This window comes from Sardina pilchardus, chromosome 5 (assembly GCF_963854185.1).
Source record: "Sardina pilchardus chromosome 5, fSarPil1.1, whole genome shotgun sequence".
Lineage (NCBI taxonomy): Eukaryota > Metazoa > Chordata > Actinopteri > Clupeiformes > Clupeidae > Sardina > Sardina pilchardus.
In genome coordinates, this window is record NC_084998.1 from 11940738 (window position 1) to 12057753 (window position 117016).

The following is a 117016-nucleotide window of genomic DNA, read 5'->3' on the forward strand; positions in this document are numbered from 1 at the left end:
GCAACTCTCCTCGGTAACCCCCAGCGCTCATGGTTCAGTCCAACCCCGAGCGCAAAAACACAAAGTTAAAATATTGAGTCAATGTTTGACTTTCGAACTTCTGAGGAGAAAATCCCAATGCAAAAAATAAAACACGCAACAGTCATCAATTTACCGAGTAGTCTGAAAAATGAATAATTGAAATAAAAAAATAAAAAAATAAAAAAATCATTATTTTCATGTGAAATCTGCAAATAGAACAAAGCACTGCAAAGCGTTACACGGACCTCATTTGTATTTTGGAACATATATGCTTTCATTCTGTAGAGGTACTACTACTACTGTGCCAGTGTTGGATAGCCTGAACACACACTCTCAGCGCTGTATGACAGTCCTTCTCATTTTCATTTGGACAACATCCTTTTAAAACTGTGTTCATCGCAAGGCTCCTCCCCTGTGGAGATGTATTGCTACCCAGGCACTATTTGGAAAATTCAACATTTTGGGGGGAATGTCATACAGGGTTTGGCCAGACGGTAAACTTTGGCTTGATGGCGTTTCTACAAACACCTCTCCAACATCATTACAACTTAATCTCTCTGTTGAAGGGAGGCCAACTGGCTCACCTCCTGATCGCTGCATGGTATCCTCAGTTGACTTATACAACATGACAGGAGTGGCAAGCAACCAAGTCATCTGACACCGTCCACTTTAAACTGGCCAGTGAAAAAGCTTGTTGATTTGTCGGGTAGGCAATACAGAAAAGAAGGCCGGTTTTATGGTTTTGTGTGAGTATCCTATTTCTCAAAAGGGCTATACAAATGTATGGCAAATGCACACTAAGAATACCAAAATGTAGAGACTGGACACAGACGGACATTGGCAAGGGGATCAAAGAGTAAGCGATCATATTAAACATTCAACCTGAACTGTTTACCATCATAGCAATCCATGCATCTGGTGCAATCCATCACACCACCTACTGAGCACTGTTGACTGATAACCTCTCTGCTACATTCTTTTGGTTGCTGGGTCACACAGCATCCCCCACTTTTCTTCTCTCAATCTCGGCAAACACAGCTTAAAAATTGAGGGAACCCGATGCTGTGCGATTTCTGACATTTAACACTTTTCTAACATTCGGTGAATAATATCACGATCACGACACTGTAATAAAAAATAGCCGTCTTACACAGCTCTAATCCCATAAAATGGACAAAAACAAAGTAGGGGCAGCCTTTTCCAACTTGGTTATTCTAGTTTTTAATTTTGTATTAATTTTCAGAACAGCACAATTTGAATTGTGTCTGCAAGATACTCTGGCCACGATCAGTGATACACATTACGTTTTGCACCAATATAGGAGCTAACCAATCAAATCGGCGTAGGCGGGACAAAGGTGAGCTGAACTGATGACGACAGCGCTACAACTTTCGTTTTTTGTCGTAGTTATCCAATTGCGTCAAAGTCTAGAATCAGTCAGAGTAAACATTGATCGTAATGTTATCCAGTTGCGTGCAGTGAGATTTTCAAACGCATGCTTGGTGCCGCCCCTCGAGTTGGGCCATTTTCATTATTCGTGGCCAGACCCTTAATCTGAAAGATTTCAGGGTCTGGTTTCCTTCCAGGCTAGGATGGCCCGGAGAGCTACGGAAAATGGCTCTCTCATCTGAAAGATTCTACGGCTGCTGAGGCTGGCCTGGCTTCGGGCACAACTTCAAAATACCGCACAGAGCTCCTGACTGCTGGGGGAGGGGCGGTGGACAATTCTTACAAACAAACATGGCAGCGCCCATAACGCCGCGACCCCATTGAAAACACCCAAGTATGTGGGTAAGTCAGATTGGGTGCACAGTTTGAGTCATTGGCACATGCAGGGGCTTGGACATTGGAAGAGAAAGCTCTGCAGCTAGCGATGTGCTTAACAGATGATGCATTGAAATGCCTCCTTTTGCTTCTCAAGACTGCGGGAAACAGCGCGGTGTTCATATAGGCAAAGCTGTGCGGACCCCGTGCGGATCATCCTCCTTTTTGCCGTCTGCAGGAGGGGCCCAGCATCATGGACAGGGGAGTTGGTAGCTACGTTTACATGGACACTTCTATTCCGATTAGAAACGGAAAAACAGCTCAATCGGAATAAAAATCGTCATATAAACACCTCAATCGGAATGAAAATTCCTGATCCGATCAAAATTGTAATCGGAATGGAAGAGGTGGTGTAGTCCGTTCCTATTCTGAATGAACAACCATGTATACGGTCATTCGAATTGACTGCTATAACTTCCCAATGAAAAGTATCGAACAACGGCTATTCCGATCAAAGATTCTGAAGCGTTTACAAGCACCTGATCGGAATAGAAAGTAGCCCATGTAAACAGACGGCGCAAAAATTTCAATAGGAATAGTTTCATCGGAATTACCAAAAAAAGCTGTCCATGTAAACGTGGCTAGTCACCACTTCTCCCTGAAGCAGACGACAGCATCCCCTCCGAGCTTGTGGTGGTGTTTGGGCCAGACATGTGTAGGGGACTTTTGCCATATCCATATGACCGTGGAGGGGGTCCCCTGCTCTGCCCTCGTGGACACTGGATCAACAGTGACACTGGTGAGACCGGATGTGGTGCCAGGCTGGACTCAGTTAGAGCCCACCACTGTGCAGCTGCGCACAGTCACGGGCAGGCTAGCACTCATGACGGGTAAAGGGATGCTGACTGTGGGGGGCAAAGCCATTCGCCACCTCGTATGGGTGGCAGGGGTGCAGGACCCATATATATTGGGGCTGGATTTCCTGAAGGCCACAGGCTGTCAGCTGGACCTCGGAGGAGGCACGTTGAGATTCCAGAGCGGGCCTGACATCATGTTGGTGGCCATGACACCTCCGGCGGTGGCACTCACCACTCAAGTCTTTACTGCAGAGCCACCTACTGTCCTCAATTAGCCCCTGACCTTCAGAACGCCTATTCTATCGGCCAGCCTACCTCCCCCCTTCCATAGTGCCACCTTTCCATTATGTCCCTCTCAACTCATATTCACCCCCAATGGCAACGGCGGCGTCCAACAGCATGAACTACTCTTCCCCAGCTCTGCTCTCTCAGACGGAGAGGTGGCATCGCAGGCTGCCATAAGAAAGATTTGGAGGGAGAACTGTGATGGCCTGGATCCACAACAGCAGGAGCTGTTGTGGCTGCTTTTGTTTCAAGGACAGTTTTGCGCTGAATGAGGATGAGGTCGGACGAATGCAGCTGGTGGAGCATGTCATAGATACTGGAGATGCCCACCTGATAAAGTGTCGCCCACGTCGGCTTCCGCTGGCACGGCAGGAGGTATGTGACAAAGCTGTCTTGAGAATGCTGCAGGCAGGTGCCATCAGACAGCCCCTGGGCAGCCGCGGTGGTCATGATCCCCAAAAAGAATGGTGAGTGGCGGCTATGCTCTGATTACAGGCCACTGAGTGCCAAAGAAAGACTCATACCCATTACCCCATGTGGATAAGTCTCTGGACTTAGTCTCTGGGTTAGCCTGGTTTACCTCACTCGATCTCCGGTCTGGCCATTACCAAGTGCCACTATCGTCAAGCGCCAGACCTAAAACTGCTTTTTGTACTGGACGTGGACTCTGGCAGTTCAAAGTACTTAGCTTTGGTTTGTGCAACGCTCCAGCCACATTCGCCAGACTAATGGACCGTGTGCTAGCTGGAATCCCACGCCAGGAGTGCCTGGTGTATCTTGATGATATCCTGGCGCACGGAGCCTCTTTTGAAGCTGCTCTGGAGGTCATTGCGCCGTGCACTGGAGAGGATTCAGGCTGCCGGCCTGAAACTCCACGCAGACAAGTGCCATTTTATGCGGTGAGAAGTGACTTTTCTAGGACACAGGGTGGGAGAACAGGGCATTAGCACGGTGGAGGACAAAGTGAAGTCTGTGGTAGACTGGCCCCTCCCCTCCAAGCAGGGGGATTTGAAAAGCTTTTTGGGCCTCGCCTCGTTTTATAGGAGGTTTGTACGGGGATTCGCATGCATCGCAGCTTCTCTGTTTCAGCTGTTGCAAAAAGACAGGGACTTTGTCTGGACAGAGAAATGTCAGGAGGCGTTTGACCAGCTGCGCCAGGTCCTATCTGATGCTCCAGTGCTCGCGCCAGCTGACCCCTCTCTGCCATTTACTCTGGACACAGATGCCAGTGGGTTGGGCGTCGGTGGAGTGCTGTCTCTGGTGGGTGCAGATGGGGAGAGAGTAGTTCAGAGCAGAGGCCACGTTTGGAGGAGGTGGCCGCAGGTTCAGGTCACTTTGGTGTGACTAAGACGCTGTGTCGCCCCTGCCAAGGGTTTTACTGGGGTCACTTCCAGAGGGACGTGGAAGATTTCTGCCGGCGGGGTGACCTGTGCACGGCACGGAAAGGGCCAACAGGTCAGTCACACCCACCTACAACAGCACACAGTGGGGACTCCCATGGAGAGAGTGGGGGTCGATGTGATGGACCCCCTAACCCGGTCAGATCAAGGTAATCTCTACATTCTCTCCGCCATTGATTATTTCACGAAGTGGCCAGAAGCCTACGCTCTTCCAGACCAGGGGGCGGACACTGTAGCGGATGCTTTATTGGGAGGCATGTTTAGCCCCTTTGGGCTGCCAGAAACTCTGCACAGTGACCAGGGGAGGAATTTTGAGTCCCGTGTTTTCTACGCCATATGCAGTCGCCATGGCATACAGAAGACCCGTAATCTCCCCTTTTAGTCCCCAAAGCGATGGTCTGGTGGAGAGACTCCACCGCATGCTTGATCAACAGCTGGCTATACTGACATCGCAGCATCAGCTGGACTGGGGTGAGCATCTGCCCCTGGTGCTCATGTCGTGTCAGAGCTGGCTTTTGGGCGTTCCCCCAGACTCTCCTGCTGTTCCCCCAGGCCCTGAGTTGAGTATGCAAGAGGGATTCAAGACCGGCTGGAGTCCGCTCATGCATTTGCCCGAGTGCAACAGCAAAGTGCTGGTGCACGACAAAAGCGCAATTATGATGTGAGAGCCTGTGGCACTGACTCTTTAGCGCCTTGTTCTCAGGCACCTACCCCAGGTTTAAGCTCATTGTTCCATGCCCCACGGCCACAAAGGGCAAGAAGACGACCCCAGCAGTTTTAAGATTTTGGCTGTTCCCTCGGGGACAAGGAACTTTGTGGTGGGGGGGTAGTAACGACCTGTGTGTTATTGTTGTGCATTGTTTGTGTGTTCTGTGTGTGGTGCCTATTACCTTGCCCTATCAGGTTGGGAGAGTAGCGAGGGGCGGGGGACAATGGGTTATAAGAATGGTTACATTTACAGTAATTTCCCGCATATAAGCCGCATTGTGTATAAGCCGCAGGACAGTGTTTTAGCAAGTTAAAAGAAACAAAACCATATAAACACCATATTAACTGCCCCCCTGTATAAACCTCATAGCTGAAGAAAATGTGCAAAATCAATGTATAAGCCGCGGCTAATAGTCGGGAAATTACGGTAAGTGGTCATGCTCTAGTTTTCGGTTTTGTGCCTGTGAATGAGCAGCAGTTTTCATGGCGTGGTCTGTAGCCATTTGTGTTCATTAATAAACCTTATGAAGAGAATCTCGGGCTTCTGTTTATGCAGCTAATGCAAGAGTGGCATCACTACAATATGAACAAACATGATATCATCCAGCATCACTTACCTCTCACAGGGAAGCTACATCAGGCACGTAACTGAAGCGTTCCGTTTGCATTGCGTCTGCTGCAACAATGGATTATACGCACGGAGCAGTTAAACATGAACGATTTGGTATTAACATTCCATTCTAACAGTAATTGCATTGTTGCTTTCGTCAAACTCACATCCAGTTCCACTGATAGGCCTTTTCCACCGACAGAGAACTGGCTCCATTCCCGTTCGCGAACCAACATTTGAACCGTTCGTCGCATTTCCACCAAGCAAAAGTCGGTTCGGAACATGGCACCTTGGTTCGGAAGTCAAACCGGAGAGGGCATCCCAGATAGCAATTTCCTTTGGGCCGGATCCGCATGAAAGCCTTTAGATCCGTATGTAGCGGACCTACGGTATCTGACTGTGGGCCAGATGTGGCCCACACACAATAAACGGAACCATATTGCAGATCCGTCCCACACACAAGAAGTGGACCCGTACCACACACAAGAGGCGGACCCGTATTGCAGATCCGTACAACACAGAATAAGAGGACCCGTGCCACACACACACACAATAAAAGGACCCGTATTGCAGATCCGTACCACACACAAGAAGCAGACCCGTACCACACACAAGAGGCAGACCCGTATTCATGGGTTTCATCAGGTCCCTTTGCACAGGTGTATCAATCACCATGCAGTCTGAATTGATAATCAAGGTGCTTCACTTTATACACCTGTGGAAAGGGACCTGATGAAACCCATGAATTGCAGATCCGTATACCACACAACAGAGCGGTAGATAAAACAGAGTGGCGACACTCCCATAGACCTCCGTAGGAAAAAATGGCAGTGCTTTTTCCAGGCTATTTCCTCGTTATAGGACTTTTGGAACTATTTACAGCCAATCTCTTGGTCAGTAGTTAATGAGTTAATTTATTACACCTTCCAGCATCTAGAAGTACATCCCACCCTCCTGGAATTCAGCCATTCAGCGCAGGTTTTTTGGAACTTTTGATCGCGTGGCGGCGACATCAAAGCGTGTCGCAACTCTCTCTGCTCTCTCTATGGCTCTGCCACACACAAGAAGCAGACCCGTACCACACACAATAAGCGGACCCGTATTGCAGATCCGTACAACACACAAGAAGCGGACCTGTACGGGTTCGCTTACTGTGTGTGGTACGGATCTGCAATACAGTTCCGCCTCTTATGTGTGGTACGGGTCCGCTTATAGGGCTCGGGATCATGACGTGAAAACTTTGCGGGCACAGCACAGCTAATACTATATTTCTGCTTCTTGTCTTCTGCATCTGAATGAATGGACATCACGTTCAGTGCGCTACCAACATGGCGGCAATATTCCTAGAATGCAAGTCGTGTGCCCGAGCCCTATTGTGTGTGGTACGGATCTGCAATGCGGTTCCGCCTCTTATGTGTGGTACGGGTCCGCTTCTTGTGTGTGGTACGGATCTGCAATGCAGGTCCCATATCACATATGACTTTAAGCAGACATTCACAACATCCCCAACTGGTCACCACTATAAAAAACTTTGCAGAAGAATTAAGGATGCTTATCACAATTTTATGACTTTATAAACCTCATGGTTTAGATATAAAATATAACCTAGACATTCTCTGATAACTTTAATTATATTTTGTGTAGGCCTACTTTGTTTGCTTGTTTGTTTGCTTTGTCTGCTTCCCAGCATGCATTGCAAATATTAGTTTTGAATTTTGAAACAATGTGGTTGGGATATTCTAGCTTATAGGCTAACCTACTCCACTGATGTTTTGAACAACAACATTACCAGATATGACCATTGACTTAGTAATTTATTAGGGGGGAAATACACCGTAGTCGTGAAAGTATTAGACCTAACCGGGTATAAATATCCAGCTAACTAATCAGCTGAATATTCATCTGGGCGTGATCATCAATCTCCAAGCCGCACCCTCAGGTAAGATAAATAAGTGCGTGAAATGAAATAATAGACGGTAGGCTTAACTGTATATCATTACTGCATGCCGATTACTGCTTAACAACGTTGATAGCTGTTTCACTCACATAAATAGTATCCTAATGCCACACGCTTCGTGACAGATTGACTTGGGTAGTCTCCATGACGCAAATGCTAAACGGTGAACAGGTAGTTGGGTGAAATTCGATTTTTCCTCTTTTTACGTCGCAGTGACAAAATACGTTTTTTAAAAAGCTCTGAATCATCGCCGGGACGTTATCTTGTTTGTTGGGAGCAGTCTCAGCCCTTATTGCCACCAGATCAGTTAAACGGATCCAAAACAATTTTGGACCGATGTGCGTTTGGACGTCGGATCAGGTCCACTATTCAGATCCGTGCCGGATGGCGTGGTAGGTGTGTTTTGCTATCTGGGACGGACCTGGACGAGTGCAAGTTCATATCTGCCGCAAATCCGTCAAACAGATCCAAAACAATTTTGGACCGATGTGCGTTTGGACGCCGGATCAGGTCCATTATAAAGATCCGTGCCGAATGTTGTGGTACATGTGGCCCAGTTCCGTCCCTGTGCAGTTTTGCTATCTGGGATGTCATTGCGCCATTCAGTGGGAAGAAGGCAAAAAGCAGAAAGAGTTGCGCCATTCAGAGGGAAGAAGGCAAAAAGCATGAGTTTTCCATTCATATCAACTGTTGTTAGCCTGACTCTCGCCAGACCCTTGTAGTTCCGCCATGCTCCACCAGAGGCGTTTCGGTGAGCTCCACACAAGGGTCTGGGCTCGAGGGCAATCCAAACTCCTTCCGGGGAGCAAAAAATTATGAACCAATCAGGAGCGCCGAAGCGAGTGTTTTATTCAAACAACAATGGCGGCACGCAGCGAGGAGTCTTGTGCTGACATTGATTCTGCTATTTCAACCGTTTTGTCGAATCTATCGAGTATTCATTCTTTAAAAGATGAACAGAGAATTGTTTTGAAGACATTTGTTGGTGGCAAGGATGTTTTCACTCTTCTTCCGACTGGGTTTGGCAAGAGCTAGCACGTCATTCAAGGTAACGGACAAGTGGTTTATCAAATCACATGCAAGGATGTTTTACAAGGCCCCGCCCTCAGAAATACATCTCCTATCGAGAAGTCCCAGATCCTTGTGTGAGCAGCAAACTACAAGGATCTGGCGAGAGTCAGGTTAAACTGTTGTTGCCACGAGTAAACAAAACAATTCAACTAGCATTACACTGCAGACGTTGACTAGCTTTTTAAACAGCTAATTCCTGCTGTTTTTATGGGTCAACTGATCATATCATTCTCCCGTTTACGCATTAACTTTTGCATGCAACACCCCTTGTTGATGACGCATCCTTGGCTCAATTCAAGACTGGAGGAAATGCAGGCTGGTTCAGTAGATAGCACCATGGTTCAAAGACTTTCAAACGGCACCAGTTCAACACAGGATCGCTGTCGATGGAAAACCGCCTTGTATATTCGTGGAGAACTGCCTCCCCAGACTCTTTGCGGTTGTTCTTGCGCTTCAAGCGTTCATATGCTTTGCCGTCAGAAAGAATGTGTGGAAAACATGGCTGCCACGGCAAAGACTAAAGCATACACTCACTAATCTTAAATAAACCTCTGTTTTTGCTTAAAGGGATAATCCGGAGTGAAATGCACTTTAGATCAATTTTCCGGACTATTGGGAGTACATACGTTGAGTTGACACCAAAATCATGTCATTCGGATGTATTTTGAGAATGTTCGAGTTCACCGTTTTTAGCCAAAACTCGTTAGCCTGGAAGTGACCGGGGCAAGTCCTTTCGCCGCTACAAAACGCTATTTTTTACCTCTTCTACTGTTCCAACCAACACTACATACGTCGGGATCCGTATTTCTCCCATCTCAAGACAAACTGAGGGAATGATGCACGACCATTCAAAAACATGACTGGTTTTCTAAAGATACAAAGCTTAATGCTAATCGGTGAAGTGTCCCTTTAAGCTATTGACCTTAAGAAACATTTTCTACTATTACATTACAACACAAACACAAAACACACATCATAACAAACCAACATTCTGTGTGAGCCTTCTGACCAGAATCGCAGGAGTTGCTGTAACCCTATTTAAATATTTAACCATTCACTGCTCTTACACACCTAACTCTGAATGCAGTGTAGCACCAAAAGACTGTATGACCATCTTGCATTGCAATACTCTGAAGTTCGCCCACAAAAAGGAACCAAAGTTGCCATCTTTGCCCATATAAGGAGATCCGGGTGCTAATTACAGCTAACTACTGTATGACAAGTTGCATTGTAAGTTAGCTCTAAGGTAGCAAAGATCAAAGTGTACCGCCTTCACCTACTGAAAATCACAGTATCCATGAAGGCAGAGGACAAAACTGTGTAGCGCAAAATGTCTGCATTTCCCATTTCTTCTACTGTATGTGTGTTTAGTGATAATGAGGTATGGTTCTAGAGTGTGTCACCAGTGGCGGAACAACTGCACACAGGGCCCTGGGGCAGAGATGGTTGATGGGCCCCCCCCCCCCCCCCCCCGCTCCGCCCCCCAACACGCATCATAACATTTGAATGATAACAAAAATGTGACACAAGCAACTAAAGTAATGCAAATTGCTTACGTATTATTTGATATTTTGATCAATTGTGATATTGATATTGATAAATGGTGCAGTCACTTTAAGAAGAGTCTGAACGGTTCTCATAATGCCGTTTTGCAGGTCATGCTCAAGGCTGAAGGCTCTACCAGCTGTAGCTCGTTTGATTGCACCATATTGATATCACAATACTTGTATTACAGTATTACAAGCAGCCTTCATTTGTTGCTTTGGAAATGGAGGGTCCCAAGCTTATATTTCTGTTTGCAAGTAAACGTGCATTTTTAACCTGGTAGCCACTTAGCTATCTGAGTGGAATGCATTCACAAGAATAGTCTAATTTGTGACGCATTCTTCAGATGGTAAATATTAGGCTAGCTAATAAATAAATTGGCTAAGTTACTCACAGTGAGTGCAGCCAATGTAAAATAGTCTTCTTACCAACCTGAGCTTACAAATGGTGAATCACTGGAAACCTGATCTGCCACCTCCTTTAGCCTCCCCTCGTTTTTGCTGCCATCATCCTAGCCACCTTTCTTAAAACGATTCTTATGGCAGAAGATGTCAACAATGACAAGCTAGGTGGAACCTGCCTAATAGCTGTTTTAAAATGTTCTGCACATTGTGCGATAATTCCTTGCCGAATTTCGGACGGTAACGGACATCACGTGAAGCGGCCACTTGCTGTTCACATCTTATTTCGAATTTCCGTCGTTAGCTGGGCAGGTAATGACACCTAAATATAGGCTATGCGGTCTGACAGCGGAAGAGTGAAGCTGGAACCTGCCTCTCTGTCTCTACTGCATGCTCATAATTTTGTTTCAAATTATGCTTTAGTTTGTAGAAGTCACGAGCATGGAGAGAGCCCACAAAGTATAATGATCTTTCTCGTTTGATCGATTATTGGAATTGTCATTCATAAAAACGATACATTCTGCGTTAATTGTGTGAGAATGATCCGGGGCTGATGCTTGGCATAAGATTAGAACAAGTTAAACCAGGTATTACCAACTTCCCGCAGCCTAGCCTATTATATACGTGTTCACTACAATGGAATTTTGATGATGACGTTCAACAAGTCTTCAGATATCATACCCATCATGCACTGCAGTTGTTAAAAAATTACACAAACGTGATTAAAAAAAAATACAAGCCATAACAACATAGCTTATCTTATAAGAACATGACTAACTATTACATTACAAGACAGCTTTAGGGATTTCACTGGTATTTTTTGAGTCATGACTCCCACCATGATAAAATAGTAGATCAAAAATGATAGATATATAAATAGGCTAGCCACCTCTGTTGAGCAACAATGAGTGCTGTGCGCTACAACACCTTCGGTGAGAGAAAATTTCCGGTTCGCGGACAATGAAATCGTGTTTTCGACGAAGTGCAAAGGGCCCTTTGAGCCCTCGGTAAGGGCCCGGCCCCAGGGGCAGCTGCCCCGCCTATAGCTCCCCCCCTGTGTGTCACTGTTCACCTACTGAAAATCACAGTATCCACTTGAAGGCAGAGGACAAAACTGTGTAGCGCAAAATGTCTGCATTTCCCATTTCTTCTACTGTATGTGTGTTTAGTGATAATGAGGTATGGTTCTAGAGTGTGTCACTGTTCTGCATGTTGGTCCCTAACTCTGGTTGGCAATAATCCGGGTCTAATTTCGCGTAATATATATATATATATATTCAAGGGATAAAATGGGATGACCAACACCATCTCCCATCAGCCTGGATTGGAAGGACACTTAAACCCATATTTTCCTGTTCGGTTAAAGCAGCCGGTGGAGATTTATTAATCCCTTGATCTGTAAGTACATTTGTTCCTGATATTTCCTACCATATCCTGACTGAGTCATCTGTAGTATCGAAATTACCATCGATATTTAATTGGGATTAAGTCTGAAGGTGATTGACTGGGCAATTCTGTGGTTGCCTCTCATATGTCTTGATCTCCAGATTGTTCTTCAAATGTTCAATTGGGTTCAAGTCTGCTGATCGACTGGACCTTTCCAACAACTTTATGATGCTCCTCTGGAGTCTCCTTTGCAGTGTACTTTGGATTGTTGCCCTTCTGGAAGTTTCATGTCTCATCCTCATCGTTCTCATGGCAACAGATTAATCTGAAGAATTCCCTGGTTCATGACTATTTATCCTCCCTTCAGTGATATGCATTCTGTCAGTGTCATGAGGGTCAGTTATTATTGCCAGTAGAATATAGTATAACATCTTATGTGTAGATGTGTAGTATGTAGGCAATACCTCTGCATAACAAACCAGAACGGCTTTGTTTTATAGTAGTACAGTATCATCCCAGTGGATAGCTGGGCCAGAATACAGCAGCCAGGAAAAGTTGAGGGTTTGATTCCTGGCTGCTACCACCGTGCCTTTGGGCAAAGCACTTTTCCCTGAGTTGCTCAGCTAGAGCCTTTGGATAAAAAGTCAAATTAAAGCAAGCAAGTATCAGTGCGCAATCAAATTGTCAAAGGCACAGTGTGGCACATGATGGCTTATGACAAATGCATGTGAATGCGCGCCAAGGTACACAAACATGCCATTGTGTTTGTCTCCTTGCACTCTTCCTTTAAATTTCTCTTCTTATGCTCAATTTTTTTTGTCCTCCTTCGTTCTCATCGCTCCCTCACTCGTCTTTGGCTTGATTTTGTTATCTGATGTTATTCCTTCATATAATTCCTGGTCTGACATAATATCAAAAGATCATAAGATTACACGATGTCTGTAGTCTGTAGTCATGTTATGAGTAATACCTTAACTCCACTGAGATCAAGATCTTGTCTTTTGTGATATTATGACTAATATTGAAATATTAAAGTCATCTGAACACACACAACGTCAAATGAATTCTCACAGAATACACTCCATAAATCTTATGCGTGCCATATGGTTATTGCTGAACAAGAGTGTTATCCTTTGAAAATTGCACAGGCATTTTGATGTTCTTGTACTCCCACTGTGTATTAATATCTAGGTGTGTTTAGAGATAATGAGGTATGTCATGGTTTTAGAGTGTGTTGCTGCTCTGCATATAGGTGTATCCCTGTCAGTATCTCTGGTTGGCAATAATCCGGGTCTGTTCCCGCATGGCCCGCATCAAATTTGATGTCCCTGTCTGCATGTGCAGTGTGTAGCCGTAGATGACCCAGCATGTGGTCAGCCAATAAAAACACATGTGCTGTGACTCCTCTGCTAGCCGTCCTTCATTGGCTGCCTGTAGTTTCTAAAATTACATCTAAATCTCTCACTCTTGCTTATGACTAGCATTGGATTTACGCAAGAGTATTTGAAGACTATGATTCAGCTCTATTGCAAAATACTGTTACTCTAGTCTCAATCTTTTTGCTTTGATGAGCATCTATTGGCTTTGCCTAAATTATTTGCCTTAAAATCATCAAGCCCCGTTAATCTAATTTCACAAAGCTTATTATTCCCTCAAGCTCACTGCATGCTCTCGTTGTTAATCTCTTATAAAACACTTTGGTCAATAATATGTTACCCTTAACCTTAACTTTAACCTTAAATATTCCATAACATTGACCACCCACTTTAATGCCTTCTCCCATTACATGAAGTTTGAACTCTCTTGAATCTTCCAGTCAGGTGTTTTCTTTCATTGGGAACATTTTGGCCTCTTCACAGCTCTACCTCCTTCTGAGATTGTATCGGCAGAACAATCCCCGCGGTCAGTAACTTCACTGACCTATTCTATTACATTAATCTATTTGGCCGTGATGCACTTCCCCCATCTTATGTAGCCATGGGGGCACTTCAGGACAGTTGGCAAGGGGAACTTTGAAAAACCCTAGCTGCCCTCGGAGCATTTCAATGTTCCTCGCTGGCTCGGAAGCGGCTCCGGACAGTGTTTCTTGGAACACCTTGGCCGTTATGTGAGCTGTGGCGCACGTGTGAGACCGTTCACGGATGTCCCGCTGTGAGGAAAGAGATTGGATGTCTTTCCCTTCCTCCTGGTTCCCACCCGGCCCAGTGATTTTTTCTACACTGAGAAGCTCTCTCTTTGGGAGAAGTGCTGTGTGTGCCCTGTGTGTGGAAATGTTATTGATGGGCCCTCGCCACTATTCCTCTCTGCTTCATCCCAACCTGGGTCATTTTACAAGCTGTATGTGACTTACATACTACTTGTATTTAATCCACATTTTGGCTAATGTGAATTAGGCTACACACACACACACAATGTACTGTATCTTTAGCTAGACATTGCCATGCAATGATGCTCACTATAAACACTTGATGCAACTTGATACCTGAGGATCAATAAGTAAGCAGCGTAAAATAAGGCTAATGAATTCATCTGGCAGTCAGTACACACTGACCTACGTTACATCAACTGTTTTTACTGCATGTGGTCAACATTTCATTTGGACGTGCTTTTGCGAACAGTGGCACCTACTGGTCAGCATCGCTTTAATCAATAAATTCCTATATGGCACCATACCCGCCGCACAACTTTCGATATGGATTCAATTCCTATTTGCTTGAAGAGGAAAAGTAATTTTTTCCCCCAACATTCTGACAATAATCTGGCAAAGTGCAAAGTTTCTAATATCTTGAGCAAGATCCAAAGTGCAAACTTCAATAATGTGCTCAATGCTCCCCCATCAGACAGCTTTCATGCCCAAGAAACTTTGCCCAAGATGCCCCTAGGCTACAATTCAATAACTCACAAAGCAGATGCCAACCATAATTGCAAAGCAAAGTATGAATGTATAATTATGCATTTCATTCATTCATTTATATATGTATGTATGTATGTATGTATGTATGTGTGTGTGTATATATATATATATATATATATATATATATATATATATATATATGTAACAATATATAAGCTTTTCAAGAGAGAGAGAGAGAGAGAGAGAGAGAGAGGCAAATGTCCCGTGGATGCGTATTCCCTGTTGCTTTGTACAGTACATTAGCTGGTCAGCGTAAGTTCACTGCCTATATTGCAACGCAGAGGGTGGCTAATAAAATAACAGTCCATGTTAGTTCAGTCTGTCCACATAACAATACTCTGCTGTGTGAGTACGTGTCTGTCAGTGTGTGTGTGTGTGTGTGTGTGTGTGTGTACAGTATGTATGCACCGTGCAGCAGTCTACAATTTCAATCTTCCAGGCATCTCTCATTCAGTGGGTGACAGAGAACATCTTCTCCTGAACTCTTGACCTCTCATCCGAACCCATTTGTTTGCCACTGTAGTCATACAAACAAAACGAACAAACAAAATTCAATCAATTAATGACCTCCATTTCACATTCTCTCTTATTTTACATTTAAAATGTGGGTTAAATCCAACGTGTATACAAAGCCATTAATCAATATTTGCATACTGTATATGTAATTTAATTGTGAGAATAGACAGGTTAACCCTTATGTTACCCTCAAATCTCACCGATATTCGTTATCCTTGGGGTCAATTTGACCCCAGCTAAATAAACCCTCAGAAAATGATTATAATTACAGTGCATGAAAATGCACTGTACTGTTCTTCCTAGGCTTCTTCAACTTTTTATTATTACAGTGCATGAAAATGCACTGTACTGTTCTTCCTAGGCTTCTTCTTATTACAGTGCATGAAAATGCACTGTACTGTTCTTCCAAGGCTTCTTCTTATTATTATTATTCCGCTGATCAAATTCATTTTTTCTATTCAGCTTGAACCGTTTAACTTAGAAACTTCATTCAAACGTCGCAACGTAGGTCTTAAATAGGGGAAGGCTGCTAAGTATTTTTCAACTTTGTAACTTTTATACTTTTTAAACTATAAATTAAAAACTATTACAAATTTCCCCATAGACTTAACATTGGCCTCTATGACATCACAATCGGATCATTAAGCAATTAGAATCTTATGCCAGGTGGCCAGCCCCACCTGCAGCAGCCCTCTCTCTCTCTCAGGCTTTAAGCATACAATCTCTCTGTGAAGACTACATATCCTGTTAACTGTTTCCTCTTTCCACAACTGTTTCAAAATAAAAGTCCTCACTGCAATAATACACTATTAAATCATTTAACCATTGAAACTACTCAACTATTTAACTGTTCAACCATTCCAACTGTCAGTTATCATCAACTATGCCTCCAGTCAACTACATGAGACCTCCATGCACCTAGCAACCAACATAGCAACCATCAACATTAAGCGTTTATGACCGTTTCCATAGCAACCAACCTGATTTTACTACAGTAACTTCTTTATTCCTGATAGTGGCAGCCATGGATACCCCATCAACAAATGCTTCAAAATAAAAGTCCTCAGTACCAAGTTAGCTAGTTAGCATGGTTAGCATAGTTAACATTGTTAGCATAGTTAGCATTTTTAGCATAACTGCTAAAAATGATTAGCTAAGTTAGCAAATCAACCTGGTTAGCATTGTTAGCACAGTTAACATTGTTAGCATTGTTAGCATTTTTAGCATAACTGCTAAAAATTATTAGCTAAGTTAGCTAATCAACGTGGTTAGCATTGTTAGCATTGTTAGCATTTTTAGCATTACTGCTAGAAATCATTAGCCAAGTAAACCAATCAACCTGGTTATCATTGTTAGCATAGTTAACATTTTAGAATACCTGTTAGAAATCATTAGTTAAGTTAGAACAGGAATGTTTAAGCTTTAAAATGTCTACCTAAACACTATCAACTCTCTTTAAACTATGCAACCACCATGTTTACCCTAGCTACACCTTAGTAGCCATATCTACATTATCTATCTATAATTTATTTTTGCATTTTCATGCACTGGTAATTCCTTGGAATTGCATTTCTAGTTCTTCTTCTTCTAACGCTTTTAATGCAGCTTCAACCGTTTGACGTAGAAACATCATTCAAACTTTGACGCGTAGGTCTTGCTTAGGACACCCGTGCTATGTATTTTTCAACTTTGTAACTTTTATACTTTTTAAACTAGAAATTAAAAACTATTAAAAATGTCCCCATAGACTTAACATTGTGATTATGACATCATAATAGGGCAATTAGAATCTTCTGCCAGGTGGCCAGGCCAGCTGCAGCAGCTCTCTCTCTCTCTCAGGCTTTAAGCATACATTCCCTGTGAAGACTACATATACCTGTTAAACTGTTTCCTCTGTCCACAACTGTTTCAAAATAAAAGTCCTCACTGCAATAATACACTATTAAATCATTTAACCATTGAAACTACTCATCTATTTAACTGTTCAACCATTCCCACTGTCAGTTATCATCAACTATGCCTCCAGTCAACTACATGAGACCTCCATGTACCTAGCAACCAACATAGCAACCATTAAAATTAGGCGTTTATGACCGTTTCCATAGCAACCAACATGATTTTACTACAGTAACTTCTTTATTCCTGATAGTGGCAGCCATGGATACCCTATTAACAAATGTTTCAAAATAAAAGTCCTCAGTAGCAAGTTAGCTAGTTAGCATAGTTAGCATTGTTAGCATTTTTAGCATTTTAAACATTTCTGTTAGAAATCATTATTTAAGTTAGCTGATCAACCTGGTTAGCATTGTTAACATAGTTAGCATTGTTAGCATTTTTACCATAACTGTTAGAAATCATTAGCTAAGTAAACCAATCAACCTGGTTATCATTGTTAACATAGTTAACATTTTAACATACCTTTTAGAAATCATTAGTTAAGTTACATCTGGAATGTTTAAGCTTTAAACTGTCTACCTTCACACATCAACTCTCTTTAAACTATGCAATCACCATTTTTACCCTAGCTACACCTTAGTAGCCATATCTACATCATCTATCTATATTTTTTTTCATTTTCATGCACTGGTAATTCCTTGGAATTGCATTTCTAGTTCTTCTTCTAACGCACGCAATTCAGCTTGAACCGTTTAACGTATAAACTTCATTCAAACTTTGTTGCGTAGGTCTTGCTTACGCCATGTGTGCTTTGTATTTTTCAACTTTGTAACTTTTATACTTTTTAAACTATTAGTTAAAAACTATTACAATTTCCCCCATAGACTTAACATTGCTCATTATGACATCATGGCAGCAATTAGAATCTTACGCCAGGTGGCCGGCCACCTGGGCACCAACTGTCAGTTTCTCTGGGTTTAAGCATACAGTCTCTCAGAAGACTACATATCCTGTTAACTGTTTCCTCTGTCCACAACTGTTTCAAAATAAAAGTCCTCACTGCAATAATACACTATTAAATCATTTAACCATTGAAACTACTCAACTATTGAACTGTTCAACCATTCCAACTGTCAGTTATCATCCACTATGCCTCCAGTCAACTACATGAAACCTCCATGTACCTACAGTAGCAACCAACATAGCAACCATTAAAATTAAGTGTTTATGACCGTTTCCATAGCAACCAACATGATTATACTGCAGTAACTTCTTGTTTCCTGATAGTGCCCACCATGGATACCCTAGCAACAAATGTTTCAAAATAAAAGTCCTCACTAGCAAGTTAGCTAGTTAGCATGGTTAGCATTGTTAGCATTTTTAGCATAACTGCAAAAAATCATCAACTAAGTTAGCTAATCAACCTGGTTAGCATTGTTAGCAAATTTAGCATTGTTAGCATAGTTAGCATTTTTAGCATTACTGCTAGAAATCATCGGTTAAGTTAGCTAATCAACCTGGTTAGCATTGTTAATAAAGTTAACATTGCTAACATTATTAGCATTTTTAGCGTAACTGCTAGAAATCATTAGCTAAGTTAACTATTCAACATTTTAACATGAATAGAAATCATTAGTTAAGTTAGAACTGGAATCATTCATCTTTAAACTGTCTACCTTCACACTATCAACTCTCTGTAAACTATGCAACCACCATGTTTACCCTAGCTACACCTTAGTAACCATATCTACATTATCTATCTATTTTTGCATTTTCATGCACTGGTAATTCCTTGGAATTGCATTTCTAGTTAATATTGTTACCCATTTTTATTGTGGCAGGTACTTAAAAAGAGTGTAATAACCACCATCAAAAGCCCTACAAAACAATCCCACCCCCCCACACCCCTCCATGAGCCCTGGAACCCTGACTGGCAATATTGCCCATCCAGTGTCAGCAGCCCACAAGCTTGCTGTTGCTTCACCTTTTGACTTACACAGTCCTGCCACAAAAGAAGTGAATCATACATGTTATGACGTTAAACATTGCTTGGGGTCAAACTGATCCCGAGGATAACATGGGAGCTAAAGGCACCTCAAAGTCCGTCTAGTCTTATGTAGGTGTTCTCACCCCATTTGCTCCCTAGGAAAACAGGGCAGGCGGCATGTAAGGTGCGGTCGTCCTCCAGGCCATTCCGTAGAATGTTATACCACAGCACCGCAGAGCCCTACACAGCGGGAGATGAGGCAATGGAGAATCTCACAGCGGTCTGTAAATCATGTAGTCTAGCATGTGTGTGTGTGTGTGTGTGTGTGTGTGTGTGTATACGTGTGTGTGTGTATGTGTGTGTGTGTGTGTATACGTGTGTGTGTGTGTGTGTGTGTGTGTGTGTGTGTGTGTGTGTGTACGTGCGTGTGATCTTTTCACCTTTTGTGGTAGTATTTCTGCACCTATATCAGGAAACACTGTAGAACCACCCAATTTGACATCACTCATCTAAGACAAATAAACAATGTGTTTCAAAATGTTGGCCCTACAAAACTGTGAGAATAACTTAACAGTGAGATAAATAACATTAAAAACCTTACATATATTAAGATGGTTGCTATTCTTCCACCTTTAAGTGCATGGTCAGGGTCATTCCCGAGCTGTGAAGTGAATAACTGGTATTATATGACATGAATAAAAGCTGTCAGGCACAGTGTCTGAATTCAGGTATGCATGTTTAAGATTGGATGGATATGGGATAATTATATTTAATCACGTCGATTTCTCTGAGAAGCTCAGGCACAGATATTTCCATGCGATATCATGTCCTTATTGATCTTCTGCCAAGATTAAGATTTCCTCTTCTGCATACCTTAGAGTCGAAATGTGGTTCATACTGTCCACCAATTCCATAGTTGGCCACCTAAAAAGGAAATATACAGTAAACATTGATAATAAAGAAATAATAAAAAAAACATTTAATTCATAGTGCCCCATACATGTCACCCCAGAGCACTGCCAAAGAGAGAAATCAATGTGTTAAAGTCTAGCATTAAGAATCAAGAGATGGCAAAAAAATCATCCCGCTACTGTAAATAAAGTACATGCATGTGACATTTTTATGAGCTTACATATAAATGATCAAACGGAGCTTCGCATTATGTAAGGGATAACGGCCGACGAGGTGACCGGTTCGATAGAAATAATGGCTAGGTGGAGGTCTAGAACTCCGGCGACGTGCGGAGCATCCGAACTCGCGCCCTCAACCTCACATCCGGTTGGTGCATATACAAACGTGATGATGTAAGCAGTACGTACAAACTTAGACATGTAGACATTAATACAGATTCAGTCTACTGGCGTGATCTGAATACTACAATGCACAAAATCACAGGATCCTCTTTCCATGAGGGAAACATGCCATTGAGCAGCAGAGCTCCTGGCCAGAGATTACCTGCAGGCTCTCAGCCGTGGTCATGTCTAGACCGGTGATGTCACTTATCCTCTGGCTCAGTTTACGGATGACAGGGTCCTCCTCGTCTTTCAGCCAGGTACTGACATTAACACAGACTGTATGTCAGTGATCATCTTATCATTACCAAAAGCTAATATGGACATAGTAAACTGACATGGGATAAAACAAAAATCATGATCATAACAAAAATGACAGTTTTTACAAACACAGTTTTTTTTTTGCCTGAGGGAAACAATAACAAAAATAAACAAAAGGTATAACCATATGAACTAAAGCACTGTCACTCTATACCATGAATACAGTTAACAAAATAGAGGGAATGGGGATTCTCTAACCTTTTTGACACACGTGATTCTGTAGAGTACTTGTGTCCAGTTGTGTGATCGATGACCATAGCCCTTTCAAGCTTTGAAATGGAAATACCGTAATTTCCCAACTATTAGCCATGGCTTATACATTGATTTAGCACAATTTCTTCAACTATGAGGTTTTAATACACACGGACAGTTAATATGGTATTAATATGGTTTTGTCCATATTAGTGTCCTGCGACTGATACACAATGTGGCTAATACACAGGAAATTACTGTAGACAGCTGAATACATAATACCACCAAAGACATGAGACAAATGCTCCAAAATACTTCACTAGTACACAGTAACCTGTGTGACTCATAGTGTGTGTCTCTCTCTCTCTCTGTCTGTGTGTGTGTGTGTGTGCGCGTGTGTGTCTATACAGTCTATGGTGTGTCTCTTAAATCACCTTGGGGCGGGACAGCCTCTTAACGGCGTCTATTTCCTGGTCTGATATGATTTCAAGGTATCTGACGATAGGTGGGCTGTCCCACTCCTCCTGCAGTTTAATGGGAGCGTAGAGCCATGGTGCGCTGCCCTCTCCATGGCTATATCTGCAGAACAGCTTCTTCTGTCTCCCTGGTGCCTGTGGGTCACACACACAACATGCACTGAGCATCCTCCTGGCTGATGCCATTCACTCTTGTGATAGAGGACCAGTTTCGGAGGAGTTTGGCTCCAAAACGCTACAGTATATCCTCCATTTTAATGAATCTTCAGTTTTCCAGGTCATTTCAGTGGATATGTATTTGGACAGTCTCATTTCATTTCTCTTTACTCAATCAAAACAACTGAACTGCAATTTTATTGATATTACCTGACATATACAATTACATAACATGTCTTAAAAATGTTTTCTAAAAAATGGAGATATACTGTAGCTTTCTGGAATTCATGTATGCATGTTGAGTGTGATGGGGCAGTGCAACTGTGGTAACTTGCCATTCTGAGGCCTTTGCCTCGACATAAGGCTTCGTACGGGTTACTGTATAAGCTTCTGGGTATTAGTGAGTCTATGTTGAAGTTGAGTGGCCGGGTCCCAAGCGCCTGAAGGACGCTTCGCAGAGTGCTGGAGTACATCTGCTGAACCATACCCTGTATGTTGGTGGGGTCTTAGAAGACAGGAAGTAGTCTGTTACACCAGGGAACATCAGTAACAACAGTACACACTATATGTGGTAGTTATACAGTTAAGTAGACATTATCCATTTGTACCCTTCATAGTGTCCTACTCTTATTTATTTGAGCTTCCTGATGCCCTAGATCAGTGGTTCTCAAACTTTTCACAATGAGTACCACCTCAGAGAACAATTGACTCTACAAGTACCACCATTATGACCAGCATTAAAATACAGTAGCGTAGGCCAATAATATATTTTACATTGTACATACTGTTTTGCATTGTTTTGTTTAGTTATTTTCAAGAAAGATAAAAACTAGTTGATTTTTTTTTAAAACTGTTTTTCATTAGATATGTTTTTATATAATTTCAAGTGATGATTTATTAAATAAAAGTAAAACATCTTGGAGACTCCCTGAGTACCACAACAGACAGTCCGCGTACCACCAGTGGTACCCGTACCACAGTTTGAGAACCACTGCCCTAGATTACAGGATTAATGGTCAGGTAGAATAGTCAGGCATATCTCAGATTCACACTTCACAAAGATAAAACTACAAAGAGTATGGGCTGAAGTATAGCTTGAAATGGCCTACCATGGCTCACAAGTTGCTTTATAAAGCTGAGTTCCGTAGGCAGGTTATCCGTTTGGAGGAAGGATGTGAGAGAGTGAAGACTGCCCACTCCCAAGTTCAGTAGCCTCATCGTTTCAGCCAGCCAGCTGATGTAAAGTGGGTACTTCAGGTTTTTATATGCGACCATGGCTATATGGAAGGTTTCATCTGGGCCCAAGGAGGTTGCAGCAACCATACCTGTCAGAACTAACAACAAAGTATTTGTTTAACAAAGTAAATGGCATCTATGAACTTGCCCAAAGAAAAAGGAATGATAGCTTTTTAAAAAAATACAATATACACGTATTTGGTTTAGGTAAAAATGTCTTTTATCGATGTTTGCGTCACTGCTCATTACCCAACAATAGTTCTGCTGAGATCAGGTATAATATTATCATAATATCATAATATATCATAATATTATCAATACAAATGTCACCTTAAAATGGGAAATACAGACAACAATCTCTTACCTGATTGTTCTCTACCCATGATGCTTGTTGGCTCTAGCTGGTATGTATCTTGTAGTCTGATGAGAGCCAGAGCTATCCCATTCACATCTCTGTCTGTTGGCAGAGCCTGAGATTTAAGCTTTACCATTTTGAGGAACTCTGGTCAGAAATAAAAAGGGATTGGAAAAACAAAAAAAAGGTTGTAATGGTCATGAAGGGCATCAGACAGAGCTGTTCTCAACCTCTTCAGGTCAGATTGAGGTGAGGCAGGGGCGCTGCTAGACAATTTGGGCGCCATGACAAACGATGAGGCCCCCTTGTTGTTGAGAAACATCCTATAGCTTTCTTTCAGGGGGCACAGTGTGGTGGGCAACAGATCAAACCAAAACAAAGGTTCCGTGTCATCCTTGTGGGGCTACATGCCCACGAGTTTCGTGTGACTGTAAGTAGAGCCTGGAATTTAACCTTTACCACCCTCAGGAGTTAGTTCTGTTCATAAATAACAAAGAATAGGCCTAGGAGGACACACGTATGGTGGGCAGGTCAAATTAAATGTAATTTATCACTTCAACGCTACAGGGTTGACTTCAACCGTCTCAAGTCAGACTCAGATGAGAAAGGATGTGTTTCTCGAGGTGGAAAAGGTCGCATTTTTCAAATGGTTGAAAATAACCCCGTGATGGTGGTGAAAATCCACACTGAGAGACCAAAGACATGCAGGTCTTCATTGTTGAGATATCAATTCCATCGATAGAACCTTCTTGCCTTGTGAGCTTAAGTTGTGGCACTTAACAGTTGCAACATTTGAATATTGTTGGGGCAGGTGCAGAGTGGAAGAGCTCGGTTTTGGTGCTAATTAGAAGGCATGGGACAAGGGCAAGGCTATACAGCCAGTGAGAAGAGAGAAAGGAGAGAACAAGAGGAGGCTAGATGATCAACAGTGGGGTTTCAAGCAAAACAAGGGTAATGGATGGAAGATCAGCTGGAGAGAACTATGGCCTATTAGCCTAGAAATCTAGACGCCCCTAGCGGCAGCAAATGTAATTTGGCTGGCGGGGCAGTCTAGGCACGATCCATAGAGCCAGGGAGCTGAGAAGTCGAAAAACCAGCGGGCCAATCACAGCGTGTATAGAGTCGGTGGGTGGGCTTAACATAATGGTGACTGACATGCGACCAGAAGTTGCGACGGTAACGCATCCTGTTATTTGAAAACAAGAAGATGATTCGTTTAGCGTTATCCTATGGCTATGGCTATGGCTATGGCTATGGCTATGGCTATGGTTATTTAGCAGACGCCTTTGTCCAAAGCGACATACAAATAAATAACAATACAAATTAAATTAACAGTGAACAATTACAAACTAGGGAGAATAGTAATATTATCAGTAAAACAATAATTTTAAGCACTAACCTAATGAGAAATAAAACAGTGAAATGAGAATAGCAATCAAATAAGTCACTCAGTTAATTATATATAATAATAATAACTAAAGCATGGTATGGCTAAATTTAAGGACAATAGCAAAATAAATTTCAAATTCTATCAATAGACAAATTATAACAAAACAATACTATTATACAAACCATAACACATCACAAATTCAAAGGACTAAGTGCATATTAAATAAATATGCCTTAAGACCCCTCTTAAAAGATCCAAAGCTGTTGCTGGAACGGAGAGCATTTTATCCTATTGCGTGGAGAGGGAAGGTTACGCATCCTGCTACTTGAAAACAAGAAGATGATTCGTTTAGCGTTATCCTATTGCGGGGAGGGAATTCGAAAGACAACTGATTATCCCACCCCTCCGATTGAGCCCTGTCTACGGTGAGTGTCCGGACCCTACATCTTGATGTGGGTCTGGCTCGTCAGGCTAATGGCCTATAGATGCTAACCACATTCATTTAATTGTTGGAGCCACTTAGGATATTCTTCCTATACTCCACAGAACCTCAGTCAATGGATTGGTGAAGACAGAAGCCTGTATGTATGGTCCACGGCTCTTTAAAGCATATTCTGTTCAGTTGTAAAACTAGTTTGACCCAGGGTCGTTACACCTGGAGATATAATTAGGTTTTAAAATCACTGGAATGTAAGGTCAACTCTTTGTTGATTGGTCACTGGGAAAGTAGAATTTGTTTAGTGTGAGAAGGACAGAAAAGTGGCCATTGGACAAATATAGGAAGACAGGGGGGCAAAGGATAGCCTGACGACGTCATACTCAATTCTTATCAGAATATGAGTCTGAAACTGCTCCATTCAGCTGCGATTAAGGGGCGTGATTCAACCGATACAGTGCGGGGGGGATAGCTCTGCACTCATTGGATAGACCAAACCAAACAGAACAAGTTATTGGCTGTCAGTATCTGCGAAATCTAAGACAGAAATATGTAGCAGGGTAGGCTATGGAAAACATCCTCCTTCGTTTTTAAAAATAATTCCTTCAAACTGTATGCAATGAACAGCTGGGGAAGTGTGTCGTTAACCCAACGAGCAAACAGACATTTTTAAACAAACGGGAACAACATCACCCAAACATGCTGTTTTAACTGGGTGAAAGTGAAACTGAAGTTTTCCCACATATCCTCGTTGGTCTAAGTGTTCAGAAATAGTTGTGCGAATCCGTGATAAAACCTCCGTTTCAATAGCTAAGATAAACGAAAGGCCAAACTGCATGAACAAATTATGCATTCATAGCCATAGCGTTTCTGTTGCAATCAAAATCAACCTAAGCGAACATGGTCTCACACCCAACTCGTTGAACGAGGACGCATGCAGCCGTGAACGTCACTGCTGTTCATATGTCAATCATCACGTAAAGCCCGCCCTGTGAAATGTGATTGGTCCGGGCTGAAGTGTATCTCGAATAGTAGCAGCTGAACGGAGCAATGCCAGACCGAAGTTCCCTGCAGAAAAAGAATGGAGGCGGGGCTAAACTTCGGTCTGGCATCCAGGCTAGGCAAAGGATAGAATTGGAAACTCCTGGTGGATATCAGAAGGCAACGGCAAGTTCCACAGAGTATTCAGAGAGGGTCATTCCTTCATGCTTCTGCGGACCCCTGGTGCGTCTACGGGAAGGGACTGTCTCAATACTTGTGAAGGAGGATCACCGGAGCAACACAGATGTTTACTATAGGTGCACAGCAAAGAAAGACTAATGTTTCAATGTTCACAACATCTTCGTCAGAGTCCATTGCAGAGTATTGCTTGCTTTTGAGACCACACAGAGTGTTGAATTCTGAGTGTGAGCACATTGTCTATTTAATTGTGCTAATTATTCCCTTTAAAGATGCAATGAAGGAAACCTTTGAAAGGAAGAAGTTAAAGGAGAATTCCGGTGTGAAATTGAGCTTAACTGTACCGAAACATGTTAAGGTGTACTCACACACGCACTTTCACTCACCCCCAGCATTCCGAACTCCTCCGTTTTCAGCCTAGCTTACAGTAGGCTTGAATCTATTAGATTGGGCATTACGTAGCCTATGCAGCTAAATCGCTATTTTTAAACCATTAAAAAGGTTCCAAGTAACTCCACACTGCATTGGTTGACTTCTGAGGGTCCTGACATTTAAAACGAGATACTTAGAACTTTGGAAGTGCACAGGAAGTTTATTAAAAAAGACTGTTTATTCAAGCAGTACCTTCATAGAATCTCTCCGCTGGGCGCCATCTTGTGGTGAAGTCGCGATAAGTCGACTGACGAGCACAAACGAACAGGAAAGACGGGGACATATTGCAAACATTTTGAGCTTTGTTACTCATCATGCTCATGTAGACAGTATAACTATATTTCCTATGGAATTACTTTAGCAATATGTTCCCCTGTCCTTCCTGTTCGTTCGTGCTCGTCAGTCGGCTTATCGCGACTTGATTCCAAGATGGCGCCCAGCGGAGAGATTCTATGAAGGCACTGCTTGTAAACAGTCTTTTTTAAATAAACTTCCTGTGCATTTCCAAAGTTCTCAGTGTCTCGTTTTAAATGTCAGGACCCTCAGAAGTCTACCAATGCAGTGTGGAGTTACTTGGAACCTTTTTAATGGTTTAAAAATAGCGATTTAGCTGCATAGGCTACGTAATGCCCAATCTAATAGATTCAAGCCTACTGTAAGCTAGGCTGAAAACGGAGGAGTTCGGAATGCTGGGGGTGTGTGAAAGTGCGTCTAAAACACGTGTGAGTACACCTTAACATGTTTCGGTACAGTTAAGCTCAATTTCACACCGGAATTCTCCTTTAAGGCAGAACTGGTAGCAGGAGCAAAAGAACAATGCTGGCAAGCACACATAAGACCAGTGGAGACAGGACTTAGAGGCTTTGTAGCAAATCCAGCTACAACAAATAGGCCTATGTCAGATTTTGGCTTTCATGGACGATCACTGAAAAGAACTGCAAAATTGTCTGAAGCTTCTGAAGAGACAAGTCAATGGTTATGACTGAGACTTTCTCGAAGCAAAGAAACCAATACCATAACACATATTTGTAAATGTGAAGATGTCATCACACACACAAGGGTTTATCTTTTTAGGGTTTATCCCATGCTGCATCAGTTCTGCACTAAATAAATGTTGTGCTATGAAGGCCTGAAACACTTGGAAACACAATGAATATACATAAGGGTATAATAAAGGTTTTATTAACAATACCCTTATATAATTAACAACAAAAACAATTAAACAATAAAACTAAAAAGATATTGACATCAGTTTTCGGCTTTTTATACATCGTATAGGTATCAGCCCAGAATTATTCCTCAATCGATGCATCCCTACAATTTATATTCCATAAAAATGCAACACACCTCTTTGAGAAGGATAGCCTTTTCAGTTGATAAACACTGTAACCTCACACTAGCCTCCACATAGAATCCATAATTGAGGTAATTGTTTTTTTATAATAAGAGTTCTGCCACACTAGGCTATGTATTTTTCTTCACATACACACACACACTCTCGATTGTGCACGCATTCATTCCACTGCATACCAGATAAAGGGCTCTTCTCCACGGTTTCCTCTATCACCGTCCATTTGGTCCTCAGATTTCTTACCAGCCTGTACGCAGTGAGTGGATTACTCACGTGCTCTTCCAACTCATCCAGAGAATCCACACAGGCTGTGAGCTCAGAGAGGTCCACTAGAACCCTGGAAGAAAGAATCAAGTCAAGTCAAGTCAAGTCTTTTTTATTTGTATAGCGCATTTAACGTGCACAGAGCAGAGAGGGTTAAAGCGGAGTGAGAGGCACAAACGTTCGATCATTTCCGCGTTCTGTCTTTGCAAAGGGGAGGGGCCTAAATCCCCCTTTAACCCTTTATAGGGCACTCATTGAAATCTTTGGAAATTCTAAATTTTAACTTCAGAAAGTTAATGGGGGATGTTTCAGGACATAAAAAAAACAAAACAAAAAAAACATTATTTTTCATCTTGGCATAGCAAATCATGGTCAATGAAGTTACCATATATATGTCCTTGCCCGTCTGGGGGGGGGGGGGGGAAACAGAGAAAAAAAATCTCCGATCAACACCATACTTGACACAGAGCATCCTCAGCTGATGCCTCACCAACCCATTTCAGTTTTTTCTTCGGAACTTTTACCGTTCGCCCGTAACAGCCAATTTTGCCCATTTTTGCCAATTTTGCGAAGCCGCCAGACAGAAAGTGAGCTTATATCTCAGCAACCCCTGCATGTATCATGTAAACATGTCAGCACCCAATTTTTGCCATGGTCGTTCTAGCAACTCAGACCGCATGAGTGGCTGTGCAGGATTGTGACGTTCTTTAATGCAGGTTCTGCACCGCGAAACAAGTTCATTTAACTGTCCACTCAAGCCTGGCCACCATACTGTTTCTCTGGCTCGCTCTCTACACTTCACTACTCCCTGATGTCCCTCGTGCACTTTCTCTAGAACACTGTTTCGCATTGCTGAAGGTATCACCGGTCTGGAGCCTTTAAGTAGGAGCCCATCCTGCACTGTAAGGACTGCTCTCTCTCGCCAGTATTGTCTGAGAACCGCATTCGATGTGCTGAACTCTGGCCATCTAGTTTGACACATCGTCATGACTTGCGAACAGATGCTGTCTGCTTTGAGCTGTTCTCTGAGATTTGCAAGGTAAGTCTGACTAGCAGGTAAGTTACACATGATTCTGTCCATATACATGTTTGTATCTTCCATGAGACCTTTAGCTACACTGCTGGCTCTGATGTCATTGTTTACAGGTGCACGTGACAGTGTATCAGCTGTGAGCAGTGTCTTACCAGGAACATGGTGGATTGAATATGAGTACCTCATGAGTCTCATATGAAATCTCTGGATCCGTGGTGGTAGTTCAGACAGCGCTTGACTGCCCAGCAAACTGACCAGAGGCTTGTGGTCAGTCTCAAGGTTCAAATGCTGTCCAATGAGAAAGTCTTTGAATCTCTCACATCCCCATGTCAAGCCAAGAGCTTCTTTTTCGACTTGTGCATATCGCTGTTCAGTGTCTGTTAATGATCTAGAGGCGTATGTATGCAACTGGCCTCCATTCATCCTCTTCCTTTTGCAGGAGGACTGCCCCCAGCCCATACGAAGACGCATCAGCTGACAGTTTCAGCTCTTTGTTTGAGTCGTACAGGACCAGGACAGGAGGGGATGTGAGCTCGCGCTTCAGATGGTCAAACGCATTTTGCTGAGCATGGCCCCACACCCATTCATTTTTCTTTGAGAGCAGGTCCCTTAATGGTTTGTCTTTTTCTGCTAAGTGAGGGATGAATTTCCCAAGATGAGTGACCATACCAAGGAACCACTCTGGATATCACACCCAGATTCTCCATACGCTCCAGTTCTTCCTTCACCTTCCCTAGCAGAGGAATTAGGACACGTCTGGGCGTCGACAGGGAATATGGTGTTGCCTCAGGTTTCAGTACGATGGTGTATGGCTGGTGTACCCTGCCTAGACCACTGCACAATGAGGGGTACGTTTCTTTCAGCATTTGGACGTCAATGCTATCAAGTCTAGCAACAAGCTCCAGTTTAGTTATAGCAGGCCGTCCTAGTAGAGGAGTATGTAGATCACGGACAACATACAAGTCTTCCTGAACAGTATGTTCGCCCTTTTTAAGCGACTCTTTGACAGTGTGGCGACTGCCGCCAGGGCCAAAAAGTGGTTTCTCAGTCTGGGTCAGTGGGCATGTGTTGCCAGATTCTATCATGTTTTTATAGGTCTGATGTGGGATACTGAGACATCAGCCCCAGTATCAATCTTAAACCTGACTTTCTGGTTCCGGATCTCTAACTCTACTGACCATGGATCTGTTCCAGCCTCAACAGAACCTAGGAGGAGACCTTCAGTCTGTGCATCGACTACTGCATTCACTGATTTAGCTGCCCTACAAACTTTCTGAAAGTGGCCTTTCTTTCCACATGTGTGGCAAATAACATTTTTGGCAGGACATTGCCAATTTGGATGAGATGCATTTCCACACTTATGACATGTTAATCGATCGGTCTGCTCATTTGGCTCTGGGCCTCTATGCTTGGACTGTGTGTATAGCTTGGGCTTTCCAGGCATTTGGTGTTTGCCTTTAAAGGTAACAGCATCCACTTCCATGGTGTTTTTAACAGTCTGAGCATCCACCCGTAGGTCTGACTGTTACCTCTTTACGGCTTCAGATTGTCTTGCCATAGTGATAGCTTTCTGCAGTGTTCAGACAATGCTGTGTCTCTCAGTCCAACTACTAATCTATCACGAATCAATTCGTCATTCAGTAGGCCATAATCACAGTTTTGGGCAAGAGTGTACAAAGCAGTAATAAAAGAGTCCACTGATTCAGTTCCCAATTGCACTCTTCTGTTAGATTTCACCCTCTCATAGATTACATTTTTCTTTGGGACAAAGTATTTGTCAAAGGCCTCTTTAACATGTTTGTATTCTTGTCTTTCGGCATCATTTAAACTTAGTCCACGCAAAATGTCGTCTGCCTCATCACCCATACAGTATATAAGGGTGTTTACCTGATTAGCATCAGACGAGAGGTTTAGGTTGCTAGCCACTCGGAACCGTTCAAATCTGCGTATCCATTTTTCCCACTCCAGCGGTTTTGCGAAGGTGAACGCTTCAGGTGGTTGGATAGTGAAGGCAGCGGTAGTCATTACGTTGGGTTGAGCTTGTGGTGCTGCTGCAGCTGCAAATGCCCGCTCGTTGCGTTGCTCAGATCTGCCCCTCTCCGTCGTCATCCTAGACTAGAGCCTGGGACTAGCTGGCTTCCCGCGCGTTAGCAGGTCACAATCCAAAAAGTCGCGGCAGAGACACTTTTATATGAGGAGACACTGCACTGGAAAAATCGCCCATTGAAAAGCATGGGGTAACTTCGTAACGCGAAAGATGGCGGTTGTTTACACCGGTTTGCTATGGTTTGCACATGTCCCGCCTCTTCCAGTGCCGTTGCTCCAATCATTTGGCCGATCCTTGGCGGTCACGCTTTTTGAAAGCTGCGTCGTGAAGAATAGAGCATGCGCAGTCCAAAATTACCAGCAAGAAAAAGGCTTTTTAAGCGTTAATTTGATACAAAACCACCAAACCTTTTCAGCGATTTTAGTCTGATTTTCATCGTGATTTCAAACATGTGATTTTTATGTCTCTTACACCTCGGAACATGAACATCCAGCTCTCTCCCCATTCATTTAGATAGAGCCTGGTCTTGTTCCGGTAAAAGTCGCTGCCCAACCCCATGGCCAATATGGCTGCCGAGTGACGTGACTTGCTTTAAAAAGACTTTGGTTGCGGTCAGCTACTCACTGTTCTCTCCCACTCCCAGCTCCTTTCACTTGTGTGGCATTACGCGCACTTCTGACACCATGTTATGTGGCTATGGCTATGGCTATGGCTATGGCTATGGTTATTTAGCAGACGCCTTTGTCCAAAGCGACATACAAATAAATAACAATACAAATTAAATTAACAGTGAACAATTACAAACTAGGGAGAATAGTAATATTATCAGTAAAACAATAATTTTAAGCACTAACCTAATGAGAAATAAAACAGTGAAATGAGAATAGCAATCAAATAAGTCACTCAGTTAATTATATATAATAATAATAACTAAAGCATGGTATGGCTAAATTTAAGGACAATAGCAAAATAAATTTCAAATTCTATCAATAGACAAATTATAACAAAACAATACTATTATACAATTAAGTTATGTAAGTTGGTGCAGAGAATAACACGGCTACACAAAGGTATAAGGTAGTCTCACATGCCAACTCAAATACGTCATAACATTGACCCCCTGACCCTTAACGTCATTATCAACACTAATCTACACAACAGATAGCGATGACTATAACCATAACGATAAAAGCGTCCACACTGGCCAACGATAAGAAAAGTCTCTCCTCATGTCAATGAATGTGAATTCTGATTGGCTGTTATCTTTTTATCGTTCTCAAAATCGCTCTGAAAGTGATCAACAACGATATCGTTCTTCATGTCGTTATCGTTATAGTTTAGGTGTGAACGTTGTCATTCATATTAACGAGAGCGATATTTGTTTATAGTTATCGTTATCGTTCTTGGTGTGAACGGCCCTTAAGCTTTCAAAATAATCAACATCTCTCCTTTTCGTCTCTATCGTTTGGGTGAGAGGTTTGACTCATGAAGGTGCCTGTAGAAGCTCACGCCGTAATGTTATTGATACAGTTCAAGCCATGCGTGTGAGGGCTCATATTCCATAAACATTTGTCACTTCCTCCTTCTCTTATAGCCTACTGTGGGAAAACGGGTTTCGGGGACAAAAGAGGAGTGTTAGGAATGCATTCCTCAGTAGGTGTTCTGATGGAGTGTAAAGATGAGCAATGCTTCACCTATGAAATGACATGTTACAGTTATGGGAACTGTAATGTTTTTTTTATGGCAGATGCTATTTGCAATTATGAACATTACTATTTACACCCGGGGTGTCTATAATGGCAGATGCTATTTGCACCCGGTATTTGTAAATAGCGATCACTGTTACACTGTTATTCATGCATAGGGCAAATAGCCATTGTTGCTATTTACACCCAGGTGTCCATAGTCAATAATACTATTTACACCCAGGTGTCCATAGTCAGTAATACTATTTACACCCAGATGTCCATATCAATAATACTATTTTGTTGTTACGTCACAGGGTGTAAATAGCTCAGCTATGTGGTCAAGGCTATTTGCACCAGGGGTGCAAAAACCAGGGGTGCAAATAGACACTCACATACTATTTACACTCGGGTGCAAATAATCCACAATACTATTTACACCCGGGTGCAAATAATCAACATTACTGTTTACACCCGGGTGTGTCTAATCAACAATGCTATTTACACCCGATGTCTAACATCCATGTACCCTGTCAATAGGCCTGTAGGCTATTTACCAGCTCTACCGTTTTTAGCTGTTTCGCCATGTCTGGGTAACTTAAAATATATGGAAGTGATTATACAAATATTAGGCTGATGAGTGGTCATGTGGTAGTCTAGCTTGATCAAGGCAAGCTAGTTCAAAGAGTTATTTTCTGAGTTGTCTTCCAAGCAGCGCTGCCACTGTTGACTTAAACTTCTACTCAACTGTACAAAACTGAAATAAAACTAGTTTATCTTCGACAGGTTCAAAAAGCACAAACTCTTATTTGCCGCGAGGTAACGTCATCTAAGAAAAGAGAGAGTCGTTCGTACCATGATAAAAAAAGCATCACCTGAGCAGAGATTCGAATCCTGAATCCCTGAGCCGGAGTCCGATCACATACCCACTACACCACAGCCCGTGATGAGATCGTGGGAAATATAGCATATAAATTGTGATTGCTACTGTAGGTAACGGTAAACAAACCAGAAGATCGCATTTCTTGATTTCGCTTACAAACAGACGGTTTTACCCGTTCACTGAGCAAACTTTGTAGAAATTTAGCACCACTTTCCCATCTAAAATATTGTTTTAATAATCCTAAATTGTTAGATTTAGGACTTAGATAGGACATCTCCTGCCAAGATGGTCCGTTTCTTTTGTTGTTACGTCACAGGGTGTAAATAGCTCAGCTATGGGGCCTAGGCTATTTATAGACACTCTGTTTTTTTATTTACGTAAAATTCCTACTTGTTCATGGTGTTAATCAGGGTTTCAGCTTGGATCAAATGAATTTATGATAAACACATTAGTATTGACACATTATGATAGCACTAATGCCATTTCAGAGACTTTGTGATTAATTGACTTTTTTGTTATGCTTTGATTGTTCAGAGAGGGTAGAGAAGCGACACACACTCTGGCTCCATATCAATGTTTTTTATTGAGTGATAACGTTTTGGCTTTGAACCTTCAACAGATTGTTGCCTTTACTCAATGACCTTCAACTATGCTCAAGATCAAAACATGAAAGAGATCAAATAGGTAAATGTGATGCGGTGAGAACGGGTACATTTACACTGGCTAAGAAACTCAATGCCTTTCAGAGTTCTGTCAGCATAGGGGTTTATGTAATCAATCCTTATCTGCTAGTCAAATAAAGGCTGGAATGCAGGGAATTTCACAATGTATACCATTACTCAGTTATAGGGTACATCAGCATTAACACAATAGATCATCCTGTCACTTGAACAGGTGCATTATTGGATGTTTCACACGTTGAAAGGTGGCGGGGGCCTCGAGTGCATTCACAGGGTGACTTTTGCTGCCTGAGGAGGATTCCACTCTGTCTGTGAACTTATTTGGTATTCAGATTATAACTTTTACTCATGGTAAACATAATCTTTGAATGTTGGCATGTGGGTTGAAACAAATAGCATTTCACAGGGGATAGAGGGCAGCCTGCACACCTTATGCTGTAGATGCAGTTATTTACAGCTAAGTGCAATTTCAGAGAAGGAACAAGAAAAGCGCAACACTGCTTACTCAACAGTTTAGCTCAGGGGTGTCAAACTCATTTTCACCGAGGGCCACATCAGCACAATGGTTGCCCTCAAAGGGCCAAATGTAACTATAAGATTTGTAGCACCAGCCACAAAATCTTTAGCATCGGTATAAAACTTACCCTAAAATACCCTTAACCCTAAAATCGAGAAGAGCAAAAGGTATCAGCATGACATGTTCTTTTTATTATTGTTATGTTTGTAAAAACAAAACAAAAACCTCTGTCAGTTCCATACAGTTTGACTTTTCAAGGGTCACTGGTCAGTCAGGAAGAGGTCATGCCATGGATTTTTTTTTTTTAGATTTGAGTATATTCAACTTAACTGTCATTGCACAAGCGAAATACCAGTAACGAAATGCAGTTTTACATCTAGCCAGCGATGCAAACAAACTGACATGTCAAAAATTGCATCACTACACCGTTCTATACACATACAGTAGAAGCGAACGGTCCCGGTGGACTTTTTCTTTGAAGTTGAAAGGTGTTGTGTGGATTCTACGTTGCTCGTTTTGAACCGAAATGAAAATGCAAAGCAACAGGATTACAACAAACTTCTAGCCTACCTATGCTTGCCTGATCTGAATGGACCTTTTCTCGGTCGGAATAGGCTCACTTTTGGCCAAACAGTAGCTACGTTTACATGCAACCATCGGAATGACCAATCGGATCGGCGATTTTCATTCCGATTGTCTTGTTTACATGAAGGAATTTCAACCCGATTGGGCCTGAATCGGATTAGAAAGGGTGCATGTAAACGTAGCTAGTCATTTGCTCGATTAGCAAGGTTTTGAAGCTGGATTTTTTTGGATAGGACTACACACAAATATGTATGCTTTTTAAACGTAGACGTAGACGTATCACGTAGTTTACAACTACCAATTGAAATCAAAGTAACTTACATCGATTCCCCTCTCAAAGAACCACACGCACTTCAAACAATCATGCGTTTCACAGGCAGGCTAAACCGAGCGCGTAATTTAGGTGCTCCGTTCGCTAAAATAGTTTAGAATACTGGTCTATTTTGTTTTCACACGTTCGCGTTGCTATCACATCTGATGTAGCCAGTTACATTGATCATAGAGGAAGGTGGTTGATGTTGCCTCCCTGTCAGTCTCACGTGCGTGCATTGTATTGCAGTGTATTGCCTATACGCAAAAACTGTATCAGACCTTTAAAGCTCTCGCGGGCCACATACTGTATCAGACCCTGTAAGCTCTCGCGGGCCATATGAAATGATGTGGCGGGCCGCATTTGGCCCGCGGGCCTTGAGTTTGACACCTGTGGTTTAGCTAATTTATTGATGATGAGGATCTGACTGACCGAAACATCAGCTCATCAATAAATTGGGTGATCCTCTGAGTAAGCAATGTTGCACTTTTATTTTTCTTGCTCTTGAAATACATATCAATTAAAAAGGTAAAGAAAGTAACCAGCAACCATCTAAACATTGCACTTCATGTATAGTTCAAATGAAGGTATCAAAGTTTAAGTGAGTCCAGAGTTCTTCACTCCATGGGTAGAATTTCATAAGGTTTGAGGTCATCATTTAAACCCGTTGACTAAAACCTATTTTTTACAGTCTATGACTAAAACCCTATACGCAAAGGTATGTCTTTAATGCATCACATTCTCATCCAGCTGAACATTGTGTTTCATGGCAGTAAAGAATCCTCTGCATAGTTGTCATTCAGACAGCAACACTGAAGGACATAATGTAACTTAAGAGACATTCCATATGTGATCATTATCGTCGCTATGTCATTGCCTCATGAATATGTTATGCTATGTGTCCACTGGACAGTGTTGTGCCTGAACGCGTTCATTGAACGAAAGTTCATGAACTCGTTCATAATTTTGGTGAACTTGAACTGAACGAACTGTATTTCTGCCTGATGAACGATTCTGTGAACGCGTTCATTCTGGTGTATGTGAACATCACGTTCACTTTTTTTTAATTTTGTTCAATAAGGTTCAGGCAAAAAACACACCATTAATAGCACTAGTGTTGCCCAACCGTTGCGTGTGCTTCTTTTGTCTATGCCAGATTCTATGCCTGTCTGAATTCATATTTCCGTATATCTAGCTAGGCCTACTACAGGAACTTTTCCTGCTGCCGACCTATGTTTCCGTAATGCAGCCACAGCTGCTATGTGAATGCAATCGCGGAGAAAATCGCACTTGATGATCAAGGGAAGTATTACGTGTAGCCTTTTAAAGTGCCCTATGTCACTGAACAGTTCCATCTCTCACGCTGCAGGTAGCGAATGCAGCAAGGTAAAAGCTACACTCTTCTGACAGTGCGGCCGCATTTCTGCCCAGCGAACCAAAGCCCAATTGGAAATTCTTAGATGTGAACAACAGGAGACCGTATTCATTTTGCATGCTTTATGTTTGAATGTCCGCTACCGTCAGAAATGCGGCAAGCAATTATAGTAGAATGTGCGTAAAACCTGTCTGAAAATGGCTATATTGAAATTGCTGGCAGTGGCAACAATTTTAAAAGAGTATAGTTCGCAACATATTGAAAAAATGAACTGAACTAGTTCATTTTTTGGAGCTGTGAACTTCGTTCATAATTTGGAATTATGAACTATGAACTGAACGAGTTCATTTTAAAATTTGTGAACTATGAACTGTAGAAAGTGAACTTTCCCAACACTGCCACTGGAGCCCTGCCAGATTTCGGGAGAGCCCAACTGCTACGTTTGGCCACTCAACAATTAGTCTGCCTCTGGTGACCTTGTCAGGCTAAGAATGATGTACAAATTTGCGAGACAAATTCTTGGGCTGGTCTTACCGTAATTTCCCGACTATTAGCCGTGGCTTATACGTTGATTTTCCAAAATTTCTTCAGGTATGAGGTTAATACAGGGGAGCAGTTAATATGGAGTTAATATAGTTTTGTTTCTTTTAACTTGCATAAAACACTGTTCTGCGGCTTATACACAATGCGGCTTATATGCGGGAAATTACTGTATACATATCACCTAGCACAACTTCCACAGCTGTGTGTGTGTGTGTGTGTGTGTGTGTGTGTGTCAGTCAGTTATAAGCAGTGATGCCAGTAACGCGTTACTGTATTTTGACCACTTTTTCGGTAACGAGTAATGTAACGCGCTACTATTTCCAAACCAGTAATCAGATTAAAGTTACTTATCCAAGTCAACGTGCGTTACTATTTTTGTCATTTTCATTTAGCTTTCTTCTTGTCATGTAGGCCTATGCTCACGTTTTCAGCATGAGGACAATGCATGTGTAGGCTCCACGCAGCGACACAGACGTAAACAACAATGCAGGGAGAAGAGAGATGCGCGTTTTCTAGATGAAAATAGGCCTACAGTTAGTAGACATATTTTGAGTTTGTGTCATCTACACATGACAACATTAAGGTACGTTGTACACTCTGTGTTGGCGACAAAGTGCTGTCTAGCAAGACATCCCGAGTTTGCATAGCCTACTGTATAGCGGCTCCCCGACGGCCGCAACGGAGAGTGAGAGAGAGGGGTGCGTGTGTGTGCCCGAGACGCATCCAAAACAGAGTGCACCCTGACTGGGCTGTTTCGTACGGAGCCCGAGAGGGCTCACGGCAATATTTTTGGGGGAAGGAAGAAAACGTGCGCTCACTTTGCAAAATTGAGCTTTATTTTACTAAATCGTGCACTCGTTTAAGTAGAGCGTGCTCTCGTTTCATTACATCATGCGCCTGTTTTCCTTAAACGTGCGCTCACAGTTCTACATCGTGGTCTCGCTAATCTAAAATGTGCACTCGTTTTAGTTTTTCTTATAATGGGCGCACGATTAGATAAAAACGTGAGCATGATTTGTATAAAACGTGCATTCATTTTCATTTTATAAAATCGAGCCCTTGAATTACAAAATCGTGCTCTCATTTTATTAAATCGAGCTCTCAATTAAAACAAATCGAGAGCTCGTTCTTTAAAGAACGTGCCCATGATTTATAGCTTATAATGTGCGTAAGTTAGAACATGATGAGCACTATCCAATTTGCTGTTACAGTTGTGACATGTAGGCCTTGGGTCAGTTTGAGGCATTGTGAAAGACATGGATCTAGGGTTTACCATGGGTTAGGTATGTCACACAAAGAAATACTGGCAACTTTAGTAACGCCTATACGTTGCGAACAAGCGGTCTTCGCTGCCGTGGCTATGATGACTTAGATCCCGTTATTGATTTTATTTTGGGCTAACTCCAAGGTCCCGGGAGGTTTCATGGGTAGGCTATCATTGCAGGCATCCCAACCTGCAAAAAGTCATTTCAGGGAGGTATCCCCATCCTTATCCCTACCCCCCCCCCCCCCTATTATAGGGCCCCCCCCCAAAAAAAAAATGTGCGGGGGGGGGGGCCCTATAGCCCAGTGCACTTCTAATCGTGTAAGAATATGTAGATTACTTTATGGGCTGCTTATACTATTTATGTAAACAGCTTTTATTCTTATTCCATTGCAACTTGTATCCCTGGCAACTAGCCGGCCTGAATATGCACTTGAAATGAAACCTATTGATACGGTTCGGGAGAAGAGATATAATCCCGCCCACACTGGAAATTGATTGGTTGACTTACCGAAACATGCCAATCAGGATGCTTCATGAGACACACACGCACACTACACACATGAACAGTCTCTCCCTCTGCCTCTCTGTCGTGTGCGCGCTACACAGATGCTGTGCGCAGTTTTGAGCACAGTCTGTGTCGTGTGTGCGCGATCTTGCCCGCTCGCTCTAGATTCCGGGAGATTTTAAGTAATTTGCGGGCATCAGTGAGCCGCTATTAATATGCGGGAGACTACAGGAACTTCCGGGAGACTTGGGATGTCTGTCATTCATTGGATGCACAAAAATACTAGAGAATGGCTTGCGGGTGAGAAAAGAGATGTGCCCATCATTCTTAGTGAACTCGACCCTGAAGGATTCCAGTGTCGCCGCCGGCGACGCCTGAGAAGCAGACTGGCTACTTCTCGGACCCAATTTCGTATGGCACATAGACTCATACCATAAATTGAGCCCATATGGAATCTGCAAACGGGTGCATAGACGGCTTCAGCAGGAAAATGATGTGGCTCTGAGCTGCATTTACAAATTGTGACCCTCGTATTATATAGTTGGTCGCTGCCCGACACTGACGCGCACGGACATGGGGACAGAGAATGTGGTTCTTCGCGATATGCAAGTGTACTCTGCTCTGTCACATCATTTTCCTGCTGAAGCCGTCTAATTCCTCAGAAATTAGCACACCATATTGGTGTAAACATCTGTAAACATTTCTTTTGAAGTTTGACGGCATAGGCTACTGTCAACATGATGCCATCAGTTCACTCAGAGTCATAAGACACTACCACAATAAACAGAAGTGAAGGAGAAAAGAACAACCTGTGTGTAGATTAGATTAACTAGAAGATAGTCTATCTCATAACATTCGCAGTAGGCTACTCACACTTATGCCTGAAGGCATCACTCTCCCGTGCGCGCTCAATGGACACTCGCGACCCGCCCCTCGACATGCACATTTAATCCAAATAAAACATTCACAATCGTGAAAGCAATGATGCATAGAAAACGTTAACTAAATTAATATAAATTCCGGTTAGCATCATTGCTGCAGAAAGTTGATTAAAACTCTTACATTCAAGTCACTCTTGCATGAGTTGGATGATAATCTCAATACCAATGTTTTCCAACTCCAAAACTCGAAAGGAGAAAAAGTATTAGCCCACATTGAAACTTACAGTAAACACACGCGGGGAAACTGAACAGTCCTACCAGTAAACTATGATAAACTAGCCAACTAGGCTAAGCTACTTTGTTTGTTTTTGAGGTTTCAAGCAGACAGCTCAATTAAAGAGGCAAAGTTGTAAAATGAATAGCAGGCTACAATCTGCATAAAGTGTGCTGTCATGAATATCAGAAATTTCAGTATGTAGAATAGGCTTACCGTATAAATAATTTTGTAAAGAAAATATTCTTTTATTGTGTTTCAAGTTTTTTCTAGGCTTTTTGTTGTTAAAAAATCATTAGGCTATATGAAAGGACAGCAATAAAAAGGTGACCATTTAGCGTTAAAGGCGATGCAATGAAAAATGTGGGTGCACCTAAATTTTGCGCTGGTGCACCTCAAATTAATCTAGATTAATTTCAAGATTACAGTGAGATTAATCTAGATTAAAGAAATTAATCAAACTTGGTGCATGGACTCGTGTACCATGTATCTTTTTATTATAATTAAATGGCATGAATGGCATACACAGGTGCCTAGTACTATGAATGCTATACTCCTATGTACCAGTGTATAAAAAACGAAATACAACTATAATCACTAAATTACCACTTATATTTGCTCATAATTGTGTTTTATCACTAACCAGTATTGAGTCATTAAAATAAATGCACACAGTACTAGGTCTCACACTAACAATAAGCACCTGTGTGCCATTTAATTATATTTAAAAAGATACATCAGGCATATGTGTAAAATGGACACTTGTGCCACTTAGGCTATGTGAATAGGGCGTATGATCAAATATATTTCTCCCAGATGGTTGTGTTTGAGGTGCTGTAGCAGGCATGGACTGGCCATAGGGCATACCGGGCAATGCCCGGTGGGCCGACGCATATTTGGGGCCGAGGCTGTCAATTTAATAATAATAAAAACAATTATTAGGCTCATTTATATAGCGTACGGCCACAACGGTAGCGAATCGCGGCCCATTGGTTGACTGCCTTAATGGACATTGGGCTAGTCCAATGAAATCTCAGGGCCCTCCCTATCTCCCTCCCGGCCTCATCTCCCTCTTGACTGGAGTTCGACCGGAGTTTGAGACCGTCCGTATATGAAAATGTACGAAGACAAACCACAAAAGCGCAAGGGGGGCGCAGAGAAGTTGCGAGATAAAAGGCTAAAGCCTACAAGTGGATGCAGCAAAAATGTGCTAAAATTACAGAAATGTTTGCCACCACAAGTTCAAACAGGGCCGTCGACATTTAGCAGCAGTGCAGAAGCAGCACCGAGTGCAGGCTTCAGAGAGGCACATGCGAGTGTGCAACAGAGTTACACAGAGGAAGGAGTAGCTATTCAAATTGATTCGGAGGAGGAGAAAGAGGTGAGAGACGTGACCCAGCAGGGACAGATTGAGGAGGAGGTCAGAATAGCTACTGTGAGGCAGGTAAGAAGGAGCCGAAATGTTGGCTGAACTTTTTGGGCGCACAACGAACAATTAAAAGTTTGAAATCTGCGACTGCTTCTTACCCTTGCTTCTTTTAGATGTATTACCTGCCTAGCCTACTATGTAGGATTCAGCACCCAGTTAAGCAAAACAAAGTTTTATAGTGTGAGCGCGTCTTTTTGTGTGGTTTCTGTGTAGCCTCAGCCCTCTCGCATGCATTTGAATTGCGATACCCATTATAAATGAACGAGTTGTCGGCTCGCCATCAACCTTCTGAAATCTTAAGACAGTCACGATTGGTCGAAATTGTTGTCAATCTTGACGCAGTACAACAAGCAAACTATCACATTTCTTTGCGACAAGCAGACACCCATACACACAGACATGCAGTCAGACGCATGGAATGAAACAGGAATGGTGATAGCCCATGGAATTAACAATGAAAATGTTTTGGGATGTGTAGCCTATACATCTTCACTAAATAGTAGGCTATCAAGGTGAATTGTTGGCTAAAACTGTGCAAATGCTCAACATAAATTATAGCAGGTTTTATTTAGTGAAGCATTTAATAGCATGAGTTTTGCGCACAACCTCATCCTTGCTGGTTTAAAGGTCACTCTAGTGCAGGGGTCTCAAACTCGCGGCCCGCGGGCCAATTGCGGCCCGCGAGACGATATTTTGCGGCCCCCGGCCTGAAGTCGAAGCTTAATGATAGTGCGGCCCGCGCAGATGCATCTAGCATTTTATATTTTGTAACAATCGTGGGCTGGGCTCTATAGCTGCGCTACCATAGCTCAGGCTCGTGACAACAACACAAATTAGCAATTGTTTGCTTGCAACATGTTCCAGCCCGCAACTTTCTGTCAAAATAATAATGTAGCCTAAGTCGCCCCTTGAGGGTATTTTTTATGCGATAAACGACACGGGTTAAAACAGACGGGAGGTACGTTTGTAGCCTAGACTCCACCTACTATACATCAAGTGTTTCGATTCAAGCAACGTTTTCACGAACTAGCCCCCTCATTACAAACTACACGCAGGAGACGTGCGGTTTGTAATGACGCGGAAGCGATGCATGCAGGTCACAGTTTTGCACAAACTGAAGCAGAAATACATAAAATGTTGAAACAAAAAATCACGTTTGATGAGGTCTTGGGTCTGTTATTCACATATCTGATTCTGAAGTATGTCTGCCTTTTGGAGATGATCGATCGTAATTGACAGTGATCTGGTTGCGTCTGTGAAGGTGCGTCTTTTGAGTGAACGACAGTGTTGCGGCTGCCATGCTTCGACCCTCTGCCCAACATAAATGGAGGTGCCAGTGGTAATTGAGATGATAGTGTCCTGGACCCCGTACAGACAGCTGAAAAACTGCAAAGTCACTTGACAGGCACTGATTTGACCAGGCTTCTTCATTGTATACAAAAGCTTTGTGTTAGTAGCCTAGTAGGCGTAGCCATAGTTTACTGTTGTTGGTTTACATTTTACTGTTTTGCTGTTAATTTCTTATCGGGGAAAGGACAAAAAAAGCAAAGTAAAACTGCTCAGCATTATATGAATATGTTCAACATTCAGTATTTACTGAGAGGTGCATAATTTGAGGTAGTTGTCATCCAGACATCATATGCTGATTAGATAGGTAGCCTAGGCTATACAGTATTTACACCTTCGTAAACCACAGACTTGGGGGGGGGGGGGGGCAACCTATGCGGCCCCCCAACCAGTTAATGTTGGTTACAGTGGCCCCCAGCTCATTTGAGTTTGAGACCCCTGCTCTAGTGTGTGTGTGTGTGTGTGTGTGTGTGTGTGAGAGAGAGAGAGAGTATAATAATAATTAATATTTTTTTTAGCAAGGGTAGGCTACTCGCTTCCATGCAGGCTAGGCCTACTGCGGTTTACTTAAATATTTTTTTACAAACAAAACAGTGTGCACATATGTTTTATCGTGTAAATTATCATGGTGGGCCACTATGGCCAAAAATGCCCGGGCCGTTTTTTGGTCCCAGTCCAGCCCTGTGCTGTAGTCCACTGCTGATTGGTCAGATGCTATGATGTCAATATTTGTAAGATAAGGCGCGTTCAAATTGACCTCTTGCAGCAGCGAGATCTGCCGGCGGCAGCAGGGGCAGGGATACAAACGCTGCTATGAAGTTGTACACTCTCCACTTCCCGTGGTCTAGACTTGACCATGTGACGAATCACGAGGCACGGACCCGCATGGACCCATGTGGATATGAGGAGGTATCTAAACACCTGCACATACGTCAGGGATGTAAAAGCCAATTAGGGCAAAGACCTGACGTCATGAAGGCAGGGTCTAGGCTCCGCTGCGCTCCGCAGTACCTTTTCGGCTGCTGCTCTGCTGCGGAGCAGCCGCCTGGCCATGCCTTGCTCCCGCAATAAGTTGAGGCCATGTGATACCGACTGCCGAGTCGAAAACACACCCATCTAGACCATCGTGGACAGATTTTTAACCACGTGCATCTTGTGCTGCGCAGTTTTTGTGCTGCGCAGCCATCTTGAACGTGCCTATAACGCCACTTTTGCGTCATCGACGGGTAACGCCCCTTCGCGTCGGGCCGTATCACCGTCTAGAACGTGCATTAACTTTGAATAACCGCACGGCGTCACCGTGTCGTCCATTATCCCGTACATAAAGGGTTTTTTACGGAGCGGCGTAATCGCCTGCATACCCGTGACACCAAGACATACAAAGACAGACACCAAACAAAAACTTTAACATCAAATCAGTAACCAAATGTACGCTGTGAATCATGCAACGCAGTGTCTCACAGGATTAGCCATGGGAAATCATATGAGACTGTGATACTACATTTCAGACATTATTATTTCACACGGAGCAATAAATAGCCATAAAGGTCAATTGGTTTAAAAGTTTAGTACATCATTGAAAGTTAAAGGAATACGCCACCCAAAAATGAAATTAAGCTAGTCTCGGTCACCCCCAGAGTTAGAACAGTGAAAAAAACCCGGTTAAAATCCGTCCGGGCATTCTCCTGCTTTGGGAGCAGCGATGTTAGCTTTAGCTTAGAACAGTTGCTGTAGTTGAAGGGTGTCAGTGAGCACGTCCTCCAAAAAGTGACCGAGACGTCTAAATTTTTTTCTAAATATATCTTGGGAGCCGTGTGTTCAAAACGAGTACAAATCATAATGCAAAATCGAACGAGACTATTACCTGGGCAGATCTTTACTTGGAACTATTTTCAGCCTCATCGCCGACGAAGCACCGCTAGCTAGGCGCAAAGTTCTCACGTAGCAGTCTTGTAAACTCCCAACTAGCTTCGACTGGAACTTCACAAGTGGTGCTACGTGAGAACTTTGCGCCTAGCTAGCGGTGCTTCGTCGGCGATGAGGCTGAAAATAGTTCCAAGTAAAGATCTGCCCAGGTAATAGTCTCGTTCGATTTTGCATTATGATTTGTACTCGTTTTGAACACACGGCTCCCAAGATATATTTAGAAAAAAATGTAGACGTCTCGGTCACTTTTTGGAGGACGTGCTCACTGACACCCTTCAACTACAGCAACTGTTCTAAGCTAAAGCTAACATCGCTGCTCCCAAAGCAGGAGAATGCCCGGACGGATTTTAACCGGGTTTTTTTTCACTGTTCTAACTCTGGGGGTGACCGAGACTAGCTTAATTTCATTTTTGGGTGGCGTATTCCTTTAACTGGACTGTCAACAGGATCTGCAATAGTGCAATATTTTTTTGGAAACAGCTCAAGGCTTTAGAGCTTTTGTTACACCCTACAATCAAGTTGAAGATTGTCTAACAACAACCTCCACACCTAAACTTAAGGGCTTCTTAAGGATTATAGCAAACTCAACCCAAAATCACAGCAGGTGACGCTTCACAAACATGACAGGCAAACACGAAGCAATTACAACAGACATGAGCATTCAGCTAAATTCTTCAGCCTCTAGGCCATATACCTAGCCATTAGTGCAAAGCAATCGAAAAAGAAGGGCATGTCTTTCATTTTACGCTCTAGTTATGAATGTCTTGACCTCTAGGTAGCACTTGAGGAGATCAAACAATCACTAAAACTGGTTAGGAGAGAGTGATAAAAACACTTGTAACATTCCTCTATCGACATATGACTTTGACCAGGACATGCTGCTGGCTTGGATCACACAAACTGGATCAGTATGTGAAATAGCAATAGGAGAACATGAATACACTCCCAAAATCATCTATCTCAACACTAATTTACAACATACAGTACACAGCAAAACCAAAATGGCATCTTTTAACATCATACTGTTTTTGACTAACCTCAAAATAAGGCTAACAGGAGAAAAAACAACCTGCAAACTTTTGCATGAATTCATTAAGCACATGAGTTAAGTGCTCAAAAGCACAATGGTGGCCAGGTACTGAAGCCACAAAATGTGCGTAGTACCACACAAGCCCAAAAGAGTAATTGACAAGTAGAAGATAAATGTTACCTCTTGAGGGACTTTAAAATGGCTTCCTCTGCTGTTATGTACTCCCCAAGATTCTTCACCAGGTCCTTACCTACCTCAAGGAGTTTGATCAGATGATCTAGAAATGTAGTTCACATTCACAAAACAGTGGCATTCACATCATTTGAAGAAGCTAATAACATAATTTTGTCCCGCAAGAAAAAAAGGTGTCACACAAAAACAAGGCTTAAAATAGGCCTTGTTCATGTTTTTTTCCAAATGTATTTATGTACACTCTGCATGTGAAGAATCTGACTGTTTTGTTTTGTTAGTCAAATGTAGGTGAATGCAACAGGATCTACTATGCATGAAGTAAAATATACTCCAAAAATCACTGCAAAAGCCATTCTATGCGTCATACACTGGCATTACTCATATAATACTCCATAATACAGTGACTGCACCCTGGAGATGGAAAATGTTATAATGACAACAACAAGCTGACTTTAACTGTTATTGTGTGGAATGAAAATACTGTACCCGTCGAAGAATAGAACTCTCTCTGTTCGGCACAAATAGTCCAGTGGATCAGAATAGCGAAGATAAAGCCCTTTACTTTCATTTTCTCACAAGGATCTGGTCAGACCCAACACTAGACTCATGGAGGTTGTGCACAGGATGGCCTGAATACAGCATCTGGCATAAAAGCCTTTCAAAGCTAGAGTGCCCTTCCATTTGGGTGAATGGTTCTCAGCTTCAGACATGATGCAAGCCAGGCTTCTGATTGCTTCACCATTGTCCTAACCACAAAAACTACACTGTAATTCTTATTGCTAATTGTATTGTTTGTTTGCCTCCAAACCTTGTGTAAAAACTCTTTGCTCGGCCACTAAGTAATGCTGGATGGAAATGATGCTGCAAGAATGTCCAGTCAGTCATGACCATTTGAAGCAGTTATATACTGTAAGTCTGACAGTGGAATCGGTTGATTTAGTTGCAGACATGCACATAAAGTCAATTTATCATAAAATCATTTTAAAATCATAAAAACATTTATTTGTTTGTAAATAAGTGTAAAAAAAAGCAAACACGAAAAAAAAACATTTGTTTTATATCTGATGAAGTTTTCACTCTACTCTTTTCCAGCCACTTCAGCCTGTTAGTTAGTTAGTGACTCTGACTGACTTTTCTAAAAATGATTTCCCGCTACCCGCCACCAGCCCACTGCCGATGCCTTGAGCACGACCACCTTCTGTATATTATAAACACAAACAAAATGTTGGCTAAATGTAATAGTCAAAGTTAAATCTTGATGAAGGTCCAGGTCCAGACTTTCATGTCTCAGTTTTACAGGCATTTGCATGCAAAACATGCAATACACAAATTTTACACTACATTTCTTGGTTGGGAACTGTATATCCACATATGTAATGTTCACATTCAAAAGCATTCCAGTAAAAAAACATTGTTTCCCTTTACTGTTTACTACAGGAGGTACAGTAGAGATACTGTTTATAGTATAGGCCTAATAGAACGGTAAAAGTTTTACAGTATTGCTTACAGTGAACAAAATATCCATGAAACACACAAGAGCATTCTGAACAAAAAAACAACAGCAAAAAGCCCAGATATAAAGGGGGAACTAAAAAAAAAAATGCCACCACCATTCTTACATCTCTATCTTGCCCTCTCCTTGGGCCTGCTACTCTCACTGCTCCTGCACCTCCTACTGCACCTCTCACTGCATCTCTCACCGCTCCTGCACCTCCTACTGCACCTCTCACTGCATCTCTCACTGCTCCTGCACCTCCTACTGCACCTCTCACTGCTACTCTCACCGCTCCTGCACCTCCTACTGCACCTCACACTGCTACTCTCACCGCTCCTGCACCTCCTACTGCACCTCACACTGCATCTCTCACCGCTCCTGCACCTCCTACTGCACCTCTCACTGCATCTCTCACCGCTCCTGCACCTCCTACTGCACCTCTCACTGCATCTCTCACCGCTCCTGCACCTCCTACTGCATCTCTCACTGCTACTCTCACCGCTCCTGCACCTCCTACTGCACCTCTCACTGCATCTCTCACTGCTCCTGCACCTCCTACTGCACCTCTCACTGCATCTCTCACCGCTCCTGCACCTCCTACTGCACCTCTCACTGCATCTCTCACTGGGTGAGCTCTTCTCCCTGGGCCCCTTGTTCTTACTCTTCCTCATTCAGACATTACAGTATATTTGTCTTTTTCTGTTTCTGTTTCCAAAAACATCACCTCTTCCTTTACAGTAAGTGTTTAATGTAATAGAGAGAAATAACCCCTGCCACTGAGTCTGAGACAGACTGGAATCAGCTGTGGTTGGCCCCATAACCAACATAAATCATCTGTGTGCCAATTATTCAATTGTTTTTTATTATTATTATTATCAGATGAGATGTATTGTTTTTGAACTGATACCATTGCAGAAGCAGAGGTTACTAAGGTTTGAAATGTTGTGTGTTACAGTAACATCTGTTGTAGAAAAACTATCCATAATTTTGTTGAGAGGTATACTGTAACTTGCCTGCACTCGTTGATGGACTACGAATAAATCTGAGTTGAGCATTTAGATATAGTTCTTCTTCTTCTGTTCTATTTTGAATTTATGTGACCAAAAGAGTAACAGTAAATAACACTTTAATGAAGAATTAAATCAAGACACCCAAAGGCTACATACAAATGTACTGATGACCGAGAACTGAGATGAATAGGCCTGTAGCCTAATTAATATGTAGGGTAACCATGACTAAGGTATATATCGCAACTAAATGGTTTACATAGTGGTTAGCTTCATATTAACTTAAGTTGACCTATGGTTCATTTTGTGGCCTACTTCGTTCTGACTTGCAGTGTTCACTCAGCTTAAACAAGACATGCTGTTGTTGTTGTTGCCAACTCCTGGGCTGGTATCATAATCTAGAGCACGACCAAAGCAGTGGTGGTGTAATATAGAGCCTGAGGGAGTAAGTTCCATCCCCAATCATTTCAACGGCCGATCCGAATTTAAAGTGGCAATAAATTTAATTCACCTCAATCAGGTCACTCGCACTTTATTTTCTTTCTGCAGCACAGTCTGCAACACAGATATCTAATAGTTGCTACAGTAGTCAGCAAACGGAGCCCAAACAGAGACAGCAGCGTCACGATGACATCTATTGAGTGGTAGCCTACGCGTTCTGTATGTGATTCTGCCATGCTTATTGATATTTCAATACTTCAATGCAACTTCATTTGTAATGCTCTCATTTCTACCTAGTACTTTTTGGCTTAATTCATGGTCATGGTATTCACGGTTGAAGTCCTTGGGCGTACATGAATATGGGCTCAATTACACTTTGAATACTGTCATGTATTGACTTGAACATTCATCTTGATTAGCATCAGAATTACTAATATCAGATCAGCAATCTCAAGGGTGTTTCCCTAATATGTCTCTATGCATTAGACACGGACACCATGACTAAACGCTTTTAATGTCAGTTGTTGCACATTGATTTGAAGCGGTGTTACTGTGGTTAAGGAGCTGGGCTAGTGTGCAGTAGCCTGAAAGTTGTGAGTTCAAATCCCAGCTTCCACATTGTGCCCTTGAGCAAGGCACTTAACCCCAAATAGCAATGTAATATAGTTGACATATGTAAGCACTTTGGACAAAAATGTCTGCTCAATGTAATGTCATTTCAGAAAGTTGGGAATGAATATAAAAAAGAGACCTGAGAAATGAGTTTTAAAACAAGGTCAGGACTGTTTATTGTGTGCACTGTTACTTTTCACCAAAAGCACAAATGAACAGCAGAATAATTTATGCATGTATAAATAAAAACACTTGACATGGGTTGATTCATCGTTTGATGAATGCAGCATGTTGGTAAAAATCATTTACAAGATTGAATAATTGTTAAGATTTAGAAAAATAAGAGAGAAAAAAAGTTGAATGAAAACAATTTTAGAAAAAGAATTCCTTGATGCCACAGTTCCCAGATGGCAGTCAAGCTTCTTTTGGTCAACACCTGGAATGCAGCGGAGCCAAGCCCTCACCGTAGTCTACTAGTGACTGAGTTTACACGCACTTCAGTATCCCCATCCCCATTCAGTTCATCCACATTTTTCTTTTTATCATATTCAGGATAATGCTGTTTACATGAACACAGAGAAACCTGGTTATTAACCAACAACAAAATTCCATTAGCACAGTCCCGCTAGTTTGCATGAGAAACTGGGATACTGGGAGCAGTATAACAGTTTTTTTCCCGTAGTACTCCAGCTAGCACAGCCAAATTTCTCAAATCCGAGACATGGGTTTATCTGGGGTTCTGAAATCGGGATAATATGATGTTTATACGCGCAAACAAAAACCCAGGACACTTCAATCTGACCATAACCGGGATACTGAAGTGCATGTAAACACAGTCACTGTCTGGCCTTAAGGCTGGACACACCAAACCAACAGACACCAGACAGTTTCAGTGTCCACAGTCATATGCATCTGTGGACCAAGTTGAAACGTTGGGCATCACTGGATGTCTGTCAGCATATTTCTGGATGCTCTACCTGCGCCAGAAATGTTGGGTTTTAAGAGCACCTGCTGGGCTGTTCAGCTTGCCTACCAGTTGTCAAGAAGTGTAGTGTTATAATCGGACATTCCTCTCTGGATATATAACCCTGGTAGTTAGCGTTTTAGTTCTGGATGGCTAGATCTGATAATGTGGTTTCACCTTAATTGAAATTTCTCCCTTTTCGCCTCTGCCTCTTTCCTTCTTCCATAGCCAAACGGCCTGGGGCTGAAAATAGCAGTGCCATTCGCAGGTTCATTTTAGACATGCCCTCAATAACCCAAGTTACGTAGCAACTATATTACAAAACTGTCTATGGAGAGCAAGAGTAGTGTGAAAAGCAAAGGTAAGCAAGCATCTTGTTTATGTTTTAGATGTACACACATTTGCATAATGCATGTTGCACAGGTGCAGAATCTATGGCTAATGTTTGGGGTTGGTTTGGTGTGACCCTAGTATGGGGCTGCCATGGGTCTGTCTCCACGATGTCTCTGGTCTGGTCTGACGACATCCAGAAGCGCCTGGAGTGGTGCATTTTATAACAGGCATTTAAGGTGAAAAGTCTGTGTATCGGCATGTGTATTTGTGCTTGTGTGTATGTGTGTCTGTATTGTGTGTGTGTGTGTGTGTGTGTGTGTGTGTGTGTGTGAACATCTGAGCTCAGTCGCCCTCTGATAAGCCACATGGTCTTCTGAACTCCTGGCCCCTCTCATGGATCCACTTGTTTGACACTGTGGACAGAAAATGATGAAAGCCACATGACACACTCACAACATACAAAACAACTCTGGGTTGATACTGTATGCTCTGAATAGTTATATTAGTTGGGGACATCAAAAAGCTCAGTTTTGGGAGATTAAGATGAAAGTGTCGATATTTAATCCAGACTGAAACATCCCTGAGGTATGCAGAAATCCGAACATAAATACATCAGGTGGGAATGACAAGTTAAGTAGAGTATCATCCGCAAAGCAATATGGGCAAATCCATAGGATAATTGGATCTCACCCAATGAAGTGGTGCAATGAGAGAACAGGAGAGGCTCTAGTGCTGTTCCCTGTGCCACACGTGTGGTGAGGTCAAGATACTCTGATACCTGTCTTTGCCAAGACACTATGAATGAGCGTCATTCAAGGTGAGATGCCAACCAAGCTAATGAATACAGCAGAGGAGAATGTCATGGCTCACTGCATCAAAGGCTGTGAATAAGTCAAGTAAAACTGAAAACTGATGACAGAGCATCCTAGGCCAAGCTACTGTCAAGGCTTCAGTCACAGACAAAAGAGCCGTTTGGTAGCATTAAACCAGACTGCTTAGGGTGTGGTAGGTTGTCCTCAGAGGAAATCAGAAACTTGCTAGAACAACACTTTCTCAAGAAACTTTGACAAGAAGGGAAGAAGGGAGATACAGTACTGTAGGTCTATAGTTTTAGTAGTCGCATCAGTTGAATTTACTGTACTTTTCTAGAGCAAAAGTAACCCTTGCTTGTTCGAAAGAAAAAGGAACTTCTTTTGTTTGTATAAAGCACACTGAATGTAGGCTGGTAGTAAACCAGACCCTGGAATCTTTCAGATTAAGGGTCTGGCCACAAATAATGAAAATGGCCCAATTCGAGGGGCGGCACCAAGCATGCATTTGAAGATCTCACTGCACGCAATTGGATAACACTACGACCAATGTTTACTCTGACTGATTCTGGACTTCGACGCAATCGGATAACACTACGACCAAAAACAAAAGTTGTAGCGCTGTCGTCATCAGTTTAGCTCGCCCACACCTTTTTTGGTTACCACAGATAGTTGGGGTAAACGTAACATCACTGCTCGTGGCCACAGTATCTTGGCGACACAATTCAAATTGTGCTCTCGCAAGAACTCTGGATTTCCAGGGTACACTGAATGACCTTTATGAATGAAATGTGCTAGCTACAGCATATAAACACACTTGACTTGTCTTGACTGCAGAGAGACATGAAACAAAGCTCTTACCCCATTTGCTTCCCACTAATACAGGGCATGCCGCATGTCTGGTTCGATAGTCTCCTTCACCACTTCGGAACAGGTTATACCAAAACACTGCCGTTCCCTGCAGATAAACACAGACGGTGATGAAGTGTCAGTCAGAGAGGAATACAGACAACATGTCAGTACTTACCACTGACCTCTGGTGAATAAGCCTGCAAAAGGGTTTTTCAATGAACAGAGCTGCGTTGACGGAGCACTCTAAATGGGAACCTAAGCTTAAATGGGTATGCTGTTGCGTTATACTGTATTACAACAGCAGGGGCAGGGAGCCCCAGAAGCATAATAATGATAATAATAATAATACATTTTATTTGGGGCGCCTTTCATGGCACTCAAGGACATCTTACAACAACAGTCAATATAAAAACAACAAATAATAACAATAATAATAATAACATACTAGATCATAAAAATAATGTTAAAGGGAGTAGGCCTGTTTAAAAAGGTGGGTTTTTATATGTGACTTAAAAGTGGAGAGTGAGTCAATGTTCCTGATGCTAAGCGTACAGCCCTGTCTTGAAGGTATGGAGCAGAATCTTAAAGTCCATACGAAATTTGACTGGAAGCCAGTGGAGCTGTTGCAGAACAGGTGTGATGTGATTAGTGGATGGGATCCTGGTGATGATGCGGGCGGCAGAGTTCTGAACCAGTTGGAGTTTAAGGATGTACTCGTGGAGCAGACCAAAGAGAAGAGAGCACGGCAAGGAGATAATTATTGCGTAAGTCTCACCTTCCGGGGCCAGATGACGGCACCAAAGTCAGGGAACACTGTCGCGCCTCCCGCGTCCACATCCGTCATCTGGCACAGGGGACAAAAGACCAGTGAACAGACAGCACAAATGCCCAGACACAACAACGGAGATGCTACGGAGATCTACACCGTCATCATGATCCTCTCTGCCTTACCGGCTTCAAAAAGGGACTCAGGCGCACAAGAAAAAAACATGCATCCCTCAGACACACAAACAGTAATGCAACACATGAAGCAAATGGAGATGGGGAAAAGAATGAGACGACAAAAGAGACAAAAGAGGAGAGATGCCATGTGATGCAGAAAAAGCAGCCAGAGTAAAAGCATTATGCCGTCCTCCATGTAGATTAGAGCAATTGCCCCTGGAATGCAAATATATATTTGGCAAAAATCTGCAGGGGACAGTTTATTCATTCTTTGTGACATGTTAAAGATGTGCAGTCTAAAAAAAACAATATATGGATATTTACACCCATCTGTAATGTTCTAGTTCGTAATCATTAAGCTGTGTGTGGGTTTAGACTCTGGTTGTCCTGTTGCCCCTGCATATTTCACATTAACCAGCATGTTAGATGGTACACGACTCTCCACAATATAGCACTGAAATTGACTGACACAGAACAGGACTATGCACTGGGGAAATGGTGCAAGTGTTCAAAGGTTTCACCAGTTTAGCATTACTGCACTCCGATCCCTCTCCCCTCCCAAATACTGTATTCTGTAAATAAGTATGAAAACGATGCTGCAAAGCTGTCTGTTGAATAGGTAAGTTGCAGCAGACATGTCAATCAACTGAAGTCCATTATTGAAAGGGAGTTTGTGCATCAAGTCATATACATTACAATGCCAAATGGTGGGCTTCGCACTGTCCACCATCAAGGCTGTAATACCACAAACGCATACTTATACTTACATAATTTAAAAATGTAGCCACACGATTTCCAGTGCCTAATGTTTTGAATGCATCAGGCTCATCTTTCTATGAAGATAAAATTTGAGAGCAAAGACAGATGTTGAAGCCTTATCATTTAAATGCGCGCGTGATGGCACGCGCGTGTACTTACGTAGTTCAGATAGGTGGCAAGTCTATTTCCGTCAACCTTGAGGTTGCTGTCAAAAGGGCGCTGTCAAAATACAGATGTTGGTGAGTGGTGACTTTACAATGGAGAATGCACTGCAGAACTGCAGGACTCAATCCACAGCAGAGAGTATTAAATCTAACAAGCAGTTGACTGTGGGAGTTTTGGCCCAATTCAGACCCATAGACAAGTACCATCTGGGTAGTTGCTCAAAATGCTTGAAATGTCTAGCTAAGCAGGTCAAATGAACATTAACATTATACATGTACATTGAATGTCAGGGAGTTATTGGACAACTTCTTAGTGGTGGGAAGGGTAATCTTATGATGTTCACCAGATACCTTATACACCTTACACCTTATACACAGTAAGGATGTGACCCCTGTGTGTTGAACACATGAAGTGTTCCATTCAAGTATGTGTTACGTCTGACACTGTCTGGGAACTCACAGAGAAGCTACACTAGGCGCGTAACTGAAGTGCTCCGTTCGCGTCCGTAAATCAATTATAGAAAATTAGTCTATTTTTTTCTGAAACGTACAGTACGCGCCGCTGATTATAGTGGAAGCTAATTGTTGCAGCAGACGCTACGCTAACGGAACGCTTCAGCTATACGTGTCCGGCGCTGGTGTAGCTTCCCTGTCAAGACACTCTAGAGCTACACTATAGAAGTAATAACTGAGAGCAGAGTCCATGTCACATGAGACTTATACGTCATGTGCATGGCAAGAGAGCTCTACAGTTTTTTTTAACTCTGGACACTGCTGTTCCCGTCCGCATCCCTCTGGAACAGTGAACACTGGGCAAGTCCAAAGTACTGGTATTCTTTTGAGAAAGTGAGGAGAAAAACAACAGCCTGTTCTCACATACTACATAGTATAACAAAGATGTTCCGTATACACTAGATATTCTATGTATTGGCAGCAAATGTATTCACACAGTCAGCTGAAATGGTACAGTACACAAAATAAATGGCAGGTTCAATTACAAATGTTATAACTCTCCCATACTAATCATGACAATTTGGACTATGTTGGTCTAATGCATGCAAATAAAAGGGATATGGGGGAACAAAACTGTATGTTGCACTACATCTTACAAAATGACAAGCACATGGACTAAGAACTGCCAAGCTGATGTAAGACCACTACTTACTCTTGAGAAGTCAAAGTGAGGTTCGTACTGTCCTCCTACGCCATAGTTAGCCACCTGCCCACAGAACACAGCCATGTAAGCGTCCACTCAAACAATCAAACAAACACACACACACACAAATACATGCGCACACACACACACACACACACACACACACACACACACACACATCCTCCGACCCTAACACAACTTGAGACTCTGAACTCATTCACAAAACAAAAGGTTAGCATCTACCTAAACATCATTTGCTATCTGTGAGACTATGGGTGCCTCTCAACATCCCTCCTCAATCCTCGATGCTCCGCCCTATCTAGTTCAGTGAGGACGAGGACCGAGGAAGGAAGGGAGGATGTATAAAACACGAATGAGAGGCACCCTATGTGGTGGTGTCATACCTGAAGCAACTCTGCAGTCTTCACTGTGAGGCCTGTGATGTCCTCTATTCTCTGATTGACACGTTCAATGACCGGGTCCTCTTCTCCCTCTAGCCAAGCACTGTGAATGAGTCATACATCCTGAGTCATAGATCCACTCACTCTAGCTTTTCTACATCAATGTCTGGTATTGCATTCAATTGGGGCCAAAATGGCGAACAAGAGATCGCCTACAAGTGTAAACAAATCACATGTCCACACATAAAGAATGGACGCGTATACAGGTGGTTACAAGTGTCAAGATCTGGCCTTGCTGACGTCTGATAAATGTATAAAATGGCCGCTGTCAATGGCAATGGGTTTTGTGCTTCTGATTATCACAATGGAAATGAAAGTGAGTCAGCAAGTAATCCTATTATTTCTGTGCACAGAAATGAAATACAATCACAATTTGGGGGGCGTTGTGGCGCAACAGGCTACAGCACTCATGCCATAATGATTCCGAGTGCCCACGGGGACCCAGGTTCGAGTCCGACCTGCAGTCATTTCCGAGTCCCACCCAATCTCTCTCTCCCACTTGCTTCCTGTGACTGTCACTCTCTTCACTATGAATAAAGGCAAAAAAGCCCAAATGTGTATCAATTTGTCAACGAGTCCATTTTCTATGTGTGGACACATAAAATATTTTTTGCCTGTCGGAGATTTCTTACAAGGCATTAGGCCCTAATTGTATGTGATAGTCTGGGACTTCATTCTAGCCCAACTCTCACCGTCAAGCGAGGGGAAAAAATGTAGTCTCATGCTCTGGTGTTATCTTCAACCTTTGCAGATCCTGCAGGTCTTTATGAGTTTGGCGCCACCTTGTGGCGACTGAGGCACTATTCCATCAATATGTGTATTATTCGGTATTATTCAGCCTTGATGAATGCTTACAATACAATACCATAATGAAACAAACAAACAAACACAAATCCAAACACAATCAACTACACCGTCAACGTCACTGTTTCACTCACCTTTTTGATACTCTGTAACTGGCCGTGGTCAGAATGCCGGTTTTGGGGTCTCTCACGGTGGCCCTTGCCAGCTGTTGAAAAATATGTTGTTCTTTCAATGCAATAAATTCCATTCCATTCCATAAACAAATCACGTTGTTCTAATTCCTCCCTTCCTGACAATCCAGACTGAAATGCGATATCCATGTTTTAGCTCTCACCCTGGGCTTGGCGATTTCCTTGATCTTCTCGATCTCCTCGTGGGAGAGCGCGTTGAGGTACCGCACGATGTGGGGGCTGTCCCACTCATCCTCCTCCAGCATGGGCTTGAACAGCAGCCTGGGGTTCCTGTTCCCGTCGTGGTAGCGGCAGAACAGGCGGCTACGTTTCCTCTCCGTCTGAGGAGAGATAGGAGGGAGAAAAGCAGAGGGGGTTGAGGCTGGGTTCTGGCGCAGATCTGGGCCAGATCTGGGCTGTAGCGGTGCTGGGAATCACAGGGTGGACACTGACTGATGCAGCAGACTTGGCCCCTGGTGTGGTGGGACTGTCTGCCAGAACTGGATCAGACGCTTGCCAATGGATTCAATGGATTTCTGAGAAAGGGAGAAGCTCCCCAGATAAGGGAACTAATGCACAGCTTAATCTCACTCAGATTCACACACATTTCATTTCCTTTGAAAAGCTTCAGCATAGAGTGTCCTCTTGCCTTACTGCACAGTAACAACGGGAGCTATCATACTAGACAGGTCCCACTGCTTGATAAAAATATTCAACTCAGTGTGTACAAGTTACTTTGACATATTTTCTTTCAATTGACTTTAATATTGAAAAGCTTCATCTCCACATAAAGGTAATGTGTTTAGAATATAACCCATGAATAACCATAACCAATGGTCAAAATGCAAATCAACAGAGAGAATAGCCTTCCATCTCACCATTTTAACTCCCTCTCCCCTGCACAGGCCCTCATAGATCTCTCTCTCGGGCAGGTAGTCACGCGGACGCTCATACGTGTCCAGCTGGATGGGCTGCTCAGAGGCCGGCGCCTTAGTCGTCTCGGCCGTCTCACTCAGCTCCTTGGCCAGCAGCTTCTCAAAGTAGCGCAGGTTGCTGCCTGCCCTCTGGTGGCCAGGATCTGTAAGTGCGCAGAACGGACGGTCACAGTGAATAAACATTTTAGTAATTGAAAGTTAGACTAGCAATGTCTCACTCAGCTGGTATGCTAATGCTCTCAAAGCATAATGCCTCATCAGCAGTATGGGTCATCTGAGACACTAGACACCTTTTCTCAGTGGCTCACTTGCATAGGTAAGGGAAAATCTGCTAAAGCAATCAAAATGATGATTGCATTTACAGAGCTCGGACACGAGCTAAAAAAGAATGCACCCCTGGTATGTTGAGGCTTAGTGTGGTTCCTCCTTCAGAGCTGTGGAGAGGAAACCATTATGCATTGAAATGGACACATTGACAAAAAAAGTGTCCTTGGTGTTGTCGTTTGTTATGGTAAACACTGGGCATTGGTCAGACACCGTCTAACCCAGCCTAAAGCCAGACCACATAATTACAGCTTTCAACTAGAGCACGGCTGAGAGAGTGCAGTTCACCACCAAGACCAGTATAAAGTGTGTGTGTGTGTGTGTGTGTGTGTGTGTGTGTGTGTGTGTGTGTGTGTGTGTGTGTGTGTGTGTGTGTGTGAAATCATATGAAAAACCACCATGAAATATACAGCAGAGAGCCAACAAGCCGGACATCCTCCTACCACTGGCAGTGAAACTGAGAAGCAGGTTTAAGCATATGGAGTAAGTCACAGGGGTACAACACAGACCAAGAAAGGCTGAATAGCTAAAAAGCTCAAATCTATCTCCGCGATAGCAACTGCTTCCAGGACAGTGACCACACTACACACACACACACACACACACACACACACACACACACACACACACACACACACACACACACACACACACACACACACACACACACACACACACACACACACACACACACACACACACACACACACACACATCAGCTGTCCGCAGCAGTGGAGGGAGAATGAGGTACAGGAGGCACGTTCGGCACGTAGCTCTTTCATATGTCCTCACTAAACCAGAGGTTTTTTGTCAACACATTACAGACAAAAAACCTTCCTAGCACAACTACAATTATGACATTACCAAAGAACAATAAAACAGTTAAAAAAAAAATCCCGTTGAGCAATATACCTACAGTTCCAGTGTTTTTATTTGCTTCTTAATAATACCCAGAGGTGCATAAACGCAATAAAAGAGAAATAGAGTGCACACACACTAGAGAATTGTGCAACGCTATCTTTTTCCATCGTACATTTAGGATTGCATCATCATCAGTCAAAATCTGTTTTCATTTATTTTCACAACAGAAAGGAACATGTGCCAACAAAAGATAAGTAAAGAGACTTCCTATATCTTGTTGCTCTGAAAAATTATGCAACTGATGTTCTCCATCTGCTAAGTTGATCCCATTCCCACTACGTTCAGTAAGACTGTGTTTAGTTGCTTAGGTCCCATTCCCACTATGTTCAGTAAGACTGTGTTTAGTTGCCTAGAGGACAAAGGGCTGGTGACTGAACCATTCTTTACTCTCTGGCATCTTCCCTCAGGAACTAAAAAGAGCGGTCATGGGAATTCTCAAAGAAGAGCATTCTGAATCCTCTAATTTTAAACATATTCAGGCCGATCTCTAACCTCTCCTAAAAAAAACACATTTATCTCTACTGCTTCCATTACAAATTTGTGGGGACCAATCACAAACTGGCTTATCCACCTGGTGCACCCAGGTCGTTGGTCTGATTGGTTGAAAGAGTATACACGCAGACCGAGTCATTTGAACTATGCCCATTGATCAAGCCGTGCAGTATAAATACGTCGCAGACTCCCCAGACTAAGGTTCAATCTCAAAAGATTGAGTTTGGTCTGGTGATAGCCAGGATAGAGTAAATGTTTTGTTGTCAAGGATTTAAATAAAACCAGTGCCATTTTAAATAAAATGGCACTGGTCTCTCAACTACTTAGATGTCCACAGGATTTACGGTCTGGTTTTCGCCCCCATCATAGCAGAGAGACAGCTTTGGTCAAGGTATGACATTAGAATGAGCATGGATGAGAGCAAACTTTCGATTCTACTTTTAGACCTGAGTTCCATGCTTCACACAGATGACCACAGCATCCTTTAACAGGCTGAACGATCTGGGTTGCCATTCCTGGCTCAGTCCTACAGTACACTGGTTCAACACCAATCTGATTGGTAGAGATGTCATCTCTCTCTTGGCGTTCACACCATACGGGGTCCCTCCAGGACTCATTCTTGGCACCGTACTATCCAGCTTCTACATGCTGCCTTTGGGACACATCATTAGGCAACATCAACAGGCTTAACTTTCATAGCTATGCAAATGATGCAAAACAGTACAGTTCCCTATCACCACATGACACCAGCCCCACTGATGAATTGATGTGGATGTCTCATAACTTGCTGCATCTAAACAAAGACAAGACTGACATATCTACCATGTCCCAAAAGATGTATTTTACCACGTCAGAAACATTGCTAAAGAACGGACATTTTTCCCTAAGCAGATACTGAGAAAATCTAATTTTCTGTCATTCAATGTTCTCTTTTATCTGTTATATGTTTACCTTTCTATTTCACCATTCTTATTATTTAATGCAAAGTTTTACTGTATTTACAATAATTTCTCTGCTGTGCAATGCTAGTCACTTTTCATTTGACATAATATTTTCCTATACTGGTGCTTACTGTTCTGCACACTGCATTGCATTTTTTTTTTTTCATATTTGATCGATTGATTGATTGATTGATTACCCATGGACACCAGGCGTCGGGTGAGCTCGATGGCTCGGGGCAGGTCCCCCATCTGGTACACGGAGTAGCTCAGATAGTCCAGGATGTCGCTCTTGGGCACGTCGGCCTCCTCGCCAGCGTCCACCTGCCTGAGGGCCTGCTGCATCCACAGCACGGCGTGGTAGTAGTCCACCTCGTTGTACGCCGTCTTGCCCATGTCGTAGCAGTCGTCCACCGTCAGGTGAGTGTTGTACCGCCCACCTGGGGACACCAGACAGCCCAAACGTTATGTTGACAATTCAGCGCCTGAGCCTTTCAACTAGCCTTCTCAAACACAAGTGGGTCTTATACTGAGAGTAAAAACTCGGAGCAGCACAGATGAACTTAAACTGGGTTTTAATTAAGGTGCACAAGGGACTAACGCAGGCCTATTCAACTAGCGGCCCGCGGGCCAGATGTGGCCCGCTTCAAATTTCCTGTGGCCCGCGTGTCTCGTCATGAGAATGAGCTCGCTTTGACGGGTGTGCATAGATCTTCATATGATTGGCGAGTAGCGCACTGTCGGCCCGCCCCTATTGGCCAGACTAATTCTTCCAGTTATCTTCACTCAGAGAACACAGCACATCACTACACAAACTGACATTTCCAAATGTGTAACTAGTTTTAAATGTTATCATTAAATGTTGATTAAATTACGATTTCTTACCGCCAAAGATTCTAAACCTTGAGCGTGCGCAAATCAAAAATGTTACAATCATACCCGGTCTCCGTTCCTCCGAGCCCTCGGGAAAGTTAGTGAAGGAGCTGTGGTTTGTAGAGAATTGCCTCTTGACTTTATATTCCTTCTTTACAGCGATGGATTCGTTGCACAATAAACATGAAAGTCTCGTACTTGTTGCAGAGGGTAAAATGAACGATTCTCCTTGTCAATTAGACGTTTCTTTAGACAGAGCCATCTTCACTCCACTCGTGGGAATGTTATTGTTTGTGATTTGCGCAGGCTCGAAGTTTAGAATCTTTGGCGGTAAGAAATCGTGAAATAGATAAACAGAGGCAGAGCTGGCATTACTTTTTCTTTAAATTCAATGCTAAGTATATTTGAGAGATTGGCGCTGTAGGCTACTGTGTGTGTTTGAAACACTTATGAACCTAATTATCTTGAAGTAGGCTAGTTAAATCAACACTGCAATTTTTCCCACTGATGCATGATATGGCAGCTATCAGACATCAGGTATGAAATACTATGGTTAGCCTGGGTGTTTTCAAATACTTGTATACGTAGTTTGTGTGGCAGCCTATCACCTGTCTGAGAAGATTTATTTTATGGATATGGATAATAGGCTATGTTCTTAGTTTCTATGCCAGTGTATAAAATTCAATTGAATTGAACTGAATCTTACTCTGATTTTGTCAAATATTGTTGGATACAATTATTTTGCGGCGTCTTATTTTATGCGGCCCCTGAAAACCCAGTGATTTTTCCCTCCGGCCCTCTTGGTACTGAAGTTGAATAGCCCTGGACTAACGTTTCGATACTTAATGCATCTTCCTCAGAGTCCTGGAGTCTTGTTCCACAACAAAATAACAAGTCAGGTGTAAGTATGAGGAAACAGAAACAGCATGTGCAAGCTAAATACAGGATATTTTATATGATTTTCTGAACATGGTCTTGCACCATGCATCCATGCATGCTCTGATGGGTACAAAAGACTGTGCTGTGTTGAGACTGGTCTAGATATGGAATAAACATGAGAAGAGAGAAGGTAAGAAGAAAAACATCTCTGATGTGGCACTCAGGAAAACAGAGAGAGAGAAGAGAGAGAGAGAGAGAGAGAGAGATATCAGGAGGCCTGTTTTCATCACAGACAGTATTTCCATTACCCCAAAGGGCCTGATAAATTGGCTGTAGAGAGGCATCCTTGCATGCCTTCCTGACAGTGACTCATGCTCACCAGGCAGTTTGCCTTTGGAGAAACTCTCCGAGTCCAGTTTGTACGTGTCCTGCAGACGCATCAGAGCTTTGGCCGCGCCCTTCTCGTCCTCCTCATCAGGGAAGTACTGTCTGTGCACCGAAATATTGGAGATGAAGCCTGGATTATGTGAGAGGGAGAGAGAGAGGGAAAGAGAAAGAGAGAAAGAGAGAGAGAAGCAAGTTTACACATCTGTTGTTTATTCTGATATTCTTCAAATGTTTTTTCTTTTCTAAAACAGTAACATAATAACATAAACAGCCATAGCAGAGTTTGTTCGAGTACGACAGTTGTGACAAAGATGACAGATGAATGGAAAGACAGAGACTGGACCAGACCATCTGGTTGCCATGTAAACATCTGTCTCCTTCCTAAACAACTGAGCTTCTGGTATTCCTGGCTAATCCAGCTATTCCCCAACATATCAGTCTCCATCTTCGGGTTATCTTCATTGACCCTGACTAAAACTGTAACTCCTCCATTACCGTAGGTATTATTCAGTGGTTTCTGTCACAGCCAGAAGTAAATTCAAATCCCTCACCCTGGCCAACGGAACACATACTGATTCTGAGTCTTGTTATCTTAATTCTATAATCTATCTTTATTCTCCCTTTCGCCCACTGTAGTCCGCTGATAAGGGTTTGTCGGCCTTACATCAACCCAAACAGGTCACAGTCAAGACTCTTTTCGTCTGTGCTAAATGCTTTGTTCTAGCGGTAGTTTGGGGATTTTCAAAAATTGCTTGAAGACTAATCTGCTCACCTTGTATATAACTAATTAATTCTCCAGAGTCGTGGTTTGAATATGTTTGGTTATTGTTTTATGACATTTTATGATGATTGTGTCTGTGGACAAAGCATCATAAACAAAACTTAAACCATCAACATAGAGGTGTGTATTTACCATCAGAGGGGTCCTCAAGCACTAGGCTCTCCAGTGCAGACCACTCTGTGTTCAGTCTCTTCATTAGCTTGTAGGCATTCACAGGGTGAGACAGAAAGCCCTCAGGGTCGGATGTGGAGGCTCGCGTCAGGGCATCCAGTTTACTCGCCCAACTAAAACCAAGAGCAACCAGTTGATCCATTTATCCGTTTTCATTCAGTTACAGTATATAAATGTGGATTCCACCCTTGATTTCTTCTCTTAACTTAATTACATGGCCTTAAAATGAGCCTCCAATTGAACTATACGGTGTCCAAACAATTAGTTTCATTGTATGCCCATTCAATAGGCTGGCTATATTATGGAAACAAGATACATTTGTGATCAAGGTTCGAAAACACTGAATGACCGTGGTACCATGTCAAGTGAGAGGCCTCAACAACAACAAGACAGCTGTGCTTTAATGATCTGACCCCACATCCACAGGCAAGTCTAAATGGGGCTCACATGTTCACACTGCGTCTGTACCTTTTGACAGCTGCAAGTTTGGACTCCTCCGCTTTGATGTACTCTTTCAAGGACTGGACCAACTCCCTCTCTGTGAAGATCAGGTCTGTCATTTGCCCTGTGGGAAGGGGTGGGGAACAGCCAATGAAAGAATGTAGATAGGGATCTATTCCAACTGTCTGGCCTGCAGCCTAATGGCTGCAGTGCAACCTGCATCTGCAGAACGGTTACACTGAAGGTCTTCAGGGGGCGTAGTACAAATATGACAGTAACACGACAGCAAACCTCATCCCCAGCCGATCCAGCGTTGCCTCTTGTCCTGGATAGCTTTTCACAAACCACTGTGACTAATGGCAATCACTTTTGTTCTGCATTCTCGCTCTATCCATAACAGCAGATTTGTGATTGTATACAATCACCCTTCCCACTAAACCAACTGTGAATAACTTGAGCCAAAGAGGTAAAAGAACTGTGAAATATTTGGAGGTAAGCCTCAGTTTGTAAACACTAGCATTTGAAAAGTCATTTAAAAAATGTGTTTTCTTCTGCCAAACAAGTTATTTATACAATTTGGGTGTGTATGTGCACGCCTGTTTGTGAAAGCATAAAAGCTAAGGTCATTTCAGGACAGTGTCAGCTGAAATTTGAACTGGCCATTGTTGCAATTTCCTTTCAAGTCATGTCATGATAACACATAGCAAAAAAAAAAAAAAAAAAAAAAATACTTGTGCTGTTTAATTCTTGTTCACTGCTGAGTGGATTAAGAACAAGTTGGAGCAAGTAAGAAACCGGTGTCATTCCAAGACAAACAACTAGCAGTGAAAAAGTCAAACAACACAAGCACATTTTTTGTAAGTCATGGCATGACAAAAACACTCAAGGGTGTACATATAACTTTACCGATGGAGGTGAACACCTCAGCATCAGTCGTCTGACAAAGACAACACAGGACGAAAACCAAGATGGCGGAACACGACTGCATTTTTTGGCTGTATCTGCAAAGAGAGAAAAAGATAGAGAGGAGAAGAGTGAGATAACACAGAAATCATTTCAATCAAGTGTGCCAACTCCACATCCCAGACAAGTGGGATTCCCAACTGGGTGGATGTTGATCTGTGACATGCTGCAGCTAGCCAGAGGGTTGGACACAAACGGGCATCTCACACTGGAATGTGTACAGGAATCATATTGAAAATGAATCTGCAGTTGCTAAGCATATTCACAAACATGTGCCCTAGGAATACACAGGATGAAGTCAATTCCTCCTCTCTCAAACTAATGCCCTCCTTCAATTCATGACATCATGTGCTAGACCATAGAAGTTCCATAACGGAACTAAGTCTGGAGTTGTCTTTAAACAGCTGGTCTGCTATGTGTGTGTGTGTGTGTGTGTGTGTGTGTGTGTGTGTGTGTGTGTGCAAGTGTGCGTACGTGTGCATGCGTGTGCGCCTGTGTGTGTGGGTGGGAGCAGTCTGGGGGGGGCCTTCTTGCTCATCGCTCTCGCAGACTGAGAGGGGCTATTAGTTTGTGGTGGAGTGAGGCTCTGTGCTTCCTTCAGTAAACGTGGCTCCTTGGAAAGTGGAGTCTGAACAGTGTATTACTCCCACGCGTTCCCCCTGACATGACTAAGCAACATTCCAACACGTGAAGAAAACCTGGATGTTCTAGCTAGACGGAAAAGTACTTCTCAGTGTTGTAGTAACATCAGTGTTGTAGTAACATCTCTATCATCATCCTAATTTAAGTGTGCCCGTTTGCTGACCAAACCCATTGACACAATGTGGTGTGGAGCTGATTGGCACTATGTCCCGATTGGCCCATTTGCTCTGGGACAGGCTGACTGTATGTCAGAGAGCAGTCAGGCAGCACAGCGGCTGCAGCTGCTCCAGTTCGTTCTGGTGTGATGACTGTTTACTTCAGAGTCTGTGTGCGTGTCTGTGTACTTAGCAGCATGCTTCAGCTCACCCCACCGACATACTCTTCACTTTCACCTCCCTGCTAGCCATAGCTTTGCTCTGCCGCCAATTAAGGATTAACAGCACACTTGTAAAAGTATAGCACAGCTGTTCGATCAGAGACACACGTGCCAGTGATTACACTTGCAGAGGGTAAACATTCTTTTGTTTTACCATTCTCAACCATTATGTCACACACCCCTGTCAGTTTCATCAGCCTCATGTATAGGCAATGAATGGTGAAACATCTGGAAGTTCTCTGACTAATTACCTTGTATAGAGCCCCATTGAAATTCATTATTCTAGTAATCAAAATAGGTTATTATTTTGGTGCCCTAATATAAAACATTATAGCTTTAAAGAACCCAAGTACCCTTTAAAAAAATCCATGTACCCTTATGGGTGGTATTGATATAGGCCTACATAACTTTTTTTCCTTCAAGCATGATGAAAAAATATCTTATCTATTGTATACAATATACATCTTGCAACATAGGGCCACATGGCAAGAGAATAACGCTGACACAAATTACCATCAGTTTCATCAATTGCTTTATCCAAGAACAACTTGGATAACAACTTGCCAAATTGGCCATGTATGATTGAAAACCATTTTAATAAGGACATCTGGTGTGCATAAATTAGGGCAACCAAAGTCCACACAACTCCATACAACAACAAAATGTCACAAGCTACATTTTACAGAGCTTTTCATTACACTCAAACTTCACAGTCAAGGGGGAATCTCACTAATGTGTAGCCACCAATATGAAGCACCCTCCTGGCCAGTCATACTGTGTCTTAATGGGCTTATCAGGAAATTAGCTGAATGTCTTCTGTATAAAGCTCCTAATCTGAAGGTACTGAAACATCTGAAAAATTCTCAAGACTGAGAGTTATCTACTACAAATTCTACAAAAGCTCTCTGAAAATTCAAAAAGCCCCACTACATTTTGGAGAGCCCTCAAATCAAGTCACTTTATTTGTATGTAGCACATTTAAAAACAACAGGAGTTGACTCAAAGTGTTCCACAGGTAAGGCACAGAGATAGTTATTTGTACACACATGATAAAAGAAAAGCCCAGAATCAGGATAAAAAAACAAAAACTAGAAGAATGGAAATAAAATAAATTCAGGTAAAGAGGCATACAAGATTAATTCGAAGACAAGTTAAACCATATTAAACTAAGAATTGTAAAAAAAAGACTAAGAAAGAAAATATGAAATAATAAACCCCCCATTTAATCTCTGTGGATGACCATAATAGCAGTGACTGAAGGAATTACATAGCTGACCTAAATGCTGGACGCATTATTTGCTTCAGTGGATTTTGGTGCTGGTCTTAGAATAATGGACAACTGAACCTGAGTGAATGTCAGTTATGCAAATGTAGTAAAGCCTATCCAACCAAATATATGGGTGTATTAACATGTTTGCATAATTAACAATTAACTTTACAGCATTTCCCATCCATGAGGGCACATTTGGTTGGTTGAATTGTCCTTAACAGGAATGTACTAACTGGGGGCAGCAAATGACCCTCACTTGCCACCAATAAACACACAAAACATGTAGCCTACCTTACTTTCATAAAGAAATCAAATGCCTTGAATAGGCAAAGTATGCCCTAACCCCTCCAGCTACCTCAGGCCTCATAAGATATATTAGGCTACTGACAGCTAACGGTGTGAACATAAAGGTACACGTAGACGTGTCCGCTACCACGAAAATATTTCATTTCCCATCAGTTTCCTCTCCAAATTGTCCAAACAGTTCCATGCCTAATGAGGATAACAACTGGCCGTTCAATTAAACGGTAATAACGGTATTATAGGCCTACATACAATTGGTTAGAATGTGGCTATTTCAAGCATTTAGTGGATGTTAACTGGTCTATATTACACTGACATAGCCTACTGTACAAGTAAGCATTTTATCTGATGACGTGATTTGTGTCTAAATCCTAACCTCCAACTTCACATCACGGGCAACAAGGGGAGAGCATGGTTCGTACCGCCGTCTTCAGTATCGACATCGCTGTGATTTTAGCTTATCCGAGCCCTGGAAAAGCAGCTAACAGATATAACTTTACAGACGAGGTTTGTGTACGGGCCTATTAGCCTACATTATATTACAGTATACATAGGCCACCTTGATGGAGACTAGGCTACTAAGTCACAGACTACTCCGTTAAAAAGTTGTTGACTATGTTGACTACCCAGAAACATGTTACAACGTATCATAAAGGACTCGCAAGAGAGCAACAATGTTGCAACATTCAGAAAAATTATATGTCTTACCATACAAAACCTGGGCTCTGCAACAAATGTTTCTTGTGAATTCTGTGCATGCAGTAGTACCTAGGATACAAATTCCCCGATCTGAAATTTCGAGAAGCTCACTGAATTTTCCCCCTGCCACGTACCGAACTGGGACACTACTCAGCTAATAAACGCGCACTTACATTCTCAACATACCCACGTATTGCCATCGACATTACATGTTCGACTTGAATCACGTAGCCTCACGTGAACGTCGGTCAGCAGCCACACTTGCTTTCTTTTGAAGAGTGCAGGAAGGCAATTGAGTCCGTGGTCGCATACGCATACCACACATTTCGGCTACTGATATTGTACAACATTGTCATTTTTCTTTGATCCCTGACTGCAAATGTTCGTCACGGTTTCGTGGTCCTGTGTGGATTGCCTACAAACTGGTTTGTCTGAAGGAACCGAGATGCAGAACATGTGAATAGAATACAGTTGTCCTACGTTTCAGCCAGTGCATAATATCAACTTAAAATAGGCTATCTGACGTCATTTACAATGTTTCACTCATGTTTGCAAACATCTTTGCAGAATTACGGTAATTCACGCCATGCTGGTTTGCACGTTTACATTTCGAAAACCATGGGCTGTGGTCCGCTTTCATCCTAAGGGCCATCACACTGAAGCACTCACCTCATCGGTAGACGGAGGCTATATCTTTTTTATATTTTGAGTGTGAAGTAAAAAGTGTAAATGTCTCACAAGTTAAATATTTGCATTGTCTTACATAACTTTTTTTTTATTTTTTAAATAATTGAACTTGGCCTAGGCCTATTACAGGACCATAGGCCTACTAGACTAGGTAGAGTTAGTTTAAGGTGTAACATTCATTCAACATTCAAAAACAACTGTGCAGGAGGAGACGTCCATCACGTAGCCTACAGAGCTTGTTTTCTAAGTCTACCTTCAGCTATTTTTTATGATTTTGTCTGACCAGTAGGCCTACATCTTATTAAATCAAATCAAATCATATATCCCTACATGCCACAAGCCCTTTTAAAGCATTTTTTCCTGCTGCCTGACCAGCTGACCTCATGCCATAAGACCAAATGTGCAACATAGAGCTGATGTTGCATTGTTGGGTTGATATGCAACTGATATGTCAACTCTTTAGAGAGCATAATTAGTTTGCTTTTTTTTGGGGGGGGGGGGGATGCTAAGGAGTCATATGAATGCCATATTTGAAGAACAAGTTGTGACATGTGAGGGCCATTAATCTCTTTGGCGCACAGTTGGTTTGATGTCATGAGGTCAACAGGTCAGGTAGTATAACAGATTTACATTTTGACAAAAGATGTTACAACATTGTTAAAAAAAAAAAAAAAAACAGCAAAAGGTAGATGGGAATAATAAGCCTTGCAGGCCACCACATCAGGGACATTGGTCTCCATGAAGCGCAGTTGTTTTTATTTGGAATGTTAAATGAATGATAATGTTAAACTTACTGTACTTTACCACATACCTCACAGGCCATTGAATCGTTCTGAGAAATGAAGGCCATTGCACATGTGCAAAATTGTTAAAAACTGAACCTCGCATACAACACTGTTCTATTCTCACTTCACATATGAAGGGAGTATAAAGGGGCTTCAACCAATAGGAGAGTGGAGTGGGAGGTGCTGCAGTGTACAACTGGGCAGGAGGACAAATACAATGGGCTGTCTAGTTTGGGAAATGTACGCCTCATTAATCATGGTGCCCACAGAACACGGTCAACTTCAACAGAAGAGGTAACTTCAGGATGCAGGCCACCTGTTCATATCAGGCCAATAAAAAGAAAAGATTAAGATCATGGCCAAAAGAACAGGGGACAGAGCAGAGGAAGAGTGCAGAAAGGGTTATGGTGAAACACAGGCCTATTTCATTTATAATAATAATAATAATAGTAATAATAATAATAGTAACTAGAAAAGCACTCCGAGAGCGCAGACCTCCGCCAAGCGAAAAACATAACTGCTTCCTGGAATAGAGATCACTCCCAACATTTTCTTAATCCTTAGGTCATTTCAGACCTTCCCTGAAAATTTCGTTGAAATCCATCCATAACATTTTGAGTTATCTTGTGAACAAACAGACAAGACAAGACAAACAAACAAACAAACAAACTCAGATGAAAACATAACCTCCTTGATGGAGAAGATTTAGGCTCAGATCAAAAAGAAGTACATCTGTGAGACACATACTTACAGCTGCAATACTTGACATCATGATTAAGCATGGACGCAACCTGAAGGTTCATGATGCTTGGTGGTGTTCAAGTGCATCTGCGGTTTTCAACCAGTTGCCTGTGGTCCCTGATATAGTAAACATTCAATAATGTAGTTTTTATTTTTTATTTTTTTATTATTCAGCAGTTAGTCCTCAGGTTGCTTTCTTAGTCAGAACCAGTGGAAAAAACTCTGTTTTACAGGAGGAAAGGAATCTTGGAGGAGGACATCTCTCCAGTTTGCAAAGCCAAAGCCCAGTGGACTGTGCTTGCATTGAATCCAATTTCCTCACAAAAGGACAATGGTCCAAAGTAAAGCTCCAAACTATGCAAGACGTACTGTAGCCTATGTAGGGAAGAAGCTGTTAGTTACTATTCTGTTAATGGAGTGTAATGCAAATGTCAAAGTATCCCCATACTTTTGAACAGCAGATCTTAGGATCAAAGCTATCATCATTTCCGCTACATTTCCTTAAGCTTTACAGTCCTCCAAGAACCTTTGTCTGACTTCCAATGGCCATAGCCCAACAACACATTGGAAAAAGGGACCTCTTAGCAACAGAATGAGGACTGAAATATCAGTGCACAAGGATTTCCTACAAATATGAATAACCATCCAGGCAGCCCAAACTTGAATGAAATTAGAGGGATCAGACCTCTCTGGCACAAGACAAGACAAGTCAAACAAGTCTAGAATATGAATCACCATACAAGTACTGCATACCTTATGAATTAGAAGTACTGAGTTAAAATATGTGATGTGATATGAAAACCCATGGTGCACCCAAAAATCCTGATTTTTGCTCCGTTTCAACCCTCCCTGGGGAAATTTGACCAACTTATGACTCTGATACCATCCTAGTAACATTCTGGACACTGTCCCCTGGCAAAATCCTGGATACCATCCTCCCAAAATCTTGGATGTTGCTGGTATCAGAATCATAAGTTGGTAAAATTGCATGATGTGATGGGTTTTCCCAGATCACATCATTGAGTTTTACGAGAGGGTGGAATGGAATAGGGCCTCAATCAAGAAAGCCATTGCCATTGGCTAATTAATTCACTAATTAACTAAAAAGTGCTGTTGAGCTGATATACTGTATGCTATCTACAAGAACTGACAGAGGGTCATATTCAAAGAAGAATAAAAACACAAATTCGTTAGCTACAGTTGTGCTCATAAAAGTTTATGAACCCTGCTAAAGTTGACTGAAAACAGGAATAAAAAACATCTTTTGGAAATTGATCTTAACGCCACAATTTAAAAAGATGAAGAAAAGTCAAACCTTTAAGGACACCAATTTTACTTGAGAATGAATAATGTATTATTTATGTAAATAAATAAATGTTCTTCGGTAAAATACAGGGGGCATATTTCATGGATCCAGGGTACTATGCATCCTGATAAAGTTCCCTTGACCTTTGGAATTAAAATAGCCCCACATCATCACATATCCTTCACCATAACTAAAGATTGGCATGGGGTACTTTCCATAAGATCATCTCTAGATGCAAATCAAACCGGCTGTTAGGTTAACTGAAATAAAACTGTAGATTTCACTATTGTGTGTTGTACAATATATTGACAGCACAATAACTGAGTACAGAGGCATGACAACGTCAGGCTATAGATGAAGTGTTTCTTGAAGTGTTTAACATGTTTGGACATTGCGTCTAAAGAGGCTTGTTTCCTTTATCAATAAAACTCTATGGAATTCTAAAACTTTGAAGCTCAATATCAATATCTCAGAACTACTGAATGCAGATAGAACGTTGTAATTCCAAGGGCCTCACCAGTAAGACATAATAAGCAGACTCCCTAGCCACCCACTGTACACCCATTAGACATGGAAAACATAAGCAGCTTCAGTGTACCACTAGGGGCCTCTCTCAACATCCCTCCTCGATCCTCGATCCTCGGTCCTCTAGACTCGTTCCCACTGATCTCGCACTGCATAGACTATCCCATTGTTGCCGCCCCATCATTCTCTAGCTAGATCAGTGGACCAAGGAAGGAAGGGAGGATATATAAAAGACGAATGACAGGCACCCCAGGTATATGCTCATTCAGTGGGCCTCACCACCATCCTCACAATGCTCCAGGACTCCTCACCCACTGGACTTGGGATCACACCAGCTCCACATTCAAGCTCTGGTGCATTGGATTCAACCTGATGGAAGGTAACTGGGTAGGCTAACCTGTGGAAGGTAACCAGAGGAAGCATTTAAAGTTTCTAAACATTTGAGTTCAACAGACAATGAAATGCCAAATGTGCATTGGACAAGAAATGCATATCTTCAAACATGGTATACTAAGCCGATATGAATAATTTATTCTTAGTATACTAAGCCATTGTAAATCTATGTATAATGTTCAGCTACCCTTGAATATGAACACAAACATGGTGATCGTGGCACTACGCTGGTCTCACAAGATTGGCCAGGTTTTGCCTACATATTGAGAGAATGGTCAGGTGAAGATGGAATGTTTTTTTTTTTTTTTTACTTCTGAGATCTAGAGACACCCTAGGGAGATCTAGTGCCCTATAATGTTAGGTTGCCATCTAGTGGACGTTTTTATACCGCCACAAACAACAGTGATTCATTTGTGACATAGCCAAGGCTACTGCCATAGATATGGGCTCTGCATGCCAATGCACCAAAGTCGCGTGTCTACATCTCCCAGATAAATCTTAAAACGTGTTTCCCTCTTTACATTGCCAAATAGGCTACTGTGGCATTCCCTGGATAAAAGATTAGCAGGTGGATATAAACATGGTCACACTTTGACTAACTCAAAAAGAAAATATAGCCTATTTTGTAGCCAAACATATTCTATTTTGAGACGTAGAATGTAGCCTGCCTAGTCACAGCTAATTAATTATAAGGATAGGCCTACAGCACACGTTTTTGTAGGCTTTTAGACCCTTTCTGACATTCCATGATCGCCCATGGTGGACGTGCGTCTCCGATGGTAGCCTGCCTTGCACATCGTTGTCACTTTATTTACCACCCACCAGTAGACTGGACAGGACTGTGCACTTGTCATATATATTCTACTGAGGTGAACGTGACTTCCTCTGTCGTCTTAAACCTCTATGATTGGCTTTGAAATCATCCAATGGTCTACGCCAGGAGTGCAGTGGGCGTTTTAGATTGACTCCGCAAGCACATGAAATCCTCACTGCGTTAAGGTCATACACAGTTGGGAAGTGCCCATCTGCAACGGAGGTTGAGAACACAAGGGATCACGGCAGCGCAAGAACAAGTTAACATCCAAAATGTCTCTGTCAAATAAACTCACTTTGGATAAGGTGGACGTGAAGGGCAAGCGTGTCATCATGAGGTATGTAATTGCGGGTAACGTTATACAAATAGATGGATGTCGACTTGTGCATTTGGTGTAGATTTTCCTTGTCACACCACTAATTATTCCTATGTTATGGAATCCGAGGAATCCTTAGCTGCCAATATCTTACCCGTAAGGTAGCCTAATTTGATGCATAAGGCCGCTTAAGCATCATTTTTGCTTTTAGGACAAGACTAGTTGTGACGTTAAACGTACCGGAAGTGGATGTTGTGTCGAAAGTCACGTTTTGCCAATATTTTCAATTTATTGACTTACTGAGCGTCACTAAAGTAACATCGGCATACATCGTATTATATAGGGCTGACTGTATTTTGCATTCAGTCAAGAGCAAAGTGAAAATGGACACCCTGTTTTCCAAATGTCAAACGGCCACTGCGTTTGCCCATGCCATGTTGCGGTAACTTCCTTGATATTAACCTACTGTTCGGGAAAGGGATGCTTGCGCAAATATAAAAGCCATTTTTTAATTTACACGAGACAAGATGTTGTTTTGTTTGACTTCTACATTGTATGCATCTGCGAAGGGTAGGTCATCATAGCAGGTTACCAGATAAGATTACGAAATCGCGAATGAATGACGTTTTCTTTGTCGAAAGTCGAAGATGTCTTTGAGATATGATGTGTGCGTATTGAAGCACGTGGACATGGAGTGGAGTGTAGGACCCCAGTTTGTTGGTGTCCGAAAAATACACCTGATGCCTCCAGTAGGCCTAGATGCTGGCACTCCATCTCGCACCTGATGCAACCAGAACACGCAGATTATGCGGTGATAGAATAGTGTCTGTTTTTGCTCAGCAATGTTAATATTTAGTTAATGACCAATGTTACAATAAAATAAATGCCGCACCTTAAACGTTAAAGAACGCGGCTTCGCGGGCCAAATGGAAGCAGTGAGTCCTGCAGGTCAGGATGGGGGAGTGTTTCTAGCTTACGTAATCGGTGGTTGCCCGGAGTGACTGTGTGCGAACGTGCCTCGGTGTGTGTCTGACTCAAAACCCACCGAGGTGCTATGCGTCTCGAGTAGCGGGATGACACAGAAGTAGTACCGAACCGTTATCCGCATGCTCCATCGGATTAGCACCAAAATCCCTTCCTCAAAGACGATTCTGTCACGCCTCTTCTGTCAATCAGTAATTATCACGCAGGCATGAAACGGTGGGCAGAGTAGTCTCTTGGGGCTCGATCATTTAATTGGTTGAAAAAAGTAAACAATTCATAGTCGATATTGTTCCAAAGTCCTATGCAGTAGTAGTGTAGGGAATCACACATGATGCAAAACGCACTTGCTCACATATCCAGTGGTGGCCCTATACATAGTGAGTACATCGAGTCCTCTGAAATGCATCGTCACAGCTTGGCTAGTTTCCAATGCATTAGCCCCAAGGTGTGAATTCAAACTAGATGTCTTTAATGTCTTAATGTTTACAATAGTTCTAAATGTTAACAATTGAATGAGAGGAAATGTGCAGCTATTGGCATACTGTGTATGCCTAATGAAGGGACATTTGACCTCTCTCTTTCATGCGAAATGAAGTCACTTTAAATAAACAGCCACAACAGGCTTCTGTTTTTTTGTTCTGTGTGGGTTTAGTGACATATATGAGTCAAAATGCATTTGTAGTTTCCATATCCTGTGCTGTCCCTTGATAATGCATGTGCTGCATTGGGAAATGCTGAGTCAGAGATGAGGAGTGACACAGCTCTCTTAGTCATTAGGCATCCTTTTGTCTGCTGCCTCTTTGTATAATTCAGTATACTTTGCAGCAAAGTATACTGAAATGAAACGTATACCTGGTTTCTGATGATGTTCTATTATCAGTGTGATGATGGAATTTCCTACTGTTTACTCAGGGTTGATTTCAACGTGCCCATGAAGGACAAGCACATCACCAACAACCAGAGGTAAGTGTTAAGAAAATATCATCACCTCAACAGCTATAGTTGATATTTCACCTCTCGATGGTTTAATCTATGTGTAGTGCAGATAAAGATTATTTCTTGAATTTCTCCTTGGGGATCAATAAAGTATCTATCTATCTTATCTATCTTATCTATCTATCTATCTATCTATCTATCTAAAGGGGTGTCTGTACCTAAACAATGTTTGAATTCCCTCCAGGATCAAAGCTGCCGTTCCCTCCATCAAGCACTGCCTGGACCACGGAGCCAAAGCAGTGGTTCTGATGAGCCATCTGGGCAGGCCTGATGGAAACCCTATGCCTGACAAGTTCTCCCTGGAGCCAGTGGCAGCTGAGCTGAAGACACTGCTGGGCAAGTAAGTGGGGGAACCTGAGGCCGCAAACAGCAGGCACAAGCATTTACTTATAACACATGGTACATCATGATTATATTTTACTATTCAACTACTTTAGAGGTCAGGAATGTTAATAATAATGCATTTTTTTTTGTGTGTGGAGTGGGTTGATACTTCCTCTTTCTGATAAAGAGACAGTAACCCAGAAATGTAATGTTCTACTGCTTGATAAGTTCTGAGCAATGTTCTAGCATTTTGTTCTGCTCTGTGTGAATTCACAAAGGGATATCACGTTCCTGAAGGACTGCGTCGGCCCGGATGTCGAGAAAGCTTGTGCAAGCCCTGCTGATGGTTCCGTTATCCTGCTCGAGAACCTGCGGTTCCACGTGGCCGAGGAGGGCAAGGGCAAGGACGCCTCCGGAAACAAGGTGATTGGCACGGCTTTGGCTCAACCTGCACAAAGCCCTGCAGCCAGTTAATGGGCAACAGAAGAGAAATCCGCAGGCTTCTCTTTGGGCTTCCCTAAACTGCCAAGGCGATACCACTATTACTTCCTAGGCCATACTTGATTGCACCAAAATTGAACTCCTCTAGTATCAGATGCATGTGATAGAACTGACATTTATGGTCTTCACGTGTGTTTCAAGGACAGTTCCTGATTGCCACAAACACTAAAAATCTAGTGACTTTTAAGGTTCATTCATCACACATTTGCCCTCCTTAATTCAGCCTATAGGAGAGTGGTTAAGACCAAGTGCTAAATTGCTCTTCAGCAACGCTGAGTACAGTAAGACTGCTCCCGATAACGTTGACTTCTTGACATTTGTCTGAAGGTTAGAATAGTAGTCTGGGTCAGAGCGTGTTGCTTTTCCTGTCCACTGAGCCCCAGCTGGTATTCCACTCCCATGCAGTTGGCTGGAGAGGGGAGGGTGGGCGGTAGGGGAGCTGAGAGATGGCTGGTTCTCTGACCTTTTTGCTGGGTTCACGCGCTTGAAGGCTGCATGCCTGGCCTTGGTGAACCATTGAACTACTGCGCACGAGCATGTCACAGAAGGCCCTTGACCTTTTTGTCTCCCTGGGTTGAAGGGTCACACCCTTTCCATGCTAAATAACAGAGGTAACTCTGCACTGAATGTTAAAGGGAAAAGCCTTTACATACTAAGAGAGAGAGACGTAGTGATATGACCTTCACATAATCTAAGTGTTATGAATGTCATGTGTCAGTGTTGTTGACCTCACTGACCCTTGCCGTCATCATAAAATAGCTAGAGATTTGCACATGGGCATAGCTGTTACTGCCCAGCAGTGAGACTGTTAAAACTTTCCGTTAACTTTAAGATCTGAAGATGATTTCCTCATAAAGTTACTTCTTGTCAATTCGTTCACACAAACTTACATCACAGACCGGGTACGCCATGTTTTTGGAAGTGCATAACCATGGAAATCACATAGGAACTGGTAGAGAGACATGGAGCTTCGCACTGTGAAATCTCTATTTTAATTGTGTCTCCAAAGGCATTGAACTCGCCTGTGATGTTTCACGCTGCATTGAACTCTGCTAACATGACCCACATGATACACATAAATTGCCTTAAAAAAAGATGTAACGGCACATTTCCTATATGATTTCCATGGTGATGCGTTTGTTTGCACCTCCAAAAACCATGGCGTACCTGGTTACCCATAAGTTAACGCTCAAAAACGCCCCACAAATGCCCGTATGTTTGTGTGAAAGAATTGTGTTTGGACTTTTGTAATCTGTGCCTTTGTTTTCAGGTGTGCTGCTGTGTACTGCATCGTGTCAGGTCCGAGTCTGAAAGAGTAATCTTTTTTTTTTTTTATCTGTATTGTTTGCTTCTGTCTGCTCTTAGACCAAAGCATCTCAGGAGCAGATCGATTCCTTCAGGGCCTCCCTGTCCAAGCTGGGAGATATCTACGTCAACGATGCCTTTGGCACCGCACACAGAGCACACAGGTATAAGCATACAGCGCACAACAACATCAACAAAAAATGGGACTGTATTTCATCTAAAAAAAAGAATGTATTTTATTGCACTTGCCTCCCTTTACTCACCAGCAAGTGAAGGACGCCTGATCCGCCCTTGTGTTGTTGTTGCAGTATAATTTTGCTACTGATAATGATATGCCACTTTCTATTTCTCCCTCACAGCTCAATGGTGGGTGTGAACCTGAAGCAGAAGGCCGCTGGCTTCCTCATGAAGAAGGAGTTGGACTACTTCGCCATGGCACTGGAGAAACCCGCAAGGCCTTTCCTGGCCATCCTTGGAGGGTAGGTAGCAACATAACCTACACTGGGAACTACAGTACTTTGTCAACCACCATCCTGATATAAGCCATTGCGTTTTGTAATGGAGCTTTCAGTCAAATTGACTATCAGAGCAGTTTGCTCTCATGTGCATGGCTGTACCCTTGCAATTGACCCCAACATTTGGCTAATAAATCGCACCACTAGACTAGGTATTTATTTATAAACAAAACTCAGTAAGTAGCAAATCACTACCATCATAAATATGAAGCACTTTGAACCAGTTGTTCAAATTAATATGTTGGACTTTATTAACTACTTGGACAGAATGAATCTAGCTTTAAAACTAAGCAAACCTGTATGAAGAGCAAGTCATAGTGATTAGCTGGAGATGTGATGACTCTCCTTGGAAGCAACAGCACTTAAACGCATGTGTCAGCGTTTGGACATGCTCTCTTCCTTGGCTCTACCTAAAGAGGACATCAGCGGAGGATAAATCCCCAGTGTGCTTCAATGGCCTTCCAGGAATAGAACTCTTTATCTGGTTATGTAATTCTCCCCTCTCGCTGTCTTCCTGATACTGTAGCAGCGTGGCAAAGCAACATGGCAGGCTTTAAGTGTCACCTTTATTTAAGGCTTTGGGTCATGCCGAAGTGTAATCCAACTACCACACAATTAAAACAATCTGTTGTGTGACTTTGCAATTATTTGGTCAGTACAATAATGAAGAATGTAGCTTATGTGCACTTCCATGCCATGTTTTGTTACAGTAGGTAGGGCTAAATGCATAATGTATGAACCAACAACATACAGGCCGATGCAAGTTGGTTGACTTTGACTCTGTATCAAGGTCCACGTTTGTACTCGGCCTTGTGCAACAAACAGCATCTTTGAGCTTCACTCCCCCCATGGTCATTGGACAACAAAGGCGTTGACCCCCAGCATTTTTCTTTTTGTCCTTTTGCTTTAAAGTACAGGGGTCTTCCAGCTAGTGTCTGATCACGTGCTTCAGAACTGGCTGCTCTGGCAGCTGATAAAACTGCTTGTGCAATGGTGGTTTGTACTGTCCATCATATCATTGCTCCTTAAGAAAAAGTCAAGGCAACTTTGCTTTGTCTATGAAGGCGCCAATATATTAAGGCAGAAAGTAAACTCAAAAAGAGAAGCTGAAAGGGGCTTAAGGCTGGCTGCCCATGTTTTATTTTTTGGTGCAAGTTTTGGTAAATTATTGTCCCCTAAAAATCATCTTCAAATGTATATAATTTAGAGCTGCTTCTCTGACTCATCAGAATGAGATTGTTACTGACTGTAATAAAAAGTTTTGTGCACATAATGAACTTGCCGCCTTTTGATCTGTTTTTTTTCTCCTCAGTGCTAAGGTCAAAGATAAGATTCAGCTGATCAACAACATGCTGGACCAAGTCGATGAGATGATCATTGGTGGTGGCATGGCCTTCACTTTCCTGAAGGTCCTCAACAACATGGAGGTGAGTTGGTGAGGAAGAATGGACACTCCTGGGTTTGTTGTTGTACCCTCCCAAGAGACTCAATGGAAGGATTCATGAATGTTTAGGGAATGGTGTTGGATGTGAGGCCAAGCAGCACTACAGTGATCATAGCAGTGTTATATTGTAGCCTCTTGTCTTGTGGTTTCAAAGTTTCCTGTGAAATAACGTAGCCCTACTGTTGATGGTGCCAAATACCGTAACCGTATACAACCCGAATTCCCAAAAAGTTGGGGCGCTTTTTAAAATGCGAATTATCAAAAGAATGCTATAATTCACAAATCATGTCAAACCTATATTTAATTGAGAATTGTTCAAAGACAACTTATCAGCTGTTGAAAGAGAGAAATGGTATTCAGTTATTTCTTAAATATAATTTCATTTAGCCAGCAACACGTCTCTGGAACAGAGGCATTTTTACCGCTGTGTTGCTTCACCTCTTCATTTAACAACATCTAAATGTTTATGAGCTGATGAGACCAGTTGCTAGAGTTCTGAAAATGAAATTTTGTCCCATTCCTGCCCAATATAGGATTTCAGCTGCTCAGCAGTCTGGGCTCTTCTTGTTCTTTATATATATATATTTTAAATTCTATGATGCACCTAATTTGACAGATCATTTTAGCACCTGGACTCTTCCTCTGTGGAGATTACTGTTTACATATGGGCACAATTATTTTTTCCTGAAATATTCAAGATCTGTGTACATCATTCAGAATTATTTGTGCCTTGCCAAAGTGCAACATGTCCTAGGCACTGATGCACCTCTACAACGTCATGAATACTGAGTTTTGAACTGATAACAGGTTGGATATGTTGAACTATTGAATAGTCTGTCTCCCTGAATAGTCCCTGAACTATTTTCAATGAAATACAGTGCCTATAGAAAGTTATCATACCCTTTTGAAATAGTTACTTATTTTGTCTTACAGCCTGAAATCAAAACCCATTTTTAAAAAAATCTTTTCCAGTTTTATTAACAAATCTAGCTGTACAAGATCAAAATAATGAAAAAAAAGTCAACAGTTCTGAAAATTAATAAAAAATTAAAAACTAGAATAACAGGGTTGGAAAAGTCATCATACCCCTGACTTAATACTTTGTAAAGCTTGCTTTTGCTTTCATTACAGCCATCAATCTGTTTGGATATATCTCTATTATAGCTTTGCACACCTAGATAGGGGAATATTTGCCCAATTTTCTGTGCAGAAATGTTAAAATGAAGTCAAATTCTGTAAGGAATGGCGATGGACTGCTCTCTTCAAGTCAATCCACAGATTTTCTATAGGATTTAAGTCAGGGCTCTGACTTTGTCACTCAAGGATATTCACCATCCTATCCTTAAGCCACTGCTTTGTTCTTTTGGCAGTATATGTTTAGGATTATTGTCGTGTTGGAAGGCGAATGACCTCCCCATCCTCAGCTGTCTAGGAGAGGGACACAGGTTTTCCTTAAGAATGTGGGTGTACTTGGCAGCATCCACTTTCCCTGCTATCCTGACCAATTGCCAAGTTCCCGCTGAAAATAAACATCCCCACAACATAATGTTGCCCCCACCATGCTTCACACTAGGTATGGTGTGTTTTGGGTGGTGTACTGTGTTGGTTTTCGCCAAACATTGCGCTTGGAGTTCAGTGCAAAAACACATCTGGAATATTCTGCTACCATGTGGAAAAAGCTTTTATGGTCAGATGAGACTAAGATTGAACTTTTTGGAGACTAAGATTGAAGTTTTTGGACTGAGCTCCAGGCGCTAACCAAACACAGTATACACACCCAAACACACCCAAAACACACCATACCTAGTGTGAAGCATGGTGGGGGCAACATTATGTTTTGGGGATGTTTCTCATCAGCGGGGACTGGGCAATTGGTCAGGATAGAAGGGAAAATGGGTGCTGCCAAGTACACCCAAATTCTTGAGGAAAACCTGCGTCCCCCCCTAGACAGCTGAGGATGGGGAGGTCATTCGCCTTCCAACACGACAATAATCCTAAACATATACTGCCAAAAGAACAAAGCAGTGGCTTAAGGATAGGATGGTGAATATCCTTGAGTGGCAAAGTCAGAGCCCTGACTTAAATCCTATAGAAAATCTGTGGATTGACTTGAAGAGAGCAGTCCATCGCCATTCCCTACAGAATTTGACTAAATTTTAACATTTCTGCACAGAAAATTGGGCAAATATTCCCCTATCTAGGTGTGCAAAGCTATAATAGAGGCATATCTAAACAGATTGATGGCTGTAATGAAAGCAAAAGGAAGCTTTACAAAGTATTAAGTCAGGGGTATGATGACTTTTCCAACCCTGTTATTCTAGTTTTTAATTTTTTATTAATTTTCAGAACTGTTGACTTTTTTTTCATTATTTTGATCTTGTACAGCTAGATTTGTTAATAAAACTGGAAAAGATTTTTTTAAAAATGGGTTTTGATTTCAGGCTGTAAGACAAAATAAGTAACTATTTCAAAAGGGTATGATAACTTTCTATAGGCACTGTATAGGGTTGGCCTGATTTGTAAATCATAACATTCTTTTTTTATTCACATTTTATGGAAATATGTTTTATTTATTTAGAATTTGGGTTCTTATTCAAGTGCCCAACTTGTCTGGAGTTGCTTCAGTTTTAACAAATAGAAAGTGATTGATTATTAACAGAATGGTACAGTTCTGACTGGTTTTCATTTTAAGGTATGGTTTGTTTTTATTCAATAGATCGGAACTTCCCTGTTTGATGAGGAGGGTTCCAAAATTGTCAAGGACCTGATGGCAAAGGCTGAGAAGAACAAAGTGAAGATCAACCTCCCCACGGACTTTGTCACTGCTGAGAAATTTGATGAGAAAGCAACCACAGGCACAGCCAAAGTGGCCGATGGCATTCCTGCCGGCTGGATGGTGAGGGAATGCTTTGCTCTGCAGATTTCAAAGGATGTCACGCATACAATGGGATGCTTGCATAGCTTTATAGCTGTTGTGCTAAAAGGGAGAATAGGTAGTTTGGGAAAATGGAATGTGAATAGTGGAGGAGACCTTGAATAATAGTGGTCAGTCATGCGGATGGGTGGTACACAGAGGTGCAAGTTATTTGCACCATAGGTCAGTGCCAATTACTGTCAGAACAAAAATGACACAACTGTTTTTTGTTTTTTTTAATGAGTAACTTACAAAAATGTTGACATTTAAATTCAGTATTTCTCATTCACCCTTTGACTATCAACAACTCCACTCTTTTAGATATGTTTAGCTTTTGACGTAACCTGTTTGAGAGGAGCTCAATTCCACTCCATAGACTGTAAGCATGTCCATGTGATTACAGTCCTCTCTGCTCTCTACTCTGCTTAGGGTCTGGACTGTGGACCTGAGAGCTCAAAGGCTTTTGCAGAGGCAGTGGGCAGATCCAAGCAGATCGTGTGGAACGGCCCAGTGGGTGTGTTTGAGTGGGACAACTTTGCCAAGGGAACCAAGAACCTGATGGACAAGGTGGTGGAGGTGACAAAATCCGGCTGCGTCAGCATCATCGGTAAGAGGTCACTGAAGTTACAGTGCAGGGGTCACAGATCCAGGTTGTCAGAGTGCAGATCAGTGAATTACACCTTCCATTAATGAGGTCCATTCAGCAAATACGTGTATAATTGTCTATACTTAAATTTGCCCTTTTGGTCAAATGCCTGTGTGTTTTCCTTAGGGGTAGCTGTTGCTTTTTCACGCCACTAGCCCTATGTACCCATAATCTGAGCACAAAATATATGGCTTAGCTCAATAACCAAGATGAGCTTGAACGACTACTTTTTCATCGTTCACATGTCACAAAAATTCAAGGGACATTTCACCCAGCTTTTATTGAACAACCCCCTTTTAAAATAATTCCAAAGTAATTTGTGTTGGTATCAGGCAGATTATTAGTGACTGTGGACCAAACCCCATGGCCCCAGTCCCAGTAAAACACGCTACACACATGCATGCTGAAGGGAATACTCATGAAATATTTTCCCTGGGTGTTGCTCACAGTGTACACAGTGATTTTATTTCCCACCTGTTCGGACAAGTCTGTGGCAAATTTGAGTTAGAGAAAGAGGGCTGTGTCTTGTCTTTTCATGCTGCCAAACAAGAGGTGAAACATGATCTTGCAGTACCCTTAACAATACTGCTGGGCACCATGATCACTTGAAGTAGCTCTGTATGGGTCTGTCCTGATTTCCAACAGAAAAGGGTTTAAAGGGTCTTTTAACCCCTCTTGTTTTATTTTTACACTGAACATGTTGTCTTTCATACTCACTTCAATGACTTATTACTAGAAAAAAGTTCAGCCTGGGAAGAATAGGCAGTGGAAATATGTTACACTTTGGCAGCCATTTTGAATCAGTTTTCTGTATAAATGCAGTATGGCCACTAGATGGACCCCTCTAACACTGAGTTGAACTGAGTTGGAGAACACTACCCTTCGGATGTTTTGTTGTGAATTACAGTATATAAGAAATACCTGTGAGTACTCGCATTAGAGACCAATTAGTAGAACTTGTAGGACCAAATTAATTTGTTGGGAATCCCAGAAGTAACATCAGGAATAGTGAAGAGTGGCAGGAAGCAAGTGGGAGAGATAGATTGGGTGGGATCAGGCAATGACCGCATGTCAGATTCAAACTCCAGGTTACCATGGACACTTGGAAGAAGTCTATTGTCTGTCATGGATATATTGTGAATGGTCTTTAACTTTTGTACTGAGACATTTTATGCAATATGTGCTCTGTTGTATTTGCAAACAAACTTTTTTGTTTGTCTCAAACGAACCAAAACGTTGTGGCCACTGTGCCTTCGATTTCAGGCAGGACTAGCGCAGCATAATGAAATAACACAAGTCATGTGGAGCCTCTCATGAGTTCAGTGTTCAGTAACTCCACACATAGACACTTCACATGCACACTGGCTTGTGGGTGACCAGGCCCTTTTTAAAATACAGTCTGGCTCAAAGTGTGGTTGAAAGAAAATAGTAATTATAGTGGCCAAGCCTTGTGCAAAACATTTCAGGAAGAGTCCCTATAGCATTCAGACACCAAGGGTGGAGCTGAACGTCCAATGAATCTCTCCTAAAAACTATATGCTGAAATTACGTCTGTGTCTGTGTCAGTGTGTGTGTGTGTCAGTTTATTTAACAACCACTTGTTTGGCTCCTGTGCAGGTGGAGGGGACACGGCTACTTGCTGTGCCAAGTGGGGCACCGAGGACAAGGTCAGCCACGTGAGCACAGGGGGTGGAGCCAGCCTTGAGCTTCTGGAGGGTGAGTGATGTCACTTCCTGCCAGGGAACAATAGACCTCTGAAGTTCGCCTACAAAAAAGCCACCATCTTTGCCCAAATAAGGAGATCCGGTATCTTGAGATTTTTTCTATGGGAAAATAACATGGGTTTTTTCAATTATCGCACCTGTTAAACTCTCACGGGGATGATGACATTGGAAATGCAGACGTTTTTCGCTACACAGTTTTGTCCACTGACATCTAGTGGATACTGTGATCTTCGGTAGGTGAAGACGGCACAGTTTGATCTTTGCTACCCCAGAGCTAACTTACAATGCAACTTGCCATAGGCAGTTAGCTTCAATTAACTCCCGGATCTCCTTATATGGGCAAAGATGGCAGCTTTGGATCCTTTTTGTAGGCGAACTTCAGAGGTCTATTCTGCCCACTGGATAGACTTGACAGAATTTTAACTACACTTACATTGTGTAGATATAAGGAAGAGACTAAAAAGATGTTTTGGTATCATTTTGATTGTAAAGGTGGGTTAGTTTACCGTAGGGTTTAACTGTAGAGTATTTTGAGACCGTTTGATCCTAAATGTTTGTTTGTTTTGTTTTTTTACTCTATAGGTAAAGTGCTGCCCGGTGTGGATGCCCTGAGCAGTGCGTAAGCACAGCGAGTCGTGTCCCTGTTGAGAGTTTGGAAGCACTTACCCCCAGAGATGCACTCTGTACATCTCTCACCCCTGCTCCCTCCCCCACATGCATACATACAAACACACACCCTTTTATTCATACCATCACAATCTTTCCAGCGAGAGGACACCGATGACCAACACCTCTCAATAGCTACTCTACCGCTGCACTAATGGATGAGAAACCGCGGAAGGCGCTGCATTGTGTTTCTGTCTCTCGACCGATCTCCTCGTCTCTCTGCCTCAAGTGCTCCTTGAGCTTCACCTTCACGGTTTCCGGGCAGATGGCCACCAGCCAGCACTACATATGGCTGCAGCAGTGTTTCGCAAAGAGGAGGAGGAGGAGGAGGAGGAAGAGGAAGAGACGTCCCTCAGAAAACAGTTGTTCATCCCCGCTATTTATCTCTTGACTTTCCATAGCACATCGGGAGTTGGTCATCTGTGTATGGGTGTTGCAAATAAAGTATTAGTTTGTGTGTGTGCTTGTGCGTATGTATGTGTGTGTGTCTATCTTTTTTTCTTTCTTTTTGCGTCTCATGAACAATCAGGCCTGAGGTGTGTACCACCTTCTGATGACGTAAAAAAGTTGTTCTGTGTTCTAACTCAATAGAGTTTCTATTTTGTATTTGTTGCCTCCATGCAGATGTTGGATATTGTAACAGTAGGGCTTGTTGTGGTTGTCCTAATGTGTACGCTTGGAAGATACTGTAGATGCACTGGCCCAATTGGAGATACTTTGAAGATTTGTATTAATCTTCTGTGAAATAAACGTATTGGTGCAATACTCAAATAACGTGTGATTGAAATCATTATTCTACTATGTATGTTGTCCTATGCACTTCAATACAAACACAGAGGTAGAGTGAGATGAATGTGTTCTAAAACAAACTCGGTCATCTTCAACAAGAATCCGATCTGTGTTTGATGTGACTAATTAAATTAAGCATAGGCTAGTGATGCAGTTTCATTTTAACCATGCAGAACTGTACGACTGGTTTGTGTGCGCTATGTACCCATGGTGACGTTTGAGCGCAGCGTCAGCCTAACCTTACCATCATGAAATTACAGATTTGGGTGGAGTGGAGCGCCAGCTTCTCTTGAAGGAGCGCACGGATTTTGTCAAATTATGTTTTAAACTACAGTCCCAACAATGCATCTGCCGCTGCCTAACTGTCCGCTCAAGCTCCACCCTTACCTGGAGAGGTGTGCTTTTGATGTGTATTCATCACTCTCGGAAAGCCGAAAATGATACTTTTTATCTTTAGCGACTGATTGGCGGTAAGTTCTAAACCTGTTGCCGTTCTTTGTCAAGGTTTAAAGTTATTCTAGAAAGAAATATCGGCAAGTGGGCATCCATCGTATGGTTAGCTAAGGCTATTTTTCTTTACTTGGATGTGTTCACCTGGTGGCGTATAGTCAATAGACAGTCTATTTTTTTTCTTTGTGAAAAGCAAGATAGGCTACTGAAGTCAGGTTGTAGACCACTCGAGCCTCGGTGTGATGTGTGAAGGTCTTTTCACATTTTCGAACTATGTCAAGGCCGATGGCAACAAGCAGTCTAAAAACAAAGCTTCAGTCTGTAACGGCGAGGAACAACAACCCCTCATTAAAATGGGACTATCATTGCTTACGATCTTTGTCCACACTCTGTCGCTCTTTGCCATTTTGATTTATTTGATATGTCAGTAGAACTTATCTCATGTGTTTTCCTCTTGATCTTTCATTCAAAAGCCCAAATCCTCAAACTTGAGGAGACACGAGGGCAAACATGATTTCTGTGGAACATTGGACACCAGAAGAGGTTTCGGCTTGGATAAATCACATTGGCTTTACCGAACATGCGCAAAGTTTCTTGGGTAAGTCAGTTAGGCTATTAAACCATATTTCATGTTCGATGAGATGTTTAGAAGGAACGGACAACTTTTGAAGTGGATGAGTGGATGAAGTTTTTTTCCCCTCTAGGCTATGTTTATGACAGTTGTAATGTTACCTCTTTCCACAAGAGGGTAGTGTAACACCAACATAGGCTACATGTTAAGTGATGCAAATGTCCTTGAGCATGTCTTGACAGTGTTCTTGGAGTTTACATTAGCTCATGTTTGTTCTTTTTGTTTTCAGAAAATGCAGTCTCTGGACTGGATCTTTTGGAGATCAGTGACTCAACACTTGGTGAGAATAAGCTTTAGGCCTATAATCATTGTGTAATGTCCCACTGGGTGCCACATGTGTCTAAGTTCTTATGACATATATATTAAATGTGCATTTCCTCAGGTCTTGTTGTTAAAGACTGAAATGCTTCCTAGACTTACAGTGTTGTAGCCTACATCTGAAGGATTGTTGTTCTAGTGACCTAGACCTAGTTGACACTGACAGTTGTTCCATTTGTTAAGAATCCTAAAGAGGAAGCATTATAATCAAGCAAAAAGGGTTGGAACGGAATAGAGCACAGCAATGTTTAATATGGCATCATACCTTCAGAATAGAGCAGCACAGTAATGTTTAATATGTCATCATGCCATCATTGTAAGTCGGGGCCATAGCAAGGGGTTGGTTGTGTTCATAATTCTACAATGCCTACAATTATTTGACAACCTACACTAATAATTAGAAGTGGAAGGATTTAATTTTCCTGCTATATTTGTGGCCCCCAGTTTCAAAACCCTTATTGGCAAAGGATAAGTGAGCAAATGGGGGGAATTCATTGTTGGGTACAGGTTTCCCACTGTGTAAAATAGGTTATATATTGCCACTTTGTCAATGATGCTGAAGGCAGACTGACTGGGAAATTGTCAGAAAGCTATCACAGGAGTGTTGTTTTGAACCATGGTTTTGATAGTTATTTTGTCTAACATAACAGCTCTAAATCTACCTACATCAAAAATATTGATTAAGAAAAATATATTGCTCAACCATGGTGTGCTGTAACAGTGGCATTTAAAATGTCAGAAAGCATGCCAGGTTGAAAAAGGAAGTTACATTTAGCACATTTCAGACCAAAGTGCTTCACTTGGCAAACCCCCCCCCCCCCCAAAAAAAAAAACATACCCAACACACAGACAAACATGCAGTATTTACGGACGAAGACATGACAATAAGACTGTCCTCCAAGAATCAAAGGGAAAGAGAAACAGATTAAAGAAATAGCATGGTTACAGCAATTGTAAACCAAATGTGTATTTTGATTGAAGTAGATTGCCCTCATGTGTGACACCTCCAGATAATTGCAGCACTGTTTCATTAGGTAGATGATTAAGTGTTAAAATAAAGTGTTTGTTTTCTTCTTGACCCAGTAAATTCTGCCTCTGGATAATGGAGGAATGTAAAGTCAGTTCATAGTTTAGATGTTTCTCCCAATTAAATCACAAAATAAAGCCTAAATCATCTATTTATAGGGCTAAATAAGATAATCCATATACATGAACTAAATTTGAATGTATCAGTTGAGTATTAGTTGCAAACAATTGTGATTGGGGGGAAAAATGATCAATAATATGAGACAATGGAAGGAACTGAGGAAGTGGGAGTTTAAAAGTTTAGTTGGAGTTTATATTGTTGCCTACATTCTGTGTACCCCACAGACACACACACCCTTTTTTCAATGCACATTGATATTTTAAAAAATATTCCATGTGATCAATAATTGGCCTATTATTTCAAGTCTAAGCATTTTATTTATTTGTTTGTTTTGTAATAAATATCCAGCATCATTAAGATGAAAATTATCACCTCTGGCACAACATAAAATATTCGCTGTAGCTTATTAGCCTTGGCTCCTCATCAAAATGTCAGACATCCTGTGTGAACATATTTGTTAATTTTACCGGGACCCTCATACCCTGCTTCCATGTGGGCCCTATGCAGTGTGTTAACTCTACATTTCCTGCTATAATATACCGTTATGTTCAACTCTATGGCCCAGCAGCCTTATTATGTTACAGCACAACGACCGGTGCTGTCAGTTTACCGAAGGCCTATGGGATAACCAGATAGCCTATCTGCCTCGACAAGGCATTCTAGCGGCCCCCAGAAGCTGATCTAAACGCACAAAGGGCTTTTGTCAATTTTTGTTTAATGCCTGAGCGACGTTTCTAAAAGCCAACGGCAACGCAAGCATATCTGACTGACCTCCTATAGCGGACTCCGAAGGAGGGAAGTCCCCACCTTAAAAAACTTTGGACTCCGTTAAACTTTCTAGCTAGGGGGTTGGGGGTTGCGCTTGTGTCCGGCCTGGGAGCATGAATTTGCTGCTGCTGCGACTTTGCGGTTTGTGAAAGGGGGCAGTCCTTTCATGCATTCTCTTCATAGCGCAATCTAGTGGAAAAGACATTCCTGAACTTTTGAACAACTGAAAATATGAAACGGGTTGTCGGAATAATGCTGTATTTGGAGGAAGGTGCATGTACAACTCGAGGGGAGCATTTCAAACTACTTGGATTATCTTTGTAAACAATACCAAGTGCTCCGTTTTGGAATGTGCGCGCATTTTTGATAAAATCAGAATCGATGGAAGAAAGTAACCGGGTCCTACAGCGGTTCACCAAGACGGGGGATACCGACATCAGATTTCATTGAAAGGTAGGCCTATGTACACTACTTAGTTTCGTGTCTTAGGTCGACAATATAATCTAGTCGTGTAACTAATTATATTGACTATTTTATAGGCAGCAATGTTTAGGTTACGCCATGCCTTTCATTATTTAGGCTATCCAGTTGATGTGTAGGCTACTTTCGGTCTTATGACTTTTCATGTCCCACGACTTTTCATGTCAGACATACCAGTGATGATGCTCCATTATGAACTATGTGTTAATGTCTAGTTTTTGTTTTGAAGTGTTAGTTTTTATTATGCTAGAGGCTCGAGCAGCTGGACTCCTGGCTAACATGGCATTTGCATGGTCATGCTGATGTTTACGATTTCTGGGAGCCCACTGCCACAGTTGCGGCAATATGCCTCTCATTCATCCCAGCTGTCTCCAGGAATGATTTTGCACTGATAAAGTAGGTCAGCTGTTTCAAAGAGTATTGCAAATATCTCCACATTTTATTGCATTTCATGAAGACTGTTTGTGAGTGTTAGACCCTTGACAGATGATCAAAGCTTATGATTATTATAGCCCATCAATTTTGTTGCGTAGGTCTTTTGGGTGAGCAAGTCCGTTTATCTTATGTATTTAAATGACTGACCTCACTCTTTATCTTTGCAAGTTTGATCTCCTAACATTCAGACAGACCCCAAAGATAAGTAGGCTATTGGCTGGGCCTTTGAAGCAGTCTGCTCTGGCATGCAGTGACTCCAAATCAATCGATAGGTTAAGTTGGAGCGCATGGAGGTTACCATGGTCCTCCAGCCAACATGTCTTGTCTCCTGGGGACACTGATAGCCACACAAGACGCAACTCCACGAGTTCCATGAGGGAGAAAAAGAAACTTTGGCGATAGATAACTGTCTAGCAGACCCATGGCGAAACTGTGCCATTGTGCCAGTGCAGTTCTTTTAGGTTTTAGGTTTAGTCACAATTCATGCAGGCTCATGTGTACAGCATGCTTTGCATTTATTAGGTTTTGGGGTTATAGTGATGGTTTTGAATAGCCTACTCCTGTGATTTTGGTAAAATGCAAATGAACCTTTTTCTTTGTTTTACCTCACACGTTATGCTTAAATGCATAATTTGGTTTGAGACAATTAGGCCTGTCTTATTTCTCATTTCAATTGTTTTTATTTTTCAAACAAGTGATTGGTCCCTGTAAGGATTTTTACAAGAACTGTCTTCAAAGACGTGCCTATATAGCAACGACTATCTCAGGCATTTATCGTCAATGCCTAATTGACTATTGTTTCTTTTCCTGCGTTCCCCATTTCTTTCCTCAGAACATTGTGTGAAAGAGACCTGTGGCTTTGGGCTTTGTTTGGGCTGCTTGTAGAGGTAGTGAATGCCCACTGGAGAAGTACTCTAGCTGCCTTGACTCAGAGTGAAAGAATGTCTCTGACTCTCTCTCGTCTTTCCATCCCGTTTCCTCCACCTCCCCTCTCTCTCTCTCTCTCTCTCTCTCTCTCTCTCTCTCTCTCTCTCTCTCTCTCTCTCTCTCTCTCTCTCTCTCTCTCTCTCTCTCGAGTGTGGAGCCAAAGTCTTCTCTGCTGACTCAGGCTCGGAGAGCCTTCTTTCCGAAAAGCATTTTAGTTTCTCTCCCCCCTTCTCACAACCCAGCTAAAAGATCAAGGGTTTTTATTATGCATTACATTTTAAAAATGCTATTTTCATAGATAAGATTACAACAGTTAGAGTATACAACATAAGTGAATAGCTTTCAGAGTGTTATATTCACACAAAACATTCCCATTTTGCATTTTTCTTTTTTTCCTTGCAGACATATAGAGTCCCACACAAACGTATTAACTTCAACCAGCTCCTTCTTTAGGCTATTATTTTTCTGTGTGTAAGTCACATTCTGATTCACAGTTTCTGGTTTCGCCAGCAGTCATTCTTTTGTCATAGGTCGTTGATGTCATGTGAGACCACCATGTGGTGGGTTTTGGACATTCTGCAGAATAAAGGTCAAATCTGTAATACAGTATTGTCTGTCAGAACCACACATTGTGCAGCACACATTTGCATATTTTAGACACAAACACACATACACACACACAGACACACACACAGACACACACAGACACACACACACACACACACACACACACACACACACACTAGCAGCAGCAACAGCAGCTTCTGGACTGAATGTTCTGTGGACACCATTGGGGGTGGAATGTGTCACTGTGTTGCAGTCAGGGTGGGGTCTGGTGTCTCACCACACGTTCATCACGGCATTCATCAGCTCTCAAGGAGGATGTGTCACCTTGTACGTCTGTAGCCATGGCAATGGACTTTTTCTGCCAACAGTAGCCAATTACAGATGTGCCACAGGGCTTACAGCTGAGGTGTCTGGTGTCTCAGTTTTCTGTCAAACAGTCCCTTATGCTTATGAAAGCTCTACAAGTCATGGTCTGTTGGGAGCCATGATGACCTTTAATGGTTTAATCAACAGATGCATACACGTAGATCACATGACAAACAAACAAACGCATGTAGTAGCCTGGATTGAAGTTAATGTTTGGAAGCTAATCACTACACCAGCCAGCCTATTTGCACTATTACAAATAATCACACGGGGCAGATGTGAGACTGTGCATTGGGCATAACTCCCATGCCGTTAGAACCCTTCTTATTATGATGGGTATAGTAGGTGCTTGAGTGAAATTATTTAGTAAGAAGACCATGGAAGTTGGTTCTGATGTTCTGCCAGTTGAGTTTGCCCTCAAGACAAAGCAATCAAAGTATATGGGTGTGAGGGCTCCTTGATGTAAAGGGTAAAGGGTGTGCAGATCTTCACTTCTCTTTTAACAGTATATTTTTGATCCTGCACCCAAATAATATGGATGTGCGTGATTAAACTTTTAATTTAATTTTAAAATGTAATTTCATAATTCCATGTTTATTCAACATGGAATTCACAGAAAGCTGCAGTGGCATCAGGGACCGAGATGGAGAGAAATCTCATCTTCAGCAGGGCACATGCTTCCCATTAAAGTATGGGGATGGGGGGACGGATTGGGAGCGGGAGCGAGAGCTGGTGCTGTTGTGATGGAGCGTTTGGACAGGGGAGAGAAAGCCCTGTGTTTCCGCCTGCTTGGGTTAGAGTCAGGGAGGGCTGCCATTCGGTTGAAGTGGTGGTTATTTGGTAGGGGCTGACCACAATACAGAAATTTGGCAGGAGTTGTGTGGTGTGTGTGTGTGTGTGTGTGTGTGTGTGATGGGGTTCAGTTAGGGGGTCGAATGAGTTAGACGTTCCGAAACGTAAAACTCTCATACTCATAAACATAAGACTGATTTTGGTGGAATTGTGGAATGAAGTGATATGTTTCCATGGTTAGAATTTGGCACGGGAAAGATGTAAAGGCTATATCAAAAAGCATGGTTGGCACATACATAAATCAAGTAGTAGAGTAGTAGAGTATATCATTTTACATCAATGGCAACATTGTTAATATCACTAGAATGAATGCCGAGATCGTTCATGAGTAATTCTGTATCATTCTTGAGACCATCTCAGTGACCAAGTCTGTATGAATCCACTGTAAACACTATGTAATCATCCTCATTCAGTTAACATTCTCCCTGAGACGGGCCTCTCTGAAGGGTTTCTCATGGTCTTCGAAGGATAATCAAAGACCAGGTTCAGACAACATCTTTTAGATGCCTTGTCTTCTCAAACCAGATGTTGAAATCCTTATTTATCTATCCCCAGAATGTGATAGTGTAAAATGATTGTTATGCCTTTGGAAGTTGTTTTCTTGTCCTAAAAAATTGATGCGCCATGTCTTCAAATCAATCTCCTGGCAAGTCCGGTGTAAACTAAAAAGCTGGGCAGTGGGGGTTTGAGACTGATGTGGAACACGAAGAAGAAGTGGAAGGAAAAGAAATGGGAGAGTGAGGGAGAAAGAGGGGGAGAGAGCATTGATGTGTCAGAGTTTCTTGGCCTAGTTCTCCCTCAGTTGCACACTGTTAGCATGTTCCAGACTGTAATGGACACGGAGAGAAACTCCTCAGTTCTGACACACACACACACACACACACACACACACACACACACACAGGGAAAGAGAGAGAGAGAGAGAGAGAGGGAGACTTCCCAGCATCCCTCAAACTCTCTTACCTTCTCTCCCCCTCTGTCTTCTCCTTCCATCTCTCTCTCCCAGTAGTCTTCTCGTAGTGCCTGGCCTTCCCAGATTGGAATGTTGCATTTCCTGCTTGGTTCCTGCCATGTGTTTCTCACTCCTCCCTCCCCCTCCTTTTCCCAAAAGCCCCTGCTCCCCCCTTCCTCTTGCTCTCACCCACCCACCCACTCACATAATCTCTCTCTCTCTCTCTCTCTCTCTCTCTCTCTCTCTCTCTCTCATTTGCTTGCTCGCTTGCTCACTCTCTGTTCCTTATTCACTCGATCAAACAGAGCAAAATCATCTCAGACCAACTAGACCTCCCCGACTTTCAATCACCGTGTTTGTTTCCTTAATTCATTCATGTGAAGTAATACACCCCTGTCACGGCCAGTTCATGAAGTGATTTAGTTGGCATAAAAAAATAGCTCTCCCTTCCGGCTCCTTCCTGTGTTGGTAGTGGTGCCATTCTGGCTGCTGCCTGTGATCTCTGCATGACTGCTCCGAATGTCACCTCCACCTCTTCACCCTTCCCCCAACATCGTCTCATGTCTTTGCCTCTATATGGGTCCCTATTTTGCCGTTGGGACTTAAAGGAACTGTTTTTTTTTCTCCCAGGAACTCAGGAACTGTACGTGCCTTTCCATCAAAGTAACAAGGGCCGTAAAGATTAAAGAGTTAGACAAGTCCGTATAGGTCAAGTGCAGGCTCCACAGCTTGATGAGAACTAGCATTTTGTCTTTATATGTTGAGACACAGTAATGAGCTGGCCGAGAGAGCTTTCGGAAAATTGAGCTTTAAAGACACAAGGACAGACTTTGAAAACATCACCACCGCTAACAGGGAAAGTCTCTAAGTTATTTGAACTGACCTTAAAACTGACACAGCCTCTTCACTTCATGGCAGTGATGGTAAGGAGGAAGAAAAAAGACAAAAGAAACTTGACCGAAAACGAACCAGAATGACTGTATGATATGTGTGACTAATTTAGTCATTTTTGTATTTCCCTTTCCCTTAGTGCTGGTAAAGAAAACCGCAAATATGTTTAAGAGTATCTCCTATTCACACTCTCCTTTTGTTCTCCTTCTGGATAGTTCAACAACTCTTTAGTTCCTGTAACAAGGCGAAGGACCTGAAAGGCCCACACACACACACACACACACACACACACACACACACACACACACACACACACAAAGACTCATTCCTAAGCGACCACAACAATCAGGTCCAGTGTAGTCATATCAGATGGCATTCATACTCCAACCTCAGATGACCCTCTGCCGTTGATTAAACCACTGGAAGGCGTCCATGGGGAGTAAATCTCAGATGAGCTGTAGCCGAGGGCTGCTTGAAGTGGGGTCTGTGGAGGTCAAATGCCATCTTGGACATCACCAAAGCCCCCTGCCAACCCTCCCTGTCCCTCTGCAGTGCCATTGGGGGTCAGCAGGGTCACAGTACCCCTGCTATTACTGGAATGCCAAAATACTTTTCTGTAGTTCTTGCCAGTGGCTAAGGAGGACAGTGTTCTGTTATTGGCAGGACAGCAGAAGGACCCTTGAGTAGAGGAGGAGGAAGAGTGAGAGAGAGAGTGTGTGTGTGTGTGTGTGTGTGTGTGTGTGTGTGTGAGAGAGAGAGAGAGAGAGAGAGAGTGTGTGTGTGTGTTTCTGTGTGTGTTTCTATAGTGGTGGGGGTTGGGAGACCGAAAAAGGGGACGAAAAGTGCCGTAGACTGCTTGTCGCTCTCGTAAGTGAAACGTGAGCAAGATGGCCTCTACGATGCAGGAGGGGAAAAAAAAGGGAATGAAGTCAATAGCCGAGGGTTCTCCTGTTGCATGTGCATCCGAGCAGTGTGGGAGAGTGTCAAACGGAGAAATGTATGGAAGTTGTTTTTGTGCCGGGCCTTTGTCCTGCGTTTGGGTACGCTGGAGGGTTCTCTTGCCACTGTAATCCTAGCTCTCCTCCTCGGAGTGTGTCAGTTTGTGTCACCTTAAACTGAACAGTAACACTGTAAGTCCAGTTTGAGACCTGCATTGCTTGCATGCTTAATCCTACCTAGAATGGGTGGTGGTGTGGTGCTCCTCCCTTTTTGAGCTCATTTTGTGTTGAAAGTGAAACAGTAAGTCCATTTTGAAGCTCACATGGCATACCAGCACGGTCGGTGCTACCTTTGCAAAAGGGCTTTTTGGCTTAGTCTTTGAAAAAAAAAGGTCTTTCAAGCATTTTTTTGGGGGAAAAAATCCCTCAATTCTAGAACTTTCACTGGAAGGCACTGAAAGGGTTTGTGTCACTGAAAAAGACCTCACTGTCACTGAAACCCAGCGAGCGTCTCACACTGATGAGGTCAGCAGGAGGGGGCTAGTTTGTGTGTATGTGTGTGTGTGTGTGTGTGTGTGTGTGTTTGCACGCGTGCTGGGCCTCCATTGTGCAGCATTCCAACTGCATTACCAGAATAAGCAACCTATCACATGGGGGGGTGGGAGGAGGGCTCCAGGATACTCGCACATGGAGGACAAATATTTAGATTAGAGCACAGAACCTTAGCCTGCGTTCAGAATGTAGCACGCCATCTCAAACTGGGATCAGGATGTAATCCCATGAGAGGGACTGAGGGATGGAGAGACTTTGACTGGCGATGGTGGAGGAAATCAACTAGCCCCTTATCAAGCTCCGTGGCCCGGTTTACTGGCTGCTACTGATAGCCTTGTTGACACCAGACCCTTCTCAGTTGAGATTGACCTGCAGAGCTAATCCCAAATTGGCCAAAGGTTCGTATTGGGTATTCCCAAGCGATGCCATTATAGAAGAATAGAATAGAATATATCCTTTTTTGATCCCTTGAGGGAAATTCGTTTCTCTGCATTTAACCCAATTTAACCGAATTAGTGAACACACACAGCACACAGTGAACACACAGTGAGGTGAATCACAAACTAACCCAGAGCAGTGAGCTGCCATGCCCAACCAGAGGCGCTCGGGGAGCAGTGAGGGGTTAGGTGCCTTGCTCAAGGGCACCAGCCGTGGACTGGTCGGGGATCGAACCGGCAACCCTCCGGTCACAAGTTCGAAGCCCTAACCAGTAGGCCACGGCTGCCCCCATTGAGCTTCTGTAACCAATTTCTAGGTGAACTAGTTGGTATGATCAGGTTAACTGTTTGCCATTGCCAGGGTAGCTACACCGGGGTATCTACTGTATGTCCATGGACTAACTTTCCAAATGAACTGGTTGGTATGGTCAGTTTAACTGTTTGCCATTGCCAGGGTAACTTACTGCTATCGAGGTCCTATGGCTGTTTTTCCGGGGTAACTATCTCCATGGACTAAATTTCCAGGTGAACTGGTTGGCAGTGTCAGGTTAAGTAGCTGGCATGTGAAGGGGCAGATAAAGAGAGCAACTGATGGCGGCCGGCTGATTTATGAAGCCAAGAGTGTAACTGGAGGATTTAATTTCCAGAGGAAGCGGTGCTGACTGTTCTTTGGCTTCTGAGCTCCTTGCTAAGAGATGCTAGGAGCTTTTTTCTTTTTCTTTTCATTTTTTTCCCTCCTTTTGGGTTTTCTGGCTTGGCTCTTTTTCTACAGACAATTCCCTCTCTTGCTCTTTCTGTGTGGCCCTCTCTCTCTCTCATTCTCTCTGTTTCTCTCTCTCTCTCTCTTTCTTCCCCTTTCTTAACTCTGCATTCTTCATGTCCGACTCTCTTTCCTCCCACTCTCCAATGGCGTTCTCTCTCTCTCTCTCTCTCTCTTTCTTTTCTCCCCCTGCCTTGTGTGAGCCTGGGTCTTGGCCAGCACTGGTTTGCACCTGTACCCACTACATCCTCCATCAAAGCCCCTTATTGCTCTTGGCACCACTGGCAAAGTCTCTGATAAACGTGCGCCAGTCCAGTCCCTTTCCCGGCAAAATATCTGGATTGAAAACCCATCCTACGTCTTGCAGGGATGATGCTTTGCATACTTTCCCATGCCACAATGAAAGCATGTGCTATTATATTATTAAGTGTGTTAGGCCTTCCATTATGTCCATCTCACACTAATGGTTTGACGGAGGTGATTATGATAAGGAAGTGCCTGTTGAATTCCCCTCCACCTGGATTGGCCTGGCTGCTTGGTAGGTGGTGACAGCACTCCACAGGTATGAGGGTGTGTGTGTGTGTGTGTGTGTGTGTGTGTGAACCTGGCCTGCGTCCAGACCCACCTGTCCCCACGGCCACACCTGGAGGAGGAGTGCTGCTCATCCTACCTTGAGCAGACGTGCTGTGCCGTGTCGTGCCGTGCCACTCCAAGCAGAGCGCTGCCAAACGCAGATCAGGAGGTTCACAGAGCCTTTAGCGGATTTCTCAGACCTCTCCGGAGCACATCCATCATTTCTGATCCGCACGCCGGCGTCACAGTAGCTTTGCCCGGGCTACAGCACTCTCCCACGGGTTGGTCCGTGCCTGTTTGTTGTGAGTGATTCCCTTGCTTTGAGTGCATTTCTTCTTTAAAGCTCTATTCATTTAATCATCAGTTACGCTATGTAAATAAAGACTTATTTACTTACTTGCTTTACTTGCCTGGACTACATTGGTTGGAGTACGTTCAACAGTTAGTTCGAATTGTACTTTGTCAGAAAAAAACTTTCCCTAGCTGTCACCAGTGTTATTAATGTAGACTTTACTATAACCAAGCATGTGCTTGAGTTTGGTGTTTTCTTCTCTGCTCTTGTCACATTGTGTCTTTTGGCTGATATTGTCCATGCTCAATAGGCATTGCCTATGTACTTAAGATGTCAGCTGAGATGTAGTAGTTCTCTTGAGTGCTCAGGGGTAGGTGTAGGTCACCCGCTCTGCTAACTGTTCACTTTTGGGAAGCGCAGGCCCGCGTGTCCTGGAGGAATGTCGGGTTCCGCAGATTGGCTCGAGGGCCACGGTGGCCGTGGAGTAAACAATTTATCTGAGGCAGTCCGGGAACGTACAGTCTGCATCAGAGAGAGAGAGAGAGAGAGAGAGGGGGGGGGGGATGGGCTAAAGGTTAAAAGGGGAATGGTCTGACTGAGGAGAATTTGTTTTTTAAAAAAGAAGTGAATAGAGGAGAGAAAGAGGGACAATGAAGCAACATCTGGAAGTTATTTCAGGGTGGTTGGAGGTGATTACTCGATGTGATAGTGCTTGAGTTACTTATTTTGTGTGCTTGCGTGTGTGTGTGTGTGTGTGTGTGCGCGCGTATGTGTGTGTGTGTGTGTGTTTTGGATCATCTTGAAGATCACTATCAGGCTTTGGTGGTAAAGCTTTGGGGAAGTTCAGGTTTGCATGTGTTTTCCTTTGTGTTTGACTGGGCCGTGTGGATCTGCGTGGTCATGGGCAGCCCAGCCGGCCCTTCCCCCCCCCAGTCCTCTCCTCTGCAGACAGTACGGGTGAGCAACATAAACACGAGAAGTGGCTCTAACCCTGAGGAGAAATCCAGCTTTTAAAGACCTACCAGTACTTGTTTATGAGTTGGTAGAACTCAACCAGAGGAACAACGTTCTTCTAACACCAACAAGATGGCTTTGGTTCCCAGGAGCACACATACTGATGCAATGTGGACTTAAATTGTATGCTCAATATGCTGGCAAATCATTCATGTACATCGCATATGTTTTTATAGAAATATAAGTATAGTATTACACAATGCATAATGTATGTAACATATATTTGTAATTGGCAAGGTGTTATGAAACAGGTATCTATGTATAGCCAGGATGGCATGACCCCGAGGATGTTGTGCTGTTAAAGTCCTGTATGTTTTTGTCCAGAGGGGCTCTTGTTCTCTGCTGTCCGAGAGGAACATCCTCCACATCCTGTGTTTAAGCTACACCACACACACACACACACACACACACACTATTCAGGCAACCATCTCCCCCAGCAGTGCCATTCTCTCTCACAGCTGGGTGAAAAACTCAGTGATACTTTCAATGCCCAGGAAATAAAAACAAAGCAAAGCCATGCCACACACCCCTTTCATCTTTCATCTTTACCCCTGTGTATATATGGGTGTGGGTGTGTGTGTGTGTGTGTGTGTGTGTGTGTGTGTGTAAAGATGGCCCCCGCCCACATACGCCTCCTTTATCCTATCTCCTGTGTATATATGTGTGTGTGTGTGTGTGTGTGTGTGTGGAACATCCCGCCCCCATTGTTCTGTCCGGCTGGTGAACTTTGCTTTCCTGTCTCAGAGTGGCTGGGTGTGCGGGACGTGGCACAGCGACTGGGCGTCCTACAACGGCTAGAGGAGCTTCTGGAGCTGCAGGCCGAAGAGCCTGATCCCGACGACCCCACCCCCACCTCCACCTCCACCTCCACCTCCGGCGCCAGCGCCAGCGTCAGCGTCAGTGCCAGTGGCAGTGCCAACCCTGGTGCCAGTGTCGGTGGCGCGGTCGAGCAGCGGAGTGAGGAGCGAGCGTCGCACCATGAGCACGCCACAGCCGTGACCCTCCCAGCCAGCAGCAGCAGCCACAACAGCCACACAGGTAACCGGCGGAAACGGGGGTCACCGAGCAACCTGTGCGGAGAGGGTGGGGGTATGGTATGCAGAGGGGGGGTTAGGCCCAGGCCTCAGGATGTACTGTAGTGGAGTGAACACGTGTGGGTGTTGTGTGTTGTGTGTTGTGTGTTGTGTGTTGTGTGTTGTGTGTTGTGTGTTGTGTGTTGTGTGTTGTGTGTTGTGTGTTGTGTTGTGGTGTGTGTGTGTGTGTGTGTGTGTGTGTGTGTGTGTGTGTGTGTGTGTGAGTTTGTTGTGTGTGTTTGCATTTGGCTGTGGGATGAGGAGAATATCTGATCAAACTCTGTCCAGCTCAAAACTGATTGGGGCAGGGTTTATGTTTTGCAAATGTGTCTTTCAATATGAGCATGTTGCAGTTCTACACAGAACACAGTATTAAATTCAGAGGGCGTGCTGTGTGTGCAAAAGCACATGCATATATATATAGAGAGAGAGAGCGCGAGAGAGAGTTCTGAAGCTCATCCTGTCACATGTATTGTCCAGAAAAGTCCATGGAAAAAGAGGAATCTCAGCACAGATTGTTATTCAATCCCATATGTGTTCAATCTGTAGATATAAAAACGTGGCTAGCTGCTATCTAAACCTCAGTCGGCGTATTTCAGGCTCTATTTCAGTTCATTCCTGTGCTCACAGCACCACCACCAAACAAGCCTATCTGTCTTGTCACTGTAGCCATTCCTCTCTGTCCCCCATCCCCCCCACCCCCCACCCACACCCTGCGTTTTTTTGCTCATGTGTGTTTGTTTTTCCACCCTCCATTTGTCTGTTGTCATCCTCATCGGTTCTGAAGAGGGGGAGGCAGTGGGAGACAGAGAAGATATTGGGGAAGAGCAACAGGAAATAGAGGTTGAAGTATGTATGTATGAGTGGTGTTTGGGTATTTGGGTGTGTGTCTCTCTCCATGTGCGTGTGTGTGTGTGTGTTTGTGTGTGTGTGTGTGTGTGTGTGTGTGTGTGTGTGTGTGCACGTGTGTGTCTGTGTGTCTGTGTGTCTGTGTGTGTGTGTGTGTGTGTGTGTGTGTGTGTGTGTGTGTGTGTGTGTGTGTGTGTGTGTGTGCGTGCGTGCGTGCGTGCGCGTGTATGTGTGTATGTGGACTTTGCCATTTTGCCATTCCGTTCATATGTCTCATGTCTCCCATCTCTCATCTTTTAAAGGAAATACAAAAGCACTGCAGCGTTGACCCGACACCCCTCTTCTCTTTCTTTGTCACTATTCGTTTGCCACAGATGTTTCGGAAAAAAGCCTCCTCCTCCTTGAGAATGGGACGAATATCAGAAAGCTCTAGATGTAATAATCTCCCTATTCCTTTACTCTCCTAGATGTCGACCGCACCTATTAGGCTTCTAGTAGGCATTCAAAGCTGTTGCTTGAAACCACTCCAACTTTAAATCTCATTTGAAGACTACAGTTTATAGTTTATCGAATCCACTTTAACTTTTAGCTTGTTTGGATCCTGTCATTTACATAAGTCCATGACGAGATTAACTTTGTGCCTGCTCTTGTGCAGTCACTTTTAATGTCTAACCTGGACATGGTTTAACTCAAAAGCTAGTGTTTACTTTGGCACTTGATTTGATTACTGGAATGGTTTCTCTACCTAACGGCTTTGTTTGTTTTTAACATGTCACTTCCTCATTTGTAATTGTTTCCATGCTCAGAGACAATTAGGATGCCTAGTTCATAACTTGATAGATGTGGCTGGTTACTACTGTGGTTTGTCAACACTTCGTCTGCCCATTAAATGTCGGGAGATTTGTGTAAAAAGTGATTGGACTGCATTCACTGCATGTTGGCACATCATTGCTGTTGTCATTTTCATTGGAGATTTTGGGACTTGCTTTAATGAATATTGGGGGAGTTCTTTCATGCTTTGACAGTGGGCATCTCATATGTCACCTATATATATATTAATGATTTCCTAACACAAGTGCTTTACTTGGAGCATTTCACTTCCCTTAAGTCTAGTCTTAAACCAATTCAGATCCAATTTGAATCATTTCCAGAAAAGGATCCGACTGTCAAAGTGTTATTCAATGTATTGGTCTTCCAAGGCAGGTTTAAAAAAAAAAAAAAAAAAAAATGTGTTGCTTTTTGGGAAGCGGGTGGGAATGCAGCCTAGTCTTTGGCTTACATTTTCCAGGTTCCTTCAGGAGTAACTTTGGGAGTTTCCCTGACCCCACCCCCACCCCCCTCCTTCTCCATGACTCATCTTGCTTCCATTTCTCTCTTCTGCGTCTGGAGTGCACCCCGAGAGGTTCTTGTAGTGCTGTGCACCCCCTAACCCCTAGTTCTTTGTGCTCTTTCCCTCCTCCCCAACCTTCTCTCTCTCTCTCTCTCGCTCTCTCTCTCTCTCCTCTGGTTTGTCCTCGTCAGGGAGCGCTGACCGAGGCCGCAGTTCCTCCTTCCATGAGGTGCGGGGTCTACGCGACCACGACATGAGGCCGACGGCGGACGAGGCGTCTGGCGGGGGAAGCGGCGGCGGAGGCGGCGGCGGCAGCAACACCGTCCTCCAGCGCCTCCTGCAGGAGCAGATGCGCTACGGCGACAGCCGCAACTACCTGGCTCTGCAGCAGCAACAACAACAACAACAACAACAACAACAACAGCAGCAACACCAACAACACCAACAACACCAACAACATCAGCAGCAGATGCAGCAGCATCACCAACAGCAGCAGAGCCAGCAGGGGTCCATGGGTGGGTACCCGCAGGGTCCTGGAGGCCCGGTGGACGACCACTCCATGATGCCTCACATCGCCCGGCAGGAGCCGCAGGGACAGGAGCTGCAGGCGGACAGCGGCCTGGAGAAGCAGCTCGGGACGCGGGGAGGCGCAGGGGGAGGCAGCGGAGGAGTCGGCATGGGAGGAGGCCAGGGGCCCAACCCGGAGGACCTGCCCACCTACGAGGAGGCCAAGGTGCAGTCGCAGTACTTCCGTGGCCACCAGCAGCCACCTCCATCACAACAGCAGCAACAGCAGCAGCAGCAGCAGCAGCAGCAGCAATGTGGGCAGCAGCAGCAACAGCCTCAGCCTCAGTCCCAGCTCGGGGCGGCCTTCTACGTGACGGCGGTCGCCGGATTCGGCGGCGGCAGCGCCAAGGTGCGCACGGAGGGCCGGCCGACGGTGCAGCGGGTGAGCGGCGCGGGCAAGGTGCACCAGGACGACGGGCTGAAGGACCTGAAGCAGGGCCACGTGCGCTCCCTCAGCGAGCGGCTCATGCAGCTGTCGCTGGCCACCAGCGGCGTCAAGGCGCACGCGCCCGTCACCAGCGCGCCGCTCTCGCCGCAGCTGCCGCCGCCCGGCCCCCCCGGGGACTACTACAAGCCCACCTCGCTGGGCCAGCCGCACCGCGGGCCCCCGCCCGACTACCCCTTCAAGGGCATGGGCTCTCCGCCCAAGCACCAGCCCCACCAGGGCCAGCCAGGGGGCCAGCAGCAGCAGCAGGGGCACCAGCATCAGATGCAGGGGCAGGAGGGGCACTACTACACCGAGCCCCACCGGCAGCCGCCACAGCAGGGACGCCCCCCCCAGGACATGCCCCACGTCCGGTACCAGCCCCCGCCCGAGTACGGATCCTTCCGGTGAGTGTGAAAATCAACTCTGTGTGGCTGCACGAGCTCTTCTAGTGTCAAGGCCTGTTATGCAGTCAGTGAAAATGTGTTCATAGGAGTTTGTTCTGTACTAAAATATTACTAATATTTACCTGTATTGGATTTACCCTCATGCTTAAAAGGGAGACTTTATGTTCATGCAGCTTTGCTGGTAGAGTAATGTCCCTGCCACTTCAACAACACATACTGGTGGAGCACATACTGATTAAACATTTACATTGTCCTACTCGGTTGTTCAACAGATGCCGGTTTAATTCATTTATGTACATTTTCTACATATGTATTACTGCCATGTCCGCATGCAAAGAAACAGTTGATATGACTGCACTCGGTGCCAAAAAAACTCACAAGGCTCTGGCTGTTAGTGATAACCACACTCTAGACACAACATGTTTTGACAAAACCGGTCTTTCGAAAAAAGGAAATTTCACTTTTGGCTGCAGTTTCTCTGACTAGTCATTTTTCACTGAGGTGTTGTGTTTCCTTGCCTTGTGTAGAATAATAGCATGTAGCCGCTGTCCGCCTCCACCTTTTCAGCTGAAAACTGAAAGGCTGAAAACCTTGTCAGCTGAAAAAGTAGAGGTTATCTGGTTGGTTGGTTTGTTGGTTGTGGAGGTTATCTGGTTGGTTTGTTGCTGGATGTAAGACTGGCTAAGACTTGTCTTTGGAAACAACTGAATAAGGTAATGCTATTCCTAAGTACTTAAAGGAACACTCTGATATTTTTCAACCCGGGCCCTGTTTCACCTGAAACTTTCACATAAAATAGCCTATAGTTGTCCAGTATGTAGGTGCCGTTTTGAGTAAGAAGGCCAGTGGTATTGAGTTAGATTGTGTATTGAGTATTGAGCAACAAAGTCACTGACTAGGCTCAACATGTTATTAAGAGTGTCTGCCAGTGCCAACATGAAGATGATCCCCGCAGAGATGCATGTGTGTCTGTTAACCTCCACAAGTGTAAAAACGGTAGGAAACAGTTAGTAGCAGTTAGTCCATCCCTGTTCATCCACATTCCCCTTTCAATTCTTCCAAACCAATTCAGTTCCTGTTGTTGCTGAATACCTCACATGTGATAATTGATTTGCCGCTGTTGTGCAGTGCTGGCAGTAGTTTTTTTGGAATACCGATTATCCAGTAAAGAGTTAGATTATTGGCTAGATGCTTTAGACACTGGGGCGACTTCATGTCTTGTCCAAGCTGCACTACAGTAATTTCCCGCATATAAGCCGCATTGTGTATAAGCTGCAGGACTGTGTTTTATGCAAGTTAAAAGAAACAAAACCATATTAACATCATATTAACTGCCCCCTGTATTAACCTCATAGCTGAAGAAATTTAGCAAAATCAATGTATAGTCGGGAAATTACGGTATATCCTACATCTTGAAATGCCTAGCTGCCCCATCAACAGGTATCCATACAAAGGCCTTTGGTCACCCTGGCCATATTAATGCTAATTGCTAAGCATCATTCATGATTCATCATTAATTTGTTTTTAACAAATTTCCATGTAACACCTCCAACTGATTTTGTAATATTAAGGCTGTAGCCTCGGCGACCTGATGTTTGTTGATGTGGATGTGTAGGGACTTGCCGTTTTGATGCTCCCTGATGAAAATATGTAGGGCCCTTCCCGATGGGGACTCGCTGTCACAAAGGCGTCTAGGAAGAAGCCTGTTTGGCCTGTTCTTTCTGCATTCGTTACTCCTGCGCTATTTTGTGTAGAATGACAAGAGGAATGCATCTGGAATTTTAATAATCAACTGACAAGTCCTGACATGTCCGTTTGTTTTGATGATCGACCATTAGTTGGGCTGTTTACGTCTTTCAAAATCATTTAAGCTACAGGGAAGTAAGTCACAAGTCACAAGAGATTTCTCAAACACCAACTGTAGGTGTGACTCCCTTTGTGGTTATTTTCCATGCTATATCACCCAGAATCATCAAAATAGTCCCTCTTCTTCCCCTTTTGTATGCCACTTGTTCCTGTGGTCAAGTCTCAAACCTCCTCTTGAAAGAAATGATATGTCTTCAAATTTGAAATTTTGGTAGGCCATTGGGAAGATAATCTTTTCTCTGTTTTAATGATCAGTGACGTTTCATAAATACCTTAGTATTTGTGTACAGTGGGGTCACATGAATGAGATAGCTACAAAGTTGCTAGTCTGTCTTTAAAGTTCCTTAGAGATGAATGTGAACAATCTCTGGTCTGTCTTTAAACCCAGTAAAGGGTCCTCATTGCCTGGCATTTCCAATTCCTCCATTAAGTAGCTGTGTTGTTTACTGTGTCTGTCTCCCCAACAGGTCGAGCAAAGAGAGTTCTCATCACTCTCAGCGGAACCTCCACCACCACAGCCCCACCTCGTCCGTCACGTCCGTGGGCTCGTTGTCCCGCGCACAGTCCTCCACCCTCAGCAGCCTGATGGCTGCGGCGGCCGCCTCCAGCCACGCCTCCCAACAGCACATGGCCCACCCGGGCGACCCCTACTCCCTGGGCCCCCGGAGCCCCGGCTCCCACCAGGGAGACCCCTACGGGCCTGGAGGCCCAGCGCACGCACCTCAGCAGCGGGGTCACGGGTTCCCACAGGACCCCTACGGCTCGGCGCCCAGGAGCCAGCACCAACACCAGCACCAGTACCAGCAGCAGCACCAGCAGCAGCAGCAGGGACCAGGGCCTGGACAGGGTCATGCACACGGACCGGGGTCCAGCTCGGGACAGGGTGGGCATTACGGGCATCATTACTCTATGCAGAGTGACCCGTACGCCATGATGGCGCGGGCACAGCAAATGGTGGACATGCTGAACGAGGAGAACCGCATGCTGAAACAGGAGATGGAGCTGTGCGCCGAGAAGGTGTCCAAACTGCAGAAGGTCAGAGTCTCACGTGGACAATACAGTTGTAGTATGTAGGTGCCGTTTTGAGTAGAAGGCCAGTGGTATTGAGTTAGATTGTGTATTGAGTATTGAGCAACAAAGTCACTGACTAGGCTCAACATATTAAAAGTGCCATTGCCAGTGCCAACACTGGAGATTATCCCTACAGAGATGCATGTGTGTTTACCTCCAGTGTAAAAAGTGTAGAAAGGTCCAGGAAGGTGTCCAAACTGCAGAAGGTCAGAGGCTCACATGGACAATTCAGTTGTTCCTTCTTGGGTTATGTCCTCAATGCAAATGTTTTAACGCTAGTCTGTCTGCTCCTGGTACTAGGCAACAATCACTTTCTTTTGATCTCTAGAGTAAGAGCGGGATGTGGTCAGGCTGCTGTGCTGTTATTTGTGGTACTGTATGTTTACTGTTAGGTTTACTGGACTGATATTGTAGTTTACACCATCTCGTTTGAGTGTCTGGTGGAACATCTCTGTCTTCAGTGAAAACAAAAGTCTCCTCTTGAAATGTAACATCTACGGTAAGGGAGTGGGCAGCTTGTTGTATTTGGATAGTGTGTGGTTTGCTGTTGGACCAGTATAGTGGTTTGAGTGTTTTTTTTCTCTGTTACCTCTTTTGATTGTCTGTTGATGAACTCACCTTGCTGGAACATGTCTTCAGTGGGAAAAAAGCCTGTACTGAGCCAGTTGAGTGTCTGTGTCGCTTCAGCTGGAAACCGAGATTCAGCTGGTGTCCGAGGCATACGAGAACCTGGTCAAGTCGTCGACGAAGCGCGAGGCCCTGGAGAAGACCATGAGGAACAAGCTGGAGCTGGAGGTGCGGAGGCTGCACGACTTCAACCGTGACCTCAGAGGTGAGCCTGAGGGCAGGACTCGTGGCCAGTTCTGGTCGTTTAGTCAGTGCAGCGCTGCATTCTGGGTACCTGAGAGCTATTGGAAAGTGTGTCTTGAGTACATGTCATGTGGAATTGGTCAGGCTGGAAAATTACATGTGGGGAAATGGAGTTGTGTTTAACGGTAATTCGACAGAAAATTAAGGGTTTTTTTGTCATGTCCATAACGCCAATAAAATGTGGTGGTATGGTATGAATGATTACATGAAATTTGAGCATTTGCTATTTTTGGCTGAAGAATGTACATGAAAAAAAAATGCACAAAAAATAATGTTATCATTCACATCATACAAATACCAAGGCATTTCATTGGCGTTATGGTTGTGACATTTTCCGTGAAATTGCCCTTAAATTCAAACCTCTGTTCAACTTGAGTTTTCAGCGAACGTTTTTGTAAACATCCACAAAGAGTTTGAGGAGGTAGTTCTCCGCGAAGAAGCTGGGAGTTGGACGGAGGGATACCGTTGAGATGGAATGTTTACACAAAATTGTTCAAATTACCTGTTAAGAGAAGACATGTTCACTGCGAATGTTTGCTTGTGTAAGGAATTTGAGCGCACCTCTGTGTTAGCAGTGCAATTTATTTTTTTGCGTGTGTGCAGTCACTTAGTAATTCTGTTAGTCAGTCTTCAGAGAGCACATAGTACACATAATATTACTTTGCTACCATACAGATGCTATTTTTATGTACAGTAATTTCACATACTATAAGCATATAAGCCACATTGTGTATTTAAGGTGCAGGACAGTGCGGCTTATACACAAGAAACAAAACCATATTAACACCATATTAACTGCCCCCCTGTATTAACCTCATATCTGAGGAAATTTAGCAAAAGCAATGTATAATCCGCGGCTAATAGTCTGGAAATTACGGTAGTACACATTGCTTTTTTTAATTTAGTTTGTCTTGTGTTAAGCTCCCAGGGTAGAGAGGTAGGCCTCCTGGGCCCATCACCCACTAGCGCTCATGCAGAGAGCCCAGCTAGAGTGCAGAGCAGGGCAGAGCATCAGCAGCAAACTAAACAGAAACTGTGCTCCGGGGTGTGGACAGGATCTCTTCTTTTGCAAGACCCTTGTGTCCCTCTGTTATTTCCTGTTTTCCTTGTGTGTGTGTGTGTGTGTGTGTGTGTGTGAGTGAGAAAGAAATCGAAACTGATAGATGGGGGAGAGCAAGCATCAGTGTGTATGACCGACAGGAGAGGTAAGAAAAGTGGAAGAAAGGGTCAATAAAGAAAGAAAAGGCTCAGGCTAACTGCCATAAAATCCTGACCCCCACCCAGAGTCCAGAGTCCCTTCTGCCAATCAGATGGGAAGGAGCTTTCAGCCTGAACTGGGTTCTGGGCCCGGTTCAAGTTCTGCTCCCAACAAGGGATTTCCTTCTAGAATGTTCCCAAAACTTTCCCCCACCCCCTCTGGTTGAGTATCCAGGCCAAAACAGTCCCTGCCTTCCTTTCGCACACAGCCACATCAAAAAATCGAAAATCAAGAACCTTTCCTGCAGGCAAAGTATGAATATCTCTCAGCACGAGGGAAAGCAAAGCCTCCTTTGTTCGACCAAACTCCTGCTTCTTTATTCAGTCTTCGGTGGTGACGTCGGCCGAGCACGGTCATGCCGGCCGTGCGTTTTCGTTTTGGGGGCGGGGGGGGGGGGGGGGTGGGGGGGGTGGACTCAACACATGGCGGAGTGCCCAGACTGGCGTCCACTGGGAGAGCCCTCACTTTTACAACACATCACACACATTTCTCCCCCTCCCCTCCCCCCAGCTCCAGCCTTCTCAGCTCCATTCCAACACCACCTCCCCTCCACCACACCACAACACACCACCCCACTCCACCCCCCTATTTTTCACTTTTCCCCCCCCTCTTTTCCATGTTTTTCATTCTTCTGGCCGTGCAGTGTGGCCTGGGGTCTTGCTCACACCGCAGGGCTGCCTGAGCTTCTCAGAACCGGGGTGGTGTGATGCGAGTGCTTTTCTGCATGCGAACCCGACCTGCGACCTACCCAGAGACGCCGCTCACCACCTCGGGCTGTTTCCTGGGCTTTTTTAGCGGCCCAAGACTCGTGTCTTAAGAGGCTTTGTCAAAGCCGAGCCGTTAGGAATGCCTTGGATGTTTTTCACTGCACACGTATTCCTGACGGGATTTGCGGGAACATATTTGGCCTGTCAGGCAGTACGCATTACAGGAGTGATTGTTTGTTAGGGTGAGTTTAATGGTGTTCATTGTACGTGAAGAGAATTGATTTGAAAGGGTTATGCTCAGTGCTCAGAACACAAGTTGTTTTGATTATTGCGTTGCGATGAGTTAGGGAAATAATGGGGCTGGCGGTCAATGCCAGAATGTCCCTTGCTGAGCTGCGTTGTCCTACCATCATGGAAATATTATTGTAACCTTTGGCCCAGTTCCTTGATGAAAGTTTTACTTTTGCTCTCCCCCATTCCCACCCCCTCAGCAAAAACAAGAAAAAAAGGGCTCCTCTTTAGCCCTGTAGTACAATACATCTTTTAATGAATCCAATATTGCTCTCCCTCCGCTGCTAAATTATGACTGGGCTGGATGGGGAGGGAGTTTTCCTCATGCAAGGTTACTGTTTGAATTTTTTGTTTTGGTATTTGCTGAGCAACAGGCCCCAGTGGTGCAGTATCTGAGTGTAATTTGCTCGAGCTGAGAGGCACTTTGAGTGCAGCACCCCACAGACAATGCTTCGTCCATTTTTTTTGTACCGACCCCCACCCAATCATCTCTGTATCCATCTCTTGTCTTAGCTCCACTCTTGTCCAGAAGGTCTGGATTTACACAACTGCCATATTATTTTTTTTCCCCAGCAGGGTTGCAGAATATCCTGTATCTCTGACTAATAATTCCCCTTCGCCACAGATTTTTAAGAAACCACAGTGTAGTCAAGCAAACATATGTCGGGGGCTGGGCTTGCAATTGTGTGTTGAAGAAAAAGGCATTTGTTTGAGCCATTTGCATGCTCGGCAACAGTGTGGTTAGAAAAGCAACCGATTCCGCTGAAATACAAGCTGCTCCTGCTAATCAAGTTCACAAGATGAGCGATCATAGACACAGATAAACAGATCAAACTGCAGGCTTTTGTCACTTCAAGGAGACTTTTCTAACTGATATGTCGGGGTGGGAAGTCTTATGCTTGTTGTTGTTGTTGTTGTCTGTTCTCAGAGCGCATGGAAACGGCCAACAAGCAGCTGGCAGCAAAAGAGTGTGAAGGTTCCGAAGAGAACCGCAAGACCATCTCTCAGCTTCTTGCTCAGAGTGAGTAGGCCTATTATACCCTCCCATCTAGAGAATTTTCTGGAAAACACAAACTGACTCACAACCAGATACCGGAAGACTGGCCAACAGGCTTGGTTTGGCTCATTAAACATTTTCTGACATAATAATTCAATACATTTGGTACAGTGCTCCCAATTCACCCTGAGCTCAGATCAGTGAATTTAGTTCACTACTACTGCCACCATTTTGGATGAGGTTGATGATGAATAGCTACTACTGGCATAATCTGAATTAAAACAGTATGTGTGTTTTGAGGTTTTCATTAAGGGAGATTAACGAGTGTAAATGAATGACATAAATGAAATATCACGAATAAATAAGTTCTGATTGTGCACTGCATCCTTTGCCAAAGGCATTCTGAAGGTTCAAAGCAGCCCGTGCTTAATAACTGGGTGAACTGATTACTTAAGTTATTCATGATATTTCATTTTTGTCATTCATTTCCCGCTAAAGCTCATCCCAAATCTGCAAAATAGAACGTTTGTGTGCTGCAATGATGAAATGAATCGTCGCCACTGAACTTGAGGACGTTTTACTGTTTCTCCCTCATCGGATCACAACATGAGAGTATCCAACTTGATGAAAAAGGACTTGTGTCCTTTTATTGTGTCTCATAGACAATGACACCCACCCTACCACCTCAAAATGTCTCTGTAGGCCAGCCAGGCAACCCGTATAGTCCTGAAACCGTTATGCCTTGTCGTGTCCCTGTTGCTCCGACAGACAAGGAGACTCAGCGTGAGAAGGAGAAGCTTGAGATGGAGCTGAGCGCCCAGCGCTCCACCAACGAGGACCAGCGGCGCCACATCGAGATCCGCGACCAGGCCCTCAACAACGCCCAGGCCAAAGTAGTCAAGCTGGAGGAAGAGGTGAGTTCCCCTCACGTGGCCGTCCCATAGATCGCGACTCTGCTGGTCTGGCCTGAATTTGGGACCAGTTCTGGGCCACATTCATCCCAGCGTCCGCAGCAGCCGAAACAGCAGCACACTGAGCCTGTACATTTTAGATATACAAAGGCAGGTGGAATTTGTGTGGAGAATAGACATGTAGACAAACATTCTTAGGACCAGTGGAGGACATAGGCATGGTGAACCATATCAAAACAGTGTCGTTTTTCAGTCCGATGTCATAGCACTTGTTAGACACACGCACACAGCAAACAGTCATGACTAGAGCAAATACGATGAGCATACCTTACTTAACTGTCAACGGCTAGTTCCTTGAAGATCTTTGTTCAAAGTGAATCATCTGCTGTGTGGGCCCTCGTTCTGTTGGGGCGAGTCAGACCTGTGTCAACAATGCACCGTGTTCACTTCACGCACCGCGAGTAAAATGTCCTAAAGGAAACTATGGTCTATGGTCAGATTTCATATGCAAATGATGAGTTGTGCATTTATTAAGATTCAGAAGCCAACACAATTATTCTTTCAATGTTGCATTGCAAAGGAGATGGCTTAAATATTCACAGTTCCAATCAGCGGCGATAATGGTTTTTTTTTTTTATCTCCGGTTGAAAAACTCGAGTGTTCACAGTGCATCCGTTTTGGCAACTGCCAAAACAACTGAATTAGACGCCCATTAAGGAATTCCTCACGGATGTCTAATCTCCATCACTGTCATTTAATCACAGGTGACTAAACACTTAACCGCTCCTTGCGTCGCCGAGGAGCAACTGATCATTGTGCACCTAGCCAAGTCAGATGCGTGTGAGAGCAAAACACCCTTCATAAAATTTGGCCCCATGTATCTTTTATGTGGGAGGACTCGTTTCACCTCCTTATGACCTCACTATAGGAATATGCGCCACCCTGTGGTCAAGATGGGTTAATGCATACTGAGGCATCAAAGCTGAGGTCTATTTGCTCGTACGTCTTCTAAAAGGAAACCACCATCTAACCAAATCCTGTGTTGTATAAGCACACTATGACATCCAAAAGCACTATCACAGAACACCTACCCAGGCCAGACATATGACTGTTCTCAGCGAAGTGTTACACGCGTACCCTGCAAGCACTCCAGGCATTTCAGGCGTCCTCAGCTCGGAGCGCTGTTATCTGCTGAATGGCGCGGCACTGCGACGCCAGGAACACGTCTTTGACAGGCCTCGGTTTTCTAGCACCTCTGACTCTCCCCAGGCCTGTAGGCAGGGAGCCAAAGCCCTTCCCTCAGCCTGAGGAGCCATGGAGCCCATCACACACCATAACCTTTAGAGCCAGACACACACCTGGTCAGTGTTGGAGCCCATCGCTCCATACCTTTAGAGCCAGACACACACCTGGTCAGTGTTGGAGCCCATCGCTCCATACCTTTAGAGCCAGACACACACCTGGTCAGTGTTGGAGCCCATCGCTCCATACCTTTAGAGCCAGACACACACATGGTCAGTGTTCAAACGGCCAAGTGGAGGACGAAATGTTTGAAATTTAGAAAACGTTGTGTTTAGTATTTGTTCCAGACTTTTGTCTTTTGTGAACTGTATTGGTTTGTATGTTTTTGCAATGGTCTATTTCAAAAAACATTTTAGTATAATTCACTTGCAAAAACATTTCCAAGAAGAGAAAATGGATTTAAAGCATAAGCTACCTTTGCCAGGGTTCATTTTGGATTCATGAGACTCGAAATGGAAACAAGATTCAATAAACCGTTACTGAAATTGACATTTGGAAAGGTTAGCTATATTTAACACTATTAAGCCCAAGCCAAAATCAATAGACAGACAATGGTAGTTACTGGAGTCAGTCCCGTTTTGAATTGCTGCTCAGTACCGTTTTGCTGCTCTGGAAAGAAAGAGAGAGAGAGAGAGAGAGAGAGAGAGATGGCCTATTCACAAATACAGGAATTGTAAGTTCTATCTTTCGCCACTGTTCCTAAATTAGCTGGATTAATCTGACCCCCCTTGAGGACAGAAGAATGCGTAGAACATAATGGATGGCACAATGCAACAACACATTTACAACCAAGCAGCCATTTTGTCTCTGGAAAAGGCCAGTCAGCACATTAGGAATTGTAATGACAAAGTTTACAGCGAACTCCATTTTCATAATGTGCCAGAGAGTCCACATACCTCATGTGGTGAAGCACAATCTTCTGTATGTCTGATCCAGGACTGGATCTCTCACCTGAAAATCAACCGAATCCCCTGTATATCTGACCTAGGACCTGTTCTCTCACCTGGAAACCAACAGCTCAGATAGCGAACACTCAGAGAATCTCTCCACTCTTAACTATTCAGAAGTGCTCAGTAGAGGCTGTGGCTTATAGCCAGGCTGTAGGTCTGAGCACAATAGCGACTGCAGCTCAGACTGACTGTGGCTGAATACAGTGGCTACCGTGGCTCCCAAGTTCAACCCCATAGTTAGTCTAATTCCATTGCTGCATTGACAGGAGATTAATTAAAGGGAAACTGGAGAGCGGAGCCCATAGAGAGTCACTTTAGAGCTGAACTCCTTGGAGATGATTACTCAGGAGACCACTATAGGACTTCATCGTAGATGAAACTCACAGCGGACTGGCTATAGGCTGAACTCACAGGAGATTGTGGCTCTGTCTGTTTGGCATTCCTGCCTAGATTGACTCTCTCTCTCTCTCTCTCTCTCTCTCTCTCTCTCTCTCTCTCTCTCTCTCTCTCTCTCTGTGCTACTAGGGATTCCCCCTGACCCCTATTTAGATCTTGGCACACATTCTAACACCTAGACAAATCTTCACAAATCTCTACTGCAAAGCTAACACACAAAGAAGCATAAAGGAGGGGGAAAAGAAAGAAAGGGTGAACCCCACAAGAGGGAAGGAGGGAGCGAGAGAGAGAAATAGAGAAAGAGAGAGAGAGAGAGCACCCACCCGCTGTTGGAGGAGATGTGGGCTTTTTTAGCGTGAATTATGCTCCTCGTCTTCAGCCTTTTGATGCCCTCTCCTCCGCTCTTCCCGTCTCCCTCCTCCATCCATTGGATGTGTGTGTCTGAAATAGCCTGGCCGAGGCCCAGCTGCCCTGGTAACTGGGCCCTAAAGAATGGGCCGGGGCTCAGTGTGAGTGCCCTCTGAAGCCCAGGACTGCTCCACTTTCTGGGCAAGGCCCCGCCACAAACGCCTGCTTGTTCTCCCAACAAAAGCCCTTGAGTTTAAGCCCTGCCATGAAAGAGCCCTGGAGATGGCTTGGATTCTTGGCTCTCTTTCTTTTCTCATTCCCGCTCTCTCTTCCTCCCTCTCTCTTTCTCTCCTTTTCTCCTCTTTTTCTCCCTCTTGTCGCTTGGTCTATCCTGTCTTCCGTT

At 43.3% G+C, this 117016-nt stretch overlaps 4 protein-coding genes across 12 annotated transcripts in view; 2 read left to right on the forward strand and 2 right to left on the reverse strand.

Annotated features, from left to right (window-relative positions):
• Positions 1-15092: 15092 nt before the first annotated feature.
• On the reverse strand, positions 15093-47531 carry LOC134079780 (prolyl 4-hydroxylase subunit alpha-2-like). Its single transcript, XM_062535855.1, has 14 exons — positions 47394-47531; positions 46896-46992; positions 28314-28471; positions 23356-23493; positions 22865-23089; positions 22091-22260; positions 21558-21734; positions 21130-21200; positions 20774-20873; positions 20192-20242; positions 19920-19979; positions 19759-19827; positions 19462-19558; positions 15093-15436 (listed from the first exon to the last, which is right to left on the reverse strand). Exons 1-14 carry the CDS (start codon positions 47473-47475, stop codon positions 15366-15368), a joined length of 1566 nt encoding a protein of 521 aa, XP_062391839.1. The 5' UTR covers positions 47476-47531; the 3' UTR covers positions 15093-15365.
• A 3088-nt stretch (positions 47532-50619) lies between these two features.
• On the reverse strand, positions 50620-69416 carry LOC134080182 (prolyl 4-hydroxylase subunit alpha-2-like). Of its 3 annotated transcripts, XM_062536475.1 has the most exons (16): positions 69281-69416; positions 65925-66019; positions 65046-65142; positions 64539-64690; positions 63618-63755; positions 61687-61926; positions 58755-58954; positions 58041-58217; positions 57841-57911; positions 56846-56945; positions 56451-56504; positions 55317-55340; positions 55130-55195; positions 54196-54264; positions 53430-53526; positions 50620-52172 (listed from the first exon to the last, which is right to left on the reverse strand). In XM_062536475.1, the coding sequence occupies exons 2-16, from the start codon at positions 66004-66006 to the stop codon at positions 52102-52104; spliced, it is 1638 nt and encodes a 545-aa protein (XP_062392459.1). In that variant the 5' UTR covers positions 66007-66019; positions 69281-69416; the 3' UTR covers positions 50620-52101. The 3 variants fall into 3 exon arrangements, with proteins under 3 accessions (XP_062392459.1, XP_062392460.1, XP_062392461.1); XM_062536476.1 differs by lacking the exon at positions 55317-55340; XM_062536477.1 differs by lacking the exon at positions 55130-55195 and having other exon boundaries at positions 55281-55340.
• A 5283-nt stretch (positions 69417-74699) lies between these two features.
• pgk1 (phosphoglycerate kinase 1) lies at positions 74700-87631 on the forward strand. The gene is made up of 11 exons (XM_062536478.1): positions 74700-74859; positions 76735-76785; positions 77003-77158; positions 77421-77565; positions 79009-79112; positions 79308-79427; positions 80776-80890; positions 83624-83803; positions 84251-84428; positions 86085-86183; positions 86774-87631. Exons 1-11 carry the CDS (start codon positions 74795-74797, stop codon positions 86812-86814), a joined length of 1254 nt encoding a protein of 417 aa, XP_062392462.1. The 5' UTR covers positions 74700-74794; the 3' UTR covers positions 86815-87631.
• Positions 87632-88996: 1365 nt separating this feature from the next.
• Positions 88997-117016, forward strand: part of amot (angiomotin) — a 37230-nt gene continuing 9210 nt past the window's right edge. Inside the window, exons 1-9 of one of the 7 annotated variants that reach the window (XM_062536486.1) lie at positions 88997-89007; positions 101741-102034; positions 102857-102918; positions 103221-103353; positions 104440-105646; positions 107980-108547; positions 109271-109415; positions 112638-112730; positions 113475-113620. In XM_062536486.1, the coding sequence (XP_062392470.1) occupies positions 103293-103353; positions 104440-105646; positions 107980-108547; positions 109271-109415; positions 112638-112730; positions 113475-113620 (2220 nt within the window). In that variant the 5' untranslated portion in view covers positions 88997-89007; positions 101741-102034; positions 102857-102918; positions 103221-103292. Of the gene's footprint in view, positions 89008-91168; positions 91414-99901; positions 99993-101740; positions 102035-102856; positions 102919-103220; positions 103354-104439; positions 105647-107979; positions 108548-109270; positions 109416-112637; positions 112731-113474; positions 113621-117016 lie in introns of those variants that run through there. The other 6 variants (XM_062536483.1, XM_062536480.1, XM_062536479.1 and 3 more) reach the window with 6 other exon arrangements.

Excerpts from the sequence above, each read along its gene's own strand:
- LOC134079780 (XM_062535855.1), bottom strand. The coding sequence starts at position 47,475 with ATGAAAGTAAAGGGCTTTATCTTCGCTATTCTGATCCACTGGACTATT. Across the intron at positions 23,090-23,355 it reads CATGGGTAGAGAACAATCAG|TTCTGACAGGTATGGTTGCT; the intron begins GTAAGAGATTGT and ends CTTTGTTGTTAG. Across the intron at positions 21,201-21,557 it reads AGAGGCTGTCCCGCCCCAAG|CTTGAAAGGGCTATGGTCAT; the intron begins GTGATTTAAGAG and ends TCCATTTCAAAG.
- LOC134080182 (XM_062536475.1), bottom strand. The coding sequence starts at position 66,006 with ATGCAGTCGTGTTCCGCCATCTTGGTTTTCGTCCTGTGTTGTCTTTGT. Across the intron at positions 64,691-65,045 it reads AAACTTGCAGCTGTCAAAAG|TTGGGCGAGTAAACTGGATG; the intron begins GTACAGACGCAG and ends TCTTGGTTTTAG. Across the intron at positions 61,927-63,617 it reads CTCCAAAGGCAAACTGCCTG|GTGGGCGGTACAACACTCAC; the intron begins GTGAGCATGAGT and ends TGGTGTCCCCAG.
- pgk1 (XM_062536478.1), top strand. The coding sequence starts at position 74,795 with ATGTCTCTGTCAAATAAACTCACTTTGGATAAGGTGGACGTGAAGGGC. Across the intron at positions 83,804-84,250 it reads GCATTCCTGCCGGCTGGATG|GGTCTGGACTGTGGACCTGA; the intron begins GTGAGGGAATGC and ends TACTCTGCTTAG. Across the intron at positions 84,429-86,084 it reads CGGCTGCGTCAGCATCATCG|GTGGAGGGGACACGGCTACT; the intron begins GTAAGAGGTCAC and ends GCTCCTGTGCAG.